We start from the raw sequence: 144,179 nt of genomic DNA on the forward strand, positions 1-144,179 counted from the left end.
CAAAGAAGTGTGGGCTGATTACTTATTAAGTGTCAGTCATTGCCTTTAAGGTTCTGAAAGGTCTCCCCTCATCAGAGGGTCATCCTTGAACAAAACCTGGTACACCTGGAGCGGTGACTGAATCACAACAGCTTATAAATATCCCAAGGACGTGGCCTGGAAGACTAGCACGTCTTCAGGATGCTGGATTTTCACAGCTCTGTAGACGGACTGCTTCAAGGCAGATGCCCCTGACTGAGGTGTTGCGGGAGAACGCGGAATATCGGGAGCAGCAGGTTAGCTGTTATGGGCCGAGTGTCCAGCGACCTGAGCTTCCTGGGCGCAGAGCTCAGAAAAAGTGACGCAACAGACTTTTAACATCATAAATCAGTGAGTTGTTAGCTATGTCTCCCCTCTCGTTGTGAAATTGGACACCTCTTTTTCCCTTATTAAGGAAAGAGAGAGCCTGTGGTATGTCAAGTTACTGGGTGAACAAGTAGTCTTTGGGCTACTGCAAGTCTGTATCTTTATTGATGCTTTGCTGCATGCTTGAGTGCTGGGTGGGGGGGGGAACCAATGCATTTTTACTGGTGGGGAGGGGAGATCATTGCTCTGCTGCTGCTTGTGGATGCCAGGGAGAGGCTAGGTGGGGGGGGGGGCTTTGGCGTTCTAACATTTAACTGTCATTCATTTTTTGGAGCACTCCTGTTTTCATGGGTGTCTGCGGAGAAAAGGAATTTCAGGATGTATATTGTATACATTTTTCTGACATTAAGTGTACCTATCAAAACCTATTGAAATGTCTCATTAAACTTGTGGGAAATAGGTTAAATAAATAAATAAACAGAATGAACTTAGAAACAATTATAAAACCACAACTAAATCAAAATAATGAAAAGTAAAGGGGCATATTGGTGCAGCATCTTCACACATCCCCAGGACCAGCTTTGATTTTGAATTTGGAATGCTATACCTGTGTGGAATATGCATATTCTCCTTGGCCATTGGGGTCCCATTGGGCATCCTGCTTCCTTCCTCATTCCAAACACCTATTGCTGGGGTAACTGACTGAAGTGAATTACTGTTAGTGTAGGTAAGTAACACAGAGAAGCAAAAGGGAGTGTGAGTGTAAAACAATTTGAGGGCTACAGGGAGTAAAAAGGCTGAGAATGAGACTGATGTAAGCTGGCATGGACATGATGTACTGAATAGCCTTCTTCCACCTTGCCGTAAATTAAAAAAAAACTTTTCCCTTTGAGCCTGTAGGTCGAGATTCCTCAGTGGAATGTCAGATTGTCTGCTGGATCTGATTGGCACAGAACTGAGGAAGTAAATCCCCAAGTCATTCTGGGGAATCCCAGGAAACCCAGACCTAGCCTTTGGATTCCATGTGAAATTCAGCAAAGAGGCACCATGAAGAGTCTGGCACCAGTCTGTCCTGAATCCCAGAGTCACACCATGCCCAATTATGCACTGTACTTAGTTCAGCTTGAATGGCTAAATCCAACTGCTCCCTTTGTCTTGGAAGGCCAGTGGGACTTGGTCCAATGTTTGCATGGTAAACATTGTACTGTAAGCTCACGATTGAAGTGTCCTTTTTGTTGAAGGCAGTATCTGCAAGTCTGCATGCACTTTTCGTCCAAAAAAATCTCACGCACCCAGTCATTTCATGTTAACGTCGCAAAGAAAAAAAGCATAACTTGATTCAAGTCCGAATTAATAACAAACATTTGCTCAGGATTCATTGTTCTTGCTCCTGTTGCATTGGCTGAATTGTGTTTTGTGTGTTCTGTTCCCTGCGTTCGTTGCCCATGCTGGTCTAGTGGCCACGTGTTCACTTGGAGGCCCTGTGGACCTATTCAAATTCCAAGACTGAGATCCATGAGCTTCCCTTGAAACTGGTCATTCAGTGCAGAGTACTGATCTATGTTGCAAAGGGTCTGCTGCAATTGCCTTGATGACTTTTAAAATCATAGTCATACAGAACAGAAACAGGCCCATCGGCACACTAGGTCCATGCTGACCGTCAACCACACCTCAGTTTCCAACACTCACCTACACATTAACGACAGTCAGCAGGGCTTTGTGCATGGCATGTCGTGCCTTACAAACTTGATTGAATTTCTTGTGGATGTGAGATGTTATCTACCTGGAATTTAGAAAGACATTTGATAAGCTACCTCTTGGTAGGTTGATTCAGAAGATGAAGATCCAGAGTCAATTGCAAGTTTGGATTCAGAACTGGCGTGTCCATAGAAGGCAGAGAGAAGGCGTGAATTCAGTGTTGCATCACATTTGTGTAGAAGTCAGGAACTAAACAGCCTGCATAATGAACCACCAATGGTTGTAATGGAGCACATAATCAAGCTCAGCAATTTTTCTTGAGAACTCAATCTGAGGACTTGGCGAAAACTTCCAACAAATGCTTTCTCCCAAGAACTGAAAATTTGTTGACAACTGAAAATATGTACATAGTGGGCAGATCACGAATGCTTGGGTCCTGCTCATGTGGAAAGAAAAACAATGCAGGTGACTCATAATAAATGAACACCAAGAGATTTGTCCGCAGTCATTAGCACTAAACACCTTCACAACAGACTTTACTCTGTCTTTATTGATTGCAATAGAACATCGCACTGAGCCCAGCAGTGGAGTGGTGACATGCTGAGAGAAGCCAGGTGTATTTCACATGTGGTCAGATCACTGTTAGAGCTGTCAACTGTTCTGACTCCACCAATCCCATTCAAAGAGTTGTTCTTACAGTAAATTAGCATTGGATTAATTTTATTACAGCACCTGGGCTCCAATGTATCTGTTTTTTTTCCCAAAGATCCAATTTCTAACCAATCTGAAGTAAAATGCCCTAAGCTAACTGAAAATGGCTGGATTTCTTTCCCTTTATGCCAGCAAAATGCTTGTGAGACTGAGCATGATCTTTGACGTATTGTAGAATCATCTTTAAATAGACCTGATCCCAGATGTATGATAGAATCATGTTTAAATGTCCTCATCTATTTAAATAATTCAATAAAAAATATGAAATCAAAAGAATTAGCACAATATCATTACAAATAAAGACACAGAAAAGTGCATCATATGTACAGTAAAAAATTACATTAATGAAGGTGATAAACAATGGAGAAGTATATATTATTATGAAATAGTAACACATATCATACCCTATTGATGATACTTTAATTGTAAAAATATCCATGGAAGTTATATTTGTGATATTGCTTCTTTTCTGATGTACTTGGATATATACAACTGCATCACAACTGATTGCTTTCGGTATAATAACTTGTGCATTTCGTACAGGTTGGAAAGATTTGCCTTTCTATGCATCTTTCAAATCTCTTTCAGGATGTCCCAAAGTACACACAGCCAATGAATGACATTTGAGGTTGAGAGTTCGGTATTAGCTAGGAAACCTGATAACAAATTCATGTACGATCAGCTTCCACAGCCTGAAAAATTTTAATATCCGGGTAATCGAGTATAAATTCACCCTAGATTACCGACTACCAACACTCATCATTTTCTACAGATGTCACACCAGACTTCATTGTCACTTACACAAACTTAATTTTAAAGCAGGGTGCAACAACCTGTGCAACTGAGGACAACTTTACACTCCTTGCTTTCAGCAGTGCTGGGAGGAGGATAAATGTTGGCTGGGACCACGTGGGTGACTCTCTTTGCTATCGACTCTGGTCTTTCACATTCCATGAAAATCAAAGGCTCCACTGCTTGACATCAAAACCACAAGATATGAAATGTTTGTTGGATTGTTTACTCTTTTAACAAAACCAATAAAAAATTCTGGGGCAGAGTATGTCACTCTAAGAGCATTGAGAGAGTGACAGACAGAAAGTGGTCTCCATCCACAAATAGCTGGAAGAAATTTGATGACCCATTACTTCATACCTCTGACAGATTGGATGGCAAGATAGACAAGTCACCGTTATTTACTGCAGACTAATATCTGAAACTCTCAGGGTTATAGCACATTCATCCACTAAGGTTCGAGCGGCACACTTCATATGGAAAAGTATGTACGTGACTATTAATGTATAATATACTTGCGTCTTTCAAACATTATCTTTGGCAAAGTACAGAAAGTTGTTATCTCAAGAGGTGGCTTGTGAATTTTTGATAGTTGTATTGCATTTATTTTTCAGTTTTATTGTAGATCTTGAAAGGTTCACTTAGTGGTTTCATTTAGCAAGTAATTGTTCTGTACAACAAGTAATTATCCTTTCTTTACAGTGGGATAATTAATGTTATTTGTATAATACATATTGTCTAGTGTGCTTTGCTGAGTCAGCGCAGAACATGAGCTTGTGTGAGAACAGTCATGAAGTGGATAGCTATTGCAAGCTACATTTAAAATGCTTACCTTGTGCAAAATCTTAGAAGTGTGTATGTCCAGTCAAAATTAGAAGCTTAGCTGCCATTGTCCAACTTATTTACTTTCATGAATTATACAACATAAGGAACTCTGATAGGAAACAGATGTAAAATAATGGAGCATAGTTTCAGTGAACGGCACACAATGCAGTCCAGGTACAAATCACACCCAAAATATCTTCTCCTTTCAGAAATGATTTTATTTTTTTTTCTTCTAGAAGTTGCTCAAATTTATTTGTGTATTAGCAAAGACAAATTTGGCTCTGATAGGGCAGTGTGTTGCATCCGTTTTTTTTTCCTGAAATTACTTTAAAAATGATTTCTCTTAATTTTAAAAATAAAAATGGCAGATTTTGATTAATAGAGTTTCTTTTAAATAAGTAATTTAATAACAGCCTAGAACACTATCTATGAGTGACCTGATATTAACTAATTGAAAAATACCTCAAAAATGTATTTGAAAAATTTTACGTTATGGCATGCCACCCATTCTCTGAATCTCATTTAAGAATTTGCTCTTGAGTTTCACAATATTAGTATGATATTGCCTGTTTTAAGTGAATGACACTAACAAAGATTGCTGAGCAGAAATTTCAAATAAATTCATGAATATTGTTAAATATAAATATAAAAGACGTATATTGGTAACAGGCTATTTTGTTGTAAAAATGTATTGAAAAGCCACAGGATATTTGTGTCAGACTACTGGTAATTTCTCAATGCAGCCATTGAGAGTTTCTGTCAAAACACCTCCCGTCTTATTTTTTATCCCTGGCTTCTGCTTTTATTGGCATCTGTAATTCAATTTAGCCCATAAGTCAGAAAATACATAAAATCACTTGCTGTTGAAAAATATCTCCACAGTATTGTAATAGGTGGTGTTGATGAGAACAATTAATATGGACGTTTATTTAATGGCTTCCCCTACTACTTACACTGGTACAGGATCAGGATGCCCCACGCTCAATGTCTGTTTTGAAGCCCTTGTGTGCTACATAGCTTAATAGAGTATCCTGCAAAATAACACAAACAATTGGTTGTCACCTTCCAAAGCAACTCTCTTTAAGAGGCTTCTCACATTTGGAAAGCCAATAATTGTTATTAAGCAACAATTTTGTTTGACTAATGAGGAGAGGTTGTATGTAAACAGTTTTTTTTTCAAAACTGGTTGTCAAATAAATTTATTTATATTGATGAGCGCTCATTTGCGTGTATTGGCCATAAACCTGCCATTATTAATCTGGGGAGAACCTGTATACTTTTTTTTCCAAATCTGATTAACTGTGATATGATTTCCAAAACCTGGGTCTCTGTACCTCCCCTCTGCAACTGGATCCTTGATTTCCACACTGGATGACCACAGTCAGTGCAGATCAGAAATAACATCGCCTCCTCGCTGACAATTAACTTTGCGGTACTGCAAAGAAGTGTGCTTAGCCTACTGCTCTACGCTCTCTACACCTACAACTGCCTGGCTAGGCACCGCTCAAACGGCCCCTATAAATTTGCCAACAACACAACTGTTGCTGGCAGAATTTCCGATGGTGACAAGTAGGTGTACAGGAGCGAGATAGAGCAACTTGTTGAGTGGTGCTGCAGCAACAACCTAGCACAAAACATTAGTGAGACGAAGGAATTGATCGTTGACTTCAGGTAGGCGAAGTAGAGCAGTCCTCATCAGGGGATCAGCAGTGGAAAAGGTGAACAGTTTCATGTTCCTGGGTGCCAACGTCTCTGAAGATTTGTCCTGGGCTCAACATATTGATGCGATTACAAAGAAGGCTCAACAGCGGCTATGTCTCATTAGGAGCTGCAGGAGACTCGGTATCTCTCTAAAGACTCCTACAATTTTCTACAGATGTACTGTGGAGAGCATCCTAACTGATAGTATCACCAACTCGTTTGGTGGGACCACTGCACAAGATTGGAAGAAAATTGCGGGGAGTTATTAAACTCAACCAACTCCATCATGGGCTGTAGCCTTCCCAACATCAAGGACACCTTCAAAAGACAATCTCTCAAAAAGGTGGCTTCTATCATAAAGGACTCCCATCACCCTATGTGCGCCCTCTTCTCATAGCTACCATCAAGGAGGAGACCTAGAAGCCTGAAGACACACAATCATCGTATGAGAAACAGCTTTCTGTCCTTCGCCATCGAATTTCTGAATGGACAATGAACTCATGTACACTAACTCACTATATTTCTTTGCTCTCATTTTGCATTACATAATTTATTTTTATATATTTCTTACCGTAATTTATAACTTGTTTTTATTATCCTGAATTTACAATGTATTGCTGCCACAAAACAACAAATTAACAACATTTTCCAGTGATATTAAACTTGATATTGATTCCAATAGTTCTGGGAACAATACTCCATTCTCTCAGATAGCCTTGCTATTACAGCTGTGTTTTAGCAATTGTTGTTACAGGGTACATGGCAGCTGGCAAATACTGATCTTAAGAGTAAACTCCAGTACATGTTTAAAGTTCTGCTTCTAATGGGTGATTTACCACATTAACTATCTGGCAAATACAGATAAGAATTTGTAATTTGTCCAATAAATTAATCGCGGGTAAAAAAGTCACATTTGATGTGCATAATAGAGCAATTGCTAACTATTGGGAATATCAAATTAAAAAAACAATCTGAAATTTTTGGAAATACCAAGCAGATCAGGCTGCATCAATGTAAATAATTAACATTTCAGATTGAAAACTTTTCCTCCAGCTTCATTTTTATGAATGAGCAATGTGTACTCTGTCTGGGAAATTAATAAATTGTCATTTGTATCAACAAAGTTCTGGATATTAAAAAATTCAAAGGATTGGAAAATGGTGCAGGAGTGAACCGTTGCCCGGATATTATTAAATACCAGACACCAGAGAGGCTGAAAGCCCTCAACCCGCTCCAGTTTCGTGTATGCTTTTCATTTTTCAGTAAACAAATTTTATTGTGACAAAATTTGAATTTGACAAAATATCAGTGTTTATGTGGTAGTACTATAGGTCCCACAGCTTTAAACAGTTTGAGTTACCTGCGTAGGAAAGTGAATCTTTGAAGCGGATTAGAGCAGTGAGAACCAAATGGTGTTTGTGTTTGGTTGCTGCCATCTAGTGGGTTTCATTCTTATTCTAAGCACATTACAGATTGAACTAATTACTTACTGAATTGAACTTGAATGAGTAAATATTTTATCTGGGTTCACTTGAGGACATTTGTTTATCTTATCCTAAAATAGAGAGGGATAGTTTAAAACAAAATTAGGTTCATAGGTTGTCAGGAGCAGTGACTTTAAAGAAAATTCAGAACTTAAGTAATTGCAATTAGCATTTTATTCCCTGCAATAATACATCACAAGATCCTGTATCGGGTAATAAAATATATTAACAACACAGAAAAACAAAGATTTTGCTTCCTGAATACTTTTGGGTGTACCTTATGGATTTTGGGCTGCTGATCATAAAATCACCATGAAATTTCCCAATCATGTACCATTTTTTCTGATCTCCTGTATTTGTTATTTTAATTCAAGTTAATTAAAACTTTGCCCACAATGTTTTGTCCAGACATACCTGGGCCTGCTTAGGCAGGGTCGATGCTGCATGGCAGGACAGGTTGCAGAAAAGATATAAAAGCATCACACACACCCTGTTCGTCTATGCATTGCATTTGTGATCATGTTGATATGTATGCTCTAGGCGCATAGCATATTGTGTGGACTCATTGTAATAAAGTAATTGCATTTTCAGGAGCATTTGTGATAGCAAAATGTCTCTCTCCAATATTGCAGCAGCTGGGATACTTTGGTATATCTGTGTCAAGTGTACACTTAAGTTTCAAAGACAGAGCATAACTCCTCTTATTTAGAAAGCCTGTGAGCTCTACTTTGGGTGTAAAATTGACAACCTGGACAAAGTCTGGGCTCCTCACATTTGTTGCATTCCCATTTAGTCTTCTTCCCTGCTAATCCTGGCACTGTTAGTGACAAGCACGATGAAGGGTTGCACCAGGACATTGCAGTCACGGAGAAACAGTATCAGAGCACTGCAATCCATCAATGCTGGCTGATTATTGTTGGACACTAGGCAAAGCCTCAGACACTGAGTAGAAATGAAAATCATCAACAAAACATATTTAGCTTAGTTGAACTATTGCAAAGTGTCAGCACTGTTTTGCAATATAAGATAATTTCTTTTTTCTCCAAATTCCAACCTGAAATATGTAGTCTGAAATTCTATTTGTTTTCAGCTTCAAGCAGACTCTCAAAGCTACAGAAACATTCTGAGGAAGCAACATGTTTGAAAAAAAATGTTTTCCACTGCAATTTTTCTTTCGATAGATTTTATTTTTTTTATTTTCGCTCCAGCAACCCCAGATTCAACCCTAATCACAGGGCAATTTACAATGACCAGTTAACCTGTCAACTGGCACGTCTTTGCTCTGTAGTGTTGGCGCGTGGCCAAGTGGTTAAGGCGTTCTTCTACTGATCTGAAGGTCGCTAGTTCGAGCCTTGGCTGAGGCCGCGTGTGTGTCCTTGAGCAAGGCACTTAACAGAGCATTGCTCTGCTACGACACTGGTGCCAAGCTGTATGGGTCCTAATGCCCTTCCCTTGGCGTGGAGAGGGGAGACTTGCAGCTTGGGCAACTGCCAGTCTTCCATAATGGTCTATCGAGACTAACTGAGTACACAGTACTACACATTACTACAACATGACACGCTTCGCGGTAGGACAAAACTGGAGCATCCAAAGAAAATCCATGCAATCACGGGGCAGTCACAGACTCCTTACAGATGACCATAAGAACATAAAGCATGGGAGCAGAACTAAGCATTCTGCCCATCGGATTTGCTCCACTATTCCAACATGGCTGATCCTTTTCTCCCCTCCTCAGTCCCACTCACCTTCTCCCTGTAACCTTTGAACCATGTCCAATCAAGAACCTATCAAGCTCTGCCTTAAGTACACCCAACGACCTGGCCTCCACATCTGCCTGTGGTAATAAATTCCACAAATTCACCAGCCTCTGGCTAAAGAAATTCCTTTGCATCTGTTTTAAATGGATGCCTCTCTATCCTAAGGCTGCACTCTCTTGTCCTAGACTCCCATACCGTGGAAAACATCCTTTCCACATCTACTCTGTCTCAGCTTTTCAACATTCGAAAGGTTTCAATGAGATCCCCCCTCATCCTTCTAAATTCCAGTGAGTACAGACCCAGAACCATCAAATGTATGATAACCCTTCCATTCCCAAAATCATCCTTGTGAACATAGGAACATCGGAATTGATCTCCGAACTCCAACACCCCAAGATATTATAGCATTGCACTAACTGCTACGCTACTGTTCTGGGGTGATCAGGGTCCTTAATGATAGGTACCATCTTTCTGAGGCATTGCTTTCTGAAGCTGTCCTGGATGTTGCGGAGGCTCATGCCCATAATAGAGTCAGTTGAGTTTACAACTTTCTGATCCTGTGCCGTGGCCCCCTCCATACCAGATGGTAATGCAACCAGTTATTATGCTCTCCAAGGTGCATCTGTTGATATTTGCTAGAGTCTTTGGTGATACACAATCTCCTCATGAAATATAGCTGCTGTCATGCCTTTTCTGTAATCGCATCAATGTGTTGGTTAATGTTTACACCCAGGAACTTCAAACTCCTCACTCTTTCCACTGCTGCTCAAAACCACAGGTCAAGGGGCTAAAGTTTAATTTTACAAACAAATACCCCTTTTTTTCTTTCCATTCTCATTATGTCTGTTTAAACTCATTTATTTCTCTTGTTATCTAATTTCTTCTTAAAAACTGGGACAAATTTAGAACACAGAAAGAGTGGACTTATGCTACGAAACATTATTGACAAAGATTATGGACTTGAAAATTTGCATTCAAGCCTTTTTATGTCTTCCTCTCAGTTACTTCACCTACCTCTGCAGCATCCCCTTGGAATACACTTGCCTCAGTCATACACCTGCCTGAGACATTTATGAGGACTCAATTTCTTGACAGCTTGACATCCAGCTCAGCCTGGGGATATTCCTTTCCGATTTACAAGTGCAAGACCCTGTGTAGTTCTCAACCTCACCAATCAGATCTGAACTGGCTGGGGACTTAATCAAAGTATGAGTGATGTGTGCATAAAAAAAAACACTCCAACAATACTTGGGCCTTTGTTTCTAGAATTTGCTTATTCTGCATTATGGTTTACAATATCTGAGAACCACACATACTTTGGATAACATACATACATACAAGTAACTGGAGAGTAACACAAGAACTTTCATCCTAAATGGCACTGAATATAACAGTTCAATATGACTTTTATAGTAAATGAACCAAAAGAAGCAATTTAATTATTTGTAAGTAAAATATTAAAAGATTTTGAAGTGTACATTTTTAAACCTTACAAACTACAAATTCATATTAACATAATCATCTGCTGTTTCAATTTACATAGAGGGACCAAATACTTAAATGACTCTGAACATTTGTTCAGCTCAACCAGATGGCTAGAACCTCTTCTGTGTGCCAAAGATTCTGCTGTATCTAACTATTTTAATACTTCAAATTGTTAGTGGCTTTTATTATACTGTACAGGCAATAAAATTGCAGTAAACCGGGATTCTACCTTCAGTTTTAACATTTTATGATATTAGATTCTATGGCTCATGAAGTCTATGCCCAGCTCACAATGCAATTCCATTTCTCGCAATCCTTCCAGTAACCTAATCTCCCCACATTTCTTTCATTCTCACCTGGTTCAACAATTCACCTGTACACTAGGATCATTTTAAATAGGCTAATTAATCTCCCAACCCACAAGTGCTTGGGACATCATAGAAAACCAGAGCACTCACAGGAAACCCACATAGACATAATAGGGACCAAGTAAGACGCACACAGACAGCAACAGAGTTCAAGGGTGAACTTGGGCCACTAGACCTGAGAAGCAGCAGAGCCATGCAATAGGCCTCTGTTCTGCCACCATATATCTACCTGCCAGCTGTCTCTTTATTTTTGTCTCTGACGAGTTAATAAGCTTAATTAGCTGATCAAGTACCTATGTCATCTTGAAATCTTAAAGTAGATTGCATCAGAATAGTTTAGAAAGCCATTTATATAACTCACTCCTAAACCCATTTACAACTTGGCTCCAGTTTGCATAAAAACCGTGCTAAAAGAATGTCCAAGTTCCAGTACCAGACATTTTCATTCACAAAAGTGGCTAAACAAATCATAGCACCCCAGGCTATTATGCTCACCAGTCATTATGAACTGCTGGGTTTCAGCAACCTTGAAGAAATAGTAGATTTATTGATATGATCCGACAGGTCTTTGCTTCCTTATAGAACATTGGTGTGCACTCATCCAGAATGTTGTGTTCAGTTCTGATTGACCCATTAAAGGAAGTGTGTGGAATTATTGGACAGGGTCCAGAAGAGATCTCCAAGAATGGATCTTGGTAACTGAGAGATTACATGTACAAGAATAAAGTGGAGACACTGAGACTTTCTTTAGGGGAGTTTAGTAGATGCAGATGCTGCACTGAGTGGATGGTGGAAGGTTGCTCCCATTTGTCTAGCAATTGAGAACTATCTGCACAAGTAAAAACAATAACTATATTATGCAGCATTTAATTGAAATCTGGATTACACTGCTTGCTGCTGAGGTTCCACAATCACTTTTAACTTTAAGAGAGTTAATAAATACATAATGAGGAAATATTTGTAAGGCCCTGAAGAAGGAATTGGGGGACCGGCAGCCAATGGAACCAATGAGCTGCTGTGGTAGATTTGATCTAGACTGAATGCCTCCTTCTGTGTTACAACCATTTTTGATTCAACGATTTGTTCTATGATTCTTCTGTAATGTAAATAGAAAACAGTTCACCAGTGATGGACTCTTAACTATTACTTCAGCATGGTCCTGGATGCATAAAGGTTTGAGTGTCAGATGACCCTAACACAAAAACAGAGACCCACTTGCAAATTATTTTCTTCAATCATTAGGCACACAGTTCCTAACATGCGTTATATACCGTCAGTAACCTTGTAATTAAAAATTTCTGATTTAATGCCAAAGTGTCGATCTCTGAGAATGTTAAAATGTTTGTATTGAAAATGTCAATATGTTGATAATTGTGCATTCACAACAAAAATTTCCCTTTGTTCAAACATCAGTCCTCTTAGAGGTAGCTAAATTCAAAGAATATTTTCTGTCAACTTTACAACTTCCATGGCAGCAGTAACAACAAGGAAGTTATCTGAATCTCATTTGGGAACAGGCCCATGAAACAAATCTCAGTTTTCAATCCTGCCCCAAGATAAATAGGAAGTAGAGAGGACCGAGATAACCAAGAAAGTTTCAGAAGATGTTAAGCTGATTTGGTGGTTTTGCCTCTCTGACAGTGATTGCAAATGAGACTGCCATTGCTCAGATAGTGGCGAGCTCTCCCTGACTCAATCTCACTCCAGAGGTAAGAGAATTGTGCCCTTCCCAATGCTCGGGGCAGTGAGGAGAGAGTGTAGCACTGTTGGAGAGGTGCTGTTCTTCAAGTATGTACTATAAGTGCATTGCAGTACTTCAAACAACCAATAGTTCCATGTAATATCAGAGTATGTATTCAATATACAACCCGAAATTCTCACTCTCCACAGACATCCTTGAAACAGAATAAAAACCCCAAAGAATGAATGACAAAAAAAACATAAGAACAACAAAGCCCCCCACCCCCTCCCACACACGAGCAGCAGCAAACCCTCCCCCACTTATTCTAGTATAAAGCATCGGCATTCCCATCACCCGCCAATCAAAAAACAACCAGAGAGAGCATGAGCTAAAGTGTATCAAAAATTAACTGTTCACTCCAACATTTTCGACATCCCACAGGACGTTTCTCTCACTAACAAGGGAGAGACAGATAACACTCCTTCCACAACGACAGTCACTATTTTGATGCTACAGTCAGTCTGATATGTTGCTTTTTATTTCGAGTTCCCCAACTCAAGAACTGGCAGCAAACTTTTCACTCAACATCAAGAAAGGGAGAGATCAATCATTCAATTACTGAGTGTAGAGCCCCTGACAGCCATTCTCGCTGTCTTCAATGTTTCAGCTCCCACTACACTTCAGTTCAAGACACCAGTAAGGTCACCCAAGGCCCTGAATTTGCATGACTTCAAGACCAACCTGGACATACCAAAACACAGCCAATCAGCAGACTCCAAGAACAGGCACATGACATTGTGCAGAACCATACTTTTTGAGTGCTACTATAAATCAAAGATCTCGATAAGACCTCAGCCACCCTGAAAAGGAAAATAGAGATATTAGAATAGAAAGAGTTGTTTGCAATCACAACAACCCATTTAAAATTATTCTTCAAGGTTTTATTAGAAAAAAATACATAAAATCCAATAATGAATATATCACTTTCTTCCAATTACAGCTTTGAATTTTAATCTTTTGAGAACGTTGAAAACAAGAGACAAACCATGGAGAAGAAAGTTATTAATCAGGGAGTTAAAACCTCTGAATCAGGTACAGCCTTTTAATTTTTGAGAGCATGCATTCTTTTGGTGCAAAACCAAAGTTTGAGAAGTTTCCAAGAATCACAATGCCCCTCTTGAATATGTTTCAAATGCAATTTTGGTGCAGACTTGGGTTACATTTAACCAAGGTCAACTCGAAACCACATGACTATATACTGGAGAGAATCTCCCATTTCCACATTGTGGCTATCAGTTATCAAATGGCTGATCTAATTACTGAGTCACTGCCAACTTTGCAGTTGATTCACACAAATTGAATTTCTCTCACTGCTTGAGGGAATATGATCAAAGTTTCTTTCCTTCATGATTAAATGGAAAAATATTGTGCTTCAGGTATCTTAGATTTGCTAAGTTCTATTTCAATTAATTTGAAGATCAATACAAATGAAGACCAATTTTAATTCATTGTCCCATCATAGCAATTAATTACTTCTTAAATAATTCCCTGGGTGTTGATTGCACCACGATTCTTACAGATCTATTCCATATGTTTTATCACTTTCAATATGCAGAGCTATCTGCTTTCATTCCTACATTTATTTTGTCTTATCTGAAGATGTATCCTCATTTTTTAGTTTAATGTTTTTTTTGGCTTTCTATTTTTTTCCCTGAACTTCATAATGTAACATTTCTATCACTCCCCTTGAAGGTTACAAGCCTCAAGTTTCTGGCTAGGAGGATTCGTATCCACTCTCCCCCATGATAACAGGTCTGAGCATAAGATTCAGGAGATTCACAATGTTATTAGCTCTACTAACATAGCATACACTGCAGATGCTGGGGTCAAAGCAACACGCACAACACGCGGGAGGAACTATTAGCCCTCCTGATGTACTTTAATTCCCATATGCAGTCCAAGTGATTTCTGCATTTATTATCATTCCCTTTGCAGCTATATTAAAGACCACTTAGAATTCAGAACAACGTGCACAATACTGTATCAATGCTTTGACTGTTTCCTAATCATTTGAAAGCGGACTTTCCAACAAAAATAAGAGCAAGTGATTAAAAAAAGACAAAAATCCCTCATTAAAATAAAACAACAAAGTCCTTTTTTTTATCTTGTTGAAAACTGTAGGTGTCAAGATAAGGAAGTCAACAGTTCCGGGAGTCACACTGGTCGAGTACAAAGAAAATGTCCCAGAAGGATATAGTGCACCAGACATTTTACGCCGACCAATTTCACTGACCTTGCAGGAGGGTAAGGAAGAAAAAAAGAATTTGAGAGAATTCTGAACTTTGCTTTAGAGAGAATTCTCTGTTCTAAATCTCAACCCACCTTAAACAACATTTGCAGTACCATTTTATCAGTGGTGCAGTATGATTTGGAGATTATGATGACTTTCATTGACACCATGAACCTGAACTTTTGGGTGACAACTCCACAACCAGAAGTGGAGATGAACTTCCCGCTTTTGCAGCTGAATAAACAATGACAAGTGTAAATTGATGAGAGAATAAAGCAACCAACAGCATTCTCCTGAACAATAGACAAGGAAACTTAATAATATTGAAATCAGAAAAGGGTTTTGGGATTAAATGAGGACTTTCCATTTCCAGCTGCAGGAAATACCCAAGGATACAGATTAAAAATAACTGAAAATAAATACAGAAGTGATATGAAGTGTTATTTAAAAAAAAACATTGAGCTTAGGATGAACTGTTATATCTGCAAGGTTGCTACAACCTGATTTAGTCATAACTTCCAAAGTGCATTTTGACATAGGATTCAAAAGCAAAAGCATGACAGGTCAGGGGTGGAAGGTTGAGTGGGATGAATGGCTTCCTACCGTGCAGTATCCTTTGCAGTCCACATTGGACACTGTGCTGGAGTAATCAAGAGATCAGTCATTATTATTCCGATTAATGACATTGCACCCCCTACCAAGCAGGGAGCCCATTAAAAATTGGTACCTACAATAGTTAAAGAAAAATGTACCAAAGCAATGGGATACCAGATACCGTGATCTCACTTCCAACACTTTATTGGTTTCCAATTCTGCAGACTGTGTAGTGGAAACGTAAAACTGTTGACTGTGAACCAATACTCCTGCTTACTCCCTGTAACATGAATATCTGACATTGAATCCAGACCACTACTGGAGTTTCCAAAAATGAGATCATTATTTGCATTCTGTAATAAAGCATTGACTTTTGTTTGTCTTTTGGAAGTAGATTAATTAGCATATGTTAATACTTCTTCTTAAGGCAAAATTGCAAATTTTAAAGCAGTTGTACAAGGAAATCCAAAGCCTTCTGTGGTTTGGAGCTTCAAAGAGAAACATCTAACAAATGATAACCATTACAAGATCTACCAAGACACGGTTACAAAAGAACACATTTTGCAGGTATGAACAGTACTTTAAAAGACCATAAGACATAGGAGCAAATTAGGCTATTTGGCCCATCGAGTCTTCTTCGTAATTCCATCATGGCTGATTTATTATCCCTCTCAAACACATACTCCTGCCTTCTTCCCAGAATCTTTGACACCCTGACTCATCAAGAGTCTATCAACCTGTACTTTAAATATACTCATTGACTTGGCCTCCACAGCTGTCTGTGGCAAAGAATTCTGCAAATTCACCACCCTTTGGCTAAAGAAATTCCTTCTCATCTCTGCTGTAAATGGACATTCCTCAGTTCTGAGGCCTTGCCCTCTGGTCCTCGACTCACCCACCATACGAAACATCCTCTCCACATTCACTCTACTGGCAATTTCATATTCAAGGAGATTCTCCCCCCCTCCTATTCTTCTAAACTCCAGCAAGTACAGACCCAGAGCCATCAAACTCGCCTCATACATTAACCCTTTCATTCCTGGGATCATTCTGGTGAACTTCCTCTGGACCCTCTCCAATGTCAGCACATCTTTTCTGAGATAAGGGGCTCAAAGCTGTTCACAATACTCTAAGTGCAGTCTGATTAATGCCTTATAAAGCCCTGCATCTTTGCTCTTGTATTCAGTCCTCTCAAACTGAATGCTAAGATTGCATTTGCCTTTCTTACCACTGATCCAACCCGCATGTTAACCTTTAGTGAATCCTGCACAAGAACTCTCAAATCCCTTTGCTCCCCAGTTTTCTCCCCAGTTAGAAAACAGTCTATGTCTTTATTCCTTCAAAGTGCTTAAGCTAACACTTCCCTACACCATATCCCATAGACCACTTCTTTGCCCATTCTCACAATCTGTCTAAGTCCCTCTGCAGACTCCCTGCTTCCTCAACACCACCTGCTCCTCCTCCTATCTTTGTATCATCTGCAAAATTGGCCACAAAGCCATCAATTCCATCATCAAAATTATTGACATACAGTGTAAAAAGACGTAGCCCCAATACTGGTCCCAACTGAACACCATTAGTCACCAGCAGCCAAACAGAATAGGCCCCCTTTATCACACTCTTTGCCTCTTGCCAGTCAGCCAGTCTTCTATCCATGTTAGTATCTTTCCATTAAGGGCTCTTATCTTGCTAAGCAGCCTCATATGTGACACTTTATCAAAGATCTTCTGAAAATCCAAGTCAGCAGCCTCCACTGACTCTCATTTGTCTATCCTGCTTGTTAACTCCTCAAAGAATTCCAACAGATTTGTCAGGTAAGATTTCCCCTTCAGGAAAGCATGCTGACTTTGGCCTATTTTATCTTGTGCCTCCAAGTACACTGTAATCTCATCCTTAATAGTAGACAGCAACATCTTCCCAACCACTGAAGTCAGGCTAATTTGCCTACAACTTTTTTCTTTCAGTCTCCCTCCTACACAGTCCATTGGCAGCTAGCCACTTATATTACTTATTCTTATGTAATAGATGTTTCTCTGATTCCATTGTGTTTAAGTAATTCATTTTGGCATGTATAAAACTACAATATATTAACAGCTTTGATTTTCATAATGAATGGAGTGGTTTTCTAATACATAGATAGGCTAGAATGCAGATATCACCTGCTGCTTATGATGGACATCCTGTAGAGGATTTTTATTACAGTTGTTTTTTTTAATAAGCTATATTGCTCTTGGGGCAGAGTGCTACACAGCTAGCCACTTGCAATACTTACTTTTAAAACTCTGTTCATGTAGTGGCCACATTATTTTTACTGCAGGTAATGTTTTCTTCCATGTCCTCTCAGTAAAAATAATACCCAACTATTTGTACATCGCAAGCGGACAATCCATGTCAAATAGCTTCCTTTGCCAGAGTTTTACTGCCCCATCTGTGAATTAACTGCAACTCAGCAGCTGAGATAATTCCTAGCTGTCAAAAATTGCTCTTTGGCTAAACTTTCATACAATATAATAGGAAAGTGTTTACTTTCCCTTCAATATAGCTGATCCTCTCTTCCTGTGTGATGACAGAATATACAGAACAGAATTTAAATAGCAATTTCAGGTTGCCTTCCATCATTCTACCACTTCTTACTTTTAATCTGTCTTTGATAGGCAACAGCAAAGCAATCCTACCAACAAATACAAGGATACACTAGTCTTTTTTTTTATCAAATCTGCTCCTACCCAAATGTAAATCAAATGATATATGCAGGAAATGTTGGAAATACTTAGCAAGTCAGGCAATCTATTTAGCAAGAGTAAATATTCCAAGTTTATCTTTCATCAGAAAAAATGATGTTTAACCTAATAAATGTCTACTTAAAGAGATATATTCATTTTCATGAATTTTCTATTTTATATTTATTTTGCCATTAATACAATTTAGTATTAAAAATAATACTTTCTCTTATTCAAAAGCAGAGAGTCCTTACTATTTAGCAATACAAACTACCATTTTATTTTCAATACTGAAAATAATATGCCAGTTACAATAGTGGATTCTACAATCTGTGCAATTATCTCTCATCTTGATGGGTCATAGTTAATGGGTAGAGATCTACTAACCATTTTTGTCGTAACTGGGAAACTATTTCATTATAATGCATGAAATTATATAACCATTTCCAAAATAAAGTAATTATTGTGTTGTTATTTAAGGTAATACAATTGACTTCAGATGATGCTGGTTCCTATAAGTGCATCTTTTCTAATGAATATGGAGAAGCCAGGTGTGTAACAAATCTGAATATTATAGAAGGTGAGAATCTATCATGCCTTTAAGGCTAGAAGTAATTAGAACTTAAAGTATTTGTAAGCAATCGTTAATATATCATTCTGATCACTACTCCCACTGTTATTACTATTCAGAGTTTTCTCCAGCACCAAAGGAGGGGAAGAATAAGAAACAATTGCATGATTAAAATTATATCCCAAATGACAAACCCTTTACATTTACCTGTGATCTTTAGATAAGGATGCTTGTTGTTTTTAGCTAGCACTGGCATTCACCTTTGAGACTGGCATAACTGCCCTCCGGAGTGACCTAATTGTACAATACATATGCAATAAATAATAATGGATTTTCAAAGGTGAATGTAAACAGAACTATCAGGATACAGGAATGTATCAGAGCAGAGAAGCATGATAATAACACCATTTCCAGAACTAATTCAATTACTCCTGAACAGCAAAACTGGAAGGTAATCATTTACACGCCTGCATCCAATACAGAACTATACGAAAATTTAAAAATTCCATTTTTTGCTGGAATCATCAAGGGTTGCCTGCAGTTATGATAATTGTTTGTCTCCCATATCCAATGATGGCAGTTAACTTTGTGGAGTTTTTCTTTAAATGATGTGAAGTATACAAGGATACCTGTCCATTCTGGGGCAGCTCATCACCTTTGGACATTGCAATTGAAACATAGGTGATAACGGCTAAAATATAATTAATTTGTATTTTCAAACATGGAAAGTAGAAAAGATTTAGCCTCTTGTGCCTTCTGCACCATTCAATAGGATCTTGGCTTATCTTTTACCACAGTACCAAATTCTTGTGCGAAAATCATATATTTTTGTTTTCCTCCAATGCCATTTTTGTATATTAATACATGCATTTATCTTTTCTGTTCACATAAATATAAATCAGTTGGCTTCAAAAAGAAAATGAAAAAACCTGAGGCAACAAAAGGTGAGTAGGCAGTTTAAATGGTTCGGCATGGTCCAGACGGGCTAAAGGACCTGTTTCTATGCAGTACTTTTCAATGACTGTGACTCAAAGATACTTTAAAAAAAAATGAAGCAGTGTGTTATATCTTACAAAGTAGCATTATTGTCTAGAATGGCAGTAAGACGAACTGAAAATAAATTTCAAAGAAGAAAACTTGCATTTATATAAAACTATATGAACAGATGACCAAAGATCATCTCCTATTTTTGAATTCCAGTAAGTATCAGTCAGTGAATGTAGAGTAATACAGGAAGAGCTCTATACTTTCTTATCAGGTAAAGAAAACTTAACTATAGTAACATCATAACTTAGAGGGAGTATGTAATTATTAACTCTTTGTATTTGAAAGTAATGATTCATATGTTATCCCCTAGAAGTAGCATAAAGCATGCCACATTAGCACTCTAACTCTGAAATTCACCATAACATTTTGGAATCAGGATTAAATGTTCTGCCTTAAATATAAAAACATCAATAATTTGGTCCAGGGTTTTAATGCATTGTGATCTTTCTCTTCTATTTCCTAAAGAGAATTTGCCAGATCCAACGGCTTTTCGGAAGATGCTGAGAAAACGGTAATTACTTATAGAATGTACAATTCATACTTTTTATCTTAAAACATGTGGTTAATCATGTTAGATCAATTCGAGTTTGCATAGTGAGAGAAAACAAAACTGAAAGAAGTTTGCAACCTACACTGAAAAATATAATAGATATTCTACACAGATTCTGAGATGGCAATTTATCCATCCAGTCAATATAAAGGACTGGAATATCCTGACAATATTTCTGTGGAGAAGTATGTATTAGCTGTTTCTGGACTTCTGCACCTACTCAATGCAAGTGGGTAATACCCCCTTCAGCTGATTTTCAACTATATGCAGTGCAGCTTTTTTATTGCAATGGTACAATGGAATACTTAGGCTGAATTATTAAATAAGCAGTTTTTGTGGATATCTGACAGAAAATGCATTGGCAAAGAGCTCAACTAGCAGTAGTCTATCAACTTCTTTGCTAATTAAATGCATACATTTTATGGCCTTTTACCACGATATACATAATTAAATCATTGAAGAATTTCATCTTCCATTGACATTTTGCAGTGCCCTACCTGTAAAGAGACAAGATAATGTTCCAGATGAAAAGGTCTGGGAAATCCTCATGAATGCTGACAAGAAAGATTATGAAAAGATCTGCCTGCAGTATGGTATCACTGACTTTCGCGGCATGCTGACAAGGCTGAAGCAGATGAAAATCGAAAGAGAGGAAAAGCAAGCTGCGGTAACGTACCTCCTAAAGGGCTGGTTTCTGTGTCTATATCATGTTTAACTCTAAATGGGATAGTATCAGAAAAAGTTCTGAAGCTCAGCAAAATGTGCCATGACAGATTAAGCTTAATGATAGGTTAATGTCCTAAAATTATGGTTCCAGAAAATGCGAGAAATGGTTATGAAGCTGAGGTGGATTATGGATGTCATACTCCTTAAAAATAGGTACACGGATTATGCTGTAAGTTTAATCAGTGCCCTTTGCTTCTACTGCAAATGGCACACTGACTTTGTGCTGGTTGCTAGTCCGTACAATTAATATATGCAGTCCATTCTAGCTACGAGTAATGGGCCAAGATGATGAGAGGCTGACTCTGCTGAAAGCTAACCTGCACTGCTTTAAATCAGCCTAGAGGGAAGCACTCTGCAGCAGATATGACTAGGCATTCATTCCAATCAGGATATGCTTAAAAAATTATGACCTTGGGGCAACACATTTAGATGCAAGAATTAGGTAGAGGGTTTGTTGCAAGAATTAAGATGTGATCTGTCAGCACTGAGTAAAGAGGCCCTCTGGCAATCTCACGGAATACAATGAGATTAGATAGATTTGTCAGTTAATGCCAGAATTCAAGAATGGAGGACTTAGGAACAATGCTGCAAAAAAAAAGATCATATGCATGGTCAAGATAAGTGAATCCATCTGGGTAAATACCGTATTATATCAGGTGTACCAACAACCTAGGAAATGGTTGATTACCTAATGTACCAGTTACATATGTACAGATCATTACTGACCAAAGCTGACACTTTTTCTCACCCTGCAATCCTGTGACATCACATATTCATAGTTTGCACATATTGATAGATATTCAGTCATGGAAGTCAAATCCGCAGAACTATATTGCTTCATGGTGGTAGAAGCAGAGGCAGCAGAAATAACTGGAAGGATGAGGAATGGCTACATGACCTTACCTAAATGGAGAAAACCCTGCTCGTCACCACCAGAAAGCTTGATCTGAGCAGTTAGTGTAAAGTTATTACAGCACCAGTGATTACCAACCAGGTTATGCTCCCACCACCGTCTGTACGTTTTCCCCAATGATTAAATGAGTTTTGTTCAGATGCTCTGGTTTCTTCACACATTCCAAAGACGTTTTGTTAGGGTCAGTGAGCTGTGGGCATGCTCTGTTGGCACCAGAAGCATGGTGACACTTGTAAACTCGATTTAATTTGACACAGAACGACATATTTCACCATTTGCTTTGATGCACAAATAAAGGTAATCTTTATCTTCAAGATGAAGAAATCCATCTATATTCTGAATAACTAAGCACAACCCCTCATGACTTATAAGCTGCTGATAGGTCTTTATTGCAAGACAATTAGATTACAAGAGAAAGAATATGCTTTTGCAGTTAGAAAATGCTTTGGTGAGACTGCAGCTGGAGTACCATCTGCGGTTTCAGACTCCTTTCAGAAGGAAGAATTTACTTGTTAAAGTGGGTGTCCAGCAAAGGCTCCCATATTGGTTCGTGAGAAAACAAATCTGTCACATAAAGAGGAATTAATTAAGCTATGTTTTTTATTCTCTGGATTTTACAAGACTGAGAAGTAATTCCATTGAAGCATACAAAATATTTAGAGAGCTTGACAAGGTACAAAGGGGAAGATATTTCCTAGGGCTGAGAATTTTGGAACTAGAGATTATAGTCTCAAATAAATGGGTAGGCCAGTTGGATTAGTATAAGATAACGTACATTGGAAAAAGCATTCAAGAGGCAGGCTATTACTTCAGTGGAGAGAGATTGTAAATAAATCGGGAGTAAAGTGATATAAATGTTCTTGAAAGTGAAACACAAATAGTTAGAATGAAAATGTGCTGAGCTGTTGGAGTGGCAAAGGAAATATAGATATTTATTAAAGTTTAGAGATAGAAGAATATTGTTAGAATTGTTCAGGCTCTTGGTGAAGTTGCACCTGGAACAATGTTTTGGTCTATTTATTTAAGAAATAATTTACTAGCATTTGAGGTAGTCCAGAAGATTCTTGACCCAAAACATCAATTGTCTCTTTTCTTCCAAGGATGCTGCCTGACCTATTGAGTTCCTCCAGCATCTTGTTTATGTTCCAGAAGAGGCTTACTTGGACAATTCCTTGGACAACTCCTTTGTAATAGGGGTATTGCCTTAATATAAACAGCTAAAGAAAGTGGATCTATATTCTTTGGAGTTTAGTGGAAAGCAGGCTGACCTGACAGAAATCATAAAATTCTTTTGAGGGGCATGAACAATGCAGATGCTAAGATGCATCTTCTTGTAGGATAGTCTCAAACAAGGGAACATAATTACATAATGACCTTCCACAGAGTGTGGTGAACCTCTGAAAGTCTCCAACGTGGAGGGCTGAGAAAAGTAAATCATTGGCGGTGTTTAAAAAAGAGAAAGGTTTTTTTTGAATGATCAGTGAATTGCTAATTCTAAGGCATTGGCAATGAAAAGAAAGATCAGCCATGATTTTACCAAATGATGGTACAGACTTGAGGGGCCAAATGGACTATTCCTGCCTCTACAAAAAACAGGATGCTGGAAGAAGTCTAGTGGGTTAAACGGCATCTGAGGAGACAAGTTTCGGGTTGAAACTTTGCCTAAGGACTGAGAAGAAAGAGGAAAGATTGCTAAGTGTGGGCTCACTTTTAACATTTAAAAAAACTTGGACAGGTACATGGATGAGAGGTGTATGGATGGATATGGGCCAAGTGCAGGTCAGTGGGACTAGGCAGAAAAATGGTTCAGCCCAGCCAAGAGGGGCCAAAAGGCATGTTTCTGTGCTGTAATGTTCTATAGTTCGATGGATGGTCAGTAATGAGTGAAATCAGAAGGAGGAAAGGATGAGTAGCCAATGGAAACTGCTGAGGATGGGAATGGGAAAGGTGACTTGTTCATCATATTTTGGTGCATTGACAGCTTTTGTCTGAAGGATTCAATAAAACTCTGTACTCTAATATTGGTTTTGAACTTGACTTTAAGTGAAGCTTGAAAGCTTTCCTTTTCTGCATGGATTGAATGCAGAAAATTCCATTCATTATCACATATTTGGGTCTAGCCCAGGACCTGCTGCAGTGCCAAAACAAACCGCAGACTATTTAAATTCTGTGGCGATTATCTCAGCTTGTCTTCACATGGGTACAAACTGTTCACACAGAAGTTCAGTTTGTTGCCAAACCTGCTCATTTTAGCGAAACAGCATTGTTTGTGTGACATGCATAGTGACTATGTGCACAGGGCCTCATGGATGGAGTCAGGACTTAACAAGACAAAGTATTTGTCAACTCATAGTACCCTTTGTTTGTTGTGGCTGCTCTAAAGCAAATGGCATGGGAGACAACCACAGAATGAAGACATCACATCTCCTGCCAAACATTCCAGCACAATGTGACATCTGGTCACACAACTTTGATGTTAAAGGCATATAATCTCTTTTGCTGGCAGTACCTCTCAGCGTAGATCCACATTCCTAAAAGGCGATGCCTCAAAATGGTATTTTATGATATATGTCAGCGATATAAAACCTGTTTCTGATTCTGACATTGCAAAAGGGAATTTGTGCTCAGTCAATGGCACTTAGAGGAGCCACGTGCTTGGAGGAGCGACATTTCTGCTGCTCTCTGGCAAGAGGGGATAAGGTGTAAGTGACTCTCCGAATTGGTGAAACTGATCTGAGGGGTGTTGCAAATGATCTGGAAGCAGTGTAGTGCACAAATATTAACGGCCAAGGTGAACTTGATAGCCCCATAGAAGCACAGTCCTCACCATGTCCTAAGACTACAGTTGCAACAGCAAAGTCCAATCAGGATCATATTACTGAGATGTAGGCATTTCATAGACCTTTAATCACTGAAGTTTATGTCGAATTGTTCTTTGAACTCTCTAGATGGACATGGCCATAGTACTTCTGCCACTTCTATCAGCACTATAACCACCTCCTCTTTATTCTTCCACTTACTTGAGATCTTCACTCTCCTTTATCCCTGCACCCCCTTCCTACAATCCCCACTCACATTTCCAATTTCTTTACTTTAATAAAGCTGTAAAAAGCACCAGAATTCATCACAACTGCCGGTAGGAATTAGTTGTCAATCAGTGATAATTTACCATGATCCTTCCTGTCACTGAATGGCCACACAACTGCATAAACCTTTGTGACTACATGAATAAAAATCATAACCTGGTTTCTTTGCTTATCTCCAGCAGTAGCTGTGGCTGCTCAAAGACCCTTCTCAAAATTACTGTTTACTATGGAATGTGGCTGCAAGACTTGCAAGCACTTTGTTATCCCTCTTGTCAAAAATTGCACACTACGAAAATAAATTTTGTGGTGCATGATTACTCAAAATTGATGTGAGAATTAAAGTTTAGAGTTCCTAAAAAATTTATCAGCTTTTTTGGTCAAAAGGGATCAATTGACCTGTAGTCATTGTGATGCATCTGGAATCCGATGCTGACAAACAAGAGGATTGGGTGCAAGTCATTACATAACCTGTGAGAACATTAGCTCAAATTTCACGCCTGAGCCCCATTGGAGCTATAAGTGGTAGAGTATTGATTTTCATAGTCCTGTAATAGAATCTAAGTCATCCAGTGCATATATAGTAATAATGCATTTGCACAGTGCATCGTTCTCCATTAATTGAAAGAAACTAAGTCCGAGATTGCGAGTTACATGCAAAATTTTTTACACCTACAACTCCTGCTCAGCAGAGAAATGCATTGAGAAAGTTTGAGAGGGAAATATAATGTGCTGTCACGTCCAGTTTAAAACTAGTGATGAATGGTTTACTTCTATGTGCACAGATTTTTCCAGAGTGAACAAAGTACATTTTAGTTGCTATTGAAACAAAAATTTCTGCCACATAGAAACACAATTACCAGTATTTTACCATGATAACCAAAAATTATTTCATTCTAACATCTTTCAAATAATTATTTCAATAAATACCATTATTATTGGGCTAAAATATTATTATTGGAAGGAATTATTGGGAGCATGCCAAGCCATTTCAATCCATATGATAATTGAGAGACAATAGCCAAACTCATATCATTACAGCATTGTCATGAAGAGTTGTGGATGGAGAAGATTACTGGCTTGTCATCAATCATTCAGCCATCATAATCCCTTTTGTCAGAATTTGTGCTTTCACTGATGATTATTTTGCCGAAGAAGCAATTCAATATAAGCATTAAGTTAATCTTTTGAATAGTTGACCAAGGTACCTACCTCAGATTTCTTTTCATTTAACCTTTTTTTTTCACAAAATGCAGGGTTTTGTATCCTGCTCTCAGGTCATCCCCGGATTGCTAAATGTTAGTGCCAGACCGCCATGGGGTCTGTGCGCTCTTGCAGGGCAGGCTGCAAATCAGCTTCTGCTGAATTTGCACATTCCAGCCAATTAATTCTTCACTGCGATGTACTGAACTCTCTTCCTCTCATTTCCGTCTTGTCGAAACATGGCCAAAAGCAGAATGACAGCAATGCTCCCTGCATACAGTTGCCCTGGTTCTGGGAAAGAAGAGTACCATTTAGACCAACACTGTTAAGGACCATAAGACCATATGATATAGAAGCAGAATTAGGCCAACTGCTTCACCATTTCATCATTGCTGATCCATTTCACACTCAAACCCAGTCACCTGCCTTCTCCCCATATCCCTTCATCCCCTGACTAATCAAGAATCTATCAACCTTGCCTTAAATATGCCCAATGTCTTGCTTTCCACATCCGCCTGTGTCAATAAATTACACATATTCAGCATTCCCTGGCTAAAGAACTTTCTCCACATCTCCATTCTAAATGTTTGTCCCTGGGCTCTGAGTCTGTGTCCTCTTGTCTTAGAGTTCCCCACCATAAGAAACATCCTCGCCACGTCCACTCTATCAAGGCCTTTCAATATTCAATACATTTCCATGACATCTCCCTCATCTTCTGAACTCCAGTGAGTAAGGGCACAGAGCCATCAAAGGTTCTTCGAATGATAAGCCTTTCAGCCCCAGAATCATTTTCCTGAACTCCCTTTGAACCCTCTCCAATGTCAGCACATTCTTATGAAGCCTCAGCATTATGTCCTTGCTTTAATATTCTAGTCTTCTCAAAATGAATGCTAGCATTGCATTTGCCTTCCTCACCACCTGCAAACTGACTTCCCTTTTAAAGTAGTTAATAATCAATTTACTTACCTTGATATTACAGTAACAGGTTACTTCAAGAATCTTTTTCGAGAAAATTTTGCTAATCTTTTAAATTCTACAAAACAGAGTTTGACACAATGGTCACCCTTATCTATGTCTCTGATAGGTTGAATTAATGTTATTAAATTGTATATCCTTCCCAAATTTTTATACTTATTTCGGTCTTTACCAGTTTTTATTTCTAAAGCTTTTTTTTGACTTGTTAGATTCTATCATTTCGTCCTATCTATGGAGGGGCAAACGTTCTAGTCAGTTGAAATTGATTCAAGCAGTGCCACAACAGAATGGCAACCTCAATCCAAACTGAAGTTTGTGTAGGAGAAAATAAAATCAGTAGAAGCTGAGTTGGCTGATGTGTCTCATGCAGTGTGACAGTTACTTTCAGAGTGACGGGCCCAGTCCCAGCTGGAAGAACACACGTCAGCCTTCAAAGTGATGTTTCTGTAGCTCACCACAGACAGCCAGAATCAGGTAGCAATGATTACTGCTCTCACAGCCGTGGTTCAGCACCATACTACTGACAACCACTACCATTCTTGCTGCTGTAAGTCAGTAGCCTTTAGCCATCTCAGACCCACTCCCAGCACTCTCCCAGGTGTTCCTTCTCAGCAGCCTCATCTAATGCCCTGACTGCCATAACCACATCTGGACCAGAACTGAATCTTCCTTCACCAGGCAGCTATTTGAGTGGCTCTTGATGGCTGTAGGGATTTATTACTCAGTGTGAGGAGACTTTCCAAACCCAGCCTGGTCAGTTTGGTGATGATGCACGGAGACCGGCTTACTTGGTGAATCTCTTAGTTGGACCCCCAACACAGACTGCTCAACACTCTACACTGTAGAGTCTACAGGAACAAGGCTACCCCACTGCCCAGTCATTTTGGCCATTTGCTGTCAAGTTCAAGTACAGGGTAAGAAGGCTGCCCACCAACTCCTGGATTTGCCTCAGGATAAAGGGACAGTGAGAGACTACGCAGTATAGCTCAATACGTTTGTGGTGGAGACAGGGTAGAATGAGAGATCCCTCATCACTGCCTTCCGGGGATTGAAAGCAGGAGTCCGGCACAAAATCGCACTGTGGGACAAGCAGAACAGTCTGCATTATCTGATTACTCTGGCCATTCGGATTGACAACTGGGCAACTGAGTGGCACAGAGAAATAATGTCCTGAGCTGCCCACTCCTTACATCACTGTTTGTCTGTACCCTCTCCAGCATTGCCCAGTATACAGTCTATGGAGGACCCTACGGAGGTGGGGAGCATGCATCCATTGCAGGAGGAACAAAATCTTTGCAGAACAGGTTTCTATTGTGGACACTTCCAGGCTTTGTGCCCCAAGCACCCCATAAAGGAGGGTATCTGTCAGCAAGAAGGGAAGTCCTGACAGGTCAATTCACCCTGCAAACATCTTCCCTTAATTGTGTGATGGTCTCAGTTTCCTTGTCAGCCGGGTCTCATACTTATGAGCTTCAAGCATTTATTGATTCTGGGCCAGCAGGGAACCTCATGGATATCTTTCTGGTTTAAAAAAAAGAGAACATGAAGGACACGTATGGCACTTCATGGGGTTTGCAAACTTCTATTGCCGCTTCATTGGAAACTTTAGTTCCATCATACTCACCAAGAAGGCTTCTTGGTAAAGCAGGATTCCTTCGGTCAAGTCAAGACTTGGAACTAAAGCGTTGGTTCACTACAGCCCTGATGCTGTAACACTCAGACCCTTTCACTGTCGAGGTGGATGCATCAGATGTCAGCACCAAAGCTGTAATCTCCCAGTGCTCCTCTGTGGATAACTGGCTGCACCCATAAGCCTTTCTTTCCCATTGCTTGATTCTTGCCAATGGCTTAGCAATAGTAGTTTAATACTAAATAAACACCGCTACTTAACAGTGTCAGTCTAAGCCAGGATTTCCCAACCTTTTTCATTACATGGGCTAATACCATTAGCAAGACGTCTGGGCACCCCAGGTTGTAAACCCCTGCGTCTAAATGGTAGTTTTCTTCCCTGGAACCATGGAGCACAGATGCTGCTCTGCTTCTGGACAAGTCTCGACAAGAGTGAAATGAGAGGAAAAGAGTTAAGTGCAACACTAATTGGCTGGAATGTGTATACTCACGAACATGGTTGCTGAACCTCTTAAACCTTCCTGCTAATTATTACTTATTACCCGATGCAAGAATGCACAGTACTACACAGAATAAAGCAACAGCTTTTTATTTAGTAGCTTGCTACTAAACAGAGAGCTCTCCTAAGGCACACACAGGGGCTCGTACTGGAGGTCTCCCACTAAAGCCCAGAGATACAGAGTTTTTAAATCATTTTTTGTCTCGTACACAGGGAACGCTTTTTTAGCTACCCCCATGATCATATGCCTAGCAACAGTGGTATTTTCAAGGCACAGACCGACTGTTTCCCTTAAAAGGAAAAAGTTCAGACCACCAGGACAATGTGCACCATTAAATAATTTCTAACTTTCCAACCATCAGTTCTGCATATCTGTAGGCAGGGTATAATTTTTAGATTACGGCATCCTGCAGGTGCAAGAGCATAGCCTACCATCTAATGTCAGCAGAACGAACTAGCCCTTTTACCATCTCAAACCTGTTCAACAGCCTGCCTGCTAGGGTGTGCAGATCCCATGGGACAGTCCATGGTTGTGACAGGGTCCCTCTCCACCAGAAACCTGTGCCTGTTGGAAGTCCCGGATGAGAAACTTGTCCAGGATGTCATAGGCTGGACCCAAGAACATTTCTCAAGACCATAACCCTCCCAATCCATGAGATGCTAGACGCTTCCCCACACCTGGCGAGGAACCAGGATGCACTGCACACTCACTTCCCAGAAAAAAAACTTACAAACCTTCTAAGTCCAAGTTTCTTCCTTTGCTTATCTCTATAAGGCAGTTTCATGATGCTTGTCTGCAAAACTTGAGGTTGAAGAGTTACCATAACTCCTGAGAGGCCGAACATAGTGCTGCTGGGATCTGACGATAGCAATGTGATCATTGAATTCTCTACATTGTATTTACAGTTAATTTTTACTTGGCTCTGAAATAGATATGTAGTATTACACCTATAATACAAAACCAATTAACTATAACAGGGACTTTTGGATATTCTCTCTATTATAAGTTCTGTTATTGTAAAATGTTGGTATTTAACAGCTTCACTGAATGTAACTCTGATCAGTGCAACGTCTAACTTCATTCCTTTGTTCTAATATTTTAATTCTAGTATTTGAAATATATTGGCAATTTGAAACACATTGAAACAAAGGCAGATGGCTCAGCTAACTTCGGATTTGATATGGAACTGAAGAATCCAAATCTGAGTATTTTTCTATATAAGGTGACTATGAGTCTTCTTTTAATAAAATGTTACCAATATGGCATATGATATATGGGCAAGAACTTTTGATCTGAATTTACCCAAGGCATCAAAATCATTATTTTTCATCTAAAAATTATTTGTCCAGATATCAGCCCACCACATAACACCTTATCTTTAATAATTTAGTTACAGTATTGCAATGTATGAAATAATAGTGCTACAATAACTTTGATCAGTTATCTAACTTTCTTTCAATCTTCTAGATACCAGGATTAGATTAAAATATGCTTTCTCATATATTTCTGAATATAGTAGGCGGGGCTCATCTGAATCATATGTTTCTGAATAACATGTGTAAGAATTTGCTTGGGTTGAACACTGTAAAATTAAAAGTATATCTATAGGCTATAAGACCATAAGATATAAGAGCAGAATTAGGCCATTTGGCCCATCGAGTCTGCTCCGTCATTCAGTCATGGCTGATCCCTTTTCTTTTCCCTCTTCAGTCCCACTTCCCTGCCTTCTCCCTGTAACATTTGATGCAGTGGCCAGTCAAGAACCTATCAATCTCCGCCTTAAATACAAGCAATGACCTGGCCTCCACAGCTGCCTGTGGTAACTAATTCCACAAACCACCACCCCCTGGCTAAAGACATTTCTCCGCATCTCTATTGTAAATGGACAGCCCTCTATTCTGAGGCTGTGCACTCTGGTCCGAGACTCCTCCACCATGGGAAACATCCTTTCCACATCTACTTTGTCTAGGTCTTTCAACATTCAAAAGGATTCAATGAGATCCCCCCCCCCCCACCACCCTTGTAAATACCAGAAGTTCAAGCCCAGAGTCATCAAATATTCCTCATACGGTAACACTTTCATTCCCGGAATCATCGCTGTGAACTTCCTCTGAACCTGCTCCAATGCCAGCAGATCTTTTCTGAGATAAGAAGCCTAAAACTGTTCACAAAACTCAAAGTAGGGCCTCACTCTGAGGCCTTATGAAGCCTCAGCATCACATCCCTGCTCTTGTATTCTGGACCCTTTGAAATAAATGCTAACATTGCAGTTACCTTCCTCACAACCACTTCAACCTGCAAGTTAACCTTGAAAGTGTTCTATACAAGTACTCCAACGTTCCTTTGCATCTCGAGTTTTTGGATTTTCTCTGTTTAGAAAATAGTCTGCACATTTATTTCTTCTAATTGTATTTCATTTGCCACTATCTTGCCCATTCTCCTAATCTGTCTAAGACCTTCTGCACCATTCCGGTTTCCTCAATGCTACCTGCCCCTCCACCAATCTTCGTATCATCTCCAAACTTGGCAACAAAGCCATTCATCATCTAAGTCATTAATATGCAGGATAAAAAGAAGTGGTCCCAACACCAACCCCTGCAGAACACCACCAGTCACTGGCAGGCAACTAGAAAAGGATCCTTTTATTCTCATTCACTGCCTCCTACCAATCAGTCAATGCTCTAACTATGCCAGTAACTTTCCTGTAATAACAGGGGCTCTTCGCTTGGTAAGCAGCTTCATGTCTAGCATCTTTATTAGAAGCCTTCAGAAAGTCCAAAAACACAACATCCACTGTATCCCCTTTATCTATCGTACTTGTAATCTCAAAGAATTCCAACCGGTTCATCAGACAAGATTTCTCCTTAAGGAAACCATGCTGGCTTTTTCCTATCATATCCTGTGCCACTAAGTACTCCATGACCTCATCCTTAGCAATTGACCTCAACATCTTCCCAACCACTGAGATCAGGTTAACTGGTCTATAACTTCCTCTGTCATGCCTCACTCTTTTCTTAAAGAGTGAAGTGACATATGCAATTTTCCAGTCCCCCAGAACCAAGCCAAGTCAATTGATTCTTGACAGATCATTATTAATGCCTCCAGAATCTCTACCGCTAACTCTTTCAGAACACCAGGGTGCAGTTCATCTGATCCAGGTGACTTAAGTACTTCATGTCTTTCAGTTTTTTAAGCACCTTCTCCCTTGTAATAGTAACTGCACTCACTTCTCTTCCCTCACACCCTTCAACACCTGGCATTCTATGAGTGTCTTCCAAAGTGAAGACTGATCCAAAATATTGATTTAGTTCGTCTGCCATCACCTTGTCCCCTGTTATTATTCCGCCGGACTCATTTTCTAGCAGTTCTATTTCAAATCACTTTTCTCTTTTTCTTTTTTATATTCTTGAAAAAGTTTTTTCTATCCACCTTGTTATAGTTTGCTAGCTTGCTTTCATATTTCATCTTTCTATTTCCCATTGCAATTTGTAATCCACATTCCAGCTACTGTTTGGACGCCTATTTATAACTGCCATCAGGGTCCTTTTACCCTTGCAGTATCTTAACTCAACCCACAAGGATTCAACACCTTCCATGAGACCATAAGATATAGGAGCAGAAGTAAGCCATTCAGCCCATCATTCAATTATGGGCTGATCCACTTCATCTAGTCATCTCCACTCCCCTGCTTTCACCCCATACCTTTTGATGCCCTGGCTAATCAAGAACCTATCTATCTCTGCCTTAAATACACCCAATGACCTGGCCTCCACAGCCACTCATGGCGACAAATTCCACAGATTTACCACCCTCTGACTAAAGTAATTTCTCCGCATCTCAGTTCTAAAAGGACATCCTTCAATTCTGAATTTGTGCCCTCGTGTCCTAGAATCCCCTATCATGGGAAATAACTTCACCATATCTAATCTGTTCAGGTGTTTTAACATTTGGAATGTTTCTATGAGGTCCCCCTTCATTCTCCTGAACTCCAAGGAACACAGCCTAAGAGCTGCCACATTCCTCATATGGTAACCCTCTCATTCCTGGAATCATTCTCATGAATCTTCTCTAAACCCTCTTCAATGTCAGCATGTCCTTTCTAAAATAAGGAGCCCAAAACTGCACACAATACTCCAAGTGTGGTCTCACAAGTGCCTTATAGAGCCTCAACATCACATCCTGGTTCTTATATTCTATACCTCTAGAAATGAATGCCAATATTGCATTCACCTTCTTCACAACCGACTCAACCTGGAGGTTAACCTTTAGGGTACCTTGCACAAGGACTCCCAAGTCCTATTGCATCTCTGCATTTTGAATTCTCTCCCCATCTAAATAATAGTCTGCCTGTTTATTTCTTCCACCAAAGTGCATGACTTTCCAACATTGTATTTCATTTGCCACTTCTTTGCCATTCCCCTAAAGTATCTAAGTCTCTCTGCAGGCTCCCTGCTTCCTCAACACTGCTTACTCTTCCACCTATCTTTGTATCATCGGCAAATTTAGCCACAAATCCCTTAATACCATCGTCCACATCATTGGCATACAGCATAAAAAGTAACGGTCCCAAAACCAACCTGTGAGGAACTCCACTGGTAACCAGCAGCCAGCCAGTATAGGATCCTGTTATTCCCATGCAAGCAAAATTCAAACAACACACATAAAATGCTGTTGGAACACAGCAGGCCAGACAGCATCTATAGGAAGAAGTACAGTCAACTTTCCGGGCTGAAACCCTTCGTCCCAACTTCTTCCTATAGATGCTGCCTGGCCTGCTGCGTTCCACCAGCATTTTGTGTGTGTTGCTTTTTTTCCCACTCTCTGTTTTCTGCTGACAAGCCAATGCTCCACCCATGCTAGTAACTTCCCTGTAATTCCATGGTGACTCCTTGTGAAAGGCCTTCTGAAAATCAAAGTACACCATGTCTACTGCATCTCCTTTGTCTACACTGCTTGTAATTTCCTCAAAGAATTGCAGTAGGTTTGTCAGTTTGTAGGTTTTTCAGGAAACCATGCTGGCTTTGGCCTATCTTGTCATGTGCCTCCAGATATGTCGTAATCCCATCCCTAAAATCAATTCCAACAACTTCACAACCGCTGACATCAGGCTAACAGGTCTATAGTTTCCTTTCTGCTGCCTCCCACCCTTCTTAAATAGCAGAGTAACATTTGCAATTTTCCAGTCATCTGGTACAATGCCAGAATATTATTGTTCATGCCTCTGCAGTCTCTCCAGATACTTCCTTCAGAACCCGAGATTGCATTCCGCCAGGTCCAAGAGATTTATCCACCCTCAGACCATTAAGCTTCCTGAGCACCTTCTCAGTCATAATTTTCACTGCACAAACTTCACTTCCCTGACACTCTTGAATGTCCGGTATACTGCAGACGTCTTCCACTGTGAAGAATGATGCAAAATACACATTCAATTCCTCTGCCATCTCTGCATTTCTCATTACAATATCTCCAGCATAATTTTCTATTGGTCCTATATCTTCTCTCAGCTGTTTTTTATCCTTTATATACTTCAGAAAGCTTTTAGTATCTTCTTTGATATTAGTCACCAGCTTCCTCTCATAATTGATCTTTTGCTTCCGAGTGACCTTCTTAGTTTCCTTCTGCAAGTTTTTAAAAGCTCCCCAATCCTCTATCTTCCCACTGCCTCTGGCTTGCTTGTATGCCCTCTTTTTTGCTTTTACTTTGGCTCTGACTTCACTTGTCAGCCACGGTAGTGTTCTTCTTCTCTTTGAAAATTTCTTCTTATTTGGAATATATCTGTCTTGCACTTCCCTCATTTTTTGCAGACACTCCAGCAATTGCTGCTCTGCTGTCCTTCCTGCTAGTGTCCCTTTCCAGTCAACTTCAGCCAGTTCCCCGCTCATGCCATTGTAATTTCCTTTATTCCACTGAAATACCAACACATTGGATTTTATTTTTTCACTCTCAAATTTCAAAGTGTACCTGATCATATTGTGATCACTGTTCCCTAAGGGTTCCTTAACCTTAAGCTCCCTTATCACCTACTGATCATTGCACAACACTCAATCCAGCACAGCTGATCCCCTAGTCGGCTCAACAACAAGCTGTTCTAAAAAGCCATCCCTTAGACATTCTAAAACTTCTCTTTCTTGAGGTCCAGTACTGGCCTGGTTTTTCCAATCCACTATCATGTTAAAATCCCCAGCAATTATCATGACATTGCCTTTCTGACATGCCTTTTCTATCTCCTGCTGGAATTTGTAATCCACATCCTGGCTGCTGTTTGGAGGCTTGTATACAACTGACATTAGGATCCTCTTACCCTTGGTATTTCTTAACTCAACCCATAGAGACTCTACACCTTCTAATCCAATGTCATCTCTTTCCAATTATTTAATATTATCTCTTATACACAGAACCACACAACCCCCTAGATGCCTACTAACCTATCTTCCTGATACACCATATATCCTTGGACGTTCAGCTCCCATCCTATGTCACAGCTTTCTACTGATTTGATGCCATTCTTTACCAGTAGAGCCACACTACCCCTTCTGCCTTTTCTATCCCTCCAATGTAACATGTAACCTCAGACGTTCTGCTCCCAACTACAAACATCATTCAGCCACAACATCATGCTTGACAATCTGTAGTCCACCTCATCTACCTTATCTCTTAAACTCTGTGCATTGAGATATAACATTTTGAGTACTGTATTTGTCTCCCTTTTAGATTCGGCATCCCTAATGCGCTAATACCATGTTGGCTGCAATTTTGTCCTGTCACCTGCCTGCCCTTGATGACTGCATGCAATCTTTGTTTTTTTCTTACCATCCATCCTATCCTGAGTCTCTTCACTCCAGTTCCCACCCCGCTGCCAAACTCATTTAAACCCTTCCCAACAGCTCTAACAAACCTGTCCATGAGAATACTGGCCCCCCTCGGGCTGAGGTGCAACATATCCCTTTTGTACTGGTCCTACCTCCCCCAGAAGAGATCCCAATAGTCCAAGATCCTGAAGCCCTGTCCCCTGCACCAGCTTCTGAGCCATGCATTTATCTGCCAAATCATCCTGTTTCTATCTTCACTGGTGCTTGGCACATTTAGCAATCCAGAAGTTACTACCTTGGAGATCCTGCTTCTCAGCTTTCTGCCTAGCTTTCTAAATACTCTCTTCAAGACCTCATTGGTTTTCCTTCCTATGTCATTAATTCCAAAATGTACCAAGGTATCTGGCTGCTCTCCCTCCCTCTCCAAAATATTGTGGACATGATCGGAGACGTCCCTGACCCTGGCACCTAGCAGGCAACATACTATCCAAATGTCCCATTCACATTTTCAGAGTCTCCTGACTATTCCTCTGACTGTGGAGTCTCCTATCAGTACTGCTCCCCTGTTTCCCTTCTGTTCCACAGACTCATGCTCATTGTAACCTGGTCTCCATGGCATTCCCCTGAGAAGTCGTCCCTCACAAAAGTATCCAAAATAGTATACTCATTATTTAGGGGTTTGGCCACAGGGGTGGTCTGCACTAACTGCCTACTCACCTTCCTAGCTACCTGCCTCGTGCAATTTAGGGGTTACTATTTCCCTGTAACTCTAATCGATCATCTCCTCACTCTCCCATACAAGTCGAAGGTCATCCAGCTGCTGCTCCAGGTCCCTAACACGTCCTTCAAGGAGCTGTAGCCGAATGCACCAGGAAGATGCAGTTCCCTGCAAGATTCTGGGTCTCCCAGGACTCCAACATCCAGCATGAAGGATACACAATGGCTATTTAAATGCCTGACACAATAAGAAAAAAGTGAAGCTTAACAGAAACTTAGCCGGACAAATTACCCAGAGGCAACACCTCTCTCGAGCCGAAGCCTCCTTTGACCCAAAGCCTGATAATCCCACTCCCAACAATGGCCAATCCATTTGTCCCTTCTGTACTCTTATTTGCTCCTCTCTGCGCTGTTCCCACTGCTAATCGAGCCAGCGGAATGAAAATGAACTTGCACGAAGCTCTCCTTTTCAATGAGCACCTCTGACCTGTGAGAAACCTCCTCACTCTGTGCTGCCCCCACCGCTGATTTGGCTGCCAGAATGAAACTAAATGCCTGCGATGCTTTCCTTTTAAGTGAATGCTGCTGACCTGCGAGAAGCCTCACTGTGCGAATATTGAAAAGATTTAATATCCTTAACTTCATTCCACTTGGATTCTGCTCTGCTTGTGATTTGTTAAAGGATGAAGAAATGATTCCACTTTCAATGAGTGAAGATGGAAAGCATCAACTCAGACATGTTGGCAAAAGGTATAACTTCTGTATCAAAGATCTTCAGCCAGAAGATGTTGGAATGTACAAGATAAACGTTGAAGATACATCTGTTTTTGCAACAGAAGTTGATATTTATCGTAAGTACCGTTCCTGCAGATCATGGAATTAATACCTACGCAATCTGATAATTTACCCTCGTTATAATTTTAATTGCAGTGTTCACTCTTTTTCATTTGTAATTGCAGATATTCCAGTTGCTTTCAAACAGTCATTGCAAGAATGTAGATGTAATGAAACAGAAGATGCTGTCTTTGGATCCACCATTTCAGTACCACTGCCTGTCGAGTGGTTATACAAAAATCTGACTCTGGAAGATAGTGATAAGTATCAAATTACTGTGTCACCAGATGGTTTAACACATCGTCTGATTGTAAAAGATGTAACTCTTGAAGATAGAGGAGTGTACACCATTATAGCAGGAGCTAGATCCTCAAGTGCACACTTAACAGTGGGAAGTAAGTCTAACCTGTTAGAAGATACACCTATGCAAATCCTGACTTCCTTTGAATCTTTGCTAACATATATCTTCCATGAGTATTCCTTCAAAAACAACACAGACAAGTATTACATATGTGAGAATTAGAAGTAAGAGTTAAAAAGCAGCAAAATTAGATTAGACACTTTTATGATCATCTGTAAGATAACCTCTTTACTATACCAGGATTCTTATTTCAAATATACTGAGTTGATATTAACTCTCCTGTCGGTCAGAAAACCTGGAGAAGGATGTGATTTACAGGGTGGGCAGGCAAAAGATACGTACACAACGCTGGAAGAACTCAGCAGGTCAGGCAGCATCCGTGAGAAAAGAGTAGCCAACGTTTCGGGCCGAGACCCTTCATCAGGAATGTGGGGGAAGAGAGGGCTGAAGCCCAGTAATAGAGATCGGGGAGGGGGTAGGGTCCAGAGGTTTCAGGTGGAAAACCCATCCGAGAGGATGTATGCCCATGTGTTTAAGTAATCAAGACAGTAAGAATCCAAAGCCGTAGACAGTACGGCTCCTTGAGAATGAACTACCATTCACTAATATCATGATTGATAGTCTATGGCTAGCTTTCCCATTCATAGAACTTGGTGTACAGAATTCTGTCAAATCAGGATTTTACATTCCTGACAAGTGGAATCCTCAGGCTCATTTTCCGGCTCATCACTGGCTTAAAGGGTTGGGCATTTATTCTGAAACTGTAACTCCGTTTCTGGACTTGCATTCAAGTAATTTTTTTACCTCATTTTTGACCTTACAAATATTATAGGCAATTTATAATTTTAAATGAGACCGTCATTTTAATCTTCAGTATTCCAGAGAATACATGTAGTATGTCTGTCCGTCCTGTTCAAACTTGCATAGGTCAGCCAATCTCACAAAAATCAATTTAGTGATTTATTTTGTTGCAACTTTTAAAGTAATTTTATCTTTCTGTACATAAAGAAATCAAAATTACATAGATATTTTCAAATCCTTTTGATTATACAATTAGGCAGATTATACAAGATTCATACAACAGCTCACTTGCAACAAAGATGAATATTCCATTTGCTTTCCCAACTTCTCATTGCATCTGTAAACTTATTTTGGAATTTGTATACAGTACTTATTTATTTTCTCACTTATTCAACTGTATTATTTTTTTCATTCTTCTGGCCATACCTCCCCATAGTACATTCCAATTGCCATCCTCTTTCCCATCCAACCTTCAGTTATTGCAAAGGGCTGAGTTGATCAGACGCAACTATGCGAGTATTCAGGAGATGTGGTAATTAGTGTACAAGCACAACAAAATAACTTAAGCCTAATTTATTATCATAAAATGGAAAACACACAAAATACTACATAGCAAGTCACAAAGATTACAGCTCACTATTCCTTTACCACTTGTTTGTTGCTTTTGGGGGATCTCCAAGTTCTGACTTGTGAAACCACCCCTGGGCCTCGGGCACCCATCACAATCCCAGTCCTAGTTTAAGTCCAAAGAAAATTCAAAAGTAGCTCAATATATCCACAAGCTTCACAAGCGTAGAGTAACCATGAGACAGACAAACCCTTTAATCTTACATTAACACAGCCTGTTTCTATCAAATGCACATTACGTGTCCATTAACATAGTATTCAGTACATCCTCATAGATCAATTAGACATTTTGATGGTCAACTCTTGTTACTTCGTTCACACTCAGCATTTCCTAAACTCCCAATATCTGGACACATATCATTTCTTGGGCTTACAAAATACATGAACATTCAAATATAAACAATAAGCTCAAATCCAGCATTGACTTGACAGACATTCATTCAATGCTTCATAAAATCTAATATGCTACAGTTATGTCCTACAGAAGGATCTATTGTAGAAAGAGATCAGTGGGTCCACCAAATCCATCCCATCCCCCCTCCCCTTATTTCTCAATATCTCCTTTAATTCATTTTGCCATAAAACTGTTCTAAAAGATAAGTTACAGCATCCAGTTAACCTGTCAACAAGGCTTTGATATATAGCAGAAACATGGAGCATACACAGGAAACCCAGGCATAAAGGCAGCATGCTAACATCATATAAATAGCACTTGAAATCAGGGTTGAACCTGAGCCCCTGGAGATGTTAACTGTCAGTATTTTGCACTGTGTCACCATATCACCCTCAGTCTTCTCATCACAGTTTCCTTGAGAAGATCAGACTCTTCATCTATGATGAAAACTTGTATTGTAATCAGTTCTAACAACTTCCACTGACTCCACTAGTTGCTTTGACACATTCCAGATTGAAAATTTCCCAATTAGTACTATCCTCTGTCTTCAGTCTCTGAAATAATCTCCAGCTCATGTACACATGCTACCCTAATCTTAGTAACCTAAATATTGTGTAACAGTTCCTTGCATTACACCTTACTTAATATTTTCTGAAAATCCAAATCATATATCTCTTTTACCCACCTCCATAGCTAGCAATATTTTCAAAAAAAACTGAAAGATGCATCAGAATATCTCTTATATAAAATGGTTTTGATCCTGTACAATTATGTTGTGATGATCTATGTGCCTTGTTTCCTGTGATTGTAATAGATAGTTGTCTAATAATAGATCTCTAGCATTTCCCCCAAACTGTGTTAGACTACCTATTTTCTTTTTCTTTTAAACAGCAGTGTTGCAGTCCTGACCTTCCAAAACAGGAGATGATTCCTGTCGAGTAAATCCTAGAAGATCAAAGCCTTGGCATCTATCATCCCTGGAGCACTGCTTTTAAACACAAATTATTTTCAGTACTTTACAAATGACAGTTCAAAAAGTCAATCAGAATTAAAAAGGGGTTATCATATGTTGGTTCATAATAGGTTCAGGGATTTACAGGCATTTTGTCACATTACTTTTTCTTCAGTATGTGATATATTTATATAAATTATTACAATATTGTCCTTTACATATATTAATAGATTACTCTTACCTGTCTAAAAATTGAACATTACTATCTTTTTATGTGGTAAGCACAGGCTGTTTACCACACTAATGCCCATTCACATTCCCTTAAAGAGTTTCTAGCCTTGGTCAAAAATACATGAAAAGTAGGACTTTTGGATATAGAATGTGAATTCATGTTTAAAGAAGGACCTGTTATGCAAACCGGGAAAGCATGGGACAAGGGATTATTGCACTCTTCATTTCCAATAAAGGATCATTGATTGGTAATATTGACTCTAATCTTCTTTACATAATTGCTGCCTCATCTGCTGATTATTTCTACCATTTTCAGTTTGCATTTTAGATTTTTAGTATCTGCAGTGGCTCACTTTCAGATTTAAAAGCAAGGTTACAAAATGTTTAATGTAGGATAGCAATGTGAAAGTACAAACTTATTAACCAGCATCTCATTCAATGTGCCCCCTGATTTTTGTGATGTAATAATGAAAGTCAATGGCTTCCTCAAAAATCTCCAATTACTGCCGATAACAAAACAACTGTGAGTAGTCCAAGATATAAAATTATTAGTTGTACAATTGACAGTGGGCAAACATTAGCTGTGCTGAGGCGAATAATGCCCAAATGTTCATGGGTCAATTTCCTTACAGCCTCCAACAATTTGAACACTAGGGCAATCAAACACACTCTGCTGCTGTTATAAGCTATAAGTGCATTATAACAAATAAATAACAATTTTTGGCAATTCTCTTTTCTTCTTGTAGTGTTTTAATCACACTTTGCTGATTTCTGACTCCTTGACCTTTTAGAGAATACGCTGGACAATATATTTTTCAAAAGTGTTGCTTCCTGAGATTTTCTTTCTTTTGTTTATGATAGACCACCTGAAGCTAAACACAAATCTAATTTCAGACTACTCGCCTCACTCAGGAACTTAGAGAAACCAGAAATTAACTTTTATTGAATTTAATGCATTTAATTGCATAATGGTGCTGATGGTTTACAATAGTTCAACTAAGCTAAAATGTTTTGTTGATGATTTTAATTTCGACTCAGTGTCTGAGGCTTCTCACCTAAATGTCCAACAACAACCAGCCAAAATTGATTCGACTCCAGTTACCCCGATACTGCTTTTCCAAGACCACGATGTCCTGCTGAAACCTTTCACAATGCTCATCAAGATTTGCAGGGAAGAAGTCTAAATAGAGATGTAGAAAATGAATCTTCAGTGACGTGTTGCACTCATGGTTTTGTATGCTTGAAGCATGTTGTCAACCAGCTGCGTCTAGTTTGGTGTTCCGTAGTTGCCAGGAAAAATTTCAACAATATCCTTGAATCCCTTCTGTGTGATTTTGTCCAGTCCCACTAGGAGTTCTTCCAGTCGCCTGTCAGTGATGGCCTGCTGGATTTGTGCATCAACTAAAATGCCTTCCTTAATCTTAGCATCAATTATTCCGAGCTGAAGTATGAATTGAAATAACAAATACTGGGGATTTCAAAAAATATTGCATGATATAGAACTTCCATTGTGATATTCATGTCTAAAATCCATAAGACACACTCAAGAGTATTAAAGTTAAAGTCTGTCCCGAGCCTTATAGACTCATCAGGCCAGTGCTTATGACAGTTTCCGTGGCGTGAAGCAACTGAGAGTACAAGACTCCCCCGGCTAGGACGCCAGTCTATTGCGAGGACCCGAAAATATACAGGAAGCAAAATCTTTGTTGTCCAGTGATATTGCAAGTGTTTTTTTTTAAATTCAACCTTGTTCTCATCTAGTTAGCCAGTGTTACACCACTTCTTCAATTGTTTTTTTTTTATTTTGCGAGTGTATACACTTTAAAAACTATAAATTTTATGTCTTAATGATTGACATTGCTTATGAATCATTACATGTTTTAACCTAATCTCCCAGTTCACCTTTGCCAAACTGCATTTATTTTCCTGACTTCAGTAATGATTTATAAATACAGATAGTAAGTATATGTACCTAAAGGAGTGTAATTGTATTTATAAATCTTCAATGATGTAATTTGTCTTTTTAAGCTGACTGGGTAGCAATGTAACTCTGCTGTTAAACTACTTGTGCTAGGAGCAAAATAATCAGCAAGGGAGTTTTCAAAGGAAGGAATATTCTTTGAAAACTTTGATCTCCCTTGTCCCAATGATTTGTTCACCCTGTGCACACCACACCCAACCAGTCCCACTGTATTTCATTCTCTCCAAATATACTTCAAGTTACTACCCACAGAAAGAGGCACATACCCACAGAAAAATACTGGAGAACAGTATTAACAGTGAGTAAAAATGATAATGCTTAGCTTGCTCAAGTACTCTTTCTTATCAGGAGATGAAAAGACTGACAAAGGAAACACAGAACAAATTCTGATACAAAACTTTGGTGTTTTGGATCTATAAGAAACAGATATAAGAATTTTAAGAGAAAGGAAGAACATTGTCAACAGAGCAAGAGTTGTATTGTATAATTAGCAGAAAATATTAATAGCCAAAAGACTAATCTGGAAAAGTTGAAGCAGGGGGAAATGAAAATGTTGTAACTATAGAATAGACAGTAAATATTCTTACCATTTTGAGATTATGAAAACATCAGCAACTCAGAGGAAAACTCATAAGTAAGTGTGTGAGGCAAGGAGAAAGGTTTGTTAACACAGCCTAAAATTTGTTAAATTTAATTTTAGCATTTCTTTTGAATTCCTTAAAATAGTTAGCCAAATGTCTACTGATTGGAATATTTCTCTTTTTAATCATTTTATTGACAGGTACATTATTACAATAACTAATAATTCATTCTAACTCTCATTATAGAAAACCTAGATGCCACCTCACGTCATTCAAGAAGTGAAAAGAACTCTTCGGATATAAATTTGAAACAAGATTTGGATGGTTTAAAGAAAGATAACACTAAAGGCATTACAGACAGATTAACACAAAATAAAGATATAACTAAAGATGGTCTGAAGGAAAGAAATAATCTTTCAGAAGCTGACAGAACTCGATTTGATAGAAGAGGTTTGCAGGATTCAACAGGAGATGGGTTGTATGGAAATGATCTAAGTGACATTGGGAAATATGACAGAATGGGAAAAGATAGCAGTGTAATTGGAAGAGATGGATTAGGGAGAATGGATGAAGATGGCTTGGACAGATTGCATAGCCAGGGAAAGGATAACAGGGGTCGGCTGGATGGAATGGGAAAAGATGGTAAGGGCAGTTTGGTTGGAATGAATGAAGAAGAAATGGGAATTGGTGGTAAAGGCAGACAAGATGGAATAGAAAGATATGGGGGAGACAGATTGGGTGGAATTGGAGCAGATGGCATGGAAATTTGGGATGCAATGGGAAAAAGTGGGAAGGGTCAACTGATTGGAGAGGGGAAAGATAGGATAGATAATTTAGGTGAAATGGGAAAAGATGCGAGTGGAATTTTGGGTGGATTAGGAAAACATGGGAAGGTTCAGTTGGGTGGAATGGGACTAGAATTCACAGACAATTTGGAAGGGGTGGGTAAAAATGGACAAGATAGTTTGTATGGAATGGGAAATGAAGGAAATAGTGGTTGGGGTGGAATGCGAAAAGAAGGAAAGGGAACTGGTGGAAAAGACAGACCTGATGGATTGGGAAAAGGTGGTATGGCTGGATTAGATGGAATGGGAAAAGGTGGTGTGGCTGGATTAGATGGAATGGGAAAAGGTGGCATGGGAGGTTTAGATGGAATGGCAAAAGGTGGTGTGGCTGGATTAGATGGAATGGGAAAAGGTGGCATGGCTGGAGTCGATGGAATGGGAAAAGGTGGCATGGGAGATTTAGATGGAATGGGAAAAAGTGGTGTGGCTGGAGTAGATGGAATGGGAAAAGGTGGCATGGGAGGTTTTGATGGAATGGGAAAAGGTGGCCTGGGAGGTTTAGATGGAATGGGAAAAGGTGGCATAGGAGCTTTAGATGGAATGGGAAAAGGTGGTGTTGCTGGAGTAGATGGAATGGGAAAAGGTGGCATGGGAGCTTTAGATGGAATGGGAAAAGGTGGTGTGGCTGGAGTAGATGGAATGGGAAAAGGTGGCATGGGAGCTTTAGATGGAATGGGAAAAGGTGGCATGGGAGGTTTAGATGGAATGGGAAAAGGTGGTGTGGCTGGAGTAGATGGAATGGGAAAAGGTGGCATGGGAGCTTTAGATGGAATGGGAAAAGGTGGCATGGGAGGTTTAGATGGAATGGGAAAAGGTGGTGTGGCTGGATTAGATGGAATGGGAAAAAGGGGCATGGGAGGTTTAGATGGAATGGGAAAAGGTGGTGTGGCTGGAGTAGATGGAATGGGAAAAGGTGGCATGGGAGCTTTAGATGGAATGGGAAAAGGTGGCATGGGAGGTTTAGATGGAATGGGAAAAGGTGGTGTGGCTGGATTAGATGGAATGGGAAAAAGGGGCATGGGAGGTTTAGATGGAATGGGAAAAGGTGGTGTGGCTGGATTAGATGGAATGGGAAAAGGTAGCGTGGGAGGTTTAGATGGAATGGGAAAAGGTGGTATGGCTGGATTAGATGGAAGAGGAACAGCTGGAAAGGGCAGATTGGAAGGAACAGGTAAAAATGGGAAGGATGTTTGGGATGGATTGGGGAAAGATATGAAAGGCAGAGAGAATGCAAAGGACAAATGGAATGAAATGGAAGAAAGTGACCTACATGTATTGGAAGGAATGGGAAAAGATGGAAAGAGCAGATTGTTTGGAGTTGGAAAGGATGGCAATAATAGTTTGGTTGGAATTAGTAAAGACCAATTGGATGGCAGTGGACCAACTGATATGAAAGGTTCAAGTAGCAAAAGCAGATTGAACACATTTGGTTCTAATCAAGACAAAAGTGGCTTGGAAGGGTACAGTGGCTCTGCCTTTTCTGGAATTGCTGCTAAAGATGGGGGTGGTTTTGAAGCCATTAATGCTTTGAGTACGGCTGGTGAGCTCTCGAGTATGAGTGGAAGTGCTGGAGATGTAAACGACGGGTCCACCTCATCAGCCGGCAATAAAAGAGGTTTGCTGGGAGATGGCCAAATGTCAATCCGAGATGAATCCATGGATGAGAGTAAACGAGGCCTGTTGGCTTCTGATTTATCCCAGAGCCATGCTAGAAGAAGACACAGAAAACTTTCTGAAAGTGAACTTACAGGGAACAAGAAGCTCCAGAGCAAAGGTAAATAATTACTGCAGTATGAATTTTTATCATAATGGATATGAAATATATCTTACACCTGAAAACTATACCCTGAAGTAACTGCTTTTATTATGGTAATTTTGACAATGGTGGATATTAATTGTTCTTGAAATTCCCTGATTCTTTCCTACTGGTTTATTTATTGAGATACAGCACAGAATAGACCCTTCAGGAAATAAGAGAGGAGCTACAGGGAGTTAGTCACCCTGAGGCTGCAGGAGTTAGGCAAGTGGGTGACGGTCAGGGAAGCAAAGGGAAGAGCTCAGATAGTAGAGAACTCCCCTGTGGCCATCCTCCCCAATAATCGTTAACTCGTTTTGGATGTGATTGAGGGTGACAACCTAACAGAGGACGACCACGGTGCTTGGATCTCTAGCACTGAGCCTGGTTCCATGGTGCAGAAGGGAAAGAGGAAAATGAGGAATGCGGTACTCATAGGGGATTCCATAGTGAGGGGAACAGGCAGGAGGTTCTGTCAGCCTGATAGAGATATCTGCATGGTGTGTTGCCTCCCAGGTGCCAGGGTATGGGATGTCTCAGATCGGGAGCGGAATACTCTAAATAGAGAGGGTGAACAGCCAGAAGTCTTGCCACCAATGACGTGGGTAGAAAAAGGGAGGAGGTCCTGAAGAGAGAATTCAGAGAGTTAGGTAGGAAGATGAAAAGCAGGAACTCTAGGGTAGTTATCTCAGGATTGCTACCTTTGCTACCTGATGGCGAATGCAAGAATAGCATGATTTGACGTATGGCTGAGAGACTGGTGTAGGGGACAGGGCTTCAGATTTCTGGATCAATGGGGCCTCTTCCGGGGGAGGTACAACCCGGAAGGATGGGTTACACTTGAACCCAAAGGGGTCCAACATCCTAGCAGGCACGTTTAATAGAGCTGTTAGGGAGGGTTTAAACTAATTTGGCAGGGGGAATGGGAACTGAAGTGTTAGGACTGAGGAAGGGGTAAACAGATATAAATCAAAGATAGTATGCAACAGGAATTATAGAAAGAACAGGCAGGAGGTGAGGCTCAATCACAGCCAGTGGAAGAGTTATAGGGCAATAGAGGCATGGTGCGGTTAAAACAAAAAGCAACAAATACTGGATTGAAAGTGTTAGATTTGAATACACGCAGCATAATGAATGAAATTGATGATCTTAAAATTCAGCTACAGGCTGGCAAATATGCCGTTGTGGCCATCTCTGAAACTTGGCGAAAGGATGGCTGCCATTGGGAGCTGAACGTCCAAGGATATAAAGTGTATCGAACATGGCAGAGGCAGAGGGGGTGATGTGGCTCTGTGTATAAGAAATAATATTAAATCATTAGAAAGAGATGACATAGGATTGGAAGGTGTAGAGTCTCTATGGGTTGAGTTAAGAAATGGCAAGGGTAAAAGGACCCAAAAGGCAGTTGTACACAGGCCTCCAAACAGCAGCTGGGATGTGGATTACAAATTGCAGCAAGAAATAGAAAAGGTGTGTCAGAAAGGCAATTTCATGACAATTGGAGATTTTAGCATGAAAGTGGATTGGGATAACTAGGTCAGTACTGGACCTCAAGAGAGAAAATTTGAAGAATGTCTAAGGGATGGCTTTTTAGAACAGCTTGTTGTTGAGCCCACTAGGGGATCGGCTGTGCTAGATTTGGTGTTGTACAATGATCCGGAGGTGATAAGAGAGTTTAAGGTTAAGGTGTATTAATGTGTGGCTGAGAGACTGGTGTAGGGGACAGGGCTTCAGATTCCTGAACTATTGGGGCCTTTTCTGGGGGAGGATTGACCTGTGCAAAAAGGACGGGTTACAAAGGGGTCCAATATCCTGGCAGGCACATTTAATGGAGCTGTTAGGGAGCATTTAAACTACTTTGGGAGGGGGACAGGAACCAGAATGATAGTGTTGAGAAAGGGGAAAACAGAAATTAATCAAAGACAGCATGCAACAGATATTATAGAAAGAACAGGCAGGAGATGAGGCTTAAACACAGCAAGTGGGATGAGTTACAGGGCAATAGAGATGTGGTACAGTTAAAACAGAAGCAACAAATACTGGACTGAAAGTGTATTTGAATGCACACAGCACAAGGAATAAAGTGGACGATGTTGAAATTCAGCTATTGATTGGCAAATATGACCTTGTGGCCATCTCTGCAACTTGGCTAAATGATGGATGCTAGTGGGAGCTGAACGTCCAAAGATATACAGTGTATCAGAAAGACAGGTTAGTTGTCAGAACAGTTAGTGTGGCTCTCTGTATAAGAAATAATACTAAATCATTAGAAAGAGATGACATAAGACTGGAAGGTGTAGAGTCTCTATGGGTGGAATTAAGAAATGGCAAGGGTAAAAGGATCCTAATGTCAGTTGTATACAGGCCTCCGAACAGCAGCCGGGATCTGGATTACAAATTACAGCAGGAGATAGAAAAGGCATGTCAGAAGGGCAATGTCATGATAATCGTTGGGGACTTTAACATGAAAGTGGATTGGGAAAACCATGTCAGTACTGGACTTCAAGAGAGAGAATTTGTAGACTGTCTAAGGGATGGATTTTTAGAGCAGCTTGTTGTTGAGCCCACTAGGGGATCGGCTGTGCTGGATTGGGTGTTGTGCAATGATTCAGAGGTGATAGGAGAGCTTAAGGTTAAGGAAACCTTAGGGAACAGTGATCACAATATGATCAAGTTCGCTTTGAAATTTGAGAGGGAGAAAATAAAATCCAATGTACTGGTATTTCAGTGGAATGAAGGAAATTACAATGACATTAGAGGGGAACTGGCCAAAGTTGCCCGAAAAGGAACATTAGCAGGAAGGACAGCAGAGCAGCAATGGCTGGAGCTACTGCAAAAAATGAGGGAAGTGCAAGACAGATATATTCCAAATAAGATGAAATTTTCAAAAGGAAGAAAGACAATGCCATGGCTGACAAGTGGTCAGAGCCAAAGTAAAAGCAAAAGAGAGGGCATACAAGGAAGCCAGAGGCAGTGGGAAGATAAGAGGATTGAGGAGATTTTAAAAACTTGCAGAATGAAACTAAGAAGGTTATTAGTAAGGAAAAGATGAATTATGAAAGGCCAACTAATGCCAACTAATATCAAAGAAGATACTAAAAGCATTTTAAGTATATAAAGGGTAAAGAGAGTCGAGGTTAGATATAGGACAAATACAAAATGACACTGGAGATGAGAGATGCAGAGACGGGAGAGGAATTGAATATGTATTTTGCATCAGTCTTCACAGTGGAAGATGTCTACACCTTCAACAATATCAGGGAAGTGAAGTTTGTGCACTGAAAATTATGATTGGAAGCTCAGGAAGCTTAATGGTCTGAAGGTGGATAAATCTCCTGGATGTGATGGAGTGCATCCTCAGGCCTGAAGGAAGTAGTAGGAGAGACTGCAGAGGCATTAGCGATTATCTTTCAAGAATCGATAGATTCTGGCATTGTTCCGGATGACTAGAAAATAGCAAATATTATTCCACTATTTAAGAAGGGTAGGAGGCAGCAGAAAGGAAACTAGAAACCTGTTAGCCTGACATCAGTGTTTAGGAAATTGCTGGAATCGATAGTTAGGGATGAGATTATGGAGTACCTGGATGCACATGACAAGATAAGCCAAAGCCAGCATGGTTTCCTGAAAGGAAAATCCTGCCTGACAAGCCTGCTGCAATTCTTTGAGAAAATTACAAGCAGGGTAGACAAAGGAGATGCCGTAGACGTGATGTACTTGGATTTTCAGAAGGCCTTTGACAAGGTGCCACACATGAGGCTGCTTAGCAAGGTAAAAGCCCATGGAATTACAGGGGAGTTTACTGACATGGATGGAGCATTGGCTGGTTGGCAGAAAACAGAGAGTGGGAAAAAAGGGATCCTATTCTAGCTGGCTGTCAGTTACCACTTAAGTTCCACAAGGGTCAGTTTTGGGAATGCTGCTTTTTCCGATGTACGTCAATGATTTGGACTATTGTATTAATGGATCTGTGGCTAAATTGCCGATGATACAAAGATAGGTGAAGGAGCGGGTAGTGTTGAGGAAACAGAGAGCCTGCAGAGAGACTTGAATAGTTTAGGGGAATGGTCAAAGACATGGCAAATGAAATACAATGTTGGGAAGTGTATGGTCATGCATTTTGGTGGAAGAAATAAACGGGCAGACTATTATTTAGACGGGGAAAGAATTCAAAGTGCAGAGATGCAAATGGACTTGGGAGTCCTTGTGCAAGATACCCTAACTTCCAGGTTGAGTCGGTTGTGAAGAAGGTGAATGCAATGTTGGCATTCATTTCTAGAGGAATAGAATATAAGAACCAGGATGTGATGTTGAGGCTCTATAAGGCACTCGGGAGACCACATTTGGAGTATTGCATGCAGTTTTGGGCTCTTTATTTTAGAAAGGACATGCAGACCTTGAAGAGGGTTCAGAGAAGATTCACAAGAATGATTCCAGGAATGAAAGGGTTACCGTATGAGGATCGTCTGGCAGCTCTTAGGCTGTATTCCCTGGAGTTCAGGAGAATGAGGGTGAATCTCATAGAAAGATTCCAAATGTTAAAGGGCCTGAACAGATTAGATATGGCAAAATTATTTCCCATGGCAGGGAAGTCTATGACAAGAGGGTATGACCTCAGGATTGAAGGACGTCCATTTAGAACTGAGATGTGGAGAAATTACTTTAGTCAAAGGTGGTAAATCTGTGGAAATTGTTGACACGAGCAGCTGTGGAGGCCAAGACATTGGGTGTATTTAAGGCAGAGACAGATAGGTTCTTGATTAGCCAGGACATCAAAGGGTATGGGGTGAAGGCATGGGAGTGGGGATGACTGGAAGAATTGGATAAATCCATGATTGAATTGCGGAGCAGACTCGATGGACCGAATGGCCTACTTCTGCTCTTATATCTTATGGTCTTATGATTAAGCCAACTTACCAAACCAGGAGTAAAGAATAAGGTAATTTCAAGAATAATTTACATTACCAAACAAAATTCTGCAATCCTTTGGAAATTCCACAACATTGTCAAGACCTCCTTAAAAATAACAAGCTCTTCCATTATTTGAAACAGAGTCTTCTGTTAATTTAATGTTATTGGCTTGAGCTCAAAGGTTGAAAAGAATAGTCAAAGTATCTGGTAATGTTTAAAATGGCATTTGAAATAACCTCCCCTGCCATAATTATGCATGGATAATTTTATGTTCTGTTTAAATAACTTCCAAAAATTTGGATCACAAGTTGTTTTAAAGATTTGACACCAATAAAAATTATGTTGGAAACCAGATATGAAAGACATGAATATTTAACTAATGGGTTAATTGGTCATTGTAAATTGTCCCGTGATTAGACTAGGATTAATTCAGGGGATTGCTGAAGGGCCAGAAGAGTTTACACCTTGCTGTATCTCAATAAATAAGTAGCAAAATATCTGACTACAAATCAATTTATTAACATCATACAATTCAAAAAAGATGCTTTTTATTCAGCTTGACAGATCATTTTAATTTGTGACTTGCTTCAAGCGTTTCGCTCACATTAGATTTTCTCGGCAATGATACAGAAGCAGCTCACTACTTCAAAAGTGGACTTTCAGACATAAGTGCCAAGAAGGGAGAGGCAGCTGAGCTTTGCTGTGTGACGAAGAACGAAGAAGCACAAGGCTCCTGGTTTAAGGATGGTAAAAAGGTAGTTCAGAGACTAATAACTGAATATGCCTAAATTGAGTAAATAACTTTAAATGCTCCTGTTTCCATTAGGTATACAGTAAATAAGAACCAATTCACCTTTACAACTCTAAAACAGTGCTGTAGAAACAAAACATAATTAAATGAAATATTTACCAAATTGATCTATTCTTCTCAGTTGTTGCAAATAGTTAATAAAATATGAACTGCTTGTTCGGAGAAGTTTGTGAAACAGTGTATTGCATATTGGCCATCCAAATTGCTAAGTGACATCATTATGTTCAATTGGTTTCTGCTTAGATGCTCATTGATATTTGTGTGAATCAAAGAAGAGCCAACTAGTCATAAAGCTGACAGCTTAAATTTAATGTTATTTACATGGTTGGATGTATGTTTTCTAAAGTTGTTGATACTGAGCTCAGCAAATGTCTGCCAAGTCAAAATCAAGTTAATCTTCACTCACAGAGACTTTGCTCCCAGGATGCTTGTTGTGGTATGTCGCATGTGACACTTTAACTGCTCATAACTACATTAAAAAAGTCAAGACCTCGAGAAGGGTCTCGGCCTGAATCATCAATTGTTTATTCATTTCCATAGATGCTGCCTGACCTGGTGAGTTCCTCCAGCATGTTGGGTGTGTTGTTCTGGATTTCCAGCATCTGCAGAATCTCTTGTGTTAATGTTACAGGGGATGAGTTTTCATTTGAAATAGGGAATGTCAGGAATAAAACATATCTTACATTGCTGACTAAGGGTGGAATTCTGGATAGGACAAAAGGGAAGGTTTGTGATAGGGTGGAAGTAAGTGGGATTAAGTGACAGAAGTGATGACGCTGGTTGAAACAGCGCAGTGAATGCTTGTGGATAATGAATAACAGGACTGGCCGGAAACCCTGGGATTTATGAAAAGTACAACATTTGTTCATTTTGAGATTGTAGCAAGCAGAATGGCTAAAAGAGGGCCAAGTGTCGTGTTGCTTTTGTCCTTTCAGACTTGATAATGCACCACATGAGGCCATCAAATGAAATTCCAACGAGTTTGTGAGCAAGACACTGGAATGGATTGTGGATTGGTATTTTAAAGGGGACGGAGAACAGGAATAAACTGTAACGAGTGGGATGTCTCAGGGATCAGTGCTGAGGCCCAGTTCTGCATCAGTAATTTCATGACTCAAGATTGTTTGATGTCACTTCCTGTACACAAGCGTAAAGGAGAATTAAATAATTGTTACTCTGGATTCAATGCAGCAGAAGAAAACACAGTAAAAAAAGAACACAATAATATTAGTATAAAAACCCTAAATAAATATATATACATAAGATAGCTTATCTACTGCAGATAGGTTGATTGAAAGTCCATAAAGTGACACCAAGCACAGGAGTGTCTGTACATGACTCTGACAGGAAATGATAAAGTAGCAGTGGTTGGGGGTGTGGAGGGGTAAGTGAGTGGGTGAAAATGTTGATCAGCCTAACTGCTTGGGGAAAGTACCTGTTTTTGAGTCTTGGACTACGAAGCCTCTTCCCTGATGGGAGTGGGTAGAATGCCCATGAGCAGGGTGGGTGGGATCCTTTATGATGCTACTGGCCCTTTTCTGGCATATTTCTGTATATGAGTCCTGGGTGGTGGGTAAGCTGGTGCTGGTGATGCATTGAGCAGTTTTGACTAACTGTTGTCGAGCCTTCCTGTCTGCCGCAGTGCAGTTTCCTACCATGTTGTCATGTAGTTTGTCAGGATCTCTATTGCCTATCTATAGAAAGGTGTGAGATCTGTAGATATGGATGTGCCTAGTCCATTTCCCTTCAGCCTCCTCAGAAAGGAGAGAAGATGGTGAGCTTACCTAACGGTGAAGGATGTTCTCTGGGACCATAAGCGGCTGTGTGAGATGTGCATTCCTCAAACTCTGAAATTGCTAACAAGGGAAAATCTGCAGATGCTGGAAATCCAAGCAACACACACAAAATGCTGGAGGAACTCAGCAGGCCAGGCAGCATCTATAGAAAAGAGTACAGCTGACCTTTCACCAGTCCTGCTGAAGGGTTTTCACCTGAAACGTCGACAGTACTCTTACTGCCTGGCCTGCTGAGTTCCTCCAGCATTTTGTGTGCAATGCTCTGAAATTGCTTGCAGTTTCCACTGCTGTGTCACTGATATAAAGCGGCGTGTGAGTAATCCGAGTTCCCCTGAAGTTGATAACCATCTCCTTTGTCTTGTTGACATTGAGGAAGAAAGGAAATTTACCTGGCACCAGGCCTTGAGCAGTTTCACCTCCTCGCTGTCGACCATCTCATCATTGTAGGTAATGAGCCCCATCACTGTTGTCTCATCAGCGAACTTGACCATGCGATTACTTGGGTGCTTGGCCATACTGTCATGATTGAGCGGAGTGTACAACATGAGCTTCAGCACATAGCCCTGGGGCCACCTATGTTCAGGATGATGCAGAAGGTGTTTCTGTGCATCTTGACTATCTGAGGTCTGTAAGGAAGTCCAACATCATTTGCACATTGGAATACTTTCATGAGGGGGTCAAGTAAAGTAGATCTAAATTTGCTGATACTGATGATACTAAGTTATGTGAAAGTATAGACATTGAGGAGGATGCAAAAATGCTTTGGGGTTTTGGGCAGACTACATTGATGAGCAAGGCCATTGTAACTGGAATGTAATGAAGAAATGTATGATGTTTCCCTGTTTAAAAAAACAAACTATCTTTTATACATTATCAATTAAAAAGTGTTGCTGCTCAGAGGATCTGGGTGTCCTCATTCCTGAATCACTGCAAACGAATATGCAGGTTCAGAAGCAAATAGAAAGGCTAAGGGCTGCAAAAGGGTGGCATTCCTTTGTTACAATTACAGAACATGACCCTTCAAAGACAACTTCTGGAATATTGTACACCACTTTGATCACTAAGCCTTTAATCAAATAATTATAGATGTGCAGATAAGAATAGCCAGATTGATTCCCATGATGATGAGTTTTTCTTTTCAGAGAATAGTTTTAAAAAGATTAATGGGATGGATAATGTTTTAAGTAGCTGTCATGTCTTAAGTTAGAAGTCAGTTTCTTAAAGTAAGTCATGGGCACTCAGAACAAAGTTGAAAACAAATTTCTTCAACCAGAGTGTGGCATAGCTGAAGGCTATAGTGGTTCAGTTGCCCTACATGTTCAGTGATAGATCTTTAGGTATTAAAGACATCATAGAATATTGGGTTACTGGAGGACGTAATGCTGGAGTAAAGTATTATCCATGTTCTTAAAGACTGGCAGAGTGATCATTAGGAATTGGCCACTTCTACTCCTTAAATTCTTATGTTCATCATGGGTGTATCTCTAAATCAAGTTAACATGGGAGTTTGTGGGAATGATGTGCACTATCTCCTGAAATAATGAAATGGATAGCATGAAGCTGTTGGAAGCAAAGTACCTGAGCAACATGAAAGTGAAGGAAAACTGGAAACTGATGGGAAAAATGATTAAACTCTGGAGTTCTGTAGTAGAGCAAGAAGAAGCACTGACTGAGAAAATGGGGAATCTGCATTTTCACCTGGAGGGTGTCATAAGGTGGGCGCTGGGAGCAGACCCAAATGCAAGACACAGACACTGAAGTACTAGGAACTGGACTAGACTAGAGTTAGGGACAGGACAGGACAGGACACAGACTTGAGCAAGGACTTTGGCTAGGAAAGCGGGACCAGGACAAGGAAATGGGAATTAGGAGCCTGGGCTTGGGCTCCGAGCCAGAGAGCAGACAAAGACCCAGAACCTGGGTCCTGACTCGGGCTCAGACCCCAGAACTAGGCGAGGACATGACGTGGCTACAGGACTGGACAAGGCTTAGCTGCAGGACTAGACATGGGATTCCTGTACAGGATGAGGCACATGAACAGGGCAAGAACCCAAAGCCTTAACTCAATCTTAGGACATTTGAACATGGAGCCTTGGCCTTGAGAGAGACAGGAACACAGAGCCTTGGCCTTGAGAGAGACAAGGACACAGGGTCATGGAACACAGAGCCAGGACCCCTCCTTAGGAACAAGACTTGAGGCCGGGGCTCTACACAGAGTCAGGACCCCTCATAGGGAGCAGGACATAGGGCCGGGACTCGTACACAGAACACAGTGAGACAGTTCCCACCACAAGGTAGTGGCAAACAGCCAGACCTACATAGCAAAGGCATATACACAGAGACAGTTGCAAACAATAGGCAGTTCCTTATCACGACACAGCAAGGCTCCAGTCTTGCTCCAGTGGTAGAATTTGACAGTGATATAGGCAAGGTTGCAGGCAAGGCTTCAGGAGGAAGAGGAAGGGAACAGTCCAGCAAATGAAGCTGAACCCAGGAGCTATTTATGAAGTCAGCCAAAAATGAGAATCAGGTGCCTCAATTAGAGCACCCAACAGAAGGGAAAACCAGAAAACCTGGAATAAGGAACAATGGACCAGACCGTGAACTGGAATGCAGACTTCACGGACCGGACCATGACAGAGGGAACATTTGACTGTCAAACATAGCTTCCAAATGTGTGGATATTCATAGAGGGAATTCATATCTTTTCATGCATAACCCTTACAACTTCTTTCCATGAGATACCTATAAATAAGAAGAGATCTCTGTTCTACAGAAGACCATGAAATTTCTTCTGCATCTTAGGAAGAGCTTGCTGTACTCTCTTATCCTCATAACCTGCACTAACTTATTGGAGGAAGTTCCCAATTTTGCTACATTAAATTTAGTGAAACTTTAAATGATGTCTGGAAAGTCAAAATGACAATTTAACTCTTTCTGAGCGTCTATATCTCTGTCAGTGGATAATATTTAGTGTCTATACAAGGTAGTTCTGTTAATGTCTGTAGAATGTTGTTTATAGTAGCTGGATTCTACCTTAATCTCAGGCACCGTTAATATGAGGGTGTTTGTTGCCTGCTGGTTACTAGGTTGAGGGATTTGTTCTTAGTATCAATTAAGCTTATTGTTTAAGTGTGTAGACATTAACGCCCTTTTCTGAGTCCAAGGAATACTGTGTTCTATGATATAATGGGGAGTGACTATTAGAATGTCTAATTGATTGACGAGGAGATGCTGAATACTGTGCTAATAGACACAGGATGTTTGAAAGAAACCAGGTCAAGATAATGTAAAGACAGTTACGCTGTTTCTGGATCTCGCTGCCTTGTGAAGCTTGTGAATGTATTGGGCTGCCTCTCCTGACTTCATTGGAGCTTGCCCAGACTGGGAACATGATCGGTGCCTGGGACCCAGGAATGGTTTTAAGAGTGAAACAGAATTCAGAGCTCCCCTGACAATTGTAACAATCACATGGTGTCTGAGGATTGTGAACCCTGAAATATTGCAGCTTGCAGAAATTGTTGTGGAATTCTTCGTGATTTGCTACAGTATTTTGTGTGGTTTACTTGTGGTTTCTATTTTGTGATAATAAATTAGGCTTAAATTACTTTGTTGTGCTTATACACTTTTTACCACATCCCCTGGATACGCAGATAGTTTGGGACTGATCACCCCACCCTATTACACCATTACATAAAATTACATTAAATCTGTTGTGGTGTGGTTCAGTAAAGGTTTCTTCCCGAACTCAGGGTCATGAAGAAAACACATGGAACATTTGAGTCCTAATACTGACTGTTCCTGAACCAGAGTAGAGTTATGAAAGTGGTCTGGATCATTTGCTTAAAATATTTCATTTTGAGAGCTTTTTGATCAAAGTTATGGAGATAGTCAATGCTGATTTAATGTAAGGAAAATGTGAATTTCGTGGCCTTTGTTTTTCTTCATTACTTAGCTTGTAGGATACCAGTTCTGTCATCCTTGACACTTTCATTGCCTGGAACATTCAACTAGGGCTGTCATCCAAAGTACAGGACAATGAAGGATGCTTGTGACCTCCATACATCTTCTCACCATTACATCTGCAGAAGGAGCTGTGGCGATTACACTCAGTGGCCACTTTATTAGATATCTCCTGTAGTTAATAAAGTGACCATTGAATTTATGTTTGTGGTCTTCTGCTGAAGTAGCCCATCAAATTCAAGATTCAATATATGCATTCAGAAATGCTCTTCTGCACATCACTGTTGTAACACCTGATTGTCATCTTCCGGTCAGTTTGAACCACCCTGACCTCTCTTCATCAACAATGAATTTTCACATACAGAGCTGCCACCCACTGGATGTTGTTTTGCTTTTCACACACTCTCTGTAAACTCTAGAGTATTCTCTGTAGGCTGTATCTTGGGTAATGATGAGTCTGAGTACAGAGAGAAAATTAAGAACCTGGTGGCATGATGCAAAGACAATAACCTATCCCTCAACGTCAGCAAAATGAAGGAATTAGTTGTTGGCTTCAGAAGGAGTAGTGGACCACACGATCCCATCTACATCGGCGGTACGCAGGTGGAACAGGTCAAAAGCTTTACGTTCCTCGCTGTGACTATCACAAATGACCTGACTTGGTCTAACCAAGCAGAGTCCACTGCCAAGAAGGCCCACCAGTGCCTTTACTTTCTGAGAAAGCTGAAGAAATTTGGCCTATCCCCTAAAACCCTCACTAATTTTTATAGATGCACCATAGAAAGCATTTTTCTAGGGTGCATCACAACCTGGTATGGAAGTTGTCCTGTCCAAGACTGGAAGAACCTGCAGAAGATCGTAAACACAGCCCAGCACATCACAAAAACCAGTCTTCCATCCTTGGACTCACTTTACACCGCATGCTGTCAGAGCAGTGCTGCCAGGATAATCAAGGACATGACCCACCCAGCCAACACACTTTTTGTCCCTCTTCCCTCCGGGAGAAGGTTCAGGAGCTTGAAGAATCGTACGGCCAGATTTGGGAACAGCTTCTTTCCATTGTGATAAGAATGCTGAACAGATCCTGACCCAGATCTGGGCCGTAGCTTCCAAATATCCGGACCTGACTTGCCCTACCTTACTTTCCCTTTTCTAATTATGATTTATAATTTAAATTTTTATTATATTTACTTTGATTTGTACTTCAAGGAGAGCTAAGCACAGAGTCAAATATCGCTGTGATGATTGTACGCTCTAGTATCAATTGTTTGGTGACAATAAGTAAAGACTATTGTGTGTGAAAATCCCAAGAAATACTCGTTTCTGAGATATGCAAACCACCCTATTTGGTATCAACCATCACTCCATGGTCAAAATTACTTAGATTACATTTCCTAACCATTCTGATTTTTGATCAGAACAACAACGGAACCTTTGACCATGTCATCAGGCTTTAATGCATTGAGGTGCTGGTTGGCTAATTAGATATTTGCATTAATGAGCAGGTGTACAAATGCATCTAATAAAGTTCCACTCAGTGTATATCTCAGTTCATTAGATGTTGCAAGAGTGGTTCTTGAAAACGTACCAGCAGATTCCAATTGGACACAGTCTACATGACAGTGTCATATAACATCTCTTCCAAAATTTCACTAACCATTACAGAACTGACTGATGCTGATCTCTGATATCACCAGTCTGCAATCTCTAGCCCGATTCCAGGACTTCATTCCTCCAAATTCTACTTACTGGTTCTTCAACTTTGACAAAGGTACTACTGATAAGTTTAGGTAGTTCTTTGAAAGTTTTTTTCAAGTTTTGACCCCAGATGAGTCAAAAACGACCATGGCGCTGTCTTAAATTCTCAGAATACTGCTCTGGAGACAGTTCCAAGACTTTGATCCACCAGCAATGAGACTAGCAACTATCACAAGAACGGTAGAATTGAAACACTTGGAGCTGTCTTATCATTTTCATGCTTTTGCTGGTAAGTACGTCATAGTCATATTGAGGAGGAAGATATTGTGGATGCATGAAGCTCTCTTCATAAGACAATTTCAGTCATTATACTGGAAGTACAGGAGAACTTTGTGCATCATAATACAGCAATTTATAAAGAAGCAGCATCAAGATATTTATTCTTGCATCTTGAAGTAATCATTATTTGAGTGACCTGATATGTTTCTTGTGGTATAATGTCCCAAGTTACAGCTGAGAGTTATTGTCTTCAATAAAGAGTGCTCTGTTTATCTGTCTGCCTCAATTTATTATTTTACATGAGCAGTAAATTTTGTGTGCTCATAGATTACCTCTGGAAATGGAAAGGTTATTACGAAGGAAGGAGCAGTACAAAAATTGACGTTTGGTCATATCCAAGAGGAGGATTCTGGAATATACACATTTGAAGCTGATGGAGGAAGAACAGAAGCTTCACTATTTGTTGAAGGTAATTAAAAATAGTTATGAAATTTGCCACAGCTTTTCTGATACTGAATTCTGTTTAAAGCAATAAAGATGATCAACAGCAGGAGTAAGGAAAATCTGACCGTGCTCTGATCTGGTAATGGACATCTTTTCAACAACTTTAAAAAAAAATTTCTCTGTAAGTTTACCTACAATTGTAGAACTACCAAAAATATTGCATCTGAAGGCTTTATGAATCTTCTCACAATTCAGATTGCTTAGTAGTATAATTCGTAGATCAACACTGCATTCCATAATACTTGCACATTTCACCCGCTTGATTTTCTTTTGAAGCTGCTCTGTATGTTACAACTGCACTTTAATCAAATATTTAAAACTGTAAATCCCTGATATGTTGGAGTTCTAATGAAAGAACAAAACATAGATTATCTGTACAGCATCCTGTAACTCATTCATTTATGTATACTGTACATAATTTCCATGTAATATTCATAGATCTGCACAAAGTAAGTGATAACAAAAAAAAACTATTTCATCAAAATCATGCAGTACATTCAAAAGGCGGATACAATAGGGTCTTTTAAGAGACTCCTGGACAGGTATATGGAGCTCAGAAAATAAGAGGGCTATGGGAAACCCTAAGTAATTTCTCAGGTAAGGACATGTTGGGCATAGCTTTGTGGGCCGAAGGGCCTGTATTGTGCTGTAGGTTTTCTATGTTTCTATGCATAATATTCAAGGAAATTGATTTATTGATATCTAATTACTGATTTATTGTGAGTTTTTGTCCTTGATGATCATTTGTCCTACTGGTTAATATCAGATCCACCAGAATTTGATCAGGATATGCTTGACCAACTGGGAAAGAAACCTATACTAGTTAAGGCTGGTCACACTGCAACAGTGAAAGTGCAATTCAAAGGAAAACAACCAATGAAGGTGTCTTGGTACAAGGATGGAGATGAACTGTTCAATGACAAAAGGATAAAAATTGATAATGCTGGAAACTTTACAAGATTGTCAATCTCCAACTGCAATAGAAAGGACAGCGGAATTTTAACAGCTAAACTGAAGAATGAAAGTGGTACAGCTAGTACAGACAACATTAGCCTGTGTGTTATTGGTAATGTATTCTTTTGTTCTTGTTCCTTTTGAAATACTTCTCACTTCATTTTCAATCACCTGGTAGATATGTATTAAGTTCAGAACCTGTCTGGTTAGAGAGTTCCTCAATTCATATTTCGGTTGTGTGCTGATTTTCCTCCACATTTGCTTGCTGCCCCAGGTTATTTTTATGTCGTCCACCTGGCTGATAACTGGCTGACAGCAGTGGAGACTAAATGGCTCTTTTGCTCATGGCTGAAAAAAAATTAGATTTCATTTCACATAGTTGAGTGGAGAATGCTGAGAGAGCCTATGGTTTTCTGAAACAGCATCCCAAGCTTTTCCTACTAAGTTTTAAGAACATAAGAAATAGGAGCAGGTGTAGGGCATCTGGCCCATCGAGCCTGCTTCACCATTCAGTAAGATCACAGCTGATCTGGCCATGGACTCATCTCCACCTATCCGCCTTTCCCCCATAACCCTTAATTCCCCTACTATGCAAAAATCTATCCAATCTTGTCTTAAACATATTTACTACGGTAGCCTCCACTGCTTCACCAGGCAGAGAATTCCACAGATTCACCACTCTCTGGGAAAAGCAGTTTCTCCTCATCTCCATCCTAAATCTACTCCCCCGAATCTGAAGGCTTTGTCCCCTAGTTCTAGACTCACCTACCACTGGAAACAACTTTCCTGCCTCTATCTTAGCTATCCCTTTCATAATTTTAAATGTTTCTAAATGGATCTCCTCTCATTCTTCTGAATTCCAGCAAGTACAGTCCCAGAGACTCAATCTCTCCTCATAGTGTAACCCTCTCATGTTTGGAATCAACCTGGTGAACCTCCACTGCACCTCCATTTGATATCTATTTTTATTATAATTGTAAGAATGCCTAAAGGTCACTTTTATTGAGTTTCAGTGTACTTCTGTATATTTCAGACACTAATGCGTCACATTTAGTGCAGGAATTACTCATTACATCTCTTAGTCATCTGAAAATGAAATTTAGCACAATATACACATTAGATTTGAGTCTTAAGCATAATTAAAAAGCAAAGTTCTGAGGATGATAGAGTCATCTGAAAATTGAATAATACAGGGTACAAATACCATGATCAAAGCCCATGGGATTCAGTAAGTGTTTTAGTATTAATTTTTTGTCTGTTGAGCAAAAAAGAATATTATTAAAGTGCAGCCACAATGTATAGTCTACAAAATTGAATTTACAAATATTCACAAATCGCCAAGTTTTCCTTGATATCACCTAAAGCCCTTCACCATTAGCATCACACACAAAATGCTGGTGGAACGCAGTAGGCTAGGCAGCATCTATAGGGAGAAGCACTGTTGACGTTTCGGGCCAAGACCCTTCATCAGGATGTCTTGGCCCAAAACGTCAACAGTGCTTCTCCCTATAGATGCTGCCTGGCCTGCTGTGTTCCACCAGCATTTTGTGTGTGTTGCTTGAATTTCCAGCATCTGCAGATTTCCTCGTGTTTGCTCACCATTAGCATGTCAGCTTTTATGCCAGGAAAAATAATATTCAGTTTGATTTGAAATTTGTCAAAGGTTTTATTGATGATCTTTTTCAGATAAGCCACAAGCACCTCAGGGGCCGATAGAGGTTCTAGAAAGCTCTGAAAGTTGTATCTCCTTTAAATGGAAACCACCCAAAGATGATGGCGGGAAACCCATTACAAACTACATAATTGAAAGACAACTCGTAGGAAGAAATACGTGGACTAAAGTTGGTGAAAAGGATGTGTCAGAAACAACATTTTCTGTTCCCAAAGTGCAACCTGGAAAGAATTACAAATTCAAGGTTTGGGCAGTGAATTCTGAAGGTGTAAGTGAGGCATTGTTATCAGATACAATCACAGCTGGTAGAAGAGGTAGGTTCTTATAAGGTTGAATGAATTATTATACAAGGCATCAAGATGGCCCCAAAAATTAATATTTGGAGATAAATATATTTTTCAGATGTTCCTGGACCTGTTGCAACACCAAAAATCCTGAATGCAAACAGCAAATCCATTACATTGTCATGGACACCTCCAAAAAAAATTGGAAGTTCCAGATTAATTGGCTATCTCATTGAAAAGCGCAAGGAAGGTAGCAACACATGGATTGTTGTCACTGACCATCCAATTACAGGTAAGATTTAAACCATTTGCAGAATTACTCAAAAATCAACAACAATTTAATGCATGGTGCATCCATGTCAATATTTAACAATTAATTTCACACATAGAAACAAAAAGTTACGGAAACACTCAGCTGGTCAGGCACTGAGGAAGAAGAAACTGAGTTTCTGTTCCCAATGAAAGGTAAAGGTCCCTGACGTGAAATGTGCATTTTGCCTCATTTTCCACGTATGCCACCTGATCAGCTGAGTGTTCCCAGCATTTTCGGTTTTTATTTGAGATTTTCATGACATACCAGTTTTCTTTATTTTCAACTCATTTCACATAACAGGTCAACATTTTACTTAAAAACTAGTGATGATCATAAGCTACAATCAGGTATCTTGCTAAATGTTGAAGTGAATTTTAATGCTCTAAAATAATCTAGCCAACCTGCCAGACAACCAGCATAAGTGGATGATAGTTAATATCCTTAACTCTGAAAAGGATGTTAGCTGAGGCAAAGTAGTCACATTTATAATTTTGCTAGAACAAAATATACTTTGGAAAAAAGATTGCTTAGTGCCTTGACTTTCAACTTTAGCATGGTTTTAAGACAGCAGAAGAAAATTGACTGTCAACATACGAAGAGATACTTATATTCAGAATGAAAAATAAGGCGTTCAGTAGTATGGATCAGTTTGGTGTGCATGTGTATAGTCATTTCTGTACATAACAATCCCTTTTTGGTACCACTTAATGAAGATTGGTACACTACATCCAAATCACAATGTTCACACGGCACTTTTTACAGAAGCTCCTGGTGTATAAACAGATCAGGGACATTCATCTGAATGCTTAGAATCTGTAAAGTTAATCATTAAAACCACCAATCATTTTAATGATACATTGCTTATTACTTGAGCAAAACATTGGGCATGGAAGTTTGTTCAGGTTGCTGTGATTCTGAAAACATTTTGAAACTATTTTACACAGAGAAGAAGTGGACCGTCACTGATGTTGTTGAAGGGCTAAAATATGAATTCCGAGTGATTGCAGTGAACTCATCTGGTTTGGGAGAACCCAGCTGTGAAACTGAAGCTGTGTTTGCTCGGGAACCCATAAGTAAGTCCTTCTACATTACTTTACCTAAAGAGAGAAAAGTCAAATGAGAAAACACGGTATAGATTTTTCTCCTGTATTTGTTGAATTTAATGGCTGAACTCTTCTGTAAATCTCATGAGTGTTGATGAAGTGTCCTGGTCCAAAATGTCGATGCTTTTTTTTCCATAGATGCTGCCTGTCCTACTGAGTTCCTCTAGCATTCTGTGTGCGTTGTTTGGATTTCCAGTATCTGCAGATTTCCTTGTCTTTCTGCTATAAATCTAATAATTGTCTAGTTTTGCTTCACTTCTGGACTCTGCATGAAGTCCAATAATAGGGTTGGAATTTCCTTAGCACTTATATTAAGGAAGCTTCTGTCAGATGGTACAACAGCTTACATTGGATCTGTGAGCCAGTCCATCTGCATGGGGATTATAAGCAGGGAAGCATAAACATATAAGCTTATAAGCAGGGAAGCATTATAAGCATAAGGTAAATTCTACTATTTAATTAGTTATGTTTGGTTTAATATTTTTAAATTATTTAAGAATGCTTCATTAGTTTTAGTTTTATTAATTAAATATGCTTCTTGAAATATGCAATTGTTCATTTCATTCTTATTAGTTTTTAGAGGTTTTTTGAAAGTAAAAGATTTTAATAAACATTGAAAGCCTTACACAATCTTGCCAGAAATGTGAGGTTCGGAATAGGACTTTTACATCTGTCAAAGGTTCTTGGTGAAGTTTTGTGTACATGGATTTTTTCAGTCTCTATTTGTTTTTCTCAAAGCCCCGTTGGAGCTGAGGGCATCTTCCTTGGGTCACAGAACTAACATTGCGAACAAGTGAACTTCTCTATCCTTCTGGTTACTAATAATATAAGAACAGAAAGTGAAGTCAGCTGCAAGCAACAAGAACTGTGTGACTATTGTCTTGTTGGTGGTCAAACAAGTAAAGTCCAGTTTAAATGTCACTGTTGTAAAGATTAAAATCATTTAAAAAAATCTTTGCATCTTCTACTGGTCTGATTAATTTTTGCACAGAATTATGCACAGAATGTCAGATGCAGTGGCGATGTTACCTCATCTATAATTATTTAATTGTCATTATTTATACTTTAATTGCAATGGAGTATATTGGAAGCCATTTTTTTTTAAAAACAGGAATTAGAACATTTTTAACATCTACAAAACAGAGGGTGCAATTCTTCAAATCTCTTTGTGATAAAGTTACTTCCTCTCTTTTCTTTCTCTCTCTTTCATCATTCAAGAATAAGAATCAAGTCTCAATACCAGAATCAATCTTCTGCCACTCACGTTGACTCATAAGGATCACATTAAAGGAATCGCCTCATGTTTCTTGGGAAACATTAAGTCTTCATTCAATTGGACCCTTTAGTAGCAAAATTGAGATTAGTAAAGAGCAAATAATTGGGATCAGAGGAGCCTGCTACTGAACTTGTTAAGGATAGCAAATAATGTCTGTGTCTTCTCCTACATACCAAATGTATTCTGATAAGGACATTACTTTGTTGAGCAGCACTGGAAGATAGTGGGGTAAGGAAACACTGATATTTTGGGACAAAATCCTTCATCAGGATTGCAATGCATGCATTTAGCCCAAAACATTGACAATTCCTTTCCTCCAGAGATGCTGCTCAACCTGTTGAATTCCTCTGGCAAATTGTTTGTTGCTACAGATTCTAGCATCTGCAGTGTCTTGTGTCTCCAAGCCTTAGATAAGATAAAGTAATCTTAGCTCATGTCCTAACAGATTATGGTGTATCTTACAGAACTTTATACTGGATAAAACAACTCCATTAACCTTGCTTTCTCCTTTCTATTTCAAAATAGGCCAGATTTGCAAATAGGCCAGCTTACCCATTTGTAATATTAATTCTGCTTTCTTCTCTCAACAGAAAATACCTGATCCACTGCTAGTTTCCAACATTCTCCTCTTTCTTTCAGGTTTTATTTTCTGACCAGATTTCGGTGTTTTAGCATGTCTTTTATTTGTTCCCCCTCGCTCTGTCTCAATAATCTATCATTTATAAAACATTCTCAGCAGTAGAATCACCTCAACAACCCTAGCCTCATCTCATCAGTGACAAAAGAATGTAGAACTCTACAGTACAGGCCCACAATGTTGTGACGTCCTTTTAGCCAACTCTAAGATCAATCTAACCTTCCCCTCACAAACAGTCCTCCAATTCCCTATCATCAATGTGTCTCAGTTTCTTTAATGCTCCTCATGTGTCTGCCTCTACCACCACCCCTGGCAATGCATCCCATGCACTCACCACTCTGCGTAAAACTCTGACATCACCCTATACTTTCGTACAATTGCCTTAAACCATGCTCCCTTGTATTAGCCACTTCTGCCATGGGGAATGGTCTCTGGCTATCTATTCGATTTATGCCTCTCATCTTTTTATACAACTCTATCAAGTCACCTCTTACCTCCTTCACTCCAGCGAGAAAAGTCTTAGCTCTTTAAACCCATCCTCAAAGGACATGCTCTGTAGTCCAGGCAGCATCCTGATAAGTCTCCTCTGCACCCTCGCTAAAACTTCCACGTCCTTCCTATAATGAGGCAACCAGATAGGAACTCAATATTCCAGGATATTCCCTTTTCTTTTCCACTTCTCCCTACCCCTTTGATTGCTTACATCCTCAGTTCTGATGATGGGTCTTCACCCAAAAACACTAACTTTACTTCTCTTTCCCCAGATGTTGTCTGATTTATTTCCAGCTTTTTCTGCTTTAATTTCAGTTTTCCAACAGTTACAGCTGTTTTTGACTTTTGTGCAATATACTTTGGCAGAAGGTATTGTGAAGAGAATACAAAGAGACTTCAGGGGGTTACAGAGAGGCTGAGAATGAGGGAGAACAGAGAAAATGGAACTAGAATGAGGGAAATTAACTACTTTTGTTTTGAACTTCAATAAGATTAATAAGATATGCAGCAACCATCACATTAAATGGGTATGAGTTAGCTATAGTAGAGATAAACCTGGATCACTTCATGCTTGCTTTTGCATTCAGGGCCACCTGGGACCGTGAGAGACCTCAGAATGATAGACTCTACCTACTCAACCATATCTCTGGCGTGGACTCCACCAACATACCAGGACAATGGAGAAGCAAAAGGTTACATTGTCGAAATGAAATCTTCTGGAAGTGCCGCTTGGACCAGATGCAATCCCGTTCCTATTGCACTGAATTCATACACTGTGAAGAACTTAAAACCAATGGGGTCGTACTTCCTGCGTGTGACAGCTGTCAATGATGGCGGAATGGGGGAGCCTGTAGAATTAGACAGTTACGTACTTGCCATGCCACCACCAGGTAATTGTATTTCAGATTAAAGGTTATTGATTTATCTGCAAAGATTACCTACAATGGTTCTTTGGCTGGAATATAAACCAACAAAATAATTTTTCAAGTGAAATTGTTCTATTTGCAAACTAAACCATGAAAGTGCTGAGAATTAGAAAGAATGCTTGATGTGTACAATACTACTTAGAGTCCTAGAGTCAAGTAACATGGAAACAAACCGCTCAACCCACCTTGACCTCGACAACCATGGTCACCCATCTGTATTAATCCAGCACTTGGCCTAGGATATTCAAGTAATCATCTAAACTCTTCTTCAACGATGTCAGCAACTCTGCTTTTCCCACCCTTTCCAGCATTATATTTCAGGTACTCTCTGGATAAAAAAGTTCCCTCTCTGAATTGCCTACTCCTTATCCTGAATCTATGTCCTGAATGAAAATAATGACAGTCGTAGCGAGGGAGGTGAGATCATAGACGGAGGTCTGTTGTTTGAATGCCAAACACAAGGGACTATTTATTATTGTGCTGTTTAGAGCTGAATGATCAGTGTAAGAACTCTTTGGACTTGGTCTTGTGCAATCATTCTCAAAATACCGTCTATTATACGTCCCAAAAACAGCAAGTTTAAGGTTGCTTTTAATTATTCAGTATATCCCCAGAAAGTTTTTTTTTACCTCTTTTATATTAGTTAGGACCATATTTTCTTTAAGCATTTTGATTAAGGTTTACTACTGAAAATCCAATAACATAGATGCTGCCTAACCTGCTGAGTTCCTCCAGCACTTTGTATGTGTTGCTGGGCATCAGTTTACCCAAGCTGACCTTAGTCTGGTGGGAAACTCAAAACCACAAGACTTTTTGGGTCAGACATTCAATTGAAGCTCATATTAGCATTTCTACAGCAAGAAATGGTGCCACTGAGCACATGCAAGTCCACCGATTAGTGATTAAACAGTTACCATAAGTGTCAGTCCAAGGAAAGAAAAATAAAGACAGAAACCTAGATTTCCTGCATCACTTGAAAGGTTGCATTCAAAGTCTTCCCCAAACACAATATCCTTTAAACTGACTAGCAGTGACATTCCCACCTTTGTGTCCAATGGTCAAGCCAAGAGAATTTTCTTGAATATCTAAGCAGGGGTATAACTAACCCTATCAGCAAGCTAGAGTGGTGGGCAGCAGTGAAGAATCCCCTCAGCAGCCAGCAAAGGACCACAGCCAATGAAAGCCCAGTACGAAACCTCCAACCAAAGGATTGAAAACAGCACCAACACCACCCCAAGGTACAAGATCACCTTGCATGAACAGCAGAGAACCCTAGACTCCAGGAGCTCAAGGAATTCACCTGTGGCCAGCTCTTAGCATGACAGATAGTGTCTACGACCACAGTCAGAACCTGTTGTGTGGGGGTTTAGTTTTATTTGCCAGTCAAAAGCAGCTCCATCATGCCGATCATCGTTTGGCCCATTTGAAGTGCATGATTAGGTGTGCTGCATGAATGTATAATTTTCCAAAATGTACTCAGATAGTATCTAGAATAGGTTTGTTGTCTAATAAGGAAACTTCATACAAGAGGTGACCTAGTTAAAATGTAAGAGGTCTTGACAGGGTGGGTGTGTAGAGAACACTTCCTCTTGTGTTGAAAATCTACAAATATTAATAATTAATTCAGATGGAGCAAAATGCTTATTTGCAGAACACTACAAGTCTTTGAAACACTTCCTCTAAAGATGGTGAAAGCAGACTGAATATTCTAATAGAAGGGTAGATAGATGCTTGGTAAGCAGGCAAGGGTTGAAAGGCCACTGAGAGTCAAGTAGAATGTAGAGTTGACGTTACAATCCGAGCAGACATGATCTTATTAAATGGTAGAGCACAATCTTACTTTTAAAAATACCCACTTCTAATTTGTGTGCACATTGATATATAACTTTGAAAGTTGAGAGAAAGAAAGTGAGAATTCTTTTCTGTTTAAAAACATTTATGGTTTAAGGACATTTTAGAAATACCCAATTCCAGTCCTATCACAACACCCTAGTGAACACTTTGTTTTGGCTGTTGAGATTTTGTGAGTGTATTGAAACCAAGATATCCTGGATCTCCTGATGGCTTACTTTCTGGAGAATTCTTACAGCTTCCCTATCATTTGTCTCAGGGTTAACTAAGGGCATTATTTCAAGGGGGAGCATTAGAGAAGATAAAGGACATGAAGAGTGAATACTATAGAGAATGCAGGGGAGGTTTACAAGGATATTGCCTGGATTGGGGAGCATGCCTTATGAGAATAGTTCGAGTGAATTTGGCCTTTTCTCCCTGGAGCAATGGAGGTTGAGAGGTGACTTGATAGAAGTGTACAAGATGATGAGAGGCATTGATCGTGTGGATAGCCAGAGGCTTCTTCCCAGGGCTGAAATGGTTAACATGAGGGGGCATAGTTTTAAGTTTCTTGGAAGTCGGTACAAGGGGGATATCAGAGGCAAGTTGTTTTATATATACACACACACACACACACACACACACACACACAGGGAGAGATGGGTGTGTGGAATGTACTGCCAGCTACAGCAGTAGAGGCGAGTACAATAGGGTCTTTTAAAAGACTCTTAAATAGGTACATGGAGCTTAGAAAAATAGAGGGCTACACAGTAGGGTAATTCTAGGCAGCTTCTAGAGTAGGTTACATGGTTGGCACAACATTGTGGGCTGAAGGGCCTGTAATGTGCTGTAGATTTCTATGATTCTATGAACATCTTGTTAATATTCTTATACATTTAATATACTGCAAATAAGAAGTTTCTACCAATCTGTATATATTTTGCCGAAACTGCTTAATGTCTTTGAGTGACTCTTATTGTCTTCTATTTTGCACTTGATGTGATTACAGTATGTTCATTATGTCCCCATTAGTCTCCATCTCACATCTGTTATTTCCCTGCTTTCATTTTCCAGATACTGTTTACTTCCCATCATTTTTCAAAGCTCCTAATGCCCCAACCATTGAAGACTTTGAAATACAGAGACCATTGTGTAGATAAATGGGACAATTAAACTCTGCAGTTATAGGCCAAATATGACCATAAGACATAGGATCAGAATAAGGCCACTTGGCCCATCAACTCTGCCTCACTATTCCATCGTGGCTGACTTATCTTTCTCAACCACATTCTCCCACTTTCTCACTGTAACCTTTGATAGCCTGACTAATCAAGAACTTAGTAAGGCACATATTGGAAAGGTTTCAATGATATCTCCTTTCATTCTTCTAAACCCCAGTAAGTACAGGCCTAAAGCCATCAAGTGTTCCTCATGCATTTACCCTTTCATTCCCAAAATTATTCTTGTGAACCTGCTCTGGCCTCTCCCTAATGCCAGCTGTTATGAATCCTGTAACTGGGTCACTTACCAGCAAAGATAGAGAGGTCCGTTGAAGTCTGATGTCACTATTTTCAAACGTTTTATTTATAAAGGGACACAAAAGTAGGGTTAATACATACATTCAGATAGTGCACATCGTCAACACTCAATCTAAAGCACGGGTATAGTAATAATCATCATTAAGAAGTGAGCTCTGCTGTTGTCTAGGGGTTAATAGGTTGTCCGTTGGAAATATAAGTCACTCAGAAAGTCTGCAGGCCTCAGCCCTTTGAAAATCGCTGGGTTTCACATGGGGCGACCAAGAGAGAGAGATTGGGGGAGAAGAGAAAGAACTTGCCGAGTCTTTATGAATCTTCCGTGAAATCGGGGGAAGCGTTGGTTTCCTCTCCCCGATGTTAGTTAAAAGCGGTTTTCTGTGATTCCAGCCACAAATTCCAATCCCGGAATCTAACGCATGTGGCTTCCTTCAGAATGGCTTCCCGCTGCTGCGGGATAACTCTCTCGTGTCTTCTTGGTGCGTCTGAGGGGCTGTCCCCCTGAGACTCTCCTTTATACTTCCTCACGGGGTCGCAGGTGTCAATCAGGTTGGGATGATGCAATCTCTCTCTCAACCAGCCCACCTTGCCCGAGGGCTTTTCACGTGGTCTCCATGAGACAATAGTCACTGTCGTCTTATTCTGTATCCCGGGTGGGACGTGCAATTTGGCACGTCTCTCTCTCCCTCACTTCCTGGGTCTACTGACCCCCCCCCCCTCGACGGGTGCTCTTGCAATTCTCACAAAGGAGGGGGCTGGGATCATAACACCTCCCCTCTTAAAACGTTTTTACCAGCCGTTAAAACGGAGTGGTACACAGTCTTACAGGAGTTTTGAATCTAACACAATACACAAGTTTTTCTTTTCACAGAGTACTACCGTTATACATTCAAGTTAGTATCTAAATAGTTAACGATTACAGTGTCCCTTTCTTTAATATCTTACATTGCGAACCGTACATCAGACTTCAATTCAATAACCACTTATTTATTTTTTTTCTCCTAAGCAACAAAACTAAGGAGGTGTGACCTTAGCTTAGGTGCATTTACAAAAGTTTACGCGAATACTAATCGTTTCAGTCGTTTAACTTAACCGGCAGGTCTCCAAAGGGCTGTCTTTATTATTCACAGGCTTTGGCGCAAACCCGTTCAACCTGCTTGGCTGTCTAACAATGGCATCCCCATTAACCGTCGCCTCTTTTCCGGCGAGCCCCCCCCCCCCCCATGGGGAACTTGAGTAGTTTTGCGTGGTGAACTCCCGCCTGCCCCGTTCATCGGGGTTATTTTAGCAACACCATGCCCCAGACTTAGACCATCTCCACCCAACTCTTTGATTTTGCCCAGGTGGCTGGCCCTTTCATCAGTCCCCTTCAGGCTATTGGTGTTTGATTCAAACTCTTCGCTCAAGTAGCATGTCGAAGGCGGCCTTTTCACACCCCATCCTGGCATAACAATAGAGTGTGGGGCCCCGCTATTCCCCGGCTCATTCTGTGAGCGATCTGCCAAGTTTAAGATTTCTTCCTTCAATTTGGAAACTACAGACTTTTCGTTTCCTTCGCTAACAATCCTCACCCCCCCATTCTTAAATTCGGCGTTAACTTTGAACACTCCTTCGAGTACAGACGCCGGAGAACACACACTTCCCCCGGTTACCAAGATTAACCCCTTTCCTACTGAACCAAGTCCGTCTGACCCACAAGGACGGATGCCCCGTTCCACTGGGTCAGATACCTCAGACTTCTTCTGAGCTCCGTTACTAGGTTCAGCCCCTCGGGCATCCCCATCTCGGACACACTCAAATGGGACATTGGCCTCTTCCAGGCTTTCAACACCCGTACCTTTTTCAAATTCTAACCTCCCCCGATCCTCCCAGTTACTCTCTGGGCAGCTCCCACCCGGGGAAGGCGCAACCCTGCGAGCTGAAACAACCTCCTCGGCCTTTTCAGCAGACTCCTTCGAGGCAAGGGTATCCTTTCCATCTAGGACTGCCCTCCTCTCATTATCGGGAACACCTTTAGAACTCTCAAGTTCTTCAAACAATTCTGCCAAACCAGACAGATCATCCATGTCCAACTCTGGACCTTTTAACAGCTTTACCTGTTTCTCATCTTTATTTCCTACCTTTAGGACCTTTCTCTTCGCTAAAGGCAGATCTATCTCCTTTCCCTTACGCCCTTTCACTTTACTACCCTTCGTCTTACCACCCTCTAAACCCGCATGGCACAGGGTCAGCAAAGACATCTCGGCCAAATCAAAACTGGCCAGATTTAAACTGCTCTCATTCACAGCTCTCTCTCTCGACAGGCTGTGAGTGACTGCGCCAGCGAATTGGTCCTTGGGCGCTAGGGACGGGGCCACCATACTCGCCGGTCGCCAGGTCAGCAGCATGGCTGACCAAACCTTACCCCCGCTAAGTCATTTCCCAGCAGCATGTCCACGTCAGCTCTCGGGAATTCTGAGGGCACCCCTATTTCAACTGATCCATACACCAGCTCACAATCCAGGATGACCTTATATAAGGGCACCATTTCTATCCGTTTATTTATTCCTTCCACCTTTACCATGCCCATTTCCCAACCAAATTCTAGTACCTTACGGCTAACCAGGGATAGTTCAGCGCCCGTATCCCTCCAGATTCGTACGGGAACTGGTGTGTCTCCCTCCGTCACAGACATGGTTCCATGTGACAGACAACTCCCAGAGCCCTCTCGTACTCTGTCTACCCTCGGCTCTCTGGTCGATTTGCTGATTACCACGGCACACCCGATAGGGACTGTGGTTTTCCCTCTTCCTATCTTCTTCCTCGGAGCAAACCATCGAGATGCAATGTGCCCCTCCTTTCCACAATTAAAACAGGTCAAACCCGGAACCCTCTGGCCGTCTTGCCTTTCCCCCTCAACCTTACCGCTAGCTCCCGATGGGACCTCTGCCTCACTCGTCGGACTTTCTCAATCGTTCCCACGGTCTCTCTGAGGACCTTTATTCAAGGGAGTCTTTCTCTTGTGGGTTAGGGCATATTCGTCCGCCAACCTGGCAAATTCTGAAATGGACTTATCCGGCTTCTCATTCAAATACACCTGGATCTCCTCCGGAACACAACTTTTAAATTCCTCAATCAAAAATAACTCCCTGAGATGCCCATAATCCTCGCCCACTCTTTCTGCGGTGCACCAACGGTCCAAGAGCACCCCCTTCTCATGGGTTAGCTTGGTATACGTTTGATTCCACCCTTTCCTTAAATTTCTAAACTTTTGTCTATAGGCCTCAGGTACCAATTCGTAAGTCCAGAGAATGACCTTTCTTACCTCATCATAATTCTCCGCTCCTCCCTCTCCCAGGGACAAAGCCGCATATGCTCGTTGGGCTTTCCCCTTTAACGCACTTTGTAACAACGCCACCCACTGCTTTTTTGGCCACTTCTGATTTACTGCCACCTTTTCAAAAAGCAAGAAATAGCTATCGACATCTGTCTCCTCAAACGGGGGCACCAATCTCAACTCCCTACTAACATTAAACCGCTCTGCTTGGTCTAACCCTTGATCTCTTCGCTCGTTCTTCATCTTCTCAATTTCCCAGTCATGTTGCCTCTGTTTCTCTTTCTCGGCCCGTTCCTTCTCTTTCTCTTCTGCTTCTAGCTTCTTTAGGTGAATTTCATGCTGTCTTTGCCTTTCCCTCTCTCTCTCTTGCCTTTCCCTCTCTCTCCCTCTTGCCTTTCCCTCTCTCTCTCTCTCTCTCTCAGCCACTTCCAGCTCTTTTAACTTAATTTCACGTTCCAACTTTAATTTCTCCACCTCTAACTGAACCGTCCCACTTGATGGTACTTTGTCAGGGATATCTTCCAATACCTCATCTTCAAACACATTCTTCTCAACGTAATACTGAGTTATGTCCCTTCGTACCTCCCACTTTTTCATGGACAACCTCACTTCTGTGAGGTTCAACCCCTTCGCTAAATTTAACAAGTCTGATTTTGTGGCCGCCTCTAGAGCCCCCACCCTCGGGTTTTCCATAAATTCACCCACGTCCATCTTTGCTGGTTTCCCGTCTGGCCACCCGCGTAACCAGATTCAAGTTTTTGATTTACAAGCCCGATTCACTGGCCTCCCAATTTGGTATCAAATCCCGAGACGAGAACCCCAACTGTTACGTATCCCGTAACTGGAGAACTTACCAGCAAAGATAGAGAGGTCCGTTGAAGTCTGATGTCACTATTTTCAAACGTTTTTATTGATAAAGGGACACAAAAGTAGGGTTAATACATACATTCAGATAGTGCACATCGTCAACACTCAATCTAAAGCGCGGTTATAGTAATAATCATCATTAAGAAGTGAGCTCTGCTGTTGTCTAGGGGTTAATAGATTGTCCGTTGGAAATATAAAAGTCACTCAGAAAGTCTGCAGGCCTCAGCACTTTGAAAATCGCTGGGTTTCACATGGGGCGACCGAGAGAGAGAGATTGGGGGAGAAAAGAAAGAACTTGCCGAGTCTTTATGAATCTTGCGTGAAATCGGGGGAGCGTTGGTTTCCTCTCCCCGATGTTAGATAAAAGCGGTTTTCTGTGATTCCAGCCACAAATTCCAATCCCTGAATCTAACGCATGTGTCTTCCTTCAGAATGGCATCCCACTGCTGCGGGATCACTCTCTCGTGTCTTCTTGGTGCGTCTGAGGAGGCTGTCCCCCTGAGACTCTCCTTTATACTTCCTCACGGGGTCGCAGGTGTCAATCAGGTTGGGATGATGCAAACTCTCTCTCAACCAGCCCACCTTGCCTGAGGGCTTTTCACGTGGTCTCTATGAGACAATAGTCGCTGTCGTCTTATTCTGTATCCCGGGTGGGACGTGCAATTTGGCACGTCTCTCTCTCTCTCTCTCACTCCCTGGGTCTACTGACCCCCCCATCAACGGGTGCTCTTGCGATTCTCACAAAGGGGGGGTGGGGGCTGGGTTCATAACACAGCCAACACCATGTATTCTTAGATAAGGGGCCCAAAATTGCTCACAATACTCCAAGTGCGGTCAGACCAATAAAGAAATTTAACACTCCAATGTGAACAAATAAAGTACTTATTGGTTGAACAGAGTGCTAAATGATTGCCAGGGCAATAGAAAAGTAGCAGATTTTGCTCTTGAATATTTATAAGTACTCTTAGACAAGGCAACTATTGACATAACCAACCAAGTTTGCATTCAAATTCTTAATTCATCACACTGTTTATCAATTGTAATATATACCAATGACATTACTTACATTTCCACAGATTTATGTTTTCTTCTGATTTCACAAATTTATGCCTTATCTCCTTCGTATTTTTCAGTGGCGCCCAAGTTTAAATTGGATGAATCCTTTAAAAGCTTCATGATCATCAAAGAAGGCAATTCATTTCAAGTCCAATTGCCATTTCAAGTGAGGAGCTTACAATGTCTGGTATATTTATTGCTTCCTATTTTTAAATTATAGATTGCAAGTTTAATTTTTTTGCACCTTTTTAGGCATCACCTCCTCCCGAAGTAATTTGGCTCAAAGATGGATCACCTTTGAGAAAGCAAGTTGCAGTAACCAATACCAATGATGGCACTCAGCTTTTTATTCCAGCCTGTCAAAGATCTGACTCCGGAATTTATTCCATAATACTGAAGAATCCTTTTGGACAAGATTCGTTTAGTTTTGAGATAAGAGCAACAGGTATTTAAACATCTTTGGTTTCATTCCTGCATATAACTGAAGTGACTCCAATTACATGAATACGCTAAAGATGGAAGAGACTTTGCCCAAGATAGGGTTCCACCTGTCCTTATCTACCTCCCCACAAGCATCTGTATCCAGCACATAATTCTCCATACTTCTGCCATCCCCAACGGGATTCCACCACCAAGCACATCTTTCCCTTCCCCCACCACATTCTGCAAGGATCGCTCCCTACGCAACTCCCTTAGCCACTCATCCCTCCCCACTGATCTTCTTCCTGGTACTTCCCCTTGCAAGTAGAACAAGTGCCACAACTGCCCCTACACCACCTCCCTCACTACCATTCAGGGCCCCAAACAGTGCTCCCAACATGGCCTCCAGTATATCAGTAATACACAACGTAAATTGAGAAACCACTTCGCTGAGCACCTACACTCTGTCTGCCAGGAAAAAGTGGGATCCCCCATTAGCCACCCATTTCAATGCTCCTTCCCATTCCCATTCTGACATGTCAGTCCATGGCCTCCTCTGCTGCTGCAATGAGGCCATGTTCAGATTGTAGGAACAACACCTTATATTCTGTCTTGGTAGCCTCCAACCAGATGGCATGAACAGCAATTTCTTGAACTTCTAGTAACTGCCTCCCCCACCCCTTCAGCATTCCCCATTCCTGTTTCCCTCTCTCACTTATCTCCTTACCTGCCCATTACTTCCCTTTGGAGTTCCTCCTCCTTCCCTTTCTCCTGTGGCCTTCTATTCTCTCCTCTCAGATTCCCCATTCTCCAGCACTTTATCGTTCACCAATCAACTTCCCAACTCTTTCCTTCACCTCCTCCCCCTCTCCCAGTTTCACCTATCACCTACGACCTTGCACTTCTCCCTCCCCTACCCCCACCTTCTTACTGGGACTTCTCATCTTTCTCTCCAGTCCTGAAGAAAGGTCTCAGCTTGAAAAGTCAACTGTTTACTCTTTTCCATAGATGATGCCTGGCCTGCTGAGTTCCTCCAGCATTTTGTGTATTTTGCTAAAAGATGGAAGAACTCATCTTGGGGTTGCTGGAGTCAGAATCTATAGTCTTTGTCTCCAATAAGTTAAAGAATGTGCTGATAGAACTAATCTCATAATCTCAGAATGTCTAATTCATTTGACACCTGGTAACTACTGTGATTATGGCTGCTTAGGGAAATCTGGTAATTAATTTATGCACAGCAAGTTTTTACAAATGGCAATTGGATAAGCAGCAAAAAATTGCATTTATTTTTTACCTTTTAATCTAGAAAAATGCCCTTATGTACTTCTAGAGATAGTGCAAAATAGGAGGGTTCTGTCAATGAATCTTCAATGCTCCCCCTAAAGCACTACCATAAAATTTGCAAGTACCTCCAACTAGAAGGTACTAGATGTATAAACACTGCTGCCTCTTACTAGCACTTCATGACTTTTAGCAATGTCTTTCTCATGAAGGCACAGATTAAACAGATATTATTTCTCTCACAGGTTGAGATCAGAGAATTGCTTCCTGATCAGACGAGGTGTATTTAGCCTTCTGCAAATGTTGATTTCTTCCTTTTGTCCTGCATTTTCCAAGAGCTTATCATAAGTCCCCATTAACCGCCCACATCTGTTTAATGCAGAGATTTAAAGTCAAAACTCTAGCATCTACTGGACCAGTAGACTTCATTAACTTGAAACTACTGCAAAATGCAAAAGAAAAACTTCAGCAAACGCGGGAGCAATTAGAAAAAAGCAATTAGTAACCAATCTGTGAGTAGTAGATGATATCATTTCTGTATTGCCAGTTTGGGGATAGAGGGCGTTAGGAGTGGGCTCTCCTTCCTGTCGTGAAATAGCTGCTGAGAACCATGTTTGCTTAAGGCTGCTCACTAGACAAATAGCTGGCTCCAAAATAAAAGCACTGGCGCCAAACTACTGTTATCTAGGAAGTTACATCCTGTCTGTTCTCACATTAATATATTCATAAATATGGCATTTAATACAATTGGTATCACAAATGCGCATGAGCCCCTGAGATACTTCAATACATGCTGAACCCAAATGAAGGCACCATCCACCCATTCTTCATACTGCTACATTACAACTAAGTCTTTTAGGGAAGGAGCACTATTATAGTTAAGACAGACACGTAACAAAATCATAGCTATGAGCTTCAGTGGAAGGGGTTTTGAGACAGGGACAGTATCAGGAGATACTGGAGATTTATATCAGGCTATAAATATTAGACACAATGATGGAGCTGACATGTAGTCAGAATCTAATCCACAGATCAGTACAGCCTCTCAGTTTATGGTCTATCTGCTTCAGTCTCAGATAGTCATGGAGACGTGGGGATGGCAGTTTCTATGCTAGGGACAAAATATTGCACAGGACTTAATATAATGGCTTCATCCCACCAAATATTTAGCAAGAACAAATTTTAGCTTACCCACGAATGGTTGTTGGATGGCTCACCTGCAATATCAGAGACTGTGGGAGAAGTGAGACAGAGTGTAATTAAACAGATCTGAGAGTCTTCGACATATACACTGTAATGTGTGGATCTATTTCTTTTAGAGCACTAACCCCCACCCTCTTAGCCCAATGTATTGATCTGTTGTCTGCACACGAGCTGTTGTCTACGCATGAGCATTGTCCTCTCTCTCTCGCTGCAAAGTGAATACACCAGTTAACGTCATCTCCTGCTTGCAACTTTTTATTTAATTGATATGTAGTTGTGCACAGACACCACAAATTGGCAACAAGTATAATCCTGAATGTCAGAAAATATCATGAACTGCACTGACAGTTATGGCGCAATTACAGGACAAAACAGTGAGAGTTAAGCAGTACAGAGAAGGCAATCATGGATGCTAACAAAGGAACATGTGAGTACCACTGAAAGACGCACTGAACTTAAAGTGAAAATAAAGTGGTGATGGCTTTAGTTGGAAAAGTTGTCAAATTTGATAGCACTAATGAAGGCTGGGAGTTGTATATCAAGAGGGTTGAACTGTATTGTAACGTGAAAAAAGCGGAGGAGCAAAAGAAAGCCCCCATCCTTCTTAGCCTAATGGACCCAAAAACGTACGTTCCCATGCACAACTTTAATACCTCCTGCAAAGCCAGCAAGCAAGACACTTGTAAAAGTTGTTACAATTATACAAAATCACTTGAGCCCTAAACCACTGATAATAGCTGAGAGATTTAGATTTTACAAAAGGAACCAAAGTATGAAAGCATTTCTGAATACATTACAGAACTGTGCAAACTTTCCAAGTACTGAGACTTCAGAGATAGACCTTCGGATGCACTAATGAGCAGGCTTGTACATGGCAAAAGAGGTTTCTATCCAAAAGAGACCTAACCTTAGAAGGGCATTGACCATTGCAATATCTTTATAGAGACTGCAGCAAAGGATGCAGCAGAACAACAGAAAAGGAGGTTAGAACGTGAAATGAACAAGATGTCCCTGAATGATGCACAAAACCAAAGATGTTATCGACATGGCAAATCCTCCCCATGATGCAATTGACTGTTGGTTCAAAGAAAAAGCCTGCAGAATATGTCACAGATAAGGTCACATAGAGAGAACGTGCAAGGCAGACAGAGAGCACAACCGAGTGAAAAGTCTCAAACACAAAACTAAGCAAATGCATAAAGTTACCAAATGTAAAACTGGTCCAGACAACATAGAGTCAGACGAAGGTGAACAGTCATGCCCAGGACTGCATAGTATTACTGAATCAAATCGCAATATAATATGGATCGCAATAGATGTGTCTGGTGTAAAACTGAAAATGGAGATGGACACAGGATCAACTTTGTCCATAATTCCAGAAGCTCACTACAACAGACTTGTTTTCTAAGACACTGTTAGAGAAGACCTCAGTGATACTAAAACATACACAGGCAAATAAGTGCCCCCCAAAGGCAAACTGAAAGTGAAGGTAAAGTATGGAGACCAAACATTGCAGTTAGAGCTTTATATATTGAAAAGTGGAGGGCCAGTGCTTTTCAGGCACGAATGGTTAAGAAAAATCCAACTGGAGTGACACTCCAAAGCTCTCCGTGTGACAGCAATAGGCATCGGCAGCTCAAATAGTAACACTAGCCAGAGTCTGGCACAGCTGCTTAATTCTAATAAGAAGGTATTTGAGAAAGTGATCGGTAAACTCAAAGACATGTAGGCCAGAATTGAACTGGATAAAACAGCAACACCAAGATTCCATAAAGCATGACCAGTGCTTTAAGCACCATGTCCTAAAGTTGATGCTGAACTGTAGAGTTTGGAGGCATCAAGAATTCTCTCCAAGGTTGAGTGGAGTGATTGGTCCACGCCCATCATCCTGGTGATCAAAAGGCTGAAGCCATTCACATATGTGAGGTTTTCAAGGTGAGCAAGGTACTGCATACTGTGCAGTATCCTCTGCCATGAATAAAAGGTATTTGTGCATCTTTGGTGGACAGGGAGATGTTTTCAAAGATTGACATGTCATAAGTCTATCTGCAAATGGCAATTGAGGGATTGGCAAAAATGATGAAAAGCACCTCCAGAACCTTCGTAAGGTGTTTACCAGGCTGAGTGGGTATGGTCTGTGTGCAAAAGAGATAAATGTGAGTTTTTCAAAATGGTATCTCATACTGTGGACATGTTATTGACAAACATGACTTACATAAATCACAGGTACCCAAACTGGAAACTATGTCAAAACTCAGGTCATATTTGGGCCCTGTAAAATACAACCACAGGTGTCTCATAAACATGCTGCACCCATTGAACGCACAATGAGCAAAATGGGTATGATCACAAAGACTACAACCCAGTTACAACGTTGGACATTGTTCTGAGGGGCCCAGTCTTATGACATAGAGTTCAAGGGTACTAAACAACACAGCGATGCCGATGACTTGTCATGTTTTCCACTGTTGGCAACTCAAGAAGGAAAATCTTCAAAACCGCATTGGTGGACCAATTGTTGGTAACAAATTCAGAAATACAAAGAAAAGCAAGGAATGACCCACCGTTGTCAAAGTTCTATGAAATCACCATGCGAGGATGGTGAGTTCAGGGTAACCCTATGTTTCCCAAGTTCTCAGTGAGACAAGATCAAAGAATGCTGGTATTGTGGATCTCGTGTTGTGGTTCCCTCTAACTAAGCACCAGAGTGTTAGAAAATCTGCATGAAGGACACCTGGGAGAAGTCAAGTTGAAGAGTCTCACCCAGATTTACGTCTGGTTACTGGGAATAGATAAACAGATTGACAATTTGGCCAAAAATTGTTCAGGATGTTAAAAAGTTCAAAATGCACCCCAACAGGCACTGCTACACCCAAGACACTGGCTTTTATCACCATGCAAAGAGTACATATAAACTTTGCTGGGCCATTCATGGACTCCATGTTTCTAATTGCTTTGGACGCACATTTGAATTAGCCGGAGGTTATACCTATGAATTCAACCATCACACAAAGACAGCCTTTGCTCTGAAGACTCCCCTCTGGTCACCAGAAACTGCTTACCAGAACAAATTGTGAGTGACAATGGACCACAATACATGCCAGAAGAATTTCAACTGTTCATGAAGAAAAATGGCATCAGACATTTCAAGTCAGCTCCTCACCACCCAGCACGAATGGGTTAGCTGAAAGATTTATCCAAACCTTCAAGAGGTCTATTAAAGTGATGGACAAGGAAGACATTTCTCTACACACAAGCTGGTCAGCTTCCTTTTTGTATATCGGAACTCAGTTTGTGCAACAACAAATCAAACACCTGCAATGCTGTTCGTGAGCAGGAATCTGAGATCTCATATAGACCTCCTGAAACCGGACAGAAGTACAGAATAAACAGTTCAGCCAGTTGCCAAGTGAAGCAGCAAGGAGCTTCGAGATTGGACAGGAAGTCCTAGTGTATGATTACTGAGAAGTCAAGTGGACACATGGTAGGATAGCTACAAGAAATAAACCACTGATGTCAACCATGGATGTTGGAGATCAGACATGGAGACATCATGTGGACCAGATACAGGGTGTGCAAATAAACACACCTGAGTCAATCGATAGCATCCACCAAGATAGACACATTATAGTCATTGGACTTATCTCTCAGGGATGATCAGGTCACTGACAGCAATATGACACCAGTAACCAAGAACACTCTTGGACAAGACACCTACCAGACCTGATGTTACTCCACAGGTCCAGAGGCACTACAAGAATGCTATCACTGACAAGACACCTGCCAAACCTGATGCCACTCCAGAGGTCCAATCCTGAAAGGTACAGAGCGCCACCCAAAAGACCGAACCTTTAGAACTGTGAAGTTAATTATGGACTGTTACTGTGAAAGCATGTTTATTTGGAACATGGATTTGTCAAAGGGAAATTGAACGTTTTGTGCATATACAGTATTATGTTACAATGGTTGAAAGGGGGAGGAAGTGTAATACATGGATCAATATCTTTTAGAGCAATGACCTCCCCCAACACTATGTGTTGTTATGTTGTCTTCACATGCGCTATTGTCCACGCATGAGCATTGTTCTCTCTCTCTCCGTCACTGCAACGTGAATACACCAGTTAAAGCAGTCTCCCGCATGTGTGTTTTTATTTAATTGATATGTAGTTGTGCATAGGCACAACATATGTGCAACCTAACATTATAAGACGGTAAGACATAGAAGCAGAATAAGGCTATTTGGCCCATTAAACCTGCTCTACCATTCCATCAGGGCTGATTTATTGTACTTCTGCTGCCTTCACCCGATAGCCTTTGACACCCTTACTAATCAAGGACCTATCAAACTTCACTTTAAAAATACCTAATGACTTGGCCTCCACAGCCGTCTGTGGCAATGAATTCCACAAATTCATCACTCTCCAGCTGAAGAAATTAATTCCGATCTCTATTTCAAAGGGACGTCTTATTCTGAGGCTGTACTCCCTGGTCCTAGTATCATCCTCTCCACTTCAGCTCCATCCCAGCCTTTTGATATTTGATAGGTTTGAACGGGAACCCCACCCCCCCCCCCCAACTTCTTCTACATTCCATCAAGTACATGCCCCAGAGCCATAAAATGCTCCACATACATTAACCCTTTCATTCTGGATAATTCTAGTGAATCTCTTCTGGATCCTCTTCAATGCCAGCACATCCTTTCATAATACTCCAAATGAGGTTTGACCATTGCCTTATAAAACCTCAGCATTCCATCCTTGATTTTATATTCTAGTCCTCTCAAAATAAATTGTAATTTGGACGAGAATTGGAGGCACACAAGGGTAATGTATTTCTAGCAATATCTCTGCCATGATTATTCTAAAGAATGGTACTTCACAAGGTTACATCCTCAACCCCCTCCACTCTATTCCTGTACACTTATGACTGTGTGGCCAGACTCTTATTTACAAATTGTCAAGCGATACCACTGTAGTGGACTGCATCTCCATTAACAATGAGCTGGATTATAGGAAGGAGATAGAGAGCTTAGTGACACGGTGTCATGAAAACAACCTTTTCCTCAACAGCAACTGGTCATTGACTTCAGAAAGGGGTATGGTGTATTTGCTGCTGTCTATGTCAATGGTATTAAGGATGAGAGAGTCAAGTTCCAAGGCGTGAGCATCAGCAACAGTTCTTGTATGACAAGATGGACTTTTGGCCTCCCATTATGATATTCTTTATGATATTGCACATTTTCATTTATCCGCACTGCACTTTTTAGATAGCTTTACACTTTATTCTGCATTTTTGCTCATTTACCTTGTTCTAGTCCAAAGCACTCTGTAATGATCTGACCTGTATAAATAGTATGTAAAACAAACTTTTGACTGCATCTTGGTATATGAGACAAATACAAACCTGTAACAATATATAAGAAAATAGCCCCAAAAATTCTTTCAGTCATGCTCTGAGATCTCAAGTGTCTGCACTCTGAATTTGACAGCCTCCCTCAAGACCTGAAAATGAGGGCAATTAGTGGAAATTCTCATGAGTGCCATTTTATCATGATGGAAAGGCCAGTTTCAGGGAACTGCTTGCAAAGCAGCCCAAGCTGTGATTTATCAGCAGAAAAATAATTCTGTTCAAACATTCTGGAATCTTTCAAGTTGGTTAGGTGGATGTAAATGTGATTGTTCACAAAATAATCCTTTAGGATGTAGACTCTTGGACAGTGCACGCCAATTTGTAATGGCATCCTTCTACCTCATATGAATTTAAAGAGTAGACTTACCCTCTTGTGTCTGTAAGTCATGAGGGTTTGGCATGAGTAATTATGAATTATCTGTACCATGCATGAAAAATGTTACTGGATACAAATGATTAAAACGCTGAAATTATTTTTATCTATAACTCTGACTTATTATTCTGCAGCAATCCCCAAACCTCCGGGGCTCTTGACACTTAATGAGAATGTCCCAAATACAGTGACAGTTTCTTGGGAACCATCCAGAGATGAACCACTTGATGACCATCTGCATTATGTTGTCAAGAAAAGAGATTCAAGCCGACAAATGTGGCACACCATTGGAGATAACATCTTCAACAATAAATTCACAGTCATAAATGTGATTCCAGGCCGTAAATACTACTTCAGGGTTCTGGCAAAAAATGATCTGGGTTATAGTGATCCTTCAGACATGGTGGAGCCATGGGGCATTACAAAGCAAAGAGGTACGTCATTTTTGTGACCATTTTATGTTTTTCTAATTGTTGCAGCATTTAAATCAGGTCTCTCAGATTTAAATTCCATATTTTTAACATAGTTGTTCTGCACTTTCAGCATATCAGTGAAAGAACTGCTCTACATTTATAATAATGACAATCTCAAACCTGAATAGAATGCCTTGAATTCATTCTAAATCAGCAATGCTAATCTTCCGTTCATAAAACTGATCCACATTCTTTGCTGCTTCTGAAATTTGTTCCATTGACTTCAATGGAGCCAAATTTCAGTAACAGACTACACCACCCAGGTATGGCTATAGATCATGTTTAACATCAAAACCTGAAGCTAGATTTCTAGACATGGAAGAAATAGAAATAAGAGATATAAACTTACAAACTGAAGATCTGTGCAAGAATAATGACAGGATTTCTACAGCAGTCACAAAATCTCCGGTTATTTGTTACTCTGGTTAAAAACAAAGAAATAAATGCTTGAAGCATACTCTGATACATATAGACATCCCTCCAAACCTCCGTGATATTTCCTCTTCCCAGAATTTTGTCCCATTTATGCCAATTAGGCAAACAAAATCCTTTTTGAAGAAGCTTATAAATATAAACTGAATCAGTGATGCACCATCAATAACTCACACTGAGACGTAAGGCGAGATATCGGCTTTTATTGACTGGAAGAAGGAACCAGGAGTGAGTGTCCATCATACTATGTCCTGGAGACTGAGGCTGAGCGTCAGGCCTCAGATCGCCTTTATACAGGGGCCTGTGGGAGGAGCCACAGGAGCAGTCAGCAGGGGACGTGTCCAGACAGGCACATAGTTCACCACAATCAGTGAGTACCCGAACAGTGTTGTGAGGTGTTGCATTTCAGGGGGACAAACCAGGGTAGGTCTTACACAGTGACCGGTAGGGCACTGATGAGTACAATACAGGCAGTCCCTGGGTTACAAACGAGTACTTGTCCTGAGCCCGTCTTTAAGTCAGATTTGTATGTAAGTCGGAACAGGTACATCCGGTATTATTTAGCTTCAGTTAGTCAAACGTTTGTCTTAGTATATAGCATATATTTTACCTTTCTATGCATATAAAACTTAAGAAACGTATGCACTGTATTTCAATAATTAAACCACTGCGTTGCTTAGTAATAATTGCAGCTTTCATCAGGACAGGGCCTTTCACATGCTCCATTATTCTCACTTTATCCTTTAAAATTGTTCCGATCTTTGATTGACTGTAGCCTAACACTTTTCCAATGACTGATGACCTCTTTCCGATCGCTTTATTATTTCCACTTTATTTTCAATTATGATTGTTTTCTGTCAACGGAACAGAAGCACTGCAGATTCAGCAGGAGCCACAGGCGGTGGGTCCTGAGCGCCCCAGGTCCTAAAGTCTATCACACTGAGATAGGTTAAATGGGACAAGTGGGGACGGTGCTGGCCCAAGTACACTAAAACATCTTAAACATAATAATAAAAGTAACTACATACAGTTCCATCGATGTCTTGCATACCGGAAGGGACTCTCGTGAGGTGACATTATGATTGACCTGGTGCTGGAGAGACAGGGTTTGATTCTGCTGCTGGAGAGGGCAGGTTTACCACTGGAGTCGATTTCTTGAAGTAGGTATCACGGGAGGCTTGTACAGACCTTTTCTTTTTATCGTCATAAATGGCCTTGTAGCAGCTGATGTTCTTGTTAGCTGCACGGTAAACTTTGGTGAACCTCTCTGTATTAGGATCTTGCTCCTCTAACTTTGCCATCCCTGCTTCAATGAGATGAAAGTCTTCAGCTAACATTTTCGTCACAAACTTTTTCAGTTCCGGAGTTCCTAGGTCACAGTCTTCTTCTTCTTCCTCAAATGCTACCATTTTTCCAAAATAAGCTAGTCTCATCTTCATTAAATATTTGGTCTGGCAAATAACCTCCCTCCTCAATAATTTTTTTCAACATTTCAGGAAAATCACTTGCAGCACTTACATCGGCACTCACTGCTTCACCTTGTACTTTAATATTATGTAAACTTGCCCTCACTTTGAAAAGACTGAACCAATCCTTACTCGCAACAAATTCTTCATCACAAGCACCTTCACTTGCAGTATGTGCAGCTTTTAAATCATTGAAAAGGCTTCGAGCCTTTTCTTGCAGTAAAGTAAGGCTAATAGGAATATCATGCTGATTTTGATCATCTAACCTAATTATCAATAGCCTTTCCATTTCAATAATCAAACCACTGCTTTGCTTAGTAATATAGTAATTGTAGCTTTCATCGGGGCAGGGCCTTTCACATGCTCCATTATTCTCACTTTATCCTTTAAAATTGTTCTGATTGTTGACCGACTGCAGCCTAATGCTTTTCCAATGACCAATGGCGTCTCACCTCTTTCCGATCGCTTTATTATTTCCACCTTATTTTCAACCATGATCGTTTTCCTTTTCTTTGATGCATCACCAGCACTTGCATCGGATTTATGCTTTGGGGACATGGTTACAAGGCTAAATAAAAGAAAGATTTAAGCCAAATACAAAGCTACACACAGCACTGTGTTAACAGCATCGTGATCCGACTTGAAATGGCGGGACAGCATTCACCTTCCACGAGGCGATGAACCGCTGAAGCCGCGCAATGTTTTCATGAGCGTCACAATGTAGTGCATGCGTTCGTTACCACGAACCATTGTATTTAACTTGGATTTTCAATATAATAGGCTTTGTGGCAGGCTGTCTGTAAGTACGAGTTGTTTGTAAGTCGGACATTCATAACTCAGGGACTGCCTGTAGGAAAAAGGGATCGGGGAATACAATTGAAACTGGCATCACAGGTTACAAAGAAAGCTTTCGGCATAAATCAAAGTATTGAGTATAGGAGTTGATCTATTATGCTGACGTTGTTTAAGGTGTTGGTGAGGCCATTATTTGGAGTACTGTGTACAGCTGGGTCACTTACCTACCAAGAAAGATGTCAATAAGATTGAAACAGATATCAACAAGAACACTGCCAGGACTCAAGGACCTGAGTGATAGGGGAAGGTTGAACAGGTTAGAACATCATTCCCTACAGTGCAAGAGAATGAGGAGAGACTTGATAAGGGGTATTCAAAATTATGATAAGATAAACACAAGCAGGCTTTTTCCGCTGAGGTTGGGTGAGACTAGAATGAGGTCATGGATTAAGGGTAAAAATTAAATGTTTAAGGGGAACATGAGGGGGAATTTCTTCACTCGGAGAGTGGCGAGAATGTGAAACGAGCTGCCAGCGCAAGTTGTGGATGTAGATTTAATTTCAACATTTAAGAGAAATTTTAAAGTATGGGAGGGGAATGGAAGGATATGGTCCAGATGCAGGTTAATGGGGGTAGGCAGATCTATTGTTTGGCAGGTCCAAAGGGCCTGTTTCTGAGCTGCACTGTTCTGTAACTCTAATGCTTATCTATCTTTGTTCCATTCCAAGACAATTGACAGCATTTCACATTTAAAAATAATTAAATATGAAGTGATATGATAAAATGCAAAAGCCAATTTACCAGAATAATTCAAAGATCATGCATTTCAGAGGGTCTGGTATTTGATCTCCTGGGAAGTAGGTCAAGTGGAGGTTTTATCGTGAAATTGGCAAGTTTAGGTCATCTGAACAGAGGAAAACAGTGCTCACTGACATGCATCAATGACGATTGGATATAGATTTAATGTGACTGGCAAAAGGTCTTGGATGGCGTGAGGAAGATCTCCTTTTTAACAATGAGTAGTTGTGATCTTGCAATGTGCAGGAATACCTTGCCCGAAGGTGTGGCAGTTGCAAAGTCAATTCTGACTTTTAATAACTGGCTAAATATTTGTAGATTTTTTAAAACATGTTTTGCAGCCTGGGAGAAAATACACACGCAGGACAACAAATACTTTTTAGTGTCTTAAATTCCTTTATCTCTTTTAGATGTTTTATTGCAGAAAGAGGGTACCAAAATAAAAATGACAAAATAAATTATAGTACCCACTATTATAATCTGTTTATCTTCAGACCACACCCTTGTTACGTATGCAGTAAGAAAATAACTATACAGAGTCAATACTGTAGTGGTAAATCTTAAAATACGAACACCGTTAGGATCCCACCAACCCTGTGCCTTATACATAACATTGAAAACATGAATAAATACATATGATCTTAACTAAGAGATATACTGTACTTACATTTGGAACACACGTGCTTAACTTCCAAACACATATAGGCTAGACCTTGAAATGAGTTCTTCTCGCTCACGGTACATGAACAGAGATTAACACATTCACATTACTCTGTTACATTCGCATTCAGTCATGAGGCAATAAAGAAAGACGAATAAACTTTGACAATATATTGTCTTGTAGTTGAATTACTAAAAAGCCTAACCTAGTAGGCCGATTAAGGAACTCCACAATCATGCAGTCCTGCACTGCTCAATGTACTCGCGAAAATCTAAAGCATCCACATGTAAAACACGTCAAATTACTAATATTCTAGATTTACACACAAGTATAAATGAATTTACAAGGCTATCATCAAATATTATTCACCTTTCCTCACCAAACCTGGGAAAAGCATTCGACCGTCGTCCTTTCTAGAACATGGCAACTCTTCATTCTACTCCACCCATGCGAAATGACATCACCGTTTTCTCTTAAAGGCACAGGCAGCTATTTCAGCATGACCAAGGTGAATACATAAGTGCACATTAACAATGCAAAAGATATTCAACGGTCACCTGGTTACATATGTAAAGCAATAAAAGAAAGGAGGAGGATGGAATAGGAGGAAGTGCATTACTGTGCGGGGGCACCGCAGGTTCATTGTGTTGTAAACATTCTGTGAGTTAATGCCCACGATACTGAAAAATTCATCCCATTCAAAAGAACTAGACTAAATGTTCAATGGATTTCAATCGAGCCAAATATCAGAAGAGGAGTGCAAAGCCCAGCTACATGCTACACTTTGCATTACTGCACCGATGAGAATTTATAGATCTTTGATTCTATGAATTATTTTCTGCTGTGACAAAGTACGAAAATGTTGAGATTAATGATCATGTTTCTTTTTCCAGATTCAATCACCTTAAAACTCCCCGACTACAAGGGTGTGAACAATATAAGTGCCCCTGAGTTTACAGTGAAGTTAAAGACTCATACTGCACCCACTGGATCTGATGTTTGCATGAGCTGTGCGGTTAAAGGGTACCCACCACCTAACGTGACCTGGTTCAAAGATAATATAAGTATCACAAACAATGCTAACTTCTGGTCAACAAATGTCTGTGGAGTTTGTTCCCTTTGCATCTTTGCCGCAAGCCCAAAACAATCTGGAGAATACATGGCCTTTGCAGAGAATATGGCTGGAAGAGCTACCTGCTCAACCAGGTTAAATATAAGAGGTAAAGACAGGGATTTCACATTTTATTATTTAGCTGTGTGAAATGTGGCTGGCTCATGTGATACTGTTCACCTCAATGAATTCTGAGCAATAAACAAATGCACTGTTTTGAAGTAAATCCATGAGATGAGGCCTTATTACATAAAATAAACTTAATCATTCAACTTACTTGAAATCTGGATGCAAACAACTTGATTCAGCTTGGCGAGAAATGAAAGCTGTAAACCAGAGTTATAATAGGTGATATTCTGCCACATTGCTCTATTCACTGCAAAATTTTGACTTTTATCAATGTGTTTCTGAATCTTGCTCACCACTGCAGTTCATTCATCAGAAGAGAGTGGCATATTCTATAATTAATTTAAGGCAATAAGGCATCGGATGCTGACACATTAGCACCCATTTTATTTTTTGAGAAGTTGAGATTTAACCCACTATCTACAAGCACGGTATGAAAGGGCAGAGACTCACGTATTCCTGGATATAACCCTGTTTAACTCAGCACAGACATAATTATCAACATGGATATTTTTTCAATAGACCAAACTGAATTTAATGCCAACCAGATACCTTCACAATGTATCATTATTTTAGTACCCCTTTAAGAACCTTCTCAAATAATTTGCTTAATTGTTAAATATGATTATTACTGTCACGTGTACCGACTGAGGGTACAGTGAAAAACTCAACTTACGTGATATTTATACAGAACAACTCATTACAACAGTGCATTGAGGAGGTTTGAGGGAAAGCAGTAACAGAGTGCAGAACAAAGTGTTGCAGTTACGCAGAAAGAGCAGTCCAGGTCAGCAATAAAGTGCAAAGTCATATTGAGGTGGTTTGTGAGGTCAGGAGACCATCTCATCATACCAGGGAACCATTCAATAGCTTTGTAACAGTGGGATAGAAGATGTCTTGTGCCTGATTGTATCGCTTTCAGGGTTTTGTAATTTCTGCCGTATGAGAGGAGGAAGAAGAGAGAATGTCCAGGTTGGGTGGGGTCTTTGATTATGCTGGTTGCTTTAACAAGGCATCAATAAATGTAGACAAAGTCCATGGAGGGGAGGCTTGCTTTGTACCGTGTTGAGAAGTTTCCTGCAGTCATAAAAAGAGCTGTTTTGCATCCAGATAGGATGCTTTCCATGGTGCATTGATAAAAATTGTTGTAAGTAAAAGGGGGCATGCCAAATTTCTTTTAGCCTCCTGAGGATGATGAGGTGCCAGTGAGCTTTCTTGACCATGGCAACAACATGGTTAGACCAGGACAGGCTATTGGTGAAGTTCATTCCAAAGAAATTAAAGTTCTTAACTCTCTGAAATTTAGCATGATGTAAACAGGAGCATGTGCACCTGAAGTCCGTGGCCAACCCCTGTTGCCCATTTCCTCGTGCAATAAAAGTTTATATTATTATAACAATATTTTAAATCGCTGATGTATGGGAACAATACAAACACAACAAAAATATTGTTTCACTTTGTTTTACAGACTGAAGCAACTCTACAAAGAGCTTTGGTAATTTTGAAAGGCCAAACTGGATGAAGAATACATTAGGTCACAACTTTACCACATGTCATTTCTGAGTGCTACATAACAGTATGATGCATTGTGAGTTGTTCATTAATTCATCTTAAAAAAAAGGCATAAAAATCAGCAAAAACAAAAAAAATTAATAAAATGATCTGGAGGAATTGTAAATTGTGCATTTAAGCAGATTACAAAACCTTTCACTTTGTTGTGACAACTTTTGACTCATGATTATTTTGTCAAAGTTTTTCTATATTCCAATAAAAATATTTAAGTTTCAGTAGTGTTAAGATGGCAAAAATAAATTCTGTTTTTGTTAACTGTTTTCTTCAAGCTGTGCACTGCCAATTCCATGATGTATTGTTATACTTCAAACCAGAAATATAAACAGTTCTACACTGGAAAACACTTTTAAGATATTTTTTCTGTATTAAATGGTGAGGATTTTTGCATTTAATAAAATTACAAGACCAGAAATTTGTTTACCTTTGACCATGAACTAGCCACTTCATTTCAGTATGTTACAAGGTTGAAAAGAAGGCAGCTCCTGATTTTGGACTATATTTCACTACATATCCCTGCTTTTGAGAAAATAACAAATATAGATATAATTTTACAAACACAAGGAAATCTGTCCCATTTCCCACACATCTGCCGTCACCCCATCCGCCCTCCACCCCACTTGTGATAGGGTTTCCCTTGTCCTCACCTACCACCCCAACAGCCTCCAGGTCCAACATATAATTCTCCATAACTTACGCCACCTCCAACAGGATCCCACTACCAAGCACATCTTTCCCTCCCCCCCCTTTCTGCTTTCCGCAGGGATCGCTCCCTATGTGACTCCCTTGTCCACTCGTCCCCCCATCACTTTCCACCAATCTCCCTCTTGGCACTTATCCTTGTAAGCGAAACAAGTGCTACTCCTGCCCTTACACTTCCTCCCTCACCACCATTCAGGGCCCCAGACAGTCCTTCCAGATGAGGCGACACTTCACCTGTGAGTCGGCTGGTGTGGTATACTGCGTCTGGTGCTCCCGGTGTGGCCTTTTATATATTGGTGAGACCCGACACAGACTGGGAGACCGTTTCGCTGAACACCTACGCTCTGTATGCCAGAGAAAGCAGGATCTCCCAGTGGCCACACATTTTAATTCCACCTCCCATTCCCATTCTGATATGTCTATCCATGGCCTCCTCTACTGTCAAGATGAAGCCACACTCAGGTTGGAGGAACAACACCTTATATACCGGCTGGGTAGCCTCCAACCTGATGGCATGAACAATGACTTCTCTAATTTCTGTTAATGCCTCTCCTCTCCTTCTTACCCCATCCCTGACATATTTAGTTGTTTGTTTTTTTCTCTCTCTCTGCCCATCACTCTGCCTGATGGAGCTCTCCATCTCCCTCTGGTGGTCCCCTCCCCCTTTCCTTCTCCCTAGGCCTCCCATCCCATGATCCTTTCCCTTCTCCAGCTCTGTATCACTTTTGCCAATCACCTTTCCAGCTCTTAGCTTCATCCCAACCCCTCCTATCATTTCGCATTTCCCCCTCCCCCTCCTACTTTCAAATCTCTTAGTATCTTTCCTTTCAGTTAGTCCTGACGAAGGGTCTCGGCTCGAAACGTCGACAGTGCTTCTCCCTATAGATGCTGCCTGGCCTGCTGTGTTCCACCAGCATTTTGTGTGTGTTGTTTATAATTCTACAAAGTAGTTACAACATATTTAAACTATAGGCTAATGTTTTATATTGATTTATTGTGGCATGGAAATTGTTCTAACATAAATATAGCTAGAGTGATCATGATTTCTTGTAATTTTACACACAAATTTAAATTCTACTAATGCCTTGTTAAAGTTCTTAATTTCCCTTTGCTGAATCATATAAATAAAATATTTCAAACTATAATGTTGATGTCCGTGACTCACGCAATGTTTTAATTTTGTATTGCGTCTCTCTAGTATAAGTAGCTTTGTGAAAAGATGATCCAAAATATCCTGTTTATTTTCAAAGTTCAAAGTACATTTATTATTGAAGTCTGTATGCTATATACAATCTTGAGATTTGCCTCCTTACAGGCAGTCACAAATCAAAGAAACCCAAAAGAACCCATTTGAAAAGAAGACCACCAAACACCCAATGTACAGGGGGAAAAAAGTGGTGTAACCAATAAAAGTAAGCAAATAAAATTCAGAAATGCAGTTCTTGAAAATGAATCCACAGCCATGAAACCAATCATCATTGCAGCCAATCCAGAAACCCATTAGTTGCAGGCCACAGCCTCAGTTCAGCGTAGAAATATGTACACCTGGTCGAACAGGGAGGTTTACTTGCCACTGTGCGGAACTGAGGTTTCTTTAGTTTACATTAATATTTCATACATGTGCTGTTTCAATATGAGGAGTGGAAGTGTGGGTTACCTAATTTGCAGATGACATGAAAATTGGTGGCATTGTGGTGGAGCTGTAGATAGTGCAGAGGGTTGTTATAGGTTGCAGTGGGGCACTGGCAGGACCCACAGATAGGTTGAGTTAAATCTGGAAAACTGAAGTAATTCACTTTGAAAAGTCTAATTTGAAGGCAGATTACAGAGTTAATGGTAGGATTCCTGGCAGCGTGCAGGAAAGGAGAGATCTTGAGGTCTATGTCCATGAATTCCACAATGATGCCACGTCATTTGATTAGGATTTTAAGAAGGCACACGGTGCGTTGGCTGTCATTAGTTGGGAGACTGAGTTCAAAAGGCACAAGATAGCATTGCAGCTCTAAAAATCCCGGTCAGGCCACACTTGGAATACTGTATTCAGTTCCATTCGCCTCATTATAAGAAGGCTGTGTAAGCTTTAGTGAGAGTGCAGAGGAGACTTATCAGAATGAAATCTGGACTAGAAAGCATGTCTAATAAGGATAGGTTGAGCAAGCTAGGGTTTTTCCCTTTGAAGTGAAAGAAAATGGGATGTGATGTGATAGAGGTTTACAAGATGATAAGAGGCACAGATTGAGTGGGTGGCCAGAGTCTTTTCCCCAAGATGGAAATAGCTAATGTAAGGGCCAGAACTTTAAGATGATTGGAGGAACATATAGAGGGAATGTCGGAGATAAGTTTCTACACAGCAAGTGGTGAGTATGCCAAGGGAGAGGCAGATATGTGTTTTAAAAACTCTTAGATAGGCATGCAGCACTTCATTTTTCTATCATCTATGTAGGAGGAGAGGGTTAGATTAATTTTAGAGCAGGTTGAAAGGTCAGCACAATATTGTGGGTCAAAGGCCCTGTAACTGTGTTGTAATGTTCTCTTTTCTATATTCTCTGGTGACATAACAAATGTCCTCAAACTCCTAAGGAAGCAGAGTTACTGCCGTGCCTTCTTTGTGACTGCATTTGTATGTTGGGCCCAGGACAGACCTTTAGAAGTTCTGAATCAGGTTTATTATCGCTGACACACACCATGAAATGAGATGCTTTATGGCAGCAGCGCAGTGCAAGCCATGAAAATTACAAGAAGTTACAGTTAACAAATTGTTAAATAATAGAGATTTAGTGTTCATGGGTTTGAGGACCAATCTGAAATCTGATGGAGGAGGGTAGATACAGTTCAGAAAATATTGAGTGTGAGTCTGCAGACACCTGAACCTCCATCCTGATGGTACTAATGAGCGGAGGGCACGCCCCGGATGGTGAGGGTCTTTACCTACTTAAGGCACTGCATTTTGAACATGTCCTCAATGGTGGGGACATCTGGGCCCATGTTGGTACTGGATGAGTCTACAATCTTCTGCAGCCTCTTTCGATCTTGTGCATTGAGACCTCCATGCGAGGGTTGCAACCAGTCAGAATGCTTTCCACCATACATCGGTAGTTTTGCTAGAGTCTTTAGTCGTCTACCAAATCCACTCAGACTCTGCCAGGGCGCCAGCGTGCACACAGTGATACTAATTAAGTAGCAAATCCTGAGGTGCAATCAAAGTTCAGGCAGAGATCAAAACATCTAGAGAAATCCAAAAACCGGAATTGGGAAACAGACAGAGTCGATATTCGTACGGACAGAGTTCAGATAGGAATGCTGGAAAGGCTCAGGAAAATTCACTGACAAAATCTGGCAACAAATAGGTGAAAACACAGGACTGAAATACACTGAGCAATAAACAGAAAGGCAGATGATAGGTGGAGCACAATGAGACACAGGTGGCAGCAAAACAGGTAACAATGAGAAACAGGTGAGAGGCGGAGTACTCAGTGATACAGGGGCCGCAGGAGAGGGGACAGGAGCACATGGCAATACAAGATCACAGACTGACAGCTAGGGGAAAACAAAAAGATGAAGTTCAACTGGAGGTCCTAACAAAGTCGAGCCACTGGTGTGCTTTCTGCATGATTGCATCAATGCGCCGGGTGGAGGACTCCCGCTCTGAGATGTCGACGTCCATGCTCACCCTTTCCACTGCTATCCCCTGGGTGTGTCCCTCCACCTTCCACTTCCTGCAGTCCACAAAGCATTGAGTGCAAGGATGATTTTGTGAAACCGCTCAACCAGATGATCTATTATTTTAACAATTATTTGCTTTATGATTTTACCTTCCAAAGTGGAAAAACTCACATTTTGCCACATTATACTCTATATACCAACTTCTCGCCTTTTCACTAAGCACAGCTGCACAAACCAATCCACACAGGGGACTCAGAAGTGGTGAGAGAGAGCAGTTTCAAGTTCCTGGGTGTCAATTGCTCTGCGGACCTAAGCTGGACGCAACATATCGATACAGCTATGAAGAAGGGCTATACTTTATTAGGAGATTTATTTGTCACCTAAATCACTTGAAAACTTCTACAGATGTACCGTCTGTGGTGGAAAGCATTCTAAATGGTTGCACCACCGTCTGCTGTGGGGGCGGTGGGGAGGAAGAGGAGGAACTACTGCACATGATCTAAGAAAGTTGTAAAATTAGTCAGCTCCGTCATAGCCACCAGCCTCCGTAGTATCCAAGACATTTTCAAGGAGCAGCGCCCATCATAAAGGAGCCCACCACCCTGGACATGCTCTCTTCTTACTGCCTCTGTCAGGAAGGAGGTACAGGAGCCTGAAGGCACACACGCAGCGATTCAGGAACGGCTTCTTCCCTTCTGCCATTCGATTCCTAAACGGACATTGAACCCATGAACGCTACCTCCCTAATTTTTTAAAATTTATTTCTGTTTTTGCACTACTTATTTTTAAAACTATTTAATACACATATATATTTATATGTTTACAATGTATTGCATTATACAGCTGCCGCAAAGTCACTTCACGACATATGCCGGTTATATTAAACCTGATTCTCTTCTGCAAACTCTGAGTGCTCCAGCCTGTTAATCCACCCATTTCTGTTGAAATGTTGTTTTAAACTCATGGTTTTTCATTCCTCTGAACCGTTTCACGGTTGACGGATTACAATCAACGCATTTACAATCTCTGCACCTAATTAAGAGCCAAGCATGCAGATAATCAGAAATAAGAGATCTCACACTATAGCCCCATAGTTTGGCTAGTGCTTCTCCTCTGCTATTAGAGGTTGATTCGTATCTCCATTCTCTACGACCGTCCTCGATTATCTATTCTTTGGATGTTAGTTAATGAAGGACAAAACAGAATTACAGTATCTAGAATCTCTGCCATTTCTCTATTTGTCGTTATTAATCTCCAGTCTCGCCTTCTAAGAAACTTAATATTGTTTCCTTTTATCGTGTACAAATTAGCTGATTTACTCTCTTATTGTCTGTATAAGTTTTCTTAAAGTCCTCCTTTGCAGATTTTTAAACATATCCCCATTTTTGCCTTACCCCTGATGTTCACGCTGTTTTCTATTTGACACCATTCTTTACCCATTATTTAAGTTGACAATACCATATTTACGTGGTATTATTACGATGTAATTCTTATATTGAACACTGTTTCTGCCTCTATTTTAATCAGGTCTCTGCAAGGATCGAATGGGTTGCATTAAATGTATGTGGAGAACGATTTTTTTATATTATTTGTAGCGTCACTATGCATGTTTATGATTGGTTCGTCTAAAGCCGGGTGTCCTCCTATGATTGGCACAGACAACTGTCAAACTAGTTTTGGTCTCCGATTGGGCAATCTTTGTGCTTCCTCCTCCTGCTTGCCGGGAATCGGGTGTCAATCAGGTCAATTTCCAACCCGGGAGTGAAATTGGAGGAAAAGTTTCGGATAAGTTTCTAACAATGAGAAGTCGTAAAGGGAAAAGCGGTCAGCGGGGCGAAGAGAACGCTACCCGAGCTGACAGTAAGTACGTGTCCCACTCTGCCCCCACCTCGGCCGGACTAACCATTCTGTGGGCTGTCCTGCTGCTAGTGGTGGCCGGGTGCGGGATTGCCGGCTGGTACATTCAGCAGCAACTCCAAACCATCGACAGCCTGGATCAGACCATTCAAATTCTGCAGAAGAGACTGTCTCAGGTCGAAATAATCCATTCTCAGGTGAAGGAGCTGAACGAGAAGGTAAGTAGCAGCCTGGGGATTCAATTCACCCCCCCCCCCCCCCTGAAGTTTGCAATCGTGGCAGGGAACTAACTCTCTGCAGTAATAACTGCAGGCGATAGGAAAGAGTTCCCAACTGAATATTTTAAATACAGTTACTGACCAATAAACGGATTTCAAAGATGACGTGGTGGTCACTATAACTGATGTCAAAGCAGTAGGTGATTTAGAATGGAATATAAAAAATGGGAAACATCCGACTGGTCAGTCAGTTGGGAACTTCTGATATCACAGGGTTCAATTTGACAATCACAGATTTGGAAAGCAGTCTTGTCCTCATACCGGGAGGTGTGAATGATGTTCAGACTCACAGAATGGTTACAGTTCAGAAAGATGCCACTCAGCCCATCAAGTCTCTACCTGCACCCTCTGTCTTTAACATAAAAAACGCCTCATGTAATTTTCAAAGTTCAAAGTACATTTATTATCAAAGTAGGTATGCTATATACAACCTTGAGATTCGTCTCCTTGCAGGCAGCCATAATTCTTGTCATTCCATGTCATCCAGTGCTTTATCTCAGACAGTCAATAATGTTTCGCTGTCAATCACTCGTGATTTTAAGTATGTTCATCAATTCTCCTTAAAACGTATTCTGTTTTGAATAGGTCAGCCCATTTCTCTAGTCAATTCACAGAAACGAAGTTCAGCATCCCCTGGAATCATGTTAAACCCCTTCTCCACCCTAATCAAGCACATTTTAATTGTTAATTGATTTTAATGTCACATGTGCTGCGAGTAGATCGGTAAATTTCCATCCATGCAGATGATTTCTAAGCATAGCAGGGTGTACAAATGGAAAAACAATGTTATCAGGCAGAATACAGTGTTACATTGAAGGTGCCGTTTGGATGGCAATAAGACCATGACAGTATATGTGTAAGACGAGTTCATCCTTATAATCGAGACGTCCATTCAACAGTCTTTAACAGTAGTTCTTTATAGATCCATATTGGCAATTCTCTATCTTACTATACTTGTCCGACTCTAACCCTGCTCAGCCAATCTACTTCCTAGGTTTATCATTGTACAATTCATTTGAAAAGACTATAACATCAGGAGTTTTCCAGTCCTGGGACACTGGTCCTGGAGATGTTGGGAAATGTTGTGCTAACCACTACACTACCATGCTCTTGTACATGTGCCTATAATTTGTTGCATTACAAGAGAGATGGAGAAAACAAATGGAACTGACAACTATGCATGAGTCAGGCAACTTTCACCATCACGTCTTTTTATTTTAAAGAGCGAAACATGCCATCATGTTATTCTGGAGCTCAGAAACAAAGATAACCAAAGGAAATCTTTTACGGAAATAAAATGAGCATTGACATTTTGTGCTATAAGTGGAAGTTGTGCGTCAGTGATTTTCGGGTTTGATGTATGCCATTTGGATCTCAAATCATTGGGTGATTTCTAGGAGCTTTACATTTTGCTGTTATTATTTGAACTGGAGAACAACACTAGGAGCCTGTACTTCAAAAGAGTCCTCAGAAGTTGCTTGGGTTTGCCTCATTTGTTTAAATCAAACAATATTGATTATAAAGTCATGCTGAAGTTTCAACTTGCACATTATGACTCAAACACCCAGAACTCTTGTTAATGCAGCTGCATTCCAAACACTCCTTCCAATGATCTTCACCTGGATGTATAGTTGAAAGTTGCTTTGTAGTAATAATGTTCATGATGTTTGATACTGACAAGAGTACCTGAATCTTCCTCAATTGAATATTGAGGTAAAGGTAATGGTTTCACCCAGAATATATCTTCATTAGCCAAATTAACACAGCTAAGAGACTTTTGATCCTACTCCTTATTTTCCAGACGGTGTCTCAGGGTTTTCCTCACCTTCATAGTTTTGTCAGTGGACTGTGGTGTAGTGTACAATAATGTGTCACGTGAAATTCAATTAGTGCCCATGTTAACCACCATAGATTCCACATATGTGTGCAGCAGAATGCCTGACTTGACACATCTGGCAGGCATCTAAGTTTTGGAAATAAAGGCAGGAAGTTCGAGACTCAGCATGTCAGGCGGCAACTGTGGAGAAAAGCAGTAAACATTCAAGTCAATGGCCTTTCCTCAGAACAGGGCAATTAGGAAACCAGCGTATTTCAAGTTGCAGAGGGTGCAGGAGACTGCAGACAACGTGAGAGGGGGGAAGACCCAGAGAGACTGAGATTCCAATGATGGCTGAGAGCCGGTGGTGAAAATGTCTTGGGACAATACGTAACAAATGAAATAAAGCTGGTTATGATAAAAAAATAACTGAAATAATCATATGCAGGATGCAGTTTAAGGTCACACAAGTGAAAAGATAAAACTTGACCTGTAACCAAAGCCCAACCACTGTGTCATGTTGCAATAACATATTTTTAATTGTTGAATCAGAGCTAAGTCAAATAAACATTATAATATATGTTAATATTTTGTGGCAATACATAGATAGATAGATAGATACTTTATTGATCCCAAAGGGATTTACAGAGTCACAGTGGCATTACAAGTGCATAAATATACAAATATTAGAAAAGAAGTAAGAAAGAATAAATGAATAGAACCTCTGATATCAATGTTCATCGTTTACCTATTTATGATTAATGTACAATTTTTTACTGTCCTGCCATTGATCTTATGGGTTCTCTGTCTTTGATATAATGAATAGTGCACCACTCTCTAGAATAACCTGTGCCCAAATACACTAAATATGTTCAGAAATTATCCCTTTTTGTGAAACAAGATTGAATTTATAGTTACTGCAAAAAGCACTTGTCCTTTAAACATTAAATCCTTTCATAGTTATAGTTAAACAGCACGGAAACTAGTCCTGTTTTTCCAAGCCTAGCAAAGTTCCATTTTGTGTTGGTCCTCTATGCCTGTATCTTGCCCACATTGCTTAAAAGCATGGATTCCCAAACTGGGGTCCACAGACCCCTTGGTACATGGTAGGGGTCTATGGCATAGAAAAGGTTGGGAACCCATACTCTAAACCATTCCTATCCCTGAACCTGTCCAGATATTTTCAATATCATGCAATTCGTTCATCGTAAAATTTAAAGTAGTGGTTAGTGCACTCAACCATTATTTGAAAAACAAGGAAGTCTGGAAATCTGAAGCAACACGCACAAACTGCTGGGGGAGCTCAGAAGGTCAGGCAGCATCTATGGAAATGAATAAACAGTCAACATTTCAGGCCCAGATCCTCCTCCATGGAAAAAAAAGGAAGGGGGGAGGCCACAAATAAAAAGATAGGGGAGAGGAAGGAGGCTAGCTGTAAGATGATAGGTGGAGCCAGGTGGGTGGAAAGATAAAGGGCTGGAGAAGAAGGAATTTGATGGGAGAGGAGAGAGGACCATAGGAGAAAGGGAAAGAGAAGGAGACCCGGGGGAAGCGATAGGCAGTCGAGAAGAGGTTAGAAAGTTGGGGGGGGGGCAGAGGAAGAGGGGAGTGAGAAGGAAAATAATTATTTGCCTATTTCACCATTATTTGCCTAATTCCAAGCCAGGATAAAATTAGTTCCTTTTGATCTCGGTCAATGCTAAACAATATTTAAGTCATTTTATGCAAGGTTTTGAATTGTAAATTATAAATGATAATCATTTCCTTGTTGGCAAGTGATGTCTTAATGATTTGCATTTAGGGAGTACGTACCCTGAATCTTACACAAGATGGTGTAAGTCCTTTTAGCTGATAATAAAATCGCAAATAATTCTGTTGTTTCCAGATATATGGATAGCCTGAGACTTTTGCTGATATGGAGGAGTGAAATTGAAAATTGCAGCTATATAGGACCCTGGTCAGACCCCACTTGGAGTACTGTACACAATTCTGGTCTCCTCACTATAGGAAGGACGTGGAAACCATAGAAAGGGTGCAGAGGAGATTTACAAGGATGTTGCCTGGATTGGGGAGCATGCCTTATGAGAATAGGTTGAGTGAACCTGGCCTTCTCTCCTTGGAGCGACAAAGGATGAGAGGTGACTTGATAGAGGTGTATAAGATAATGAGAGGCATTGATCACATGGATAGTCAGGCTTCTCCCCAGGGCTGAAATGGCTAGCACGAGAGGGCATAGTTATAAGGTGCTTGGAATCAGGGACAGAGGAAATGTCAATGGTAAGTTTTTAATGCACAGAGTGGTGAGTGCGTGGAATGGGATGGAGGTGGAAACAATAGGGTCTTTTAAGAGACTGCTGGATGGTACATGGACCTTAGAAAAATAGAGGGCTTTGGGTAAAGACGAGGTAGTTCTAAGGTAGGGACATGTTTGGCACAGCTTTGTAGGCCGAAGGGCCTGTATTATGCTGTATGTTTTCTATGTTTCTATGAAAACATATTCTTCCTGCCAAAATTAACAGTTGCCTTTTTTCTATAAGACATAGGAGCTGAATTAGGCCATTTGGCCAATCGAGTCTGCTCTGCCATTGAATCATGGCTGATCCTTTCTTTTACCTCCTCAGCCCCACTCCGTGGCCTTCTCCCTGTAGCCTTTGATGCCGTGGCCAATCAAGAACCTTGTAAACACCTAATGACCTGGCCCCACAGCTGCCTGTGGTAACAAATTCCACAAATTCACTATCCTATGGCTAAAGAAATTTCTCTGCACCTCTGATTTAAATGGAAACCCCTGTATCCTGAGACTGTGCCCTCTTGTCTTAGACTCCCTCACAATGGGAAATGTCCTTTCCACATCTACTGTGACTAGGTCTTTCAACATTCAAAAGGTTTCATTGAGATCCCCCCTTCATCCATCTAATTACCAGTGAATACAGGCCCAGAGCCATAAAATGTTACTCATACAATAACCCTTTCGTTCCTGGTGTTACGAACCCCGTAACTGGGTCACTTACCAGCAAAGATCGAGAAGTCCGTTGAAGTCTGATGGTACTATTTTTAAAAGTCTTTATTTATAAAGGGGCACAAAAATAAGATTAATACAGACATTCAGATAATATGCGTCGTCAATACTCAATCTAAAATCGCGGGTATAATAATAATCATCAATTAAGCAATAGCTCTATCGTTTGTCTAGGGGATATTGTATTGTCCGATGGAAAGATAAAAGTCACTGTCCTTTCAAGCTGCAGCTCTTTGGGTTTAAGAGAGACGGTTTTAAACTTGCCCGGGTCTTTTATGAGGCCAATCCGTTGCGTCGGGGAAGTTGGTTCCCCGTTGTTAGTTCCAAGTCGTTTTCCGTGGTACCAGCCACCAGCCCCCAGGCAAGGGAACCGAACGCACGTGGCTTCCTTCAAATGGCTTCCCGCTATTACGGGATCGCTAGCGTTTCTTCTGGTGTGTCTGAGGGGCTGTGCCTACAGCCCCTCTTTTATCTTAACTCGCAGGGTAGTAGATGTCAATCAGATTGGGTTGATGCAATCGCTCTCTCAACCAGCCCACTTTGCCTGAGGGCTTGCACGTAGCATAGTCCCCAATCCACAAACGTTGTCTCCAGGAGACAATGGCCATGTCTCTCTCTCATTTCCTGGGTCCTCTGACCCAACCCAATAATGCTCTTGCGATTCTCACAAAGGAGGGGGCTACATTCATAACACTGGAATCATACTTCTTAACCTCCTTGGAACCCTCTCCAATGCTAGCATGTCTTTCCTTAGAGGAGGAGCCCAAACTGTTCACAATACTCAAGGTGAGGCCTCACCAGTGCCTTATAAAGTCTCAGCATCACATCTCTGCTCTTGTATTCTAGACCTCTTGAGATGAATGCTAGCATTGCATTTGACTTCCTCACCACAGCCTCAACCTGCAAGTTAACCTTTAGGGTGTTCTGCACAAGAACTCCCAAGATCCTTTGCATCCCAGAGTTTTGGATTTTCTCCCCATTTAGAAAATGGTCTGCACATTTATTTATTCTAGAAAAGTGCCTGGCCATGTATTTCATTTGCCATTTTCTTGCCCATTCTCCTAATCTAAGTCCTTCCGCATCCTGCCTGTTTCCTCAACACTACCTGCTCCTCTACCAATCTTCGTATCATCTTCAAATTTGGTAACAAAGCCATCTATTCCACCATCTATATCATTGATATACAACATAAAAAGATGTGGTCACAACACCAACCCCTGCGGAATATCACTAGGGACTGGCAACCAACCAGAAAAGGATCCTTTTATTCCCAATCACTGCCTGCTACTAATCAGCTAATGCCCAAGCCATGCCCGCAACTTTCCTGTAACACTGTGGGCTCATAACCTGTTAATCAGCCTCATGTGTGGCAACTTATCAAAGGCCTTCTGAAAATCCAAAAATAGAACATCCACTGCATCCCCTTTATCTTGTAATTTCCTCAAAGAATTCCAACAGGTTCGTCAGGCAAGATTCTCCCTTAAGGAAACCATGCTGACTTTTTTCTGTTTTGTCCTGTGTCACCACGTATTCCATAATCTTATCCTTAACAATTGACTCCAGCATCTTCCCAACCACTGAGGTCAGGCTAACTGGTCAATAATTTCCTTTCTGCTGCCTCCCTCCTTTCTTAAAGAATAGAGTGACATTTACAATTTTCCAGTCCTCCAGAACCATGCCGGAGTCCAATGATTCTTGAAATATCATTACTAATGCCTCCACAATGTCTACTGCTACTTTTTCAGAACCCCAGGGTGCAGTTTTTCAGCTTTTTAAGCACCTTCTCCCTCGTAATAGTAAACTGCCGTCACTTCTCTTCCCTCACACCTGGCACATAGCTAGTGTTTTCCACATAGAAGACTGATGCAAAATACTTACTTAGTTCCTCTGCCATCTCCTTGTCCCCCATCATTATTTCTCTGGCCTCGGGCCTCATTTTCTAGTGGTCCTATATCCATTCTCATCTCTCTTTTAGTTTTATTTGCTTGTAAAAGCTTTTTCTATCCACCTTGATATTGTTTTCTAGCTTGCTTTCATATTTCATCTATACTCTCCTAATGATTTGTTGCTTTCTGTAGGTTTTTTAAGCTTCCCAATCCTGTCTTCTTGCTAACTTTTGATTTGTTGTATGCCCTCTCTTTTGCTTTTACATTAGCTTTGATTTCCCTTGTCAGCCACAGTTGTACTATTTTGCCATTTGAGTATTACTTTGTTAATGGAATATATCTATCCTGCACCTTCCTCGTTTTTTTCCCAGAAACTCAAGTAATTGTTGCTCTGCTGTCATCCCTGCCAGCATCTTCTTCCAATTTACTTTGGCCAACTTCTCTCTCATACCACTGTAATTTCATTCACTCCAATGAAATACTGCTGTCAGAGCTTACTGTCTCTTTAATCAAATTTCAAGTTGAACTCAATCATATTGTGATCACATTCTCCTAAGGGTTCCTTTACCTTAAGCTCCCTAATTGCCTCCAGTTCATTATTTAATATGCAATCCAGTACAACTGATCCCCTAGTGGGCTCAATGACAAACTGCTCTAAAAGTCATCTCATAGACATTCAACAAATTCACTCTCTCTTGGGATCCATTACCAACCTGATTTTCCCCATTTACCTACATGTTAAGAAATCCCATGACTATCATAACATTGCCCTTTTGACACATTTATTTCTCATTGTAGTCTGTAGTCCATATCCCAGCTACTGTTCAGAGGCCTATAGATAATAGCCATCAGGGTCCTTTTACCCTTGCAGTTTCTTAACTCATCCTCCACGGATTCAACATCTTCCGATCCTATGTCACATCTTTCTAATGATTTGATGCCATTCTTTACCAGCAGAGCCATGCCACCCTTCTGCCTATCTTCCTATCCCTCCGATACAATGTGTAATTTTTGATGTTCAGTCCTCAACCACAACCATCATTCAGCCACGATTCAGTGATGGCCGCAACATCATACCCAAAAATCTGTAAAAGTGCAACAAGATCATCCACTTATTTCAAGTACTCTCTGCATTGAGATTTAACACTTTAGGTGCTGCTGTATTTGCTACCTGTATTGAATCTGCATCCCTAATGCACTGATACTCACTCTATTGGCTGCGATTTTGTCCTGTCATCTGCCTGCCCATCCTGACAGTGTGACAGCACACTATCTTTGTTTTTATTTGCCACCCACCCTACATATGAACATAAGAAACAGGAGCAGGAGTATGCCATCTGGCCTGTCGAGCCTGCTCTGCCATTCAATAAGATCATGGCTGATCTGGCCATGGATTCATCTCCACCTACCTGTCATTTTCCCATAACCCTTAAATCCCCTACTATGCAAAATCTATCCAACCTTGTCTTAAACATATTTACCGAGGTCACCACGACTGCTTCATTGGGCAGAGAATTCCATAGATTCAACACTCTCTGAGAAAAGCCTCCTCATCTCCATCTTAAATCTACTCCCCCAAATCTTGAGGCTATGTCCTTTAGTTCTAGTCTTACCTACGTGGAAACAATTTTCCTGCCTCTATCTTATCTATCCCTTTCAAAATTTTATGTTTCTATAAGATCTCCTCTCATTCTTCTGAACTCCAGAGAGTACAGTCCCAGACGACTCAATCTCTGCTCATAGATTGAGTCTAACCCTCTCCTCTCTGGAATTAATCTGGTGGACCTACTCTGCACCACCTCCAAAGCCAGTATATCCTTCTTCAAGTAAGGAGAGCAGAACTGCAGTACTCCAGGTCCAGATCACCAGTACCCTGTACAGTTTCAGCATAATCTCCCTTCTCTTAAATTCAGTCCCTCTAGCAGTGAAGGCCAAAATTCCATTTTCCTTCTTGATAGCCTGCTGCACCTGCAAACCAACCTTTTGTGATTCATACACAAACATTTTGAAGTCCCTCTGCACAGCAGCATGCTGCAATTTTTTACCATTTAAATAATAATCTGATCTTCCATTTTCCATCCAAGGTGGATGACCTCGCATTTACCAACATCTGCCAGAACCTTGCCCACTCACTTAACTTTTCTCTCTGCAGACTCTCCGTGTCTTATGCACAATTTGATTTTCCCCTTAATTTAGTGTCATCAGCAAACTTAGATACACTACGTTTGGTCCAATCTTCCAGATCATTAATGTATATCGTGATCACTTGCGGACCCAACACTGACCCGTATGGCACACCAATGATTGCTAACTAGATTAACACCCCTGTATCCCAACTCTCAGCTTTATAATCGTTAACCAATCCTCTACCCATGCTAATATATCGCCCCCAACTCTATACATCCTTCTGTTATGGGTAAGTCTTTCATGTGGCACCTTATCAAATGGCTTCTGGAAATAACATCCATCTGTTCTCTTCTATCCACTGCGCTCAATATATCCTCAAAGTATTCCAGTAAGTTTGTCAAACAGGACCTGCCTTTGCTGAATCTGAGCTGCGTCTGCATGTCGGATCCATTTCTGTCTAGATGCCTCACTATTTTTTCTTTAATGATAGCTTCAAACATTTTCCCAACTACAGATGTTAAACTACATCCTTTTTTTGAACATTGGCGTACATTCGCCATCTTCCAATCCACTGGGACTTGCCCAGAATCCAGAGTATTTTAGTAAATTATCACCAAAGCTTCTTCTATAACCTGCAATTTCTTTCAGTACCTTGGAATGCATTCCATCAGGACCAGGAGACTTATCTATCTTCAGGCCCATAAGTTTGTTCAGCACTACCTCTTTAGTGGTAGCTATTGTATCGAGGTCCTCACCTTCACCTCACATCCATAACATCTCGCCTTAGCATGTTAGATGTGTCCTCCACCATAAAGACCAACACAAAATAGTCATTCAAAGCCTTGGCCGTTTCCTCATTACCCAATATCAATTCCCCCTTCTTGCCCTCCAAGGGACCTCTGTTCACTTTAGCCGCATTTTCCGCTTTAAATAAATATAAAAACTTTTACTATCCATTTTCATATTTTGTGCTAGTTTATTTTCATAATCTACCTTTCCTTTCTTTATTGCACGCTTAGTGGTTCTTGTTGCTTTTAAAAATTTTCCCTATCTTCCAGTTCCCCACTACTCTTGGCAACTTGGTACACACAAGCTTTTAGTTTGATGCCTTCTTTTATTTCCTTGGTTATTCACGGCTGGCTCTTCGCCCCCTGCCCCACCCACTCTCCCCTTACTGTCCTTGCTCTTAAATGGAATATACATTTGTTGAGCACTGTGAAAAGACTCTTTGAAAGTCTTCCTCAACCATCCCACCATATAGCCTGTGTTCCCAGTCTACCCTATCCAACTCTTTCATCCCATTATAGTATCCCTTGTTTAGGCATAATACACTGTCTGTGCCTCCTTTATGGAGAATAAATAAACTTAGAAAACACATTTGTGTTTTTCCCTCCTCTGAAAACAATGTTTCTGCTTTTATTTCAGTTGTTGGTCGCAGAAGCTAATGAACAAAGGCTGCAGGATCTCGAGATCACCTGGGCTGAATCAAAAAGGAAAATGGAAATGACAACAGAAGTCGTGACACAGATACAGTCAGCCAACGTGATTAGTAAAGTGGCTGTGCTCCGGTCAGAGATGAGTAAAAGCCTGGGTGAGCTCAGGAAGGACTTCCTCAAAAGGAATGACTTGGCTCAACTGGAGAATACGGTCAAAGTTCTTCAGGAGGTTGAGTTTGCACGGGCAGAGCAGCAGGTTGCAAGTATGAAGGCTGCAACCTCCAAACTTGAAGAAAGTGTAGATTCACTTTCTGCTTCATTACCAACCTTAACAAGTCGAGTTGCAAGCCTAGAGGCAGAAAGGCAAGACCTTCAGTTTCTTCAGCAAAGTGTTCAAGACATCAATGTAGTCAAAGAATTAATGGACCATAGTCTTCCCTCTCTCTCCAACGGCATGATTGCATTAACAAAACAGGTCAATCAGACCATCGAGGTGACTGATGTTATTCAGACACAGTTAGCTCAGCACGGCAAAGAATTATCAGCATTGAAATACAGTGCATCTCACCAACAAGCTGAGCACCTATCCAGAAAAGAGGAACTGGAAAACATCAGGTTTATAATTGTTTTTCACCTACAGGATTGAAGAATTGCAACTGAACACAGTCAAAAGTGAAATGTAATGTTAAGGAGTGGAGCACTGATGCTTAGTGCTTTTAATGTACTTGAGATTCTGCAGAAAATGAGTACTGCTCAGGTAACACCATATTGCCTTCTGTCTCCATTCCAGGAAAATGGCCAAGCAGTTGCAGATGGAGAAGATTTCCATGGAAGAGCTGGAGAATGCTGTTCAAAGCTTAGTAACCAGTGATATCAGTGAGCTGCAAAGGAGAACTAACAAAATGGATGAAATGCTGGCCACTCTGCAAAATCATGTCACAAAGGTAACACCCATTTCACAGACACAAAGTTCAGCCTGCCAGCTGCTGTTTGTTGGTGGTACCTCACTTTAAAATTAATGTGTAGCTTTGAGCAACATGGTGGCTAGTTTTAGGTCTTTCATTTAAGTTTTGAGCCTGTTGCATTAGTTTTTCCATTGTTTCAATAAAATATTTGGAGAATCTCACACTTCTTTGAAGTAGTTTTTGGGTCTTTGGAGATGGGTATTTAATCTACATGGCAATTAATCTAGAAAAATAGTTTAATTGATGTGCTTGAAGCTTTGAGATAAAGGAACTTATTTGAAAAATATTTCTATCAATAAGGGATAGTTAATCTATATAATTTAAAGTTTATCTTTATGAAATATAATTGTGTTGAATTCATGTGCATTTTTTAATATCTTAAATAAGATTCCCTGGAAATTTTTATCCATGCCAGTGCTAATGCTGGGGTTTGCCAAACTCCCAAATTTCCCCAATTTCCCCAATTTTCCACTTCTAAACACGAGCATAGGCTCAAAGTTTTGAAAGGTTTCAAAGGTATATTTAATCTCAGAGAAATGTATAGAATACACATCCTGAAAAGCTTTCTTTTTGCAACCATCTACAAAAACAGGAGTGCCCCCAAAGAGTGAATGACAGTTCAATGTTAGAACCCCAAAGTCCCTCCCCAGCTCCTTTCCTTCCCATGCGTAAATGGTAGCAAACAACAATCCCCCCACCCCACCGGCAAAAAAAAGCATCGGCACTCACCACCAAGCACTTAAGCGTGAGCAAAGCAACAGCAAAGACACCGACTTGCAGTACCCCAAAGACAACTAGTTCACCCAGTATTCGAAATACCACAGGCTTAATCTATTCACAGCATTTGCCATCTTCCTACTGCCAGCCAGTTTTGTGTTAGGTGGAGTCATGGAGTGCAAATGGACAGTGAAAACGTCTGCAGACTTTCTTACTCTCAGGCTGGGTAGTTTGTCCTTACAGCTTGCTCCTGGCACAATAGTGCCTATTAAGATAACATATGGTGGTGGGGGGGGGAGGTGCTGCTGACAGAAAGCAGGTCAATGTCAGTAAAGTTCGTTGTGATTTTTCTTTAAATGTTATTAACACTTATCCTTCCGATCACTAAATTACCATCTAAGTCAGGAGTTCCCAACCTTTTTTATGCTGTGGACCCCTACCATTAATTGAGGAGTCCGTTAACTCCGGATTGGGAACTCCTGTTTTAAATAAAGCCGGCAGGCTTCAGTGTGCTTGGAATGAATTGACTTGATTAATGTAATCTGGCATTATATGGGTTTGATAGACTATTTGAATAGCTTCAGTGCACTTTATTAAACAACAGACAATGTGCACGCAAAACTGTGAAGCAAAGCTTTTTTTTCCCCCAAGTAAAAACAACACAGAAATTGGTGTAAACTAGGTGCTTTCATATTGAATTTCATACAAGAGTGACTGCATGTTTCAGTGATTCACTGCCTGCACTGAGGTTCTTCCCACTAACAACGAAGATGAATCCGTCCAAGTGTGTTTGTGCAAGCACGTGAAACATTTTCTATTTGGGCCCTGATCAACTGTAGCTTTAGCAGTCTATTTTCTTTAGCTTTCGCGTGAACTGGGCAAGGTTTATCATGGTTGGCTTCACTCTGGACCAGGCTAGCATGAAGCAAGATAAATAGGATGTTTGCTGATTTTCCTAAAACCCTTTGGATCAGCAAATGATTTTGTCGCCTCTCCTTTTCAGTGACTTTAACCGTGCTGGAAATGAGGGGCAGATCTGCATGTTAATTCAAACATATCTTGGCTGCAAGAGTGGAATAACGAAACATGACCCTCAAGCCTAATAACCATATAACCATATAACAATCACAGCACGGAAACAGGCCATCTTGGTCCTCCTAGTCCGTGCCGAACCCTTAATCTCACCTAGTCCCACCTACCCGCACTCAGCCCATAACCCTCCACTCCTTTCCTGTCCATATACCTATCCAATTTTACCTTAAATGACACAACTGAACTGGCCTCTACTACTTCTACAGGAAGCTCATTCCACACAGCTATCACTCTTTGAGTAAAGAAATACCCCCTCGTGTTTCCCTTAAACTTCTGCCCCCTAACTCTCAAATCATGTCCTCTAGTTTGAATCTCCCCTACTCTCAATGGAAACAGCCTGTTCACGTCAACTCTATCTATCCCTCTCAAAATTTTAAATACCTCGATCAAATCCCCCCTCAACCTTCTACGCTCCAATGAATAGAGACCTAACTTGTTCAACCTTTCTCTGTAACTTAATTGCTGAAACCCAGGTAACATCCTAGTAAATCGTCTCTGCACTCTCTCTAATTTATTGATATCTTTCCTATAATTCGGTGACCAGAACTGCACACAATATTCCAAATTTGGCCTTACCAATGCCTTGTACAACTTTAGCATTACATCCCAACTTCTGTACTCAGTGCTTTGATTTATAAAGGACAGCGTTCCAAAAGCCCTCTTCACCACCCTATCTACATGAGACTCCACTTTCAGGGAACTATGCACAGTTATTCCTAGATCTCTCTGTTCCTCTGCATTCCTCAATGCCCTACCATTTACTCTGTATGTTCTATTTGGATTATTCCTGCCAAAATGTAGAACCTCACACTTCTCAGCATTAAACTCCATCTGCCAACGTTCAGCCCATTCTTCTAACCGGCATAAATCTCCCTACAAGCTTTGAAAACCCACCTCATTATCCACAACACCTCCTACCTTACTTACTTACTCATCCAATTTACCACCCCATCATCCAGATCATTTATGTATATTACAAACAACATTGGGCCCAAAACAGATCCCTGAGGCACCCCGCTAGTCACTGGCCTCCATCCCGATAAACAATTATCCACCACTACTCTCTGGCATCTCCCATCTAGCCACTGTTGAATCCATTTTATTACTCCAGCATTAATACCTAACGACTGAACCTTCTTAACAAACCTTCCATGTGGAACTTTGTCAAAGGCTTTGCTGAAGTCCATATAGACTACATCCACTGCCTTATCCTCGTCAACATTCCTCGTAACTTCTTCAAAAAATTCAATAAGGTTTGTCAAACATGACCTTCCACGCACAAATCCATGCTGGCTACTTCTAATCAGATCCCGTCTATCCAGATAATTATAAATACTATCTCTAAGAATACTTTCCATTAATTTACCCACCACTGATGTCAAACTGACAGGTCTATAATTGCTAGGCTTCCTCCTAGAACCCTTTTTAAACAATGGAACCACATGAGCAATATGCCAATCCTCCAGCACAATCCCCGTTTCTAATGACATATTAAAGATCTCCGTCAGAGCTCCTGCTATTTCTACACAAACTTCCCTCAAGGTCCTGGGGAATATCCTGTCAGGACCCGGAGATTTATCCACTTTTAAATTTCTTAAAAGCGCCAGTACCTCCACCTCTTTAATTGTCATAGGTTCCATAACTTCCTTACTTGTTTCCCACACCTTAGACAATTCAATATCCTTCTCCTTAGTGTATACCGAAGAGAAGAAATCATTCAAAATCTCTCCCATCTCCTTCGGTTCCACACATAGCTGACCACTCTGATTCTCTAAGGGGCCAATTTTATCCCTCACTATCCTCTTGCTTTTAATATAACTGTAGAAACCTTTCGGATTTACTTTCACCTTATTTGCCAAACCAACCTCGTATCTTCTTTTAGCTTTTCTAATCTCTTTCTTAAGATTCCTTTTACATTCTTTATATTCCTCGAGCAATTCCTTTACTCCATGTTGCCTATATCTATTGTAGACATCCCTCTTTTTCTGAACCAAATTTCTAATATCCCTTGAAAACCATGGTGCTCTCAAACCTTTAACCTTTCCTTTCACCCTAACAGGAACATAAAGATTCTGTACCCTCATAATTTCACCCTTAAATGACCTCCATTTCTCTATTACATCCTTCCCATAAAACAACTTGACCCAATCCACTCTCTCTAAATCCCTTCGCATCCCCTCAAAGTTAGCCTTTCTCCAATCAAAAATCTCAACTCTAGGTCCAGTCCTGTCCTTCTCCATAATTATATTGAAGCTAATGCTATTGTGATCACTGGACCCGAAGTGCACCCCAACACATACATCTGTCAGCTGACCTATCGCATTCCCTAACAGGAGATCCAACACTGCCCCATCTCTAGTCGGTACTTCTATGTATTGTTGCAAAAAACTATCCTGCACACATTTCACAAACTCTAAACCATCCAGCCCTTTTACAGAATGAGCTTCCCAGTCTACGTGTGGAAAATTAAAATCTCCCACAATCACCACCTTGTGTTTACTACAAATATCTGCTATCTCCTTACACATTTGCTCTTCCAACTCACGCGCCCCATTAGGTGGCCTATAATACACTCCTATCAGTGTTACTGCACCTTTCCCATTCTTCAATTCCACCCAAATGGTCTCCCTAGAGGAGCTCTCTAATCTATCCTTCCAAAGCACCGCCATAAGATTTTCTCGGACAAGCAATGCAACACCTCCTCCTCTAGCCCCTCCTACTCTATCACACCTGAAGCAACTAAATCCAGGAATATTTAGTTGCCAAACACACCCTTCCTGCAACCATGTTTCACTAATAGCTACAACATCATAATTCCAGGTATCAATCCACGCTTTAAGCTCATCCACCTTTCTTACAATGCTCCTAGCATTAAAATAGATACATTTAAGATACTCTCCATCTCCTCCTCTCTTTCCATCCCTAACAATGCATTCAAATTTATTATCCTTTTCTTTCTTCTCCCCTACATCTTCGGGCTGAGCGCATCCCTTCTCCATCACCTGCCTTGCCTCCCTCACACACTGTCTATTTACTTGCTCCACTGGTGAACTAACCTCCTCTCCCATAGTCTCCTCAAGTAGTCTCCCGCCCCCCTATCTTACTAGTTTAAAGTCCGCCCTGTAGCCCTAGCAAACCTCCCCGCCAGGATATTGGTCCCCCCACGATTCAAGTGTAACCCATCCTTCGTGAACAGGTCACTCCTGCCCCAGAAGAGGTCCCAATGATCCAGAAACTTGAATCCCTGCCCCCTGCTCCAATCCCACAGCCACGCATTCATCCTCCACCTAATTCTATTCCTACTCTCACTGTCGCGTGGCACAGGCGGTAATCCCGAGATTACTACCTTTGTGGTCCTTCTTCTTAACTGCCTTCCTAACTCCCTATACTCTCGTTTCAGGACCTCTTCCCCTTTCCTTCCTATGTCATTGGTACCTACATGTATCACGACCTCTGGCTCTTCACCCTCCCACTTCAGGATATCTTGGACGCGATCAGAAACGTCCCGAACCCTGGCACTAGGGAGGCAAATTACCATCCGGGACTCCCGGTCACCTCCACAGAAATGCCTGTCTGAGCCCCTGACTGTTGAGTCCCCTATTACTATGGACCTCTTTCTTCTAACCCTACCCTTCTGAGCTACAGGGCCGTACTCTGTGCCGGAGGCTCGGCCACTGTCACTCCCACCAGTTAGGCTGTCCCCCCCCAACAGTACTCAAACATGAGTACTTATTGTCAAGGGGTACAGCCACTGGGGTACTCTCTAGTACCTGCCTCTTCCCCTTCCTGACTGTAACCCACCTATCTGCCTCCAAGCTATTAGCATGCTTGGATTTTCAGCATCTCCAAATTGTCTCTTGTTTGTAGCTATACATTATGTTGGAATTGCAGAACTTAAAAATAATCTATTAAAATTTAAATAGGAAATCATTAGAGAAAACTGAACTGACTGTCCTTAAGAATAACCACATATTATCCAAAGAAAAATACACTCATGTTAATGACATATCAGAAACCTTTTGCTTCCTAGCTCGGTGACACGGCCGTGAAATCTATAGCTCCACTTGTGTAAGCTCTAAACATGTTAGCACATTTAAATGAAGCAAACATAGATTTGAGAGCTGAAGATAATAGCCTAGGTCAGGGGTCGGCAACGTTTACCACTGAAAGAGCCAATATGGACCCATTTCCCACAGTAAAGAAAACACTGGGAGTCACAAAACCCGTTTGACATTTAAAATGAAATAACACTGCATACAACGGTTTTTTTTGCCTTTATGCTATGTATAAACAAACTATAATGTGTTGCATTTATGAAATTGATGAACTCCTGCAGAGAAAACGAAATTACATTTCTGCATGCAAAAAAAACATTTTGAACTCCGAAAAAAAGACGTTGGGTTGAAGGTTACTCCATAGGTAGCCTACCTTGGATCGAAGAATTAAAAGAAAGCGCGCATTGGCGGGTGTCAAGCATTGGCAGTGGTGATGTATATCAATAGCGATAAAAAACACGTTGTAGCGGTGTGCTACACGCAGCGCTAACATAAAGACACTGCAGTCAAAGGTAACTTTATTCGAACTAAACAGCCTTGATTTAAAGCCTCCCTCAACCCGCCCCCCATGGGCGCAGATGCTCCAAAAGACACGTACTCACAAACCCCCGTAGGCTATCTCCCTTAGCCGGAACGGTGGCTAGTTGTGAGCCGGTTCGGATGTGCCAGGAAATGGGGTCTCCACAACGTTTTTAGATTGTACAAGATCACCATAATCTTCAAATTTCGAATTACATTTCAAAAACTAACAAACTACGGGGAGCCGCAGCACACAGATCAAAGAGTCGCATGCGGCTCCGGAGCCGTGGGTTGCCGACCCTTGGCCTAGGTTGTACACATTGATTATTGTGCGCAAGTTCTAACAAACAAAATGTATTGAAGCATTGGCATTCTGTCTCTCTTCAGGTTGAAAGTAATGGGGACAATCAAAATAAACAGTTAGCAGACGCATTGAATCAAACGTCTCATACACTGCAAAAAACCTTGGGAAAAATAGAAACAAATCTCAAGAGGACTGTAGAGCAATGTAAGTATTGCCTCATCAGAGAGTATGAGTGCCACTGACCATAAGCAATCTATTTATCTAATGTTGGTATCTTGGTTTTAAGTAAAAATTTGCTGGTTTTTTCCTCTTCTGCTGCAAGTGCTGTCAAGGTGGATCGTGGTTTTATTTTCCTTTCATGACTTATTTAAGTGTTTCTTTTTAAGTGTAGATCTTCAATAATTTATTCAACTCAGATGACTTTAGTTCCTTCCTCGTACTCACCAGCTATCTGGTCCTTTCCTTTGCATTTTGAGATAGTTCAGAGGCTGTGGGGGAAGTTGTTGTGTCAACTACCAGCACAAGAGTCGAATCTTTCTGCTATATGTAGGGAGAACTTTGTCTTATATGTAGGCTACTCTTCAGTCACTGGGAAGCTTGCATTTGAAAATTATTTTTAAATATAACAATCTCATCCTCACTGATCTCTATCTTAATTTTAAGTGTTTTTAATTAAGTGATTTTAATTACACAGAAAATTAGTTGGGGGAATTACATTGGAGACTTTTGTAGTAAAAGAGGTGATGCTTTTAGGAGGAAGTGGGAGGGCACTCAAGTGGCTGAAAATAATGCTTAACACTTATGTTTTACACAGGTCTATCAGGAGAAGTAAGAACTTTCTGTGAAACCTCAGAGAATTGTGCTTGGCCACACATTCGGGAAGTTAACTTTCCTCATCGCATACTGAAGGATCCAGTGATAATGCTGAGTTTAACTGAAATCAGCTCTGTCGATTCAGTTGGAGTAACAGTGAAAGCTTTAGATATTACGGACTCTGGTTTTAAGATCCAAATTAATAGCATTGGTAATTATAATCTGTCAACTGTGAGAGTCAACTGGATGCTCTGTGCTTAGATGAAATTACTTTCAAAAATCCCGACGAAACACCAATCCTATAAGAAAAAGCTGGGAGAAACAGTCATGACTTTCAATGTAAAGTGACAAGACTTTCCTAACTGAGCTCTTCGAGCTAATTCAGTGCTAAAGTAGTTAATCTGTTTGAAATTAATTATTTCCAAGATCTATTATGAGTTTCTCCTTGTGCAAATGGACCCAGTGTTTTTATATCAAAGTTGCAAAAGTGTCATATTTCATAGGAAATGGCAGTTCAAAGACCAGTACATACAACTATATAGATCAGAGAAACAGACAACATAACTGTACCTAATTAGTTGTAGGTTTACAAGCCAATAAAATGGTAAATGAATAAAAACAGATGGCACACAATAAGAGTGCAGAGTGGATATTGATTGTCCACTTATTTCATTTGAAACTGAGGTAAATGGAATTACGATGCAATGTAAGGAAACAGTGTTTGCACTCCCTATGTAATCGCTGGAGCTTCTGATTGTATTTATTGTGGGGCATGATAACGAAAAAAATAATAACAGGAACTTTTTCGATAAATGTATTTGTTCATAAGGTGAAGAAATTATGTGCATGTATTGTCCTTTTCTGATTGTCATTGAACTGAGGAATCAACCCTTTTGTTTAGGCTTGGAGTCGCATGTGGACCAAACCACATAGGAATTTCCTCCCCTTGGAAAATATCAGTGAATCAAAGGGTTTTTGAAATAATCTGGTCGTTTAATTTTCACCATTACTGAAATCTAAATAACTATTCATTCGTAAAACCTCAAGGTTGGCCAGAGTAGTACTTGAATTCGTGCAAAAGTCTAGCTTTTAGTCCAGTATCATTGCTATCAGTTGCATCATGTCTTGCATGAACTTGTGCTGTATTTATCAGCTTTTGATCCCATGACCCTTGGTATAATTACTCACCAAAAATCCATCTCTGTATTGGATCCTTTAGTTGGCCCAACATCCAAGCTTTTTAAGGAATTGGGTGCCAGATCTCTACAGCTTTCCCTTCCCTCTTCTCAATTCTCCTGCCAGAGGAAATCGAGTAGATTTAGGGAAAGCATGATCAGTAGTATAGTAGTTAGCATACTGTTATTACAGTAACAGAAACGCAGGTTCAATTCCACTACTGAGTAAGGAGTTTGTACATTTTCCCTGTGACCGTGTGGGTTTCCTCCAGTTGCTCTGGTTTCCTCCCATGTTCCAAAGACATATGTGTTAATAGGTTAAATGCTCACATATGTGGAATTGGGCATCAAGGCTCTTTGATCAGGAAGGGTATGTTGTTATGCTATATCTCTAAATAAAAATAAAAACTAAGTATTTTCATATTTTAGTAAATAACAGCAATTTTGTCAACAGCCTCTGTACAACAGTGAAAGTATACCTGCTCTAAAACCACTGCATTCTTCTTAAAGGATAATGCACAACGTGAATGTATTACTGCAGGTGGGATTTGACTAAGGCTCCCTGTAGTCGAAGTATAACTTCCTCCCCCTTTGCATTCCAATCCACCCTAATTTCCTTGTTGTGCTGACTTCTTAAAATATGCAGAGTATTACCTTTCTGGCATAAACAATACAGGACTTATATTGAATTTGTTTATATTTGTCCCTTTGTATCTTTCTATAGCATTCTGCTTCCCTGACTTGGCACCATCTTTAGACTTTGATATGCTCAGGTCATTAATAAACATGGTAGAGCCATCAAGGCCTTGCAGCACATGCAAGAATACACAGCTTATCACATTCTGTAGGGTATTCTCCGTACATATTCCACCTGCTGTCCACCAAATCCATTTACAACCAAGGTTCAAATATTGCTTCCATTTTTTGCAACTCTGTGCAGTTATTTAAGCATTCTTTTAACTTAAATAGGCAGCAGGTTTGAAAGCTTTGTATGTGGTACTTTTTGTACTTTGATCAATATAATCCATACTTCCAAAAGATGTATAATTTTCTTTGGTGTAGTACTAGTAATGCAGAATATCTATGATTTTATCAGAAGTCTGTTGATCAGCTCTGATGGGGCATAGCACACTTTGTACAGGTAATTAATCTACAATTACCTATTGTGAATTCAGTTGGTACTCTTTTGATTTCACATTTATTATTCTGAAGATGGATGGACAAAGAAATATGACTGAATTATTTTTTCTGTATTTAAATAAACAGTTCCATAAAATCAGAAATTAATATGTATTTACCTATCCTTGCAGTGTTGAAAATTAGTGTTTAACAATAGCAATTGAATTTCAAAATAGTTAAGTGTTCTACATATTATGAAAATAATCCATAGTACAGAAATATTCTATATTACTGTACTGTGACCTAGCTTTTCCCCTGCTTGTATTTTGCAGTTATATAATGAAATGAATATGGCCACCAACCACAAATACCTTATTTCGGAGTGTGTGGTTAATCTCTATTAAGGAAAACAATAGAGTAGGGAAAAAATATTTGTTTTCATTTGATACATTGAAACCAAAGTCATTTCTATGCACATGTTTCATAACAAGAATCACTTTTCATGTGTTTAAGTCATTACCTAGAGAATATTAAGGCCATAAACCCCTATAGTGATGTTTTAATTATTCGGCAGTAATGAGTATTCAGCAGTTGGAACTCTCATCTCCACTCACTAGCCCCTGAAGTAGGAAAACCTTTACAAATAAGTTCTTCAGATTCTAATGATCTGATTTGGTGTCTTGTTTTGGTTTCAAGTGAAAGGAGTGAATTATTTTCATTAGCTAAAGAAGTTTCACACATGGTTGCCCATTTTGGGAAAGTTATAGCACGGGACTATGTTTTAAAATGTCTGCAATTGGATGAGATTAGAACATAATAAATTTGCAAGTAACTCGCACTAGAAAGTTCCTACAAACTTATTATCATCCTGTCACTGAACAATTGCCAGAGATCCATAAATTATTCAAATCTAGTGATCTAGCTTTGGTGTTTGTGCCCTCGTGTACACGCGGAAATAAGGTATCTTTGATTGACAGACATAATTTCAACGAACTATACATCTGACGATAATAACTTTATTTATATAGTACTTTCCATACATTAAGTTGCACTCACTGCTTTACATAGATCATAAAGATAAATCAATATAATCATAAAAATACAAAACAAAATTAAAATCATAAGTAAAGGAAAACATATAGAATAAACGGTAATTGAATATACCAAATTATATTAATGTAATCGATACTGACAGGCAATAAATCATGCTATAAGAAGATAAAATGTAGAACTGATTATACAATTGTTAGATGTTAGGAAGTGACCTGAGTGAAGTCAACAGGGCCATGAAGGGCATTGATAGGGTGAAACTACATAGTCATTTTCCCATAGAGTGGGCGCATAGGTTTATGACTGGAGGTGAGAGATTAAAGGGGACATCAGAATTAGAATCGAAATCAAGCGTTTTACCATTAACATACTGGGTGACCTGCAATTTGTTGTTGCAGCAGTGGAAATGCATAAAAACCTATAAATTACAAAAAGACAAATAAATAGTGCAAAAAACATGGAATAATGAAGTGGTGTCCATGAAATCTGACAGCAGAGGGGGTGAAGTTGTTCCTGAATCATTGAGTTTGGGTACTCGGGCTCCTGGACCTCATTGACGATAGCAATGAGAACAGGAAACACAGGCAGGCTCTTTGCATAAACGGTGGAGCACATTTGGAATAAGCTACCAAAGATATAGTGATTGAGCCAATACTTAAAAGCCTTCTATATAATTACATGGGTAGGAATGGTTTAGAGGGCTGTGGGCCAAAGAGGGCAAATGGCACTAACTCACAGGGCACACAGTGGGCATAGATGTATTAGGCTGAAGGATCTCTATTTGAAAACTGTATAACTGTAACAGCTTATGGTTTCTATACTTAACCATAAAAATGTTGAGTAGGAAGCATAAGAATTTGAGCAATGTTTGTTAATTTCTAGCATGAGTTTGCAATCAATGTAAGATATTTTAAAGTATGTATGTCTTAAACTATGTATATATGCAGTTTTTCCTGTAAGTTTCCTTTAATTAATACTTGCTTAAGGGTAATGTTGGCAAAGACTGGGAGGGAGAATGAATTCCCTAGAATCAATATATTACAAGTTTCGATTCGTTCTTTGCATTATATTAAAACCAGAATATGTAGATGCACATTTCTATGGAAACCTTTAGTTTTCCTTGGAGAAGGGCAGGTTAAGCTCTATTTCATTGTGAGAATTACATCTGTGGATTGCAACATTTGTCACTATCAATTGCTCGAATATTTTCCAGAATTTTTATTTTTACATTCAACTCATTTCCTCAGTAACTGATATTTCAAGTACTCGAGGCATACATGGAACCCAAATGATAAAAATCAAAAGATGGTACATTTTCTATTGCAAGACTTACTTCTACCATTTAAAACTTACTTTGTCTTTTATCACTATTTCAAAAACATTTCTAAGCCTGTCTCATCAGATGCATAATACTTTGAACTGTGCTTTAAATCTTAAATTAGCCTACTTAGCAGATCCAAATGTGCATTGTGACCCTAACCTCTTCGAATGCAACAGAACTACCAAGGATTGGTCGTATTTTTTCTTCTGTCAGTTTCAGATCAATTATTATTTATTCATTTGAAGAATATTGGAGAACAGTGTAGAACAAACACACCAAGTTTATTATATGTACTTATCTTGCATAAATCAACAAAAGTCTGCATTATGTAACACAATAATTTATTCTTCCCTCCCAAAAACACACATTTCAGAAAGTACATTAAGAAGTGTGCAAAGAAAGAATTTCAAAATATAGGTGGAGAGAAATGGAAAGTTATTGCTAACATTTGATTTCTGAAACCTGTTAATTATCTGCTTTATATAGTCACTTAAGCATTTGCTAATTTGTTTACACAGAATAGCTAATAATATGAAAGTAGAACATTAAACTCAAGAAATACAATGTATATAGACAGAGAGATGCAGTTCTCAAGGTTACATTGGTCTTCATTGGAACAGTGCAAGGAGGGACAGAGTAGGAGTGGGATGGAGAGTTAAAATGATAGACAACCAGAAACTCAGGGCATCTGTTACCTTTTCTTCAACTTTGGCTACACTTGCTAATTTTGCCTTCAGTTTTTCATCCTTCTCCCTATTGGACAAGTATGGATTAATTAAGAAAAGTTGTTCAGAAAATTGTCCAAAAGAAAGCTGATCTGATAAATGGGTGTCACATTGGTAGAGCTAGTGAAGCCACTATCTCACTGCTCAAGCAAGCCAGGTTCAATCTTAACCTGTTGTTGTCAGTGTGGAGTTTGCTTTGCCTCCCTATAACTGCATGGGTTTCCTCCAGGTGCTCCAGTTTCTTCCCACATCCCCAAAAAATGTGCAGGTTAGTAGGTAATTGGTTACTATAAATTACCACTAGTGTGTAGGTGGGACATAGACTTGGTGGGGAGAGGAATATTTGGGGTGAATAAGATAGCATATGGTGGGCTGAAAGGCCTGTTTCTGTACTGATTCTCTCTATGATCCTGGGATTTATAAATAAATTACAAGAAGGTCACGTTGAGACTTTATAAAATACAGATTTGATCACAGCTGGAGTCTTGTGTCCAGCTCTGAACATCTTAGAAAAGATGTGAAATCCTTATAGACCAGGCAGTAGAATTACCTTGGGGAAGACAGACTGTATTACATGGATGGACTAGATAGGCTAGGAACAGGGAGCCTTAAGAAAGGTCTTTCAAAATCATAAAAACTAAAATGGGTATTGTTCCCATTCATGGATGGATCAAGGAACAAAGGACATAAGATGAAGGTTACAAACAAACAAAAAGTAACATGACAAAATGCAAAGTATGCGGTGGAGTGTTAAGATCTGGAATGCATCGCCCAGATTGGTGGGGAGGGGTGTAGTGAGGCAGAATTAATGGTGGCTGTCAGATGGGTATTGTGTAAATAACTGGAAGCAAAGAATATTGCCAGAGCTTGGGGAGTTAGAGGGGAGTGGTTCCAATGAATTTGCTTTTGTTTACAGCCAGCAAGGTCCCATGTACCAAATTGCCTTCCTCCATGCTCTAACCTTACTGTCACTCTAGTCAGAAGGGGAGAGTGCAATAAGAATGCCTCCTGACGGGGGTAAGAAGAAAGCTGCTAAGGCTTTCTTCTAAGAAACTAAGAAAGTTATCTGTCAACTTTCAGCCTAAATATAATATTTTCCTCCAACACATGTCTTATGCTACCTTTGCCTTCCAATATCTTACCATCGTCAAAGGTGTGACATTGTTAATGTTATCTGAGGCAAAGATATCATGAAGACCAACTTCCAGCTGTGATCACACAACACTTCCATCTAACTGAAGTGCATGCCAGATCAACCAGCATGAAGACATAATGCCTTAGTGCAAAGTTAACAGTAAACTATTTAAAATGGAACAACACACACAAAATGCTGGTGGAACACAGCAGGCCAGGCAGCATCTATAGGGAGACGGCACTGTCGACGCTTTGGGCCGAGACCCTTCGTCAGGACTAACTGAAAGGAGACATACTAAGAGATTTGAAAGCAGTGGGGGGAGGGGGAAATGCGAAATGATAGGAGGAGACCGGAGGGGGTGGGATGAAGCTAAGAGCCGGAAAGGTGATTGGTGCAAGGGATACAGAGCTATTGGCTCAGAACTTGATGTCAGAAATAATGCTGCAGCTGTCACAGCTGTGGTGAACTACATATACCTTTCTGGACACGCCCCCCCCCCCCCCCGCTGACTGCTCCTGTGGCTCCTCCCACTGACCGTGGCTCCTCCCACAGACCCCGGTATAAAGGCGATTGGAGACACCACCCCGGCCTCAGTCTCCAGGATGTAGTATGGTGGTCAACTACTGCTTGTTCATTCTTCCAGTCAATAAAAGCCGATATCTCGCCTTTACGTCTCAGAGTGAGTTATTGATGGTGCATCACGTAGTAACTCGTGTATGGAGGAGATCCAACAGCAGTTACTGAGAAGCCTACATACAGCAACATCAGAAAATTCAGTTCTCTGGTTTTGTTTATCGGTATCTTATCCACCTGGTGTATCCTTTTGTGGCATGCTCCAGATATCTAACTTTCAAAATAGATGCTGTTTTAATATTTAATTAAAGTTATAAAATAGAGTTGCCGCCATTTTTAATAAATAGTTGAAGCATTCCACCTTTTACATTCTGGTTTGCTTTCTGCAGCTTTTCTCCAATGTGATTGGCTGCCAGGCCTGCCAGGTAACATCACAGTTGTTGAATGCCAGAGATTCATAGTTTATATTGCAAAGGGGGAAATGCAGATCACAGGATCTTCATCGGCAGCTTCCTTCAAGGTGAGCAACAAGCAATTCCTTTAACACTGTTTGCAAAATCTGGAGGAGAAGGGGGTTAGAAAGCAAAACTTCCTAAAAAGTAGAAAAGTTGACATGAGCAAAAAAATCATACAGGTGCGAAAGCATCTAGTAATATAACAGGAATGAGTTGTAGAGCAATGAAGTGTAATGCTGAGGCTGGGGCCACATTTGTTTACAGACCGCTTTCATCTTGGTGAGCTGTCCACACTCACTGTTTACACATCTGAATGTAATTGCAGGGGAAACTTGGTTTTTAACACCCGCCCTAACTGCTGAAGCTGGCAAGCACTGCTCACTTTGGAAATGTTTTGATAACTGTGAAGTTCCAATCCAGGCTTACAGTTTGTCAGAATTGTGTATAGGCCTTGAATATCTCTGGTATTGGTTTATTGTTGCCACATGTGCCAAGATACAGTGAAAAACTTGTCTGGCATGTCATTCATACAGATCAGATTATTACACCGCGCCCTGGGGTAAAGCAAGGTAAAACAATAAGGATACTGTGGCGACCCACTTCCTAGCGCACTCGAACCGGCTCACAAATAGCCAACGCGCCGGCACAAAGGCCAGGTCCGCAACAAAGTGAAAAAGCCTGCGGGGGTTTGTGAGTACGTGTCCCTTACAGCATCCGCGCCTGGGGAGGGCGGGATGAGAGAGGCTTTAAAGCAAGGCTGTGAAGTTCGAATAAAATCATCTTTAATTGCAGTTAACCGACTCCGTGTCGTTATTTTAGCGCTGCGTGTAGCACACGGCTACAATACAAAATAAAGTGCTTTATTTAAATTTAATCATGGGAACAAAGAAGCTTGCATACACCATGTGTTTAGAGTGAGGATAAAAAACCTGTTTCTGAGTAATGTAAAGTGTATGTTAAGATAGGTCGTGTCAATCTATTCGGGTATGGCCCAAGTCCAGAGACAGAGAGAGAGAGAGAGATAGAGACAGACTGAAATAGGCCAATAGTGCACAGACTTTAATGCAAATAGAGTAAAAGGGAAAGGAAAACAATAGCTGCCAGGCCAAACAGGTTCGCAAACTAATTGGAAAACAAAGCCAACACTGCAGCGGAAAGGAATAAATAAATATAAAACAAATACAACTAGTCTTCACAGTCAGTTGACTCAACAGTCCAATTTCTCAGGCAAGGCCGAATTCAAGTAGGCAGCAAGACTTTGCTCAAGTCTCGGCAAGCGCTACAAGGAAAAGAATGCAGTTAAATACCATCACAATGAAATAATAATTAGCTCATATGTGCATATTCACAAGCGCAATTGCTGTATCTGCTGTGTTGCAGAATCCACGGTTGTGTCAGGTAGAAAGAAACAAATAAAATTTAATCCAGAGAAGTATGTGGAAGTGCATTTATGGTGATGCAACAAAGCAAAGAGGTAGGTAATTAAGGGGAGTGGGGGTGACACTGATAGTTCAAAGGAAAGGAGTAGCATTAATTTATGGCCATAAATCATTATATGTAGCAGGTCAGTTTAAAAGGTACTGTAGCTAAAGTCGCTTATTTGGCAAACCATTGAATATTAGGAATGAGAAGTGGTTCTCAAATTTTCATGCACTTATAATCACTGCATTACAGGAAAGAAGTGATTGCATTGGTTTAAGATGGCATTGGTGAACCTCAGTGACTTCTGTCTGGTGGCTATCAAACAAGGAAAACAACGAAATACTTTGTTAACCAGTCTTACTTTCCGGCAAACGAACATCGCAAGTAATAGTCTGTAACATCCCTTTGGACTGGGAGGTAATTTGATGTGACAGAATTGAGCTGAGGCAGTGGGCCCATCGGCGTGAGTGAGGAAGACCTGAGGCTCGATCAATTTAAGCACAGGGCCAAGCAGGAAGGTTGGGTACAGGCCGAATCGAGGCAGCGGAGTCCAGGCCCCAGAGCATACTGAAGCAACCTAACCCAATGTTTGGACAACGACTTAGGGACAGACCAGATTAAAAAGTTCAAGGTATTGGGGCACGAGGCGAGGGTTGTGTCAGTTCAATTCATTGCTCTGTTCTGCCTGAACTAATGGTCCATGGACGAACTCCCTTTGAGGACTTCAGTTCAAAATGCTCTTTGCTTGAGTTTATCGTTCACCTGATTTGATTTTTTCCCACTGAACAGTGAGTGCTTGGTGGTCTCTTTAATGTTTTTTTTCTGGTTTCTTTGTTTCATGGCTGCCTGTTAGGAGACAAATCTCAAGGTTGTGTAATATACACATACTTCGATAATAACTGTACTTTGAAGGTGCAGAGGAGATTTATGAGGATATTACCAAGAGCAGAAAATGGAGGCAGGAAAGAAAGATTTGACAAACTCAGGTTATTTCTTAAAATTTTGAACCAAGGTTGACGGGAAAATGATTTGGGGTGTATAAAACCACGAGCAGACTAAACAGTGGGGACCTTTATTCCCTCAGGAAAGAGGGGCATACATTTAAAGTAATCAGTAGGAGGACTAGTGAAGAAACGAGGAATAAAGTTTATCCAAAGGTTGGTAAAGGTCTGGAACTCATTGTCTGAAAAGGTGGAAACAGTACAAATCTTCATCATATTTAAAGAGTACACAGTGTTGTGACCTGCAATGTTTTAGACCCAAAGATTGATCAAAGGCATTGGACAAAATGGCCAACAACATCAGAAGGAGCAGAAATAGGACATCCATCTCTTTGAGTTGACTCTGAAATTCAGAGATTCTTACCTCTGCGTCATTTTCCTGCACTGTTCCGTTACCCTGATCTTCCCCTTCTATCCAGTTATCTATGGCTCTCTATTTGAATGAATAATTAACTGTAATTCCACACTCTTCATGGTGGATAATTCCAAAGATTACAAAGAAATTTCACCTCATCTCAGTCCTAAAAGTATACTTATTTCTAGACTGTGATGCCTGGTTCTCGACTCCTCAGTCAGAGCAAGCACGTGCCCTACTTCCAGCCTGCAAGAATTTCATAAGTTTCAATGACATCTCCTTTCATTCTTCTAAACGCCTAGAGTGCAGGCTTAATCTACTTAATCTCTCCTTATACGGGAAACTCAATAACACTGGAATCAGTCTTGGGAATCCACACTGAATTTCCTTTAAAATACTTCTGCTGGCCTTTCATTAAAGTTCCATACAATTGCAATAAGGCTCCTTTACACTTCTATTCAAATCCATTTGTAATTATTTGCTTGCCAAATCACTAGCTGCATCTGATTGTTAGATACCAAAGGCTTATATACAAGCATATGTTCCTTCCTTTGAATACTAACACCTGCCAATCTCTCACCATTTAATACCTTTCTTCTATTTTTTGTACTGGTGGGTATTTTTTCCACATCTCGTTCTGCATTGTAAATTTTCTGTGATGTTTGACTGAAGAAGGATGTGCAGAACTCTCTCTAGACATTACAGAAGAATGTGATAGAAAAGGAAGGGAAGTAACAATATATGTACAATGAAGTAAAACCCAGCAGTTAGGCATTGAGTCCAGGACAACCATCAACCACCTATTTTCACTAATCTTTTATTAGTATCTTTTTTTTCATTCCCTCCAAAGTTTCATCAGCTTCTGCCTCCACCACCTCCCCCAGTACTTTCATTTGTTTACACACTTCGGCAGTTTATATTGGCCAATTAACCTACCAGTCCCTATGTCTTTGACACATAGAAGGAAGCCAGCACACCAACAGGAAACCCATGTGGTTACGGGGAGAATGCATCGACTGGACACAAGTAGCATCCAGGTCTGTAATGAGCACTGTGAGGCACCAGCTTTAGTATTTCCAGTATTGTGCTGCCCTATTTGCATTTTAAAAACACAGTCAACACTGCTCACAATGTTCAGGGTCAATTGTAATTATGCCTGGCAATGGTGGTTCTGAAAGTGTACTCCAACACACAGAGAATGTGTACACTATTTCAAACAACATTGTACAGACACAGAGTCAAGAGGTTCTAGTACAAGAACTCCATTAGGAACTCCACATTGGCTACAGTTCAATTCCCAATCAAGGTAAAACTGCCAGTACAGTCACATTTGATGTTCAAAAGCACAATCTATCAGTACGAAATACAATGATTTTGAAAGACAGTAAATACCGCAAACACTACTTAATCCTTGGGAATGAATTTGTAGGCTTCCCATGCTGGCTTTATCTGAACTTATCGCTTAACATCGAATGAAAACTCTTATTCCTGATCTGACAAAAAATAAGGATCTCTTCAATGTAAGATTTCTCATCATTGATGCAGCACTCAATCCAAGGTTAAATATTCGAAAGCACTCCCCATTATCCGAGAAGGATGAGGCATGGAGATTGCTGGCGGATTTACCACTAGAAGTGATCAATTGTTATCACTGTACCATCCTGTCTGGGTGCATCAGGGCTTGGTCTGTTAACTGCTCTGCCTGTTGCCGTGACAATGCTTAAAGAGACGTGGCTCAGCTCGGAACACCACAGACAACAGCCTCCCGAGCTTGGACTCTGTCTATATTTGAGTATTGCATACAGTTCGGATTGCTTCACCATAGGAAGGACAATGAGGCTTGGGAGAGGGTGCAGAAGAGAGGGTGCTGCCTGGTTTAGAGGGCATGTGCTATCATGAGAGACTGGATAAACTCAGGTTGGTTTTGTCTTGGAGGCTGAGGGGAGATCTGATAGAGCTTTACAAGATTATGAGAGGCACAGATAGAGTGGACAGAGAGTACCTGTTTCCCAGGGTTGAAATGCTTTGAAAGTGAGAGGGGGTAGGTTTAAGGGGGATGTCGGGGAGGGAGGAGAATTTTCTACTCAAAGAGTTATAGATGCCTGGAATACACAGTCTGGTATGGTGGCTAGAGACACATACATTCGAGGCTTTCATGAGATGTTTGGGTGGGCACATGGATGTAAGGAAGATGGAGCAATATGGATATGGTGAAGGTAGACGGGATTAGTGCTTGGGTGTTTTTGATCTGCTTTTTACCTGGGTCAGCACAATATTGTAGGCTGTATGGCCTGTTCCAGTGCTGTACTCTTCTCTGTCCCATGCTCTATGTACATTTCTCCCTGCACATGGTAGTATCTCAATGCACTGTTGTAATGAACCAATCTGTATGCAAGACATGTTAATCACAGTATTGTGGGGCATGTGACAATAATAAAACAATTTATTAATGTAAGAACAACAATGCAATGCAAAAGCTATAAATATCAAGGGACCCCATCACAATAGGGACATCAGCTTCATTTGATAACACCTACTTCAGGTGACGAAGGGGAAGGTGTGTTTGTTTGCACTTTGCATTGCTACTCAGAAGTGTCCATCACGTGCACGGAAGTGGTTGGGACATTTAGAAAGGTATAATTGCTCAGCGCATGCTCTACATGGTACATGAATGGCTAAAGCACTGGTTACAGTGGCACTCTGCAACTGTTCACTTTTGGGTGACTGTAAGGAACATCTATTCGGGTCAATAAACTGGTTCCATAAATTCCATGTTAATCAATTCATTTTCACACGTGTCAGTACTTGTGTAAAGTGAGTACAATCAATTCCATGAGGTAAGTATTTGAGGCTACCAATATACGTGTTCAAAAGGCAAGCAAAGAAATTGAGACTGATAACTTAGTCTCAGTGCCCTAATTAATTTTAAATGAGGCCACACTTTGTGGTTAATCCTCAGAATAATTCTAGTAGCACACTAACCTCTTCTGGTCCCATGGGTTAATTGCATCCATGGCAAGTGTTCTGTTAAGCTGCACTCCTTTGATGGCATCTAGTCCTCAGGAAATAGAACCTCCAACTCTGCATATGGGCTTTTAAATGGACCTTTGGTAGCCTATGATGTCAAAACCTATTCAACTGTTGATATGTACATCATCTCTAGCACTCAGTTGAAATATAGTAAAACAATTAAAATAACCAAATATTACAACATAACCAATGTGCTTAATTTCATCTAACTGATGACAATTACTCAAACACTTCCATATTAATTAGTTGCACTGTTCAACATCTGAGCTCCCTCAATAGATTCAGTGTGAACCTGGCAGTAAAGTCCCAATGCCTGACCACCAGTGTCAATAACCATATGGCATTGTATAGATGCTCAAGTTAAAAACATGATGAGCAAGGGAGTAAATGTGGACAACATTTCTGTAGGGAATAAATACTTCACAATTGTCTTAATTTAAAATCACCTGACAGCCCTTCTAATTTAAATAATAATATTTCAGTATTTCCGATCATTATTGTATGTGGTTATGAATGTGGCATTGAGGTAGAACACTTCGTTATTACTACACAAGCAAAGGACTGAGTTCTAAGCCATGATCGATGAGTAACTCTACTTGTAACAGTCACAAAAAGACTCATAATCTATCCTCTTCCAAAGAAGGGGGTTTCCCGTCCACCACCATTGATGATGCCCTCACCCGGATCTCTTCCAATACCCAAACATTCACGCTCAACCCACCTTCCCGTCACCTTAGCAGTAATAGATTTCTTCGTGTCTTCACCAACCACCCCATGATTCTCCACATCCAATGCATCATTCCCCACAACTTGCATCATTTCCAGAGGGGTTCCTCCACGGAAATTACCTAGCATCCCCCTTCTCTCCACTTTCTACGGAGCTCGGTCCCTCTGTGATCCCCTTACTCACTCAAACCTCCCCACTGATCTCCCTCCTGGCACTTGTCCCTGCAAGTGGCCAAGGTGCTACACCTGCCCATTCACCACCTTCCTCACCTCCATTTAGGACCCCAAGCGGTCCTTCCAGGTGAGGCAAAAGTTCACCTGAGAACATGCTGGGGTGTCTATTGGGTCCAGTGCTCCCGATTTGACCCTCTTCACATTGGCGAGACCCATCATAAATTGAGATACTGCTTCATAGAGCACCTCCGCACTATCCGCCACAAGTAGAACAGTCCCGTGGCCAAACATTTTATTTCTGATTCATATCCTGACAATTCAGTCCATGGTCTCTTCTTGTGACATGATGATGTGACCCACAGGATGAGAAGCAATACCTTATATTCCTTCTGGGTAATTTCAAACCTGATAGCACGAATATCGATTTCTCCTTCAGGTAAAGAAAACTCCCTCCTCCTCCTCCCCTGTTCATCTAATCCCCACATTAGCCTCTTACCTGTTCTCATCTGCTGATCACCTCCTCCTTCCCTTTCACTCTCCTCTCCTGTCAGGTTCCTTGTTCTGCAGCCCTTCACCTTTCCTACCCACATGGCTTCACCCATCACCTTTTAGCCAGCCCCCGTTCTCCTCCGCACCCCCTCCATAGATGCTGCCTGACCCGTTGATTTCCTCCAGCATTCTGTGCCTGTGTCTTTCGATTTCCAGCGTGTGCAGACTCTCTCCGTGTTTATCTATTATCCCTGGCAAATGGCAGTAAGCCGGTTTTGCTTCCAAGTTATCAGTCTTCCCTAGACCTCGTGCCCCCATGATCTTGTTTGTATGTGGCTGTGTTACCAAACCTATTGCTAAAATTTGCATCGATCAGATTCATCAAGTGCACCGTCCTCAATGATACTTCCAAGTATTCCTCAAAATACGTAATCAAGTTAGTTAAATTGGGCATTCCTTTAATGTATTTATGCAAAATAATATCTTTCTAAATGAAAACTATACTATGAATTTATTCCAATTTTCCCACTCTAATGGTCAAACTAGCTTATGTATAAATGCTTGATCTGTCCATTTATTACTTTATTTTTAAGAACTAAAATATAATGTTCAGGTTTACTAGTCCTCTAGCACCTTTTCTGCATCCTGTTAGAACCTCTGCAGATTTACCCCCTTGCTTCTTTTAATGGGCTTGAAAACGTATTATCTGGGCTTGGTGGTGTATCCATCTTTAAAAATGGTGAACTTCTAAATCCTTTATCTTTTACTATGTTTATTCCATCCTATATTTGACCCAAATCCTCTTCAACAACAAATTCAGTATCATCCCCATCTTTTGTGAAAATCATGCAAAGTATCCATAAAGAACTTAACCTAAAATGTGCCAACACACATGAGTTATAAAGGGTTACAGACATACGACACAAGAAGAGGGCTTCAACCCACAATGCATACGTCAACCACTTTTACCCATTTACCCCAATCCATTCATTTTATTTCTCTAACTGGTCCTCAACCACATTATCCTCCTGCATTTCAATGTATGTGGAATTTCATCCAGTATTTTATCATGCTGTCTCTTTGCTTTCTTGATTCCGCTTTTAATTTCACCAGTACAGTTCCATGTTCTTTTCAACTTCTAGCCTGGCTGGGCTCCCCCATCTAGAAAGGGGGCACTGGACATTTGGATACCTTAAGTGGGTACTGTGTGTAACAATAAAGCTAAATCAGATGACATAAGTGTTGTTTCTGTGAACAAAGTTCCCGGAGAGACACTGAAGCTAGTGGGCAGAGAAGTGGTTTTCTCAGCAAAAACGAGCAACAGGCATCACCCTTATAAGAATTGGCCTGCCCTATCCAATATTACATTGTATTTTATATGCTAAACATCAAAGGTAACAACAGGACAACTCTATAGTGACAATGTATCTACAATGCTTCCTTTGAATTACATATAGTTTTCACAAACCTCCTTCTTTGCACCCACACTCCAGACCCAAAACGAATGTTAATCTCCATTGACTCAAGGCCACATTCGCGCATATTCAGGCATCTGAAGCCTAATTGTTCTGAGCTCTGTTTTAAATTCAATCTGTAAACCACATTCAAATCTGAAGATTGGTTGCTGGTAAAATTATTATTTGCTTTATACCCTAACTCCAGAATATGCCCTAACAATAAGGGGACACAAAACTGGAAACATCCTTGCTTCAAGAAATCAATTTTGTGGTTAAACATTGGATTGCTCATTTCATGGATATGTCTACTTATCTATGCCCCAGGCTGATTATGGAGGTGTGTCACTGATCTTTTTCTTAAAGATATGACTCCATGGCAATATGTAACATATGACCCAGTCTTTATAGATTTTACCAATGGGTTGATACACTGGAGAGAGGGAGCTTTGGGTTGGGAAAGAGTGAGGACACTTTAGCACTTTTCCCTCAAAGAATGGAGCTGGCCCAGATGTGGCATTGGGTGATCCCAAGCCCTTGCGATCAGGTTAAGAGTGTGTGAGCTGAAATTACTAATTCCTGGACTACTGAATTTTTGCAGAGGACTGCCAGCATCCATTTTGAAAATAAAATGTTTGCGGGGGAGGATTAATTGTTCGCATATAAAAGTTAAGTCCAGGAGGGGAGAATATAATTCATGTGTGTTTCACTAATTCCAGGGAACTTTGATTTATTGTGTGCTAATTATAGCAGGAATTATTTACAGCCTTTTGATCCAGTTTCGGTCTGATAAATAAAATGCTCTGCACTTTGATAACATTTTTGTGGACACAAAATACAGCAAGGATACAGTGTGAGGGTGAGCTGTGACACAAAGTGCTTGATTCAATCTTCCACCGAACCAGACTTCAACTAGAAATGGATGTGAATGTTTCAAAACAGGGAGAACATTTTCCACCTGCAGATTGTTCACAAAAAGAAAACACAAATCTCAGTTCTAACATCAGTGACTGCCGTAAACCTCCCCCCTTCTTTCCCATGTAACCTAGCATCTAGAATGGGACTCTAGATTTAGCAGATCCACATATGTTCTTCATGGAAGTGTTTACGTTGAACTCAATGAATTTTCTTGAATCCTGTGAGACTGTTTTCCCAGTTCCCTGTCTCAGATAAGAGGTCTTCAAATTGAAACAGTAACTGATTCCCTTTTCCCTGATTCTGCCTGACCCACTCAGTGCTTCCATCATTTTCTGTTTCAAACTGTGCCAGGTAATTAATGACCAGAAGTTACTTTTATTAGTACCGGAGGTACCTCATAGAACAGCCAGTGAATGTACCCCTACTCCCATTTGGATAAGCAGGGCAGCTCTGGGAGGATCTGTTTATTTTAGTTTCTCAGTGCCTTCAATGCCATACAGCCATCACTGCTGGGGGAAAGGCTCCTTCCAGTGCAGCCTGGATAATGGACCACCTGACCAACAGTTTGTGCAGCTTCAGAGCTGTGTGTCAGACATGGCCATAAGCAGCACCGGGGCCCCACAGAAGTCTGTATTGGCTCCCTTCCTGTTTACCCTGTATACCTCAGACATCAGATGCTGTACAACACTGAGCCCTGGCATCTGCTGAAATTTTCTGATGACTCAGCAATAGTTGGGAGGACGGGAGGATGAATATAGGACTCTGATGAAGGACTTTGTCAAATGGTACAAGCTGAATCATCTGCAGCTCACCATCAGTAAGACAAAGGAGATGATGAGGGAATTTAGGAAGACTAAGCCTGCACTGCTCCCTGTTACTATTGTTGGTGAGGACATGGACATTGTGAGAACCTACAAGTACCTGGGGTGCACCAGGTTGACTGACTTGAGTGGAGCACCAACACAGAGGCTGTGTTCAAGAAGGGCCAGAGTCACCTCTACTTCCTGAGGAGACTGAGGTCCTTTGGAGTATGCAGGCCTCTCCTTCACATGCTCTACCAGTCTGTTATCACCAGTACAATCTTCTATGCGGTGGTGTGCTGGGGCAATGGCACCAACATGGGTGATGCCAACAGACTCAATAAACTGATTAGAAAGGCTGGCTCTGTTATAGGAGTCAAAGTGGACACACTGGAGGCTGTGGTAGGACAAAGGACCCTACAGAAAATCCTGTCAATTCTGGACAATGTTTCTCACCCTCTGCATGACACCTTGGCTGAACAGAGGAGCACTTTTAGTAACAGACTAAGACAACTGCGCTGCTCCAAAGATAGCTATATGAGGTCATTCTTACCCTGGACCATTACAATCTATAATGAGTCAACCTGTAGTCAAGAAAGTAATGCCTCCCTCCTGTTAGCCTGTTTGAGGTAAGCTACTTTTTATTCTTTCTTATTTCTCTTCTAATATTTATATCTATGCAATTTTAATGCTACTGTGACACTGTAATTTCCTTTGGGATCAATATGGTATCTGTCTATCTATATATTTCTGTACGTTTGTGGTGTTCTGCTGCTGTAACCCATCCACTGCAAGGTCTGACGTGTTGTGGATTCAGAGATGCTTTTCCACACAACACTGTTGTAAAGTGCGGTTATTTGAGTTACTGTTGCCTTCCTGTCAGCTCGAACCAGTCTGGCCATTCTCCTCTGACCTCTCTCATTAACAAGGTGTTTTCACCACAGATCTGCTGCTCACTGGGCGTTTTTATTTTAGTTTTTTTTTCAATGTTTTCTGTAAACTTTAGAGACTGCTATGCATTAAAGTATCAGGCAATCAGCAGTTTCTCAGATACTTAAACTACTCCATCTGGCACCAATAATCACCCCATGGTCAAAAGCCACCTTGATCACATTTCTTCCCCGTTCTGAACTTTGGTCTGAAGAACAACTGAACTTCTTGTTCATAGGATGCCTTTATACATTGGGTTGCTGCTGCATGATTGGTTGATTGGAAGTTTGTTTTCACGAGCAGACTTACGGATGTATCTGATAAAGTAGCCATTGAGTGTATAACTAATGCAATAGCTAAATAGTCCTGGGATATGATTGAAAATTACAGTTTGGAATTCCCTATGTTATAAAATTATGTAATATTGTTGCATGGCTGCACTTGTTTTGGAATGCATACAAATCTGTTCCCAACCACTGAGAGAAAACCTTATTTACCAGTGAACCAAGTATTGCTCACAGGTATTTTCCATCTGGTTACCAGTAGAGGGCGCTGTAGTCAAATGCTTCAAGATGGATTTGCCACCTGTAAACATTTTTATTTTATCTTTAAATGTGAAAGACACATTATCTCAATAAATTTATCTGGATAGTAATTTGATGTAACACTATGAAGAGTTGTGTTTTGTTTTCTAAACTGTTAAATTCCTCACTGAATCTACTGAAAAGCTGGAAGACGAAAGTATAAGCTTATTCTAATCAGGAAGCCCAGCAAAGATCATCTACTTTCACTGGTATTATACCATGTATTGTGCTGCTGTGTTCATTCTGTCCCTCCACTCCCAGTGTTTTTAACGGTATGACTAGAGGCATGAAGACAACCCAAAAAGAGATACATGCAGTATTTCTGGAAGTCTTGAGCAACACAAGATGAATTTATCAAAACTAACTCAACTGAGTTTGGTTAAATCAACAATGCTACAAGGTGGTAACTTACCAGCTGTGCCTGTGAAGTTCCCAACAACTTTACTGACAAATTAGAGTTCAACAATTAGAGTTGTGTAATAAAGGAAAAATGGTTGGGTGTATCCATTTACGATAACTTGGGATATATCGTCTCTGCTGCTAGCAAGGAAAAGTTAGGGGAACCTGCTGAGAAATCGCCAGACCAAACTTTCAGCTTGGAAGGCATGTTTAGTTTAAGGATGAATCCTACGAAAAACATGCTCTAAGCACTAATAATGAAAATGTAGAAGAGTACACATTTTAGTCTTGAGAGCAATGTTACACAATACTTCTTTTAAGCGTTCTGTGTATCAATATTTCCAACTCCATTATAGTACCCAAAGACACCCACCACACCCAATGCTTTGATGAGACATGTTTGGCTGTTTAGAGAAAAAAGTAGGCCAGCCAATGTTTCTAGAGTAATGTTTATTGAAGTGTATAATTTTAGTTCATTTTACAGTGCCTATGCAAAAGTATTCATCCCTTTGAAAGTTTTCATAGGTTATTGTTTTAGAACATTGGAATACAGTGGATTTAATTTGTTTCTTTTGACACTGATCAACAGAAAAAAGACTAATGTCAAAATGAAAACAGATCTCTACAAAGTGATCTAAATTATTTACAAATATAAAACACAAGATAATTGATTCAATAAGTATTCATTCTTTTCAAGTCAGTATTTAGTAGATGCACCTTTGGCAGCAATTACAGCCTTGAGCCTGTGTTGATAGGTCTCCATCAGTTTTGCATATCTAGACATTGCAATTTTTCCCCATTCTTCTTTACAAAACTGCTCAAGCTCTGTCAGATTGCATGGGGATCATGGATGAACAACCCTTTTCAAGTCCAGCCACAAATTTCCAATTGGATTGAGGTCTGGACACTGACTTGGCTATTCCAGGACATTAAGCTTGTTGTTTTTTAAACCATTGCTGTGTAGCTTTGCGTTTATGCTTGGGGTCATTATCTTGCTGGAAAACTGATCTTCTCCCAAGTCAAGGTTCTCTTGTATTAGGTTTTCCTTCAGGATTTCCCTGTATTTTGCTGCATTCATTTTACCCAATTCCAGGGCCTGCTGCAGTGAATCATCCCCGCAGCATGATGCAACGACCATGTTTCATGGTCGGGATGGTATGTTTTTGATGATGTGCGGTATCTGGCTTATGCCAAACATAGCATTTAGTCTGATGGCCAAAAAGCACAATTTTGGTTTCATCAGACCATAGAGCCTTATTTCAGCTGACTTCAGAGTATCCCACATGCCTTTTGGCAAACTCTAGCCAAGATTTCATGTGAGTATTTTTCAACAGAAGCCTTTGCTACTCTCCTGTAGAGCTGTGACTGGTGAAGCGCCTGGGCAACAGATGTTGTATGCGCATTCTCTCCTGTCTCAGCCAATGAAGCTTTTAACTCCAGTCATAGGCCTCTTGGTGGCCTCCCTCACCAGTCTCTTTCTTCAACGATCACTTAATTTTGAGGATGGCCTGCTCTAGGCAGATTTACTGCTGTGCCATATTCTTTCCATTTCTTGATGATTGACTTAACTGTACTGCAAGGGATATTCAGTGACTTGGAAATTTTCTTGTATCCATCTCCTGACTTGTGCTTTTCAATCACCTTTTTGCTGAGATGCTTGGAGTATTCTTTTGTCTTCATGATGTAGCTTTTGCCCCAGGATACTGACTTACCAGAAGCTGGATCTTCCAGGCACAGGCGTATTTTGACTACAATCAATTGAAACACCTTGACTGCACACAGGTCTCCAAAAACAGATCTCCATTTAATTAAAACCAATTTGCTGCACCAGTGATGATTTGGTGTGTCATTTTAACAGGGGGTGAATATTTATGCAATCAATTATTTTGTGTTTTATATTTGTAATCAATTTAGACCATTTTGTAGAGATCTGTTTACACTTTGACACACCAAGAGTCATTTTCTCTTGATCAGTGTCAAAAAAACCAAACTAAATCCACTGTGATTCAGTGCTGTCAAACAATAAAGCATGAAAACTTCTGGGGGCATGTGAATGCTTTTCATAGGCACTGTTAATTTAATTATAATATTAATGTAATTAACACAAGCAGTACATATTGATATTAATATTGTTACAAACCCCGTAACTGGGTCACTTACCAGCAAAGATAGAGAGGTCCGTTGAAGTCTGATGATACTATTTTTCACAGTATTTATTAGTAAAAATACACAAAAATAATATCAATGCAAATATACAGATAATATATGTCGTCAATACTAAATCTAAAAGTGCGGGTATAATAATAATCAATAAGAAATAGCTCTATCATTGTTTAGGGGATAATGTATTGTCCGATGGAAATATAAAAGTCATTCAGTTCATGCAAGCTGCAGCCTTTGGGGACCGCTGTGTGGCAATGGTTGGAGAGAGAGAGAGAGAGAGAGAGAGATTTGGCAGAAAAACTTGCCGAATCCTTTTATGATTTCGATCTGTCAGGAGTCTCATTGGTGTGGCTGTTCACTTCTGGCCTCTCCTTTAGCTAAAGCCGTTCTTCTGTGGTGAGCCCGCCAATCCCAGGCAAGGGAAGGACGCACACGAGCCCCCACCGGCTGTCGCTATTAAACGCTGTCACGGGATTTCTAGCATTTCTCCTGGTGCGTCTAAATGGGTTGTTCCCCAGACCCTCTTTTATCCTTACTCACGGGGTCTCAGATGTCAATCAGGTTGGGATGATGCAATCCCTCAACCAGCCCACTCTGGTCATCCCCTGAGGGGCTTCAATGAATAGTACAGTACTCAATACACAATTCCGTCTCCAAGAGACAATAGCCGTTATCAGTGGTTTTGTTTCGCTGAGGCCAGGACACATTCCAAACCTTGTGGATTCTCTCTCATTTCCTGGGTCCCAGACCCAAATTAATAGCGATCTTGCGATTCTCAAAAAGGAGGGGGCGACTTTGTACCCTTTGGCCCCTCAGAGTTGCGGCACATTCGTAATAATATATGTAAATACTTACATGGATGAAGAATTAAACTTCCTAAAATTTAGTTCCATTAATCTTTAAACATTGATGAAAAGACATAACCACTTCATTACTGCTGCCTCTAAGTTAACAAACTGCATGTCACGTGCCGGTGATAATAAACCTGATTCTGATTCAGCAAATCTAATTATTAGATCTATTACCACATTATAGTGATAACATATTTATAAACAGATTCAATGCTAGTAAACTAGTACCTTTAATTCTTTCGCTCACTCTCGACTCCGATTGAGAAATCTTATTACAGACAGAATTCACTGTAACCAAGTTCCACCAATTTGAAAATACGATCTGATAAACAGAAACGTGACCTTTGGAGAAGAAAATGCAATGAAACACCAATGACCTGTTCTGAATTCCTGATGTGATTTAGCTCACTAGGTGATGTGTGCTGCACTTCTCATCCATAATTAAAGTTTTTGTAGTTAGATAAAGCAGAAAAGGGTGTCTAAAGTGAACGTAGGTGTTTTGGAAGATGAAAAGGAGGAATTAATATTGGGTAATGTGGAAATGACTGATGGTTTGAACAACTATTTTGTGCTGGTCTTCACTTTGGAGAACACGTCTAATATGTCAAAGAGATGTTGTGGATGTACTGGGAGGTGACAATCTCAATACAATCGCTATCACTAAAGAGGTAGAGCTGAGCAAACTAGTAGGCCTCAGAAATCCTGAAAAAGGTTCTTGGCCCAAAACATTGACTGTTTATTCCACTCCATAGATGCTGCCTGACTTGCTGAATTCCTCCAGTATTTTGTGTGTGTTGCTCAAGATTTCCAGTATCTGCAGAATCTCTTGTGCTTTGCATTGAGCTTAATGGCAGAGAAGTCATCTAATCCTGATGGAATGTATCCCAGTTTACTGAAATAAATGGTAGAAATTCTAGTAGAGGCATTTGTGATAATTTATCAAAATTCCCTGGACTCTGGGCAGCTCCTGGCAAATTGGAAGACGGTGAATAATACACCACTATTGAAAAAAGGATGTAGGCAAACAGAGTTAACTGTAGACTAGTCAACTTAATACATGCAGTCTGGAAAATGCTGACGTTATTGTTCAAACAAAATAACAGGACATCTGGATAGAAGCAGGTTCATCAGGCAGACACAACATGGGTTCAGAAAGGGAAGGTCCTATTTGACAAACTCACTGGAGTTCATTGAGGATATAAAATAATAATAGATAAGATGAGTGCTGGTAGATGTGAGATTATCCACTTTGGAATGAAAAATTAAGATCAGATTATTGTTTACTGTTTAGACAGCAGCATGTCTTCTTGAGAAGCTGTTGCACAAGCGTAACAATTTTTTGCAATGCATGAACAAGCACTCCCAAGTAGAGGGATAAATTTCAAGAAGTACAATAGGTTATGGAGTAGCCATCATTGCCACAGGGATTGAAACTAAGAACGGGATAGTTATGCTGCAACTGTACCGGTATCGGTAAGGCCACTCCGAGAGTACTGCTTGCAGTTCTGGTCTCCTTACTTGAGAAGAGATATGCTGACTTTGGAGGCGGTACAGAGGTGGTTCAGAAGGCTGATTCTGGAGCTGAGGGTTCAGCCCATGTGGGGAGATTGAGTCGTCCATTACTATACCCAATAGAATTCAGTATAATAGGAAAAGATCTTTTTAGAAACATAAAGTTATGAATGGAATAGGTAAGGTAGAAACTGGAAAGTTGTTTCCACTTGGTGAGTTTAGATTTGGGGGAGTAGGTTTAGGTTAGAGCCGATGAGGAACTACTTTTCCCACAGAGAAGCAGTAGAGGCTATTTCATGAAACGTATTTAAGTTAGCTAGTTTTTTGCATTGTAAATGAAAAAAAGGATTGTGTGTGTGTGTGGGGGGGGGGGGGGGGGGGAACAGGCAGGTGGAGCTGAATCAACACCCAGATCAGCACTGAACAGAAGAGCAGGTTTTACCGGTCAGGTGGCTGACTCCTGTTCCGATTTCTTATCCCCTAAGGGATAACTTACTAGGTTCTCTTTCCCAAACTCCCCTAATTCACCTTGTTTTTGGTGCTCCCTCAACACTTATGAGGTTTGTTGGCATTTTGATTTTTCTAACATGTAACATCTTAAAACAAAAATAATCAATTAAAGGTGTGTTGGAGAAATAACAGAATAATGTTCAATAGTCTAGAAAATCTGTTTGACTGACAAAGACCCAAGTATACTGGAAATGTGCAGTTTTATTGGAAGCCCAAAAACACCAGTAACAGGGACCACAAGGCACCTGTGAACAATGTTATGTCCTGTATCATGAATGTTGCTACATCTTTTGATTAATTTGGTTCAAAAGGCAGTGACCTTGAATGTTAACTTGATTCTGTCTGCAGTATAGTAATGATTCAGGACGAGTCAACTGTGGACAGATCGAATGACCTCTAGAGCAGCTTGTATGGAGTTATTATTGAGGACCCCCATCACCCAGGACATGCCTTCTTCTCAATGTTACCGTCAGGAAGGAGGTACAGGAGCCTAAAGGCACACATTCAGTGACTCAGGAACAGCTTCTTCTCCTCTACCATCCAATCCTGAAATGAACATTGAACCCATGAACACAACCTCACTTTTTTTTAAACATTATTTCTGTTTTGCAATGTTTTTAGTCTTAACTATTTAATATACACACATATATATACTGTAATTAATTTGCATATTATTTTCTTTCTATATTATCACGTATTGCATTGTACTGCTGCTACTCAGTTAACAAATTTCACGACACACGCCAGTGATAAGAAATCTGATTCTGACATATCCCTGAGATTTTGGCTGGTGCTTCTGTTTCTTGCCATATCGCAAAGATGGTTTGGTGGGTTGATTGCTTCTTGTGAATCAGCTCTAGATTTGGTGGATGGTAGGAAAATCAGCAGGAGGTGCTCTTAAGAGAGGGGATAGCAGCAGAGATTCATATATTGAAGGGAAAACTACTAAATACTGAAAATCTACTAAATCTATCAAACGTTAGAGTAAGATTGCAGAGGAGGTTTCCATTGACAGGAGGGCATGGGATCCAATGTCGAACAAGCAAAATCGTGCCTTTTCTCCAAGCCTCTTCATAACCTTTCTTGGTGCAATACTGCACCTTAGCTCCAATAGGCTCCTGCTGAAGGAATTGAATGAACATA

The 144,179-nt window shown here is 40.5% G+C and overlaps 2 protein-coding genes across 2 annotated transcripts; both read left to right on the top strand.

Annotated features, from left to right (window-relative positions):
• Positions 1-13,893: 13,893 nt before the first annotated feature.
• LOC132381241 (immunoglobulin-like and fibronectin type III domain-containing protein 1) lies at positions 13,894-94,750 on the top strand. The gene is made up of 24 exons (XM_059950622.1): positions 13,894-13,939; positions 15,029-15,151; positions 16,159-16,298; positions 18,932-19,031; positions 19,925-19,966; positions 20,535-20,580; positions 21,109-21,286; positions 30,757-30,870; positions 37,857-38,025; positions 38,134-38,396; positions 43,449-43,653; positions 44,183-46,555; positions 52,118-52,242; positions 60,362-60,503; positions 61,305-61,604; positions 63,179-63,478; positions 63,567-63,740; positions 64,706-64,834; positions 67,857-68,159; positions 76,877-76,965; positions 77,052-77,244; positions 85,620-85,919; positions 91,004-91,330; positions 92,816-94,750. The coding sequence occupies exons 1-24, from the start codon at positions 13,894-13,896 to the stop codon at positions 92,818-92,820; spliced, it is 6,186 nt and encodes a 2,061-aa protein (XP_059806605.1). The 3' UTR covers positions 92,821-94,750.
• Positions 94,751-98,957: 4,207 nt separating this feature from the next.
• Positions 98,958-119,166, top strand: LOC132381181 (centrosomal protein of 63 kDa-like). Its single transcript, XM_059950475.1, has 5 exons — positions 98,958-99,356; positions 109,690-110,315; positions 110,491-110,644; positions 117,436-117,556; positions 118,167-119,166. Exons 1-5 carry the CDS (start codon positions 99,081-99,083, stop codon positions 118,424-118,426), a joined length of 1,437 nt encoding a protein of 478 aa, XP_059806458.1. The 5' UTR covers positions 98,958-99,080; the 3' UTR covers positions 118,427-119,166.
• The last annotated feature ends 25,013 nt before the right edge of the window (positions 119,167-144,179 follow it).

This window comes from Hypanus sabinus, chromosome 25 (assembly GCF_030144855.1).
Source record: "Hypanus sabinus isolate sHypSab1 chromosome 25, sHypSab1.hap1, whole genome shotgun sequence".
NCBI lineage: Eukaryota > Metazoa > Chordata > Chondrichthyes > Myliobatiformes > Dasyatidae > Hypanus > Hypanus sabinus.

Bases quoted from the DNA above. Each gene is read 5' to 3' on its own strand.
- LOC132381241 (XM_059950622.1), top strand. From the start codon at position 13,894: ATGGAGAAGAAAGTTATTAATCAGGGAGTTAAAACCTCTGAATCAG. The intron at 60,504-61,304 runs GTAATTAAAAAT...GGTTAATATCAG, and splicing joins AGCTTCACTATTTGTTGAAG to ATCCACCAGAATTTGATCAG. The intron at 77,245-85,619 runs GTATTTAAACAT...ATTATTCTGCAG, and splicing joins TTTTGAGATAAGAGCAACAG to CAATCCCCAAACCTCCGGGG.
- LOC132381181 (XM_059950475.1), top strand. From the start codon at position 99,081: ATGAGAAGTCGTAAAGGGAAAAGCGGTCAGCGGGGCGAAGAGAACGCT. The intron at 110,645-117,435 runs GTAACACCCATT...GTCTCTCTTCAG, and splicing joins TGCAAAATCATGTCACAAAG to GTTGAAAGTAATGGGGACAA. The intron at 117,557-118,166 runs GTAAGTATTGCC...TGTTTTACACAG, and splicing joins CAAGAGGACTGTAGAGCAAT to GTCTATCAGGAGAAGTAAGA.